This window comes from Notothenia rossii (genome assembly GCF_949606895.1).
Source record: "Notothenia rossii genome assembly, chromosome: 9".
Taxonomy (NCBI): Eukaryota; Metazoa; Chordata; class Actinopteri; order Perciformes; family Nototheniidae; genus Notothenia; species Notothenia rossii.
Genome location: NC_136907.1, coordinates 18,210,839 through 18,355,017, shown reverse-complemented (window position 1 = coordinate 18,355,017; position 144,179 = coordinate 18,210,839). Strand labels below are relative to the sequence as shown.

Below are 144,179 nucleotides of genomic sequence, written 5' to 3'. Positions count from 1 at the left end.
TCATTTGGCCTTTCTTTCATGCTGTGCAAAGAAAACGCAACCTCTTAATCCAGATATCTTACCATGACTCGCGCATGCATGCATGTGTGGACGGTGTAGCATGACCACCAAAACCGAAAGATATGGACACAAGATGTGTGCAAATGTACTTAGTATCCATGTGAACATGATTTAAGTGGGGACCTAACCTTCTCTAGGGGGGGTCCGGGGGGGGGCATGCTCCCCCGGGAAGATTTTTGGATATTTTACAAATCACTCCCCTTTTAAACTCTATTCTTGTTATTTTTAACAACTTTTTTGTTACTGTCATATAGTATTTTATACCTGTTTTTCATTTAGTCTCTAATGTCTCATTAATAATTATAATGATCATATCAAGGTGTGCCTGAGCTGAGGTTATTTTAGCCTCTCAGGAGAGAGCTCTCTTCCACCTGGTTGTAGAAAAGCTCTTTAAATTTGTTAGCATAGCTAGCTAACCAGATGCTAATAACAACAGATCGCCACTGTGCTTACAACTAAAGACACAGCCACGCAAACACTGCGGCATGTGTACGGCTCCTTATGGGTACTGCAATATTTGAAGAGCTGGAGCGGCGTTCCGGTGCCCTCCGCAAGCACTCAAGTCTACTCTACACTCCTTTCAGATGAGACATAACCACATGAAGGCACGTTACGCTCGTGTTGTGTTCAAGGAACCTGTCCTTGGCCAGAAAAACAGGCACTCGCTTGTTTAATTATTTTGCAATCTAGATTTCTTCTTCTTTTTTGAAGTGAGAAGTTGTCCGTCAGTCGGACGGACTAACGGACGAACTGACGGACCCTCACCCCCCCGCCCCCCAAAAGGAAAACTCTGCGGTTCTCCACGAATTACACAAGTCACCCAAAGCAGCGTTAAAAAAGCGGGAGGCGCCGAAAAGCGACTAATTTGCATCACTGTTATTTAAATATTTAGATATAACCCCACTGAGAAGAAAAAAAAGAAAGCTCTGCTTATCAACACTTTCTTATATTTTTTGTAATGATAAAATGACTGTGAAATGTGTACTAATGATCCGACAGAATTATCACAATTAGCCAATTCAGCTTATTGTTAGGTTTTGCCCCGCTGCGGAACTAAAAAGGAAGTATGATTCTGACTCAGATTTAATTATTAATTTCGGGTTGATTGGACATTTGTTGAATGTCAAACTCTCTCCCTCATTTCTCTTCTGTCTTCCTTCATAAAGCCAAAAGTGTAGAGAAAAAAAAAACGGTATGGTCAAATTTGTATTTCTCAAAGGCAACTTCTACTTTTAAAGAATTATGTTATGCAACCACTCATTCACAATCTTTTTTTATTTTAAAGAACTGTTTTTAAAAATAACATGAATTATGTTTGAGTAACCAGCTGCCTCTGAACTGCTGCCTTGTATAGATCAATTCAACATAATATGATGAAAAAATGGATGCCATTAGCTGTGTTGCTACACAGATACACTCACTATAATCACATCAAAGCTCTCCAGCTCATAAACCCCGATGCATATTACCCTGAATCAAGGCAGTAAATAACAGGTAGTCCAGATGCCAGCTGTAACTCTGAACTGTCACCTTCAATGGCGATTGCCAAGGGCTCAGGGCAGTGTGCTAAACCGGCCATATGGAACATATGTTCCAATCTAATCAAGCACTTCTACAGTGTCACCCTTTGTTCCATCAATATCTAGCAGATTATATGGGCTTAATGGACAGGTGGCCACATAAAGAGCATGTCGGAGGTTTACAAGGCAAGACTCAAGACCAAAGGACTTATTTGTATACTCAAGCAAAAAAACTTCAACCAGTGATAGTCTGCTATAGGATTTTAAAAATACATGGACATGAAACTTGTTCTCCGATATGTATTCCTCCCTAGACGTCAATGTTTGTCATTAAAGACTTTATTAAGTTAGTGTGAACAGGGTCAATGCTGATTCACTATGGAAGTGGTTCTTTTTTTGGTTAAGCGACCCCGTATTCATTATCATCAGTCATTTCACCTCTCATCTATTAACATGTATGCTACTTGTCTTTCCTGAACATTATTGCTGATTGTTGTTCTTTGTAATATCCTTAAAAAGCATGTTATTGAATGTTAAAGAACAGATTTGATTAAACCAGACAGTTTGAATATCATTATCATTAGTATCCTTTGAGAAAAAAAAGCCATGTTTATAGAATTTTTATGATCTGATTCTTGCTAAACAGTTAATTCTCACTGGACCTTGCTTGTTTTCGATTAAATAAAACTATTTTGCCAGCTAACCTGACATACAGCAAATTAACTAAGGGATAGCATCTCCAAAACGACAGAAGTAGAACTTGTTCTGCTCTAAAACAGATAATTAATCATTAAAAGAAACAAACACAACTAAAACTCAAATCGTTCTGGGCCTTTGTACATGGCAGCACTGAGTTGGGCATGAGGTCAACTAAATCAATGTTTTCTGAGGAGAATAGTGGGTACATTGTTGTATGAGTAACTCACTGCTCACACAGAACGTGTGGGCCCTGGTATTTCCAGTTTCAAAGATGTTGGAGGTTTCTTTTTTTGTTAAGAAATCACATTATTTAACTAACCCTGATAACCCAACCCAGCCGAACTCCAAGCAATATATTTCTCTGGCTGGCGAAATAACACAAATCCGTCTAGTGTTTGTTTGAACTCATCATTTGACTATATTCTAATGGACCCCCTCCCTTATCATGTTATAATAAACGAGCCAGTTGTAGCTCTTTGCTGACATTTATACTTGCATTTGACATGCAGACATTGGGTCAATGAGGTCAAAGATTGACCACATTTCTAGAGATGGTTTGAACTTAGAATGTTTTAGAATTGTTCTGAGTACTAATCCTGTTCTCTCTATTCCTGCTCAGGACTCTCAAAGAAAATGGACAGCTCATTCCTCTCATTCCTCCCCGTCTGTACCAGCCTGAGTTGTGACAATTCAATCTGTTCGCCGTCTCCTCACATGAATTATGGATGAACCCTGCAACCTTTGAATGTGGTAGGGATTTAGGATGATCGAGCATCTTTTTGCTTTTTAAGTCTTCTTGCTCGTGTCACAGGCTCAGTGTGGATTTGAAAGATGTCGGGAAAAAAATCAAGTTAATTTGCAGAGAATCAAAGCGAAGCATCCTGTTAGCATGCACTTATTCCCCTGTTGGCAGACAAATGATTGACTGTTGTGTGCTGAAACCCATTAGCTGTGTTCACTCTGGCATTAAGTCCCTTCTGATGGCAATTAGTAAGCACCAGTCCACTCAAGCAGCCAATGCTCTGACAATGCAGCCTGAGTTAGGCAAATAAAAGCCATTGATTTCCGAGAGATGTTTTTACGTATAATCTAGTCGAGTGCAATTACAACACATTTCATTAACAGAATACGGGTTGTGATGCCACTAAAAGATGTGAATAAACGTAAGGTATTACTTTTTTTAATCCTCAAGTTGTCTGAGAAATGATTTACCTGGTCTTATTTTGGCTCTTGGGACAGGAATGTCGATCTATGTAGTTGATTGGTCCACCACTCTGATCCTGATTAGGATCTCAACAACTGTTGGATGGATTAAGACGAAATTGTGTCAAAGACATTATTATTCAATCTTTATTTCAGACTCAAGGTCCATATCACATACAAAAAGACAAGATACACATCAATAAATAAGATAACAAGCTAAACACAAAACACATAAAAACAAACAGATAAAAAACATAAAAATCAGTCCAATCACAGCTAGCCACACATGCTCACTGTCTGTTTAGGCCAGGGGCCGGCAACCCCTGGCACGCGTGCCAAGGCACCGTAACCAGTGGCACACTAGGAATAAGTGGAATAAGTGTGCAAAAATATTTAAATTGTATTTTCGGATCCTGAAAGAGACCGCCGCCAGAGCGCGTCTCCCCGTTACCTGCAGAAGGAAGCCATGCACGCAACGCAGCCCCGCTCTCTTTATCTCCAGGTAACATTCTTCCGCTTTCCTCTGTGGTGCAGTGCTGACCGTTTCACCACGGAGGAAAGCACTTCACTAATTGCAGTACCCATAAGGAGCTGTACAAATGCCGCAGTTTTTGCGTGGCTGTGTATTTAGTTGAAAGCCCAGTGGCGATCTGCTCATCTCTCATCGACATAATATGCTACAAAGGGGCGGACTGGCCATCTGTGTGTTGAACTTTCCTGTCGGCTCCCAGACCATAGTCGAGGAGGGCAGAAGCAACAAGCTTCAGGTTCAATAACCCACTTTAGAGAGAGGCGAGCTCTTCTTGGGAGGCCGTTGCATTTATTTAGCTGTTCTTCTGTTTCACAAAATACATCACAGACCTCTGTTTTTCTGCTTCCTCGCTTCACTTCCAGAAACATATACACGTTCTCTCCATAGGTTCTCTCACTGTCGCTCTACCATCCACAAACACACATGCACAAGCCACACCCCTCTCTCTCTCTCTCTCTCTCTTAAAGGGACAGCGATCTCATCTCACTCTGCATGACCCTAATATCATAGCATGTGTGCTCTGGAGAATCACAGAACGGACGATCGTCCTTATTATTATGCCGTTTAAACCAATTATTTAAATGTGTTTGTTAAGTTCGGCATCATGTGAGTTGCGCTGACAGGTCCACACACACTGCTTCCCCGGAGCGAGGCTCCCCTGCTCTTCTGCTGATAGTTGACGAGCGTCAAGCTCCTCAACCCCCCCCCCCCCCGTTGATAATTCTCGGTCGTTGGCTCGCTGATAACAATTATTTTTTTAAATGGCACTTCATATCAAAAAGGTTGCCGACCCCTCGTTTAGGCTATTGCGCCAATGTCTCCAAATCATGGAAGAGAACCGAGTAGAACTCTTCACAGGGTTAATTAAAATGTAGATAACATGATTGTCCGAGTCTTCTAGGCGACACATGAATTTGTACATTAACTTTCTTAAAAGGGCTTGACAAGTAGGTACCCCCAAGTTAACCAACAGCTGGCTGGCACTGTGCCATCTTGGTACCCTCAGCAGCAACCGTAAAGCATCATTGTATGCAACTTTTAGTTTTTGTATGCCTTGTAGTTACTCCACAGGTGAGCCGTGTACATTGGTGTACAGAAAGCTTTAAAAAGTGATACCTATTCTTTGTACATTCATGTACAAAGAATTAAGTCTACTTTCCTGTCAACGTCAGGTCAAGATGTTCACAAATGTTGTCAACAAGCTCAAATACAGGATGGATTGGTACACAATGTGGTACAGAAATAATGATTCCAAGCCACGGGCAGCAATGTGTAGTGTAATATATGGTATAATGTAATCAATAAAAGTGTATGTACAGTGGGGCAAAAAAGTATTTAGTCAGCCACCAATTGTGCAAGTTCTCCCACTTAAAAAGATGAGAGAGGCCTGTAATTTTCATCCTAGGTATACCTCAACTATGAGAGACAAAATGAGAAAAAGAAATCCAGAAAATCACATTGTCTGATTTTTTAAATAATTTATTTGCAAATTATGGTGGAAAATAAGTATTTGGTCACCTACAAACAAAAAAGATGTCTGGCTCTCACAGACCTGTAACTTCTTCTTTAAGAGCCTCCTCTGTCCTCCACTTGTTAACTGTATTAATGGCACCTGTTTGAACTCGTTATCAGTATAAAAGACACCTGTCCACAACCTCAAACAGTCACACTCCAAACTCCACTATGACCAAGACCAAAGAGCTGTCAAAGGACACCAGAAACAAAATTGTAGACCTGCACCAGGCTGGGAAGACTGAATCTGCAATAGGTAAGCAGCTTGGTGTGAAGAAATCAACTGTGGGAGCAATTATTAGAAAATGGAAGACATACAAGACCACTGATAATCTTCCTCGATCTGGGGCTCCACGCAAGATCTCACCCCGTGGGGTCAAAATGATCACAAGAACGGTGAGCAAAAATCCCAGAACCACACGGAGGGACCTAGTCAATGACCTGCAGAGAGCTGGGACCAAAGTAACAAAGGCTACCATCAGTAACACACTACGCCGCCAGGGACTCAAATCCTGCAGTGCCAGACGTGTCCCCCTGCTTAAGCCGCTACATGTCCAGGCCCGTCTGAAGTTTGCTAGAGAGCATTTAGATGATCCAGAAGAGGATTGGGAGAAAGTCATATGGTCACATGAAACCAAAATATAACTTTTTGGTAAAAACTCAACTAGACGTGTTTGGGGGAGAAAGAATGCTGAGTTGCATCCAAAGAACACCATACCTACTGTGAAACATGGGGGTGGAAACATCATGCTTTGGGGCTGTTTTTCTGCAAAGGGACCAGGATGACTGATCCGTGTAAAGGAAAGAATGAATGGGGCCATGTATCGTGAGATTTTGAGTGACAACCTCCTTCCATCAGCAAGGGCATTGAAGATGAAACGTGGCTGGGTCTTTCAGCATGACAATGATCCCAAACACACCGCCCGGGCAACGAAGGTGTGGCTTCGTAAGAAGCATTTCAAGGTCCTGGAGTGGCCTAGCCAGCCTCCAGATCTCAACCCCATAGAAACTCTTTGGAGGGAGTTGAAAGTCCTTGTTGCCCAGCGACAGCCCCAAAACATCACTGCTCTAGAGGAGATCTGCATGGAGGAATGGGCCGAAATATCAGCAACAGTGTGTGAAAACCTTGTGAAGACTTACAGAAAACGTTTGACCTCTGTCATTGCCAACAAAGGGTATATAACAAAGTATTAAGATGAACTGTTGTTATTGACCAAATACTTATTTTCCACCATAATTTGCAAATAAAGTCTTTACAAATCAGACAATGTGATTTTCTGGATTTCTTTTTCTCATTTTGTCTCTCATAGTTGAGGTATACCTAGGATGAAAATTACAGGCCTCTCATCTTTTTAAGTGGGAGAACTTGCACAATTGGTGGCTGACTAAATACTTTTTTGCCCCACTGTATATAGCCCAATGTCACAAGTTTCACATTTGTGTCAGTGGACTTTACAGTTTCTACAGAATATAAATATTAATACAACACCCTCTGTCCTTGGACCCTCACATCGGTCAAGGAAAAACGTCCAAAGAAACCCCAGAAATAATGGGGGGGGGGGACATTTAAGCAACCCCGGGGAGAGCAACGGAGGAGGGATACCTCTCCCAGGATGGAAAGACGTGCAATAGATGTTGTGTGTAAATAAAAAGTATAATACATTTACAACATAGGTAATCCAAATGTATACAACTCAGATTTTAAATGTCTTACATATACAGTATGAACAGTATTCATAAACACTAGTATAGAAATTGTATACACTAAAGAGCTGGTATGAAAATAGACATTGTTGATACTATCAACAGAATGAACATGAACACTAGACTGTAGGGGTGTAACGGTTCACAAACATTTTGGTTCGGTACGTACCTCGGTTTTTAGGTCACGGTTCGGTTCGATACGTTTACGGTACAGCAGAAACAATTATCACAAAACATCAAATATATCTATTTTTTTAATTATTATTAAACTGTGAATAATGTATTCACTCAAATAAATACAAAATATAATAAAATAAACATTAAGGTGCAGCATTTCGATGAACTAAAATAATTTGTATTTGAACTTTACTGTACTAGTATTCACAAAGCATAAACTATTCGTTTTGGGGTTTTGATTATTATTAAACTGTGAATATTCACTCAAATAAATACAAAATATAATAAAATAAAAATTAAGGTGCAGCATTTCTATGAACTTAAATAATCTGTATTTGAACTGTACTGTACTAGTACCTAAGCAGCCAGTTTGACATTATGACTTGCTTCTCATTGTATTTTCATGTTTTTTAAAGAAAAATTAAATTGTCCACATTGCTTTCCGAAAGGGCAGATCTGCTGGCACTAACAATGTCTCCTGCTGTGGAGAACACCCTCTTGCTAGGGACAGAGGTAGCAGATATAGCCAGGTAGCGCTTTGCTAACATGGCAACATAAGGATACTTGGCGTTTGTAATAGCTTTGGCTCGGTCTGGACTTTTTGCACATGGTTTAAATGCTAGGGAGTTGGGTTTGCACTTCAGTCTTTTTTCTTTTGGTACCGGTGATATTCACGTTCGGGTGATGCCTTTTCAAATGAGTGTGCAAGTTTGATGTATTGCCAGCCGCGTAACCAATTTTAGTTGAAAAAAGCCGACAAACAGCTTTGATTTGGTCCACCTGTCTTTGTCCGTCATCCTTTTACGTAACTGCGAAACCAAAATATTCCCAAACCGGAGACTTCAATGATGCTGGAGGATTTTCGAGCTCAACTTTATCTGCGTTCGCCATTTCGACAGTTCCTCAAATTACTGACTAAATTTGAACGCATCCCTGTGACCAGCTCTCATAGTATGCCTCTCGTCCAATGAAATGACTTGGTCGCTCAATGACGCGTTGAAATTACACTGAACGCTGCGTTCCTGCAACCCTGCCCGGAGCATGGGCTGCATGAACATGCTATTCGAACGCTGCGACGCAGCACCTGAGATTACTTCCAAAAAGTTTTTCACGTTCTCAATTTTTTACGTTTAACGTTATACTGAACCGAAGGGCTCGTACCAAACAATTTTCGGTACGGGTACGTATACCGTTACACCCCTACTAGACTGTTATTGACACTTTTATAAATATTAAAATCCAATTGTACCCAAACTTTTTCTGTCAGGCCCCCCCTTTAGAGAAAAAAAAAAAGTTGGGCCCCCCCAACACAAGTCAGGCTCAGTGGCCAGAGATTTATTTTGGGGGTGCTGTGGGGTAGCTTGACGTTTCATAGAGGGTGCTCACACATTTAGGGTTTCCCATTAATGTACCGGTCGCTACAGTTGAATTTTCTACTGCAACAATCCCCACGCATATACACAACATACCCGCAACTGTTACAATGAAGGCTCGATAATCAGCTCACGGAATATAGGTGTAAGCAGGGGTAAAGTGCTATTTTTATAGGTGGTGTGTGGACCTTACATAGGGGGGTCTGGGGGCAAGCTCCCCGGGAAAGATTTATTTTTAAATATTGAAGTTCAATGCATCAATCTTGTGCACTTTGAGAGCAAAATGAAGAGATCTATGGATACATCTCTCAACACCCATTTGAAACAGAACTGTAAACAGATTTACTTTTTCTTTATGGATATTTTACAAATCACCCTTTTAAACGTTGTTCTTTTTTTCTGTCATATAGTATTTCATACCTGTTTTTCATTTATTCTCTTTTTGTATAACTATAATGATCATATAAACGTGTGCCTCGGAAATAATTGTTTACATTAATGGTGACCAAAACGTTTGAGACCCACTGAGATAACACTGAGAGAGTCCTTTAGCTCACTGAGGCTCTCATAGTAGAGCGGATAACCATGAAATTGTGCACTTTTTGAAAGAAACATGAAACTTCTACCATAGTTAGTTTATACCATGAGGTTTATTTTCAGATGTGGAGGGAAGTCAGATTTGACCTCTGAGGCCCGGGAGAGGTCAAATCCAAGATGGCCGCCAATAATACTCAAAAATGCCTCACTTTGGAACCAAACACTGTAGAAAAACACTTAAGGTGTCATTTCCCACACATTTTAGGGTGCCCATTCTGTTGGTGATACCTTTGAGACCAATAGAATTCAAGAAAATGCATTTAGATCAATGTGGAGGCCAAATAATGCAAACATAGGGTGGTGAACGATGCAAAAAGGTAGTTTATTTTCAAAATAATAACAGTAATGATAAGGTTAATAATGATGTCAATAACAATAATAACAATGCCAATAACAACAGTCATTGAAATAATAAGTAATTTTTTAACTGATTTATTATTTAACTTTTTAATCATCATCAAGGGACGGAGAAGTGGTTAACAACACCACAGTCCTTTCATGTCAGGATCACATATTGGTAGTGATCAAAAATCTTAAAGTCCATGTAATGTCCAAAATAAATGTTATTCTGTGTTAATAAATCGCTTCATCACTTTCCACTGTTTCATTTGACATATCAACATCAATGATTCTTTCCATAAATACCCCCCAAATAACATGAAATGTGTGCCACTTTCCCGTGTTATTCCGCTCCGGTAGCGAAAAGCTTGCCAGCCATTAACCCAGCTGTGTGACGTCACACGTGGCAAACACCAGCCTCGTCTGGATTGTTTGTTTTGTATCCTTCCGCTATTTTCGCTCAACATATGTGTAACCGGACCTCGCTAAACTTTTTTTATCTAACAATTCATGATGGGGAAGCGATGTGTAGTTGTGAGCTGTGAATGTTTCCTGATTGCTATAAACATTGATCATGGGTGCTGGAAGATTGTGCACAAAACTCGGGTCAGAATTAAGTTACTACAGGTGTTATGCCAGCTTGAGCTAAATGTCACCAGAGTAGGCCTACAGTGAACTTGCCTAGTGACTGAAATATATAAAAGTTGAAGTGAAATAAGTAAGGCCAAAAATGAATTACGTCTGAATATCTTTATTATTTTTACCACTTTTAATTATTTGTGGGCTCGCACATATACCAAAATAGACTAATGTACACTGCAATAAAGATAAAATGTTACAAGTGAAAAAATTAACAAAAGAACCCTTTTTTATTTATCAAACAGTAAATTAATACAATCTTACAAATTTGTGATTTGGAAAATGTTGTTATATTTACATGTTTCTTTGGAAAAATAATATTTTAAATGATGTACTTTGTAAATTATTTACATCATGCGAAACCATTTTAACCAGTTCAGCTGCATGACTTATGTCAAATTACAGATTTGGCCATTGAAATCCCTGATAGCGGCCTCCCGGCTCAGGGTAAGTCTTCCGTATCTCGGTTACAGCACATGCAGCGGGACTCTGATTTTTGGGCCGAGTAGGCCTACACCCCAGCACCAACGTACAAACTGTCGATAAGCTGTATATCGATACTTCCTAATGAAAAAAAAGTATACAGATTATAAATATATTTGGAGAAAAATAAAATGTTATGTAGTAGCCTACTATTATGTAGCAATGGTTACAAATTGGCTTATAACATGATATTTGTATTTTACTTGTACAAAATAAATATGAGGTTATACATGACTGCTTGACAGAATCATAGACCTCTTATATATTTCCTCACATGTGTAGTTGTTTCTTTTCTCAAGCATACATTGAACTTGCATACACAGAAAAAATAAAAGCCAAGCTGTTTTTGACTGCTTGAAAGAGTTTAATGGTATCTTTAAAAGTGTACCATATCTGTAGCGACTAAAAGTATTATATGAAAGCAAAGCTGCAATAGGCAGTTGGGTCAATCAATATTTACTTACTGGTGTAGTGGGCCATCAACTGCTCTGTGTTGTTGTTTGTATTGAAGATACGCTATTTTCAGTGTCCAAACACTGAGACAGCCTTCTCTAAAGCCTGGGTGGCTAATAATGCACCTTGGTTTCTCGTCGGTGTCTTCTATCTGGCAGAGTCCTGCACGGGTCTGATTTTCAAGACCCGCTCCCGCCCCGCACCCGTGACGTGCAGTACCGAACCCGCCCCGCTACCCGCACATATTGCCAATTAGTCCCGCAACCCGACCCGACCCGCCGGCACATGATCCGCAACCCGACCCGAACCCGCATATAGGCTATATAAGCAGTGACAACGTGCAATTATTAACACACGCAGTTGCATATTTGGCTCAAAAAGCCTGGGATGTTGTTTATTTTCTCCATCTAGGATGACACCAAAAGCCTCCCAGACGTTGGATTTTGCTCTTGAGGAAGAGTTATTGAAAATGCTGTATTCTCCGCTATAGAGAGCTTCACCTCAGCCATTCAGAATGTGGTGCGCTCAGCAGCAGATAGATGCACTGCAGAGGTTATGATTATGCTCGGTACCGCGGAGGAGAGGTCTGAGGATTTAAACATTAAACTAAATTATTATTGTTTAAATATATTTATTATGCAACACCCGCAACCGGACCCGCATCATCTTTGTTTTACCCAGAAGCGAACCCGGAAAAAAGCGTTTGAAAAAATACCACCCGCAAATCACCTTTTTTGCGGGTCACCCGTCGGGTACCCGCGGATACCCGACCCGATGCAGGACTCTGCTATCTGGTCAGTAGGTTGCAAACTGTCTATTTGTTCCATCACCTGCCAGATCTCTCTGCAGCATACACATTCATCTGCAGTGGGCATGCTTTCACAGCATTGACATGTACACCTGAATATTGTACAGAACATTAAAAAACAAAACAATATCTGCCGGACGTGTGAGGAACAGATGACAAATTAAGATCGACATTTAGTGCAGGTCAAACTAAATAAAACAGAATTTACCATTCAGTATTGCCGACTCGAGTCTCGCCGGCTGCGGAATCCGCTTCTCTTTCACAAGTTTCTGCCTCGTTGTTCGATTGCTGGGCAGGAGGCTCGTAGGCCTACTTATAAGGCAAAATGCCTTGAAGTGAAAGGCTAGCTGGTTCACTCTCTACTTCTGTAACTGAATCCAGATAACCCACTGAATCTGAGCTTGAATGATCGCTGTCGCTGTCGCTGTCTGAAGTTATCGCGTTGCTTGCCATTTGGACTGATTTGATCAAATGGCAATGTTTGCCACGTGTGACGTCACCGCTCGTTCGGGAGTGATCGGGGGCGTACTCGGCAAACTTCGGAACCAACATCGGTTTTTAACGTATATGTCATTTAATTATGACGAAACTTTAAACATTTTTATTTATTTTTATTCTGGTGATATCTAAACTACATGTTAAAAAACACCTGTGTTAGATGCATTACATGGCCTTTAACAGTCCCCAGAACAAAAGCAGAGATCTGTACACTTAAGTGCAGCTTTGACACATGAGCACCGTCCAGTGCACCCTTTCTGACAGTTACAGCGGATCAGCTCATGGCAAGACTTTGCTGCTTCAGGGAGAGTTGTCCAGAGTGGCTGCCACCCAGTGGTTTCTTTTGTCCAGCCCCAATCAGATGGCTCTGGCATCTCTGGGTCCAGGACCAGTGACTGGTTCCAAACGTTAGCCTGAAAGCAAGTACGCTTGATGTGCTGTTTGAGGGCAGCCTGGGTTGGAGGGATGTTTTCTAAACTCCTGGACTTCTGGGAGAAAAGCTGTTTCCTGGCATCATTCACTTCCATGCACTCACTCGTTCGGTCATACATGAGCACCACGAATCTTTCCAGCAGTAACATGGAATCTTCACTGACCTCACTTGGCATGCACAGGAGTTCCTGGAAAGCATCACTGACCTCTGGGAAAGACTTCCATCTCTCCCAGGCAATCTTCTTTCCACGGCCAGCAAATGCAGACACGGTGTCACATCCAGTGAAAGCGTGAAAGACAGGGAGAGTCAGGCATTGGATAGGAGTCATTGTGGCAACCATTTCATGAATAGCGATAAACCGGAAACTCGACCCAACACCAAAGGAAACCCACAGTTCATCGGGAGCTATTTTACTAAAACAAGCCACTGCCAACACCACCACATCTGTATCAACGGTACGTATGCTCACCTTCTTACAACCTTTATGCACAGCGTCTGCCACATGCAGAAGTAGCCGGGTGTCTGCCTCTTCTTGTGAACATGGGGCAAGGCAGGTCACACATGAATCGGCAGGAGAGCAGAGGACTCCAGTTCCATCTGTTGCATACAGTTCCTTGCCCTGTGCTACTGGCAGACTTACGGCTTCTCGGGCCAGGAAGGAAAATAACTCTGTTTTGTTTTCATCACATCGAAGGAAGTCTTTCCAGTTCTTGGGCATCACAGTAAGGGGAGCCACCCTTTTCCTCTTGCCATTTCCCCTCTTCTGTCTTGTTGAAGCTTTCAGGCTGGCAGATAGGTATACATCCCAGACAAGGTCAACACGGATGCTTACCTCTAGTTGAGCAGAGATGTATGGTATGAACACTGTTTCTCCATACTCTTGAAATGTTCTTGATAACTTTGGATTCAGCATTTGAACCACAGCTGCACCATCTAGAATTACTGCATCAGTCTAAGTAGGAACACTCTTGATTTCAAGCAGATTTGACTCCAGGCAGCGAAGCAGATCTGCTTTAACCCTGAACCGAAGTTTTCCTCCACTTGACAGAGCTGGAGGTGCTGCCTGGTTTTCGTGGGAAAAGAAGTGGTTGATGTCTCCATCTCGTGTTTGACATGAGATGTACAGCCTTGAAAAAAGACCACAGTCACTCTTCAGTGCAGCGAGTTGTGCTTTCTCTTTTGATTTGACCTTCACAGGTGGTCTGCTGAATAGTGGCAACTTTTTTTTTGGAAGAGGGTGTGTGATAGGTGTTGTACACCTTTCCAGCCTTTGGGTCACAAACTCGGTGTACTGCTCCTCACCAATGGTATAAATCCTTCTTACAGTATCAGCAACTTGGGTATCAACGATGTCTCTTGTGTCAATGACTAAAAGATCTTGGCTGTGTTCTAGAAATGGATTCCCCATCTCTTCCAGCACCGTGACAAGTGCCTTAACCTCCTTCAGGAATGTGGCTTGCACTCCAGGTTGCTGGTCATGGTGTCTAGAGTCACTGGGTCCATGCTGTTGGTGTGTTGCCTGTTCTTCAAACTCTTTAGTGATCCTGGCGATTTCTGGTCCTGCTACCATCCAGCGTCTGAGTGCTTCTGGATTGCCAGTCAGTCCGATAGCCCCACCAGAACCTTTGACCATGGCATTGTTCTGTTCATGGCACTGGTCAAGTGCCATGGCAGAGAACTGGTTGCTGGTTTTGTGCACCACGAAATGTCCAGACTTGAATTCTGCCAGGACATCTGGGTGTCTGTCCGCAAGAGTCATCATATCACGGATGTGTACGGGAAGCCATCTGCTGTAGTGTGTGTGATCCAGGGCGAACATCCAGGGCATGATCTGTGTTAGGGATTCCACGTACAGCTGGAAGTTGCCTTCACGAATGGACCTCATGTACCGCAAAACGAGAAGCTGCAATGACAGGGTCTTATGCCAGTAGTCAAAGTGAACACTAGCCTTTGCTTGTTGTGTGCACCACTCCTCAAAAGATAGACTGTCAGGTGGCATGGCATCTGTATCATCAGATATGCAATTTTCATTGTATGCTCGTTGCAGTAGTGTATAGAGGCTTGCAGCTGTGACCTGGTGTGCATGGCGGGTCTTGGTGACATGTTTGGCATGTATGAAGGAATTTGCTGTTCCAGAACTTGCAATATCAGCCTGGACCAGAGCATTGGTCCAGCCACTGTCTTCTGGCCAGTCTCCCAGCAACTTCAACATAGCCATTTCGATGTGTAGACCACCAAACATGATCACAAAGTGATCTTCTCCATAAGTGTCTGGCCAGGTCCACTGTACTTGTTTAGCGACAGCATACAGTGGTTGGTCAGCAGCAATGACAGGAATCTGACCAGGGTTCACATGTTGAATTGCTCTTTTTACGATTTCCATAGAGTGCCGAATCATTGCTACTGAATGTGCATTGTCAAGAAAGAGAGGTAATAATGCATTGATTGCTGCAGGAGAGATGACGGCATGGTGAACACAGGCATGGTAGGCAGACCACGATATCATGCCATCAATGGCTGATGTTTCAACAGCTGTCTTGACTTTTCTGAGCCATGCATATTCATCCTCTGTGGCGGCTGTAGAAACTAGGAGGGTGGAGGGTCTCACAGGACCTTGTACAGGTGGCACACTAAATTCCTTTTTGTGGAGGGAAGCTGGTCGCACGACTGTGTATGATGTTGGCAGAGGTTTCACTGACTTGGTGGAAGAGCCATCTTGACTAATCACTAGTACACCACGATCAGTTCCGCTTTGTGTGTGTGATGGATGCTGCATTAGTGAGAATCTTTGGCTGTTGCAGAACTTGGGTTATGGTCTATATTGTCCACAGCTCCTGTTGTGAGCAGTCCATTACGCAACTTTGGTGGGCACACAACATCTTCCATCCTAAATTGCTGGCAGACACCATTGGCAATGTTTGATGTGACTTGCAGCAGCCTGTCATAGGAAACACACAATCCCAGGTTGAACAGTGTGTCAACTAACCCCCTACTTCGTGTAACTGCATGGATCTTGAGGGACAGATATAGAGGGAGTGGAGTTTCTCGGGTGTGCCTTGTACGTGCTGAGCTTGGTGAATCCATGTTCCGTGCCTGCTTCTTACTGTTAAAGACCATCAATTGGGAGATTGTTAGTGCAGGTTTTGTGGTGGTCTGATGCTTAATGTTTGTACCATCAAGTACCATGTTGACGAGAGCCAAGAGAGATGGTGGCACAGCCCTCTGCTGGCAGTTTTCTTGGAATGATCCGTCAAAAGAGAAAGACGAACCAAAGATTTCTTTGCGCACTACTTGTGCTGCTCGCATTAAGTGCATGGCATCACTGTCAGTTTGACAGGCTATCATGAGAGCTGGTCCAATGTCATTCTCAAAACTCAGAAGTGTGTCTCTTCCTTGTGAATGTGCCCTCAGATGTGGAAGCTCAGAAAGCAGTCGTTCTTTCAGTCTGGTGGTGTGAATCCGTTTATCTACAGTCAGACCAAGTTGTTCCAGCCTGGTCTTGTACAACTGAGCGATGTCAGTCAATTTCAAGACAGGGGAAGTGTTCTCATCACTGTTCTTGTCTTCCAGATATGCCACTAACTGTGCAAAGGCTATGCCATGTAGGCAAGTATCATCTCCATCATTGTGTTTAGATGCAGCCTGCCTGGCTTTGTTGTACAATGAAGACAGACAGCGATGATGGTACTTGGCCTCAATGGCAATCATGTCACCCTCTGCGAGCTTGGCCAACAGAGCAGTGTCCTCAAGCTCAAGGGCACACTTCCTCACATTTCTGTCAATGTTGTAGGTTGATGCATTATGCAAACCTGAGGAACCTGCAGCAGGCTCATTGCAAAAGAAGCAAGTAGGTTCTGTGGACTGTGAATGGCTGTGGGCAGATCGCGTGTGTACAGATGAGGTACTTTGTTGTTGTGCTGTAGTTAATTTCCCCCGACTTAGCTCATCATATGCTTTTTTGTTGAATTTTAGCCGACATCTCTTGTGCCACTCTGCCTTGTGTCTCTTCAAAGTGGATTCTATGCCATCTCCATCATCTAATCGCTCCAGGTTGAGGTCCATTGGCATATGCTGAAGGGTATGGAACCGGAGAAGGTCTTCTGTGAGGGATACATAGCCACTACCAACAGACTGTTTATATTTGTTTCTGAGAGGACACTGTAAAGGTTCATCTGTTTTGACTTGACAGAGGACACAAATGTCCCAGTTAGTGCTGGGGGGTGGCTTGGATTGCTTGGATAACGAGGGCTGGGTAGGGACCATCAAGCTGTGACGCTTTGACATGGTGAGGGTTCAAATTCCAGCAAGACGTGGGAATCTGAAAAGATAACAATTTAACATTGTATTAAACACTGTTGTCATTGTGTCATTCGGTTTTTGTAGGGTTAGGTTAAACCAAATGACACTTAATGACAATGATATGACATATATGTGTCATATATATATGACATTGACATAATGTTTATGACATGTTCGTGACATGTCCGTGACTGTGTTTTGTTACTGTTATGACAGGTAAAATGTTACCCAAATTTGACATAATAACCAAGTTGACATCTCTAGAAAATACTCTGTTCAATCATTAAACTACTCAGCTCAAACAGAAATGTTCCAGACTGTCTTCTACTTAAGCTAGGATAATTATTTTGATCACGCTAGCTAGCTAGCTAGCTAGCTAGCTAGGAGTTTTCCTTGCTAGCTAGCAAGGAAAACTCCTTCCTGGCTACAGTCAAATTCAATACATTCGCATTCAAAGGCATATATTAATATTAATATTGTTTTTAATAATATTGTTTGTTCATAGTCAATCTTTTTACCTGTTAGAAATGTCCGAAGTGTCAGAAGTGGCATTTCTGAATACTTCTCACCATGTTGTCTAGCAACAACCCCTCGAATAAGTAGGCTACTGAAGCTTTAGAGCAGGGGGTTTTCAACCAGTGGTCCGCGGTGGTATTGCAGGTAGTCTGTGGAAATGGTCTAGGGGGGTCAACTGCTGATAAATCTGTGCTGAGTATGCATACAAATATCCACACACCCCATGAAATAATAACTTATAACTAAATAATACTGAGACTACAAAGAAATCAATTGAAGAATGTTCTTGGGTACATAAAAAATAAATATTTTGATATATTTTTACCTTGACTTTAACATAAATGCATTTTCTTGAATTATATTGGTCTCAAATGTATCACCAACAGAATGGGCACCCTAACATTTGTGGGAAATGACACCTTAAGTGTTTTTCTACAGTGTTCGGTTCCAAAGTGAGTCAGTTTTGAATATTATTGGTGGCCATCCCCGATTTGACCTCTCCCGGGCCTCAGAGGTCAAATCTGACTTCCCTCCACATCTAAAAATAAACCTCATGATATAAACTAACTATGGTAGAAGTGTCATGTTTCTTTCAAAAAAGTGCACAATTTCCCTTGATTTGAGGGCTTAACCGCTGTACTATCAGTCTGATACTCTCCACTTTGTTGTTGAAAAAACTCCTTATATCCGTTAGCGTAGCTCGCTAGCACCAGAAGCTAACAACAACGATCTCCGGTACCGGTGCGCTCTCTCTTGCTCGCGCACGCACACAAAATGGCTCGTTTCACACACAAAAACACATACAGAGCCGAGCTTTAATGAAACACAGAGACCCAGACGTAATAGTACTGTATCATATTATTTTCGAATCAATAATTTTTCAAATTAGGATTTTCTTTTTTTTTAATAACCATTTTTCCTCCTGGTCTCTCGCACGCCCCCCTGTCATGCCTCTGCGCCCCCCAGGGGGGCGCGCCCCACACTTTGGGACCACTGCTATAGATGATAAAGCAGTGTGGAATGTATTTTAAAGTCATACAAAAATATATATTGCTAAAGTTAGGCAACTGTCAATATACATTTGTATTTAAGTAACATTACAGGAAAGCAAACAAGAAAAATTACTTTATAGATCAAACCTTGTAGAGGCCATGTGGCAACAGCGGGCACACACACACAAAACTAGCTGACAACACTGATAAACAGGCTTACCGGACACAATTATGGTCTGACACAGACACCAAATAACACAGAATCCACTTTGAAAACTTGAAAGAGCAGCAGAAAATGGTGTGTCCATGTGTCTAATGAACTATAATAGGGAACACCACAGGGGAAGAGATTGTAATAGCTCACTTGGGATGATTGCACATGGGCACTGAAATTATTTCACAATTGTCGAATGATTTCCGTCAGTCCTATTTCAGAGAGAGTATGTGTCATATCTGATGGTGTGCTGCAGGTTTTATCCGATCGACATTTTAGAAGAATTATATCACTGAGCAGTTCGTCATGAGGGATGACCGAGGCCTCTAGGACACCATTTATGTGTCTGGAGCTTAACTTTATGTTCAGTACTCCAAGTGATGAAAAAGTCACTGGTGGTGAAAAGTGGAAGCTGACAAGTTGTGTAAAGGATAGGTTCACACTCTTCCATTAGTTTATCAAATGCCCATAGAGTATAGTTGTTGTTGCTGTGATTGTTCCCCTGTAGTGACTGTGTGTATCCCTTTCTAATACACTTCCAGAGTAGGAGATGGAGGATAAAATGTACAGTTAAAGTGCTTTACAGTATATGTTCCAGCTGAAGCTTTAATGAGGCTTCAGCAGTAGTATGTCTTAGATAAGTCATGGTACCTTCCAGAGTCAGAATCTTTTTTCTTGTAGAAAATCATGTTGTTTATTTGCTGTGTGGAGGGGAGCAGTTATGGGAATAAAGGCTGACATTGAACTTTTGTATCTCCTCACAGAGTTTATATGTTCAGCTATAACTCTGCAGGTCTATGGACATGCTTGTTACCAACTGTGTCCGAATTGAACCCAAAGTGGTTAATTGACATTGGCTTTTCCTGTGAACCGGAAAAGTGTCCAACTCATGCTATTCTCACGTTATCCAGAGAATTACAATCTTCAAGTGAATCGAGTCCACAATATAAAAGTGTGTTTCAAAAGCTCATGCTTTCTCTGCTAGTGTGGTCCCTGGCTGTGTGATTTTCTAAAATGGCTCTCAAAGCAGGTTTTTATATTTCTGCTCATGCATTTGATGCCTCTTCTTGTGTCAGACACACCACTCTGTCTTTCATTGATTTTTGGCCAGCACTTTTTATATCCATAACTCTGTAGGTTGCGTGCAGAGACATACAAGTAGCTGTGGTGAGGTGCTGGCTGGCAGCAGGTATAATACTGACGCAACAAACACTTTAGAAGAGAAAGTCAGCATAGACCAGGGCATCAGAATAAAATGATGGAAACACATTTTCCCTTCTTCTCATTCTATACTGTATTTTTCCTGGGTGTCAACATAATATAAAAGTTCAAGTTTGGATGTTTTGAAGTCTGGTAGGTAGCCATCGTTGTGATGGGTTAGATCAGAATCACTTTAATGCATACGCAACGCATAAGCCCTGTGTTCTGCAAGGAAAATATACTGTTTTGTCAATGGCGTCTGGTGGCTTTGGTGAAATAGATTTGAATATGTACTTGCACTTTTTTGATGAAGCTGATTAACTTCCCCCAGATTTCCACCAGATAATTATTCTATGATTGCAGAGGATTCTGCATTGCCTGGAGGGATGTGGGGGGTACCATTAAGACCCTTGTCCTTTCAGTGTATTCACATACCACAAGTAGTAAGCATTAGGCTGTAATTAGAGCAGAATAAAAATATACACTCACCAAATCATTTCACCTTTGACAGTATTACTTTGTTAATTATGCACACTTTCCTTTTTGAAAATGAAAATGGTGTTTTGATTTAAAAAAAAAACATGAACTATTCAGCCTTTTTATTTCTCCATGAAAAATAAATATGTATGGAAGAAGTGCACTCAAAGTCCATGTTTTTAAAGCCACTTAATGACAGACATAGAGTAGGCTTTATTAACTTAAAAAAACTGATTTGGTTTCACTTGAAAGTTCCGTTATTATTTTTCTACACAGCTCACACTGGTTCAGCTGCGTTGACAGGTCAGGAGGAGAAATCTGATGGAACAGATGGTCGATGTTTTGGATCAGTGCAGTAAATATCTTCTTCAGTGTGCTGTACAACAGCTTTATTTTGATGACATTTCCAACACATCTTGTTACACTGAGATATTATTGTGGATGAGTGAAATATTGCAGTACTGCTCTGTCACTACAAATATGGGCTTGTGACCTAAATGTCATGCGTGTTAAAACATGCACATATTCACCTAATATTTTAAGGTTTAGGTTTTTTGTCTAAACATTTAGGTGTTTTAAAGTGGTTTATCAGCAGCATGTTTTGTGTTCCAGTGAAAATGTTTTAAGTGCTTCACAAATCAGCCAGTTGTGGTTACAAAAGCAGTATATCACAGCGCAACAATCCTGCTGCATTGTTTACCAGTTTTGGTATGGTTCAGCTGTATGAAGTGTTTTCAAGTGACACCACTAAAAGTCACCACGGTTAATTCCTGCTGAGTGGCAAACAAAACCCTGACAGCATCTGCCTTTGTGAATTCACAAACGACGATTACATGTTAAAGAGCCTTTGTGCAATCAACTGCGCAACACACATTCATAAAGTATTCAGGCCAAAGACAGCTGAAGTTTAAACGGGATAGATTCAACATGAAGCGTGTTTTTTAAGCAGGATTCTTAGTGTAACTGAGGAAGAACATGCTTTTCTGTATACATTTGAAAAATACAGTATGTTCACAGGCTACTTATTACATGGACATCCCTAAGATTGTAAACAGGAAGGGAGTAATCAGTTTACAGATGGGAGACAAATTCAATAAAAACTATTTTAAAGTATCTTAGTAAGGCGCTGTTCTACCATAGTACACTACTAGAACACATTTGACCCATGTTACCCATGAAACATATCTGTATTTATTTTTTCTTTGTTTTGTTTTTCCCTACAAATTGTTTCTCTATCCTTTAAGATATACCACCTGTTGAGATATGCTATGTCTGTGAATGTGGTTGAGAAAGTGACATTCATGTGTATGTTGCGGGTCCCAAAAGCTTGGGTACCACAGCAACAATAAATGATATCTGTAAAAAACAGAAAAGTGCAGCAGCAAGAATTAGACACAGGATCCGATTGATCGTCTGGATTGCTTCTTATTCAAAATTCAAAGTACACAGTTACATTCAAATAGCTGTACTTTACAAACATATCACATTTCTCCATTTAAGTTATTCGTCTGTCACAGTCAATTACTGTATCTCAAGGAGAAATTCAACATAGTCAATATAAACACATAACGCTATCAAATAATACTTTCTATCAATATATCTATCTTTACCAAATATAACATATTATGGAGTTCACATAAATACACTGTCAGTGTTAATAAACAAAAAACAAGGCAATGTGCCTGCAAGACTTCACTCAGGTGAACAAAACAGATTACTCGTGCACAGCAAGCCCCCAGGAAGTGCGCCGGACTCAGATGAAAATATTCGTGCTAGCCAAACGGCGGTACTACACTTCCGTTTGGTTGCCAGGCCCGGAAACACTTTGTCCCATTGACTTACAGTACATGGGGAAAGAATGGTGTGTAAATCGTTGGATAATTTTTTTTAAACTAAATAAACTACCCAGTATGAACACTTGTATAGCCCTTATTAAAAACATTTGTTCCTCAAGTTGTAAAAATGTGCTAATAATGTTATTCTGAGAGTTATTTCCCTCTGCATTATGAACGCGCATCTAACCCACGGGACGTTCATGTGATGTGACGTGTCACATCACATGAATCAACAACTTTGACAGTTTGCTCCAAAAGGTAAGAGACGGAAACATATTGATTTTGTAACCTGCCTCCTTAATGTCTGTATGTAATGTAACATGTTCTCATATAAAATAGTAAAATAAGCCAAACTACTCAACAGCAACCGCTACTGTGGCTAAGCTAATGTTGGGTGTTTGCTCAGCAGTTTTCCATACTTTTCATAGTTAACCAAAATGCTAGAAATGTATGCGTGCCAGCAGTTCTTAACTCTGTATGCATTAGCTAACTTTCTAGAAACCAGACTTTGAATTTATAATTCGTTTTATATATTTTTTTTTATTTAAAATCTATAAATGTGAGATGAAAAAACTAAAAATGACATATCTTTGTCACAACAAATGTCCAATGCAATGTCCCTACCATTGTAAACGACGATGCATACAGAATCTTCAAGAACACATTATTTTTAAAGAGGCGTGAGGAGCTAATCATTTGTACTTTATTTATAGATGGCAGAAATAGCCGGATCAACATCCAATCCAATCCTGAAGGAGTGGGCAGCCCGCCATACTTGGACAAGGTGCTGTATAGTTCTTAAAAGCATTTGTATTCATTTTGTTTCAGTAATTGGTTGATTGCATACCCTTTAATTTCATATGTACCTTATTTTTACATCTGATAAGTGAAATCAGTTGATTGTGACCTTATCACAAAAAGTCAGTGACTTAATACATCCTGCTTCGTAATAATGCATGCAATCGTCATGAGTCATGCATTAATTCATGTAATATTAATATATAATCTTAATCCTTATAAAGTTTCATCATGATTCTATATACAATTATAGAGTTATATGTAATATAATATAAACATTAAACTTGTGTAGTCTTCGTAAAACAATATGCAGGGTTCTTACACCTTTTCCAAAGTCAAATTCAAGCACTTTTCAAGCATTTTCAAGGTGTATTTTCAAGCTTTTCAAGCATCTTACAGCTGTTGTAAATGACATATTTATATACACGACGTACTTATACTCAAATGATTATTCCCTACCTCACATTAAATCAGATGTTCTTTATGCTATAAACAACCAAATGTGTGTTTCGTGATAGCATTCAACATGAGGATGAAAAATTAAAGAAAAGAAAACTAAGTTTAATATTTCAAAATGAGTGACCCATCTGTACGTAGACTGGGCATCCCATATAACCTGGCGAAGCCGATATACAACAATCAGCCAAATAACTTTTCAATACATTATTGATTACTATTTTTTAGGTACTTTTAGGTTGGCAGTAAACACAACTCAGAGGTAAAAGGTGTACTTTTCCTCTGCTACATGTATTTACTACCTTTAGTTACTTTACAGATGTGGATGAATGATGTGAAATATAATCAAGTGTTAAATCAGACTTTAGTTCCACCTGGAGTAAATCCACAAGCTACCCTGCAGTATACAAAGTCATTCAAACTAGCTGCACCTTTACCAGCTTTGAGAACACTCATGATCAATCATTATAAAACATATCCTATATATTATTCTGAAATGGACCAATCTGCACAACGACTACTTTTACTGTCGCTACTTTCACTATATTTAGATGATAATACTTTTCTACTTTTACTTGAGGAACATTTTGAATGCAGGACTTTTACTGTAACAGAGTATTCCTACACTCCGGTACTTCTACTTTTACTCAAGTACAAGATCTGAGTACTTCTACTTTTACTCAAGTACAAGATCTGAGTACTTCTACTTTTACTCAAGTACAAGATCTGAGTGCTTCTACTTTTACTCAAGTACAACAACAAGTACCTATTCCACCTCTGGTAGCATATTAGTCTGAATTGTAGCCACAAATTCACACAGAGCTGCATACAAATAGACTCACAACGGTAACAAGTAGAAAATAATATTTACAAATGTGTACAATGATTTGTAGGTCATTTTGACTACTCAAGACACCTGACTTATACATATTCAAAGGAAGACTGTGTTCATTCTACCATTACATGGGTTTAACACTAGAACCGCCATCGAGTCAATTTGACCCACAGCTGTTTTTGTATTGTAGGTAACTTTTTTTCAATAAAATATTAAAGTCTCCCAGTCCGTGACTTTTCCTAAAAGTGTGAACAATTGTCAATATGAAGTCAGATTGAAGAAATTGCCAAAAAAATTGCCATTTATACCTATTTCCGCCAGCGGGTCATATTGACCCCACCCCTTTTCGCGCTATTGATTTCGCATGTAAACCTAGGTGTAAACATAAACATGATGTGTTGCTATAGCAACACCCTTTGTCTACTGCGGTTCCTTATAGAGAGAGAGAGAGAGAGAGAGAGAGAGAGAGAGAGAGAGAGAGAGAGAGAGAGAGAGAGAGAGAGACACACAGAGAGACACAGAGAGAGACACAGTCTGTAGTGAAGGAGCGCTCACGGGAACAGCTGTTTGCTTTCACCCAACAACGACAACCGCCTCACAAAACGCTATGTTGTAGCGTTAATAAACGAAACAATTTAACAAAATTGCAATTCAAAATACCAATACCACAGGACAATTTTTTTTTTTCAAGCAATATTTTTTGTGGCCCAAGCGGGCAAATTGAAATTACGTTATGCTGGCCCGGGGTGTCTAAAAAGTGCTTCCGGGACAGCGGGCCATTTATAATGTCGAGCCCTGTATATCATATGAAAAGCTGAGAGTCCACAGATTCTATTGGTATAAGTTTCATCCCTGTGCGATCAAAAGAATATTAACACCACCATCTTTAAGGTAACACCACGTCAAATTTCAAGCATTTTCAAGGATTTCAAGCACCCGTACGAACCCTGAATATGACAACTCGCCTTTTTCTAAAAGATGATCACCAGTAACCACTTTTTTTTCCTTTTTCAATATATTTTATTCTATCTAGGTCCTAATGTGTGGATAATAGGGAGCAGCTACGTTCGACGTAGGGAAGAAAGAGCCAGACACAGCATGGGAAGCAACCTGGGTCTCAATTGCCGTGAACCTTCTTCCCTTTTTCTATCAGTCCTTGAGAGGAAGAACAGTCCCGGATGTCCTGCTCATCCACTGTGGCGGCAAAAACCTTGGCAACATCAAAGGTGTGGAGTTTGTCACAGCGATGAAGCAGGATTTTGGATTCTAGCCTCAACAGGATATGTATATTTAACAAAAATAACTTTTAAATTTGACAGGGCAGTCCTCCTTGTAAGGTTGTCTTCACTTACTCACACTATTTTTTTTAAATGTGTAATTGAATTAAACTGTTCACTCACATTGTGTGTTCTTCCTCTCTCTTAAACTTTAGTCCCCCTGTCTTGTTTCTCTCTTTCCCTCACTCATCTTAGTCCCCGTTTTGTTTCTGTCTTTCCCTCGCTCATCTTCCCCAGCCTCACCCAGTTGTGGTGTGTCTGTTCTCTTTCTTCTCAATTTTGGATGTGGCACAGGAGGAAGCGCAGCCACTTTAAGACACTGGTACGGGCCTGCGGGCTGACGACACGACCGTCATCGGCCAGATCACAGACGGCGACGAGACGGCGTACAGAGAGTTGGTCGAAAACCTGACATCTTGGTGCCAGGATAACAACCTCCATCTCAACGTAATCTAAACCAGCAACAAAACAGAACTCCTCCTAATTGGCTCCAAATCCACCCTCAGCAAGGTCACTAACATAACACTCACCATCGATGGCACCATTGTTTCCCCCTCCAATCAGGCACGCAACCTTGGCGTAATCTTTGACCCCACCCTCTCCCTCGAACCTCACATCCGCCAAACAGTCAAAACCTCATTTTTCCACCTCCGCAATATTGCAAAAATCCTACCCTCTCTCACCCGCCCCGCAGCCGAACGACTAATCCATGCCTTCATTTCCTCCCGCCTTGACTACTGCAACTCACTTCTTTACGGCATCAGCACTACATCCCTCAACAGACTCCAACGGGTTCAAAATGCAGCTGCACGTCTCCTCACACATACCAAATCATGGCATCACATCAGCCCAGTCCTCAAAGAGCTCCACTGGCTTCCTGTCTCCCATCGCATCAATTACAAAATGATGGTCCTCACCTACAAAGCACTCCACCATTTGGCCCCCCCTTATCTCACAAACCTTCTCACTCCTTATCAACCCCCACGGTCCCTCAGATCCACCGCAGCCGGACTCCTATCCATTCCCACATCCACACTCTGCAGCTTTGGGGACAGAGCCTTCTCAGTGGCAGCTCCTAGGCTCTGGAATTCCCTCCCCCAAGATCTCCGTGACTCTGAGTCCCTCACAGTCTTTCAGTCCCGCCTCAAAACACATCTTTTCAACTCTGCCTACCCATAAGCCCCCCTCCTCTCAATCAATTTCCTCTTGACTGCCTTTTTATTTATTTTACTATACTTACTTGTTTGCCTGTCCTTGTTTGTCTACCCTCCCTCATATTGTAAAGCGTCTTTGAGTCGTGAAAAGCACTATATAAATAAAATGCATTATTATTATTATTATTATTATTATTAAACCAAGGAGCTGATTGTGGATTGCAGGAAGCAGCAAAGAGAGGGACACGCCCCCATCGCCATCAATGGGACTACGGTGGAGAGAGTCAGCAGCTTCAGGTTCCTCGGGGTCCATCACGGACACGGCTGCATCACGGCCTAGTACGGCAGCTGCAACGCCCTTAATCGTTAGGCTTTACAGAGTGTGGTGAAAACTGCACAGAACATCACCAGGACGGAGCTGCCATCCATGGAGGACCTTTACAGGGTATATGCAGGAATCCTGAAGTCAAATTTAATACCTTTTAAGACCTTTTTTAAGACCCTTTCCATACATTTTAAGACCTCATTCCAACTTTGAGTTCTAACCGGTTACATTGGCTACACACTTTACCTCACATTTACTATATTGATAGTAAGATAGCAAAACTAAACAGAGTGCAGACAGACTACTGAAGCCTCTTTTCCACATGAACTTCAACCTCTCTGTGAAGGTCAGGTTTAATGCAGTATGCTGCTTTTTTGCTTCTGTAGACTCTGTGTTCTTTCATTCCAGTAAAACTCCTCAGAAACCATTAGAAACCAGTATTTGACCAATAAACAAAACAATTGACAAAACGTTGAACTATGAAATATGTTAAACTTTGGTGAGCTTCAGCGGGGTAATGCCATATAGGAGCTCCCTCTCAAATACCCAGGGGTTAAATTGGGCTGGGGCTGTCCGGGGCTAAGCCCTGTCACATAGGAAGATGCTCTGACGTCATCACCCTCACACATTTGTCATATGTTTACAAAAAAGGATATGTATATGTTATGATTTTTTTCGTTCTTAATATAGACTATATTTAGGGTCGATATGTGTTGACTTTACTTTAAAATAGCAGATCTCTGTGACCGGATATAATTTGGCTTAGACCCCGGCCCCACGAGGACGCATACGGTAAAACGCATACGCAAGCGCAAAAAAGGCTTCCGTTCACACTCATTCGATTCATTAACGTGTCCGTTCACACTAGACCGCTGGAAATGCTGGAAACGAGGCCTGTAAGTGGCGCTGCTGCCTCCCGAAATACACCAAAAGCAGTGAAGAAGACCCCGGAGCATGGTTGCCCTTCTGTTTATTCTCCGCGGTGGACGGCGTGTTCTCCTGCTGTATATATCTCCGGTAGTCCACAGCAGATGAAAAACACCCACCTCACCGCCTCTTCCAAGGAACGAGGGGACCGTGCGGCAGTTTCCGTAAAAAAAATGTTGCGCCGGTCAACATGTCCGTTAAAGTTTAAATCTTCCTTTCAAAATTAGAAAAGTGCCGGTCAGAGGTCTTCTATGTTATTTATTGAGCTTTCAAACAAATTGATAACGACTCTGTTCTCTGTATAATAATATAATAATATTTAATAAACGGTGCCTGCCTCTTTTCCTCCCCCTCTTCTGACAGCCCAGCAGCAGCAGGAGACGCGGGGAGAGGGAGGCGGGCTATTTCATCGTTATCAGAAAATGATGATATAGGGCTTACACACGGAGCCGTTGGACCCCCAGAGCGTTGCGTATGCCGGTCTACCCACCTTGGGACCCGTTACCGTAGTCGCTTAGTTCCCCCCCCCACAGAGCGGAGCAAGGCAACGAAACTTAAAATAATAAGCAGCATTTTACGGCGCGCTATGCATGAGGCCGTCTTTGGGGGTTTCCCGACATGTCGTTTCAGTAAATTAAAGGGTGTTTCACTGTTTCATGTTGTCGTTGCTGTGGACCTTCTTAATACCTTGGAAAATGCTGTTTAATACTTTTTAATACTTTTTAATAGCCTTAATTTTCGCTAAATTGATTTATCAACTTTTAATACTTTTTAAGACCCCGCGGACACCCTGCTTTACTCCCAGCGGCTCAGGAAGAAAGCCCTCAGTTTATGTTTATGTTAGAAATATTTTGGCACATTTGTTCCTATTGCAGGATATTTAAGTTTCCCATGTACTTTTTAGATTAATAATAGTATGTTCATCTTGATGTTTAACTTGTAATATTTTAATCGTCTTAGTTAGAAATGCTGTTTCCACCCCAACCTCTGCTGCTGAATGATTTTATATATTGTTACTGAAAGTGCTTGCGTTGTAAAAAAAGGAGAAATAATCTTAAACAAAACAAGTGTCTCAATATAGGGAAATAAACTGACAAAAACATATAAATTAGATCAGAATACATTTACATTGTTACAGCTGAAAAGAGCCTAAGACAGCCTAATGTTAATGTATGCATAAAAAAAAGCATTAAAGATTAAAAACAAGAAATTATAATTAAAAAAAGTTACACATTTTACAAAATACACATCCTGTAACAGTTTGGAGGATTTAGCAGCCATCTATATTACACAGTTTTAGTGGCATATATATACATGGTTGGTATTTAACAACAAGGGGTGTTGTAATGTGATATTGGTATTTATGGAAACATTTTACACCTTTCCTTCAAGTATTATAGGTTTTAGTTACTTGTTGGGTACTTAACATAAATAATCACAGTTACTATCATTTTACTCCATCACATTTCAAAGATAAATAGGCTATTGTTATTTTAACTCCACAGTAATCCATCATCAGCTTTACTTCTTAGATAAAGATTTAGATCACAATTGATCATAATTAGAAATACATATATTTTTGATATATTACCACGTGGTTTCATGTACAACCCACACAAGTATCATGCTAAATTCAGCTCTGTTGCTTGGATATCACTACATCCTGTTACATCAGCGTAATATAAAAGTACATAACGATTGATGTCTACATTAGCATAATTACTAGCTAGCCGCTAGCTGCTAACTGCCGCGGCCGCCTCGTTAATATTAAACTCCATCATATAACAATCCAGTGCCACACTGTCATGAACGCGCAATGCTGTTACGTGTACTCAAATTGACGTGCTTGATGTGAACGAGCATTTTGGGGGCATGGTTAAAGTTGCGCATGCACTATGAGCGCACATACAGGTACTTCTCAGGCATGCCGGGTAATCTGTGACGTTTCGCTCTCTCGAAAGTTGGGCCATTTTATATGATTTTATCATCGTGCGCCAATGAGCAACTCTCATAGGAATGAATGAGGCCCCGCCTCCCACGCTGTATCCAGTTCTTATAGAGAGGCAAAGTCCCACCCATCTACTTCCGACCCATGGGACCCCGGAAGCGGAAAATTATACATTGACGTCAATGGAGAGAGAAAAGTCATCTTTCGATCCCGTTTTAATTGTGCCACGAATGACACATATGATGTTTGTCAAATCAAAAGAACATTTTGCAAGTCAAAAAAATACAAATGTGTCGTAAAACTGTGAAGTTACAATTTTTTTTGTGTGAAACCGCTCAGTGAACTACAGGTCTCTGGTCTTGCACAATACGCGTCACCATCACAAAGATGGCTGTCACGTTAGCAAATTTCACCTGTTTCTTTCAGAATGAGGCGAAAAAGTATAAAACGAGGTGAAAATCACTACAAGTCTGGGCATGTTGAGAGCTGTACATACACGAAAGGGAGCGGTTCTGTAAGAGCCAGCATGCGGGACCGGCTTTACAAGGTTTCAGTGAGTAATATGAGTGCAATGTTTAAGGTTAATGTCAGCTAGCTAACATTAGCTAACAAGGTACACTAACGTGTTTTGTTTTAGCAACTAGTTTTCTCCTTAAGAACTTCGTGGTGTCTGTGTATGCTGTGGATAACATTAGTGTTCACAAGAACAAGATACACCCCCATGTTTTGTTTTAGTTGCTCTTCAGATTGAAGCGGACAGTTTTATATCGACTATATGTGTGATCTCCTTTTTACATCTCGTTGTGTCATTTGAGTTTATTTGCTGTGTGTAGATTCAAAGATTTTGGTTATCTTGTCCAGGGATGCAAACTTGTCACCTTTCGGCGAAATTCTCAGTTTTGAATCCAATATAGGTTGTTTGTGTGATTCATGTAGATCTGCAATAAAAATATTTTGGGGTATGGGAGGGGGTCTGGGACCCGGATTAATGTGCGGCCGCGAGCTTTTTTTATATATTATAATGAAGCGCGAGCTGTGTGCTCGAGTCTTCCTGCCTGTCGGCTCTGCTCATGATGTATAATAAGCAGGGGCGGCCATCGGGACGTTCGGGACGAATCCCGATGGGCCGGTACTGAAGTGGGCCGGTCGGACGATGTTGGCCGGCCGGTAACCGGCAGGGCTCGACATTATAAATGGCCCGCTGGCCCGGAAGCACTATTTAGACACCCCGGGCCAGCATAACGTACTTTCTACTTGCCCGCTCGGGCCACTAAAAATATTGCTTTAAAAGAATTGTCCTGTGGTATTGGTATTTTGACGAGCAATTTAGTTAAATTGTTTCGTTTATCAACGCTACAACATAGAGTTCCGTGAGTCGGTTGTCGTTGTTGGGTAAAAAGCAAACAGCTGTTTGCTGCGGAGCGCAGCGCGAGCCGTCTTCCGTGAGTGGGAGCGCGCTCCTTCACTACAGACTATCGCGCCACCTAACCATTCGCCAAAATGTTTTTAATACCAGCGGTAACCGGCCAAGCGCCGGGCAAAAAACAATTTTTAAATAAAAGAAAGTTACCGGAGGAGTTAAAGGAGAGTGACAGGGAGCATGAAAAGAAGAGCGAAAGAAAGTTTCAGCCAGCTTGATCGATGGAGTTGGCTTCTAGTGGTGCAGTGACGCTTCCTAAAACTCTTTTATAATCTATCGATTATATTTATGATTTGAACATTATAAAAGTAGGGTAGACATGTGGAGATTATCGGGCTGAACAAAACGTGCATTTATCAAACAGGTTTGTTTTCCACAGACCTTATTTCCAGCTATTTTCCAAAACCCTTTTGAGAAATCCCATTGCTTTTTGTCGAGGGAACCAGCAGCTTACTTCCTGGTTTAGGACGCGTCACTGGCTGCACCTCTCAATATGATGCCAATATAAACAAGGTCTTCTGTCGGCTCTGTACATCAATCCCGACCTATGCTGACAAGTAAGTGAAGAGTAGACAATATAAAGGTATTGGCGAAATGTGCCAGCAGTTTAGGATAATGAAGGTTCTAATCAAATCAATTACATAGCCATTACATTTCTAACTCCTAATGACAGGAAGGCAGAAAGTGCATTATACAAATAATAATACTCATAATAATAGCAGACATTTTTTAACAATGACCACAATATCATTATTTTAATAAACCAAATATGAACAATTGAGGAAAATGAGGAAGAACTGATGATTCAAATGTTGTAGTACAAGTAGTAATGTAGTTTGTGCATAAATTACTATTGCAATGTGTTAATTTTCTTCATCATTAGTCGATTTCTTTTTTGGACGAATGCTCCGGGCCAGTGGTTACAATGGTGGGGCCAGTGATAATATAATGCCAGTGGCATTTTACCGATAATGTCTACCTCTGCGGTAAGTCACTAGCACCGCGGTGGGCCGGCGGTACCGAAGTGGGCAGGTCGAGAGTCCCGGGCTGATTTGTAGTCCCAGTCCACCCCTGATAATAAGCCTCTGCTGCTCGGCGATGATGGTCTACCTTCAGCAGCTACATTACCTACGGTGCGTTCGTTAATATTAACTGTGCGTCCGGAGTCACTGTGGCACAGACTGGACCGCTGGTGAACAGCTGTTAGAACGGGCCGTTCAGGTGTTCAGAGCAGAGCTCCCTGTCGGAGCGGCAGAGCATGATGTGCACTGAAGTTTTTTTTTCCCGTCGCAATATTATCGTTGAGCTAGCTAACTAGCATACATTGTCACTATCTGCTAACGTTAGCTTTAGCCTTAGTTTTCTAATCGTTTTTTTCATAGGCTATAAAAAGAGGTGGTATAAGTATATATTTTGTTCTTGATTAAAAGTAGAAGTACTCAGTTCTTGTACTTGAGTAAAAGTAGAAGTAGCCTTCTCAGATCGTGTAGGCTACTTGAGTAAAAGTAGAAGTACTCAGATCTTGTACTTGAGTAAAAGTAGAAGTACCAGAGTGTAGGAATACTCTGTTACAGTAAAAGTCCTGCATTCCAAATGTTCCTCAAGTAAAAGTAGAAAAGTATTATTATCAAAATATAGTGAAAGTAGCGACAGTAAAAGTAGTCATTGTGCAGATTGGTCCATTTCACAATAATATGATATGTTTTATAATGATTGATCATTAAAGTGTTATCAAAGCTGGTAAAGGTGCAGCTAGTTTGAATGACTTTGTATACTGCAGGGTAGCTTTTGGATTTACTCCAGGTGGAACTAAAGTCTGATGTAACACTTGATTATATTTCACATCATTAATCCACATCTGTAAAGTAACTAAAGGGATTAAATACATGTAGTGGAGTAAAAGTACACCATTTACCTCTGAACTGTAGTGGAGTAGAAGTACAAAGTAGCAAAACATTGAAAGACTTAAGTACAGTACAAGTATCTCAAAATTGTGCCCAATTATAGTACTTGTTGAGTTTATTAACTTAGTTACTTTACAACAATGGCTATAAAGAAAGACTAAGCCTTGCACAGAGGCATGAAAATACATTTTCAAAATGCTCAACAGTGCTGCCAAAATTATAAACTGACTGCTATACAATTAAAATAAATGCTTTTTATATATTTCTATTAGATGTGACTCTATGGCATTTCTGTTATTATTAATACTGGTGCTTTAGTTGTTCTGACTGCTAAAATCCTCTGTTATTCCTAATTTTAAAGCCGATATTCTGTGGGGTCAGGGGGCTCGGATCCTTGTCACCTTTTTCCTACCTGATGAGTTTGCATCTCTGTTGTCAATTTGTTTGGTTATCTAGGCACAGCTGTGTGTGACTCCCTCTGGTACACTGGTATGTGTTTTCCTAATGTAGAGAGCATTGATTAATTAATAAACTACACACTGACTCTAGATCCTGACCAAATCCTTTTTTGTTGATCAAATGTTTTTCAAAAATGTATTGTATATTATATAACAGCTGCACATCACAGACCGGAGTCTCTGCTACTGTGGACCACGAAGGAGGCGATCATCATCCCCATCCCCAAAGACCCTGCATGGCATGGAAATCTCCTCCTCCTGGAACACTTCTACACCCAGCATATGCTCCCTGTGTTGGCCAGTAGAGAGGAGGACATTTAAATAAACATACTCTTAACATCCTCGGACTCTGCGTTGTGTTTCGTATGTGTGATGGGTTGTTATGCAGAGGGGAGGAAAACAGGACACAGCAGATTGAGATTGTGGTGGAGATGCTGAGCAGTTATTTAATTGTTGCGTGTAATTATTATTATACTGCGTGCTTCTTAGTTATTCCATCTTTTGCTGTAACATGGATCTGTATGTAACTCTATATTTACTTGTTATCTACCACACTTCCTTCTACATCATACACCATCATTATACATGGTGTATATAGGATATATATATTTGTATACATATCTGTAAATTGTATAATTTTATTTTTCGTATTTGGGATTTCTCTTTTGTCCACTCAAATACACTTGGCCCTTTCTCTTTTCCATGTGGAAAATGGCAGCTGCATATTCTGCTTTTCTCGTTTGGCTCCCTGTCTGCTCATCTACAATGAGACAATTATATAATTAATTACTAATAATCATTTAAACCCGTTATTACCAATATTTCACAAATTCTTCATGTAAACTTAAGAGCACAGCTGTATGTTGAGTATGTCAGCTTTGTTTGGTTCATCTTACTGGGGGGGCAGCCACATGGATGTCGGTGCAGTCCACAATAATTTTGCAGTTGAAGGCATAATGAATTTATTATTGACTAAGAATGAAGCACAACTTCATGTCATACAATACATTGACTTTATTTGTAATTGTGTAAAAAAATATGAATATTGATTAGCAAGCAGGACCTGCAGGAACAGAGAATGGTGATGGATGGAGCTGGGAAGAGAGAAGAATAAAGAAAACAGATCAACTTTATTATCGGATATTAAAAATTCAATTTCAAAACAAGTTGCCGCTCCTACAGTTTTCTAGTATGTAAAGATGATTTCACATGACCAATGCAAAATATCACACTCAATACATGTGTATCTCACGGGGGTGCATTGTGCCTTTGATGTAAATAATATACCATAACCAAATACTATTACGTACAGTGGAAATCAGGTTGCCAGAGCAGGTCAGTCCAGTGTGCATGTTCCTCAGGGTCTCGGCAGTTACAGGTGAGGTAAAGAAAATAAGAGAAAAAGGTCAGTAACAACACTTTAAAGTAACAACACTGAATAATTATCTATTTTAATAATTTTCTCTCAGTAATCACTCAACTACTGTCTTTCCAACAAACAGATTGACTCACTCTCACTATCATCACAATGAAACACGTCCAGAAGAATGTCATGCAAAGCTGCCTGCCTTCCTTCCTTCGACTCTCCCTGAACTGCCTGATCTTTTAATGTTCAATGTTAACCATTTGTGCAGATAGCATTAAGTAGAAAATATGCTAATGTGGCGTTAGCCTACCTCCCGCCCCCTTAGCACCTGGTGGAGGGGGCGATAGGCTACTCTTTAAATGTTTCACAAAATACTTACCATCATGACTACTCTTACTGTTTAACATTTTGGTTTGATTCATGTTAAGGCTAATACAAATGACAAGGCTAAGTAATGTAATGTAATGCTAACTAACATGCTCGCTACTAGCTAGGTAGCTAACTTGACTATGTTCCATGCAAAACATGTATATTACCTGATATGTTTGGTCCAACGACTCCTGGTCCTTTCATAACACGGGAAGCGATAGAACGAGCAAGTGGTATGATCACTTTTGTGATTACAACCTGGTACAAAGCAGACAGGCATCTTGTAAAAGTGAATTTATTGGAGCAACCTCTTATATTTATTGGAGGGAATAAATCAGTCTTCTTCTTCTTCTTCTTCTTCTTCTTTGCTTTGCGAGTCGCAACCAGTCTTGGAGCATTATCGCCTATGACATCACTTACGCGACCCAGAATGCATTTGGGATTTGTAGTCTTTCTAGTTGCGTATTTTTCATAGTCTTATATTTCAACAGTTTTACGACAAACTGTGGCTTTTTTTACATGGAAATTATTGTTTAAGATTTACAAACATCATATGTGTCATTCGTGGCACAATTCAAACGGGATCAAAAGATAACTTTTCTCTCTCCATTGACTTTAATGTATAATTTTCCGCTTCTGGGGTCCCATGGAGGCTCCCAGAAGGGGAGGGACTTCGCCTCTCTATAGAGAACCGCAGTGACGCGTCATAAAACCCGGAAGTAAACTTCTTCCATGGTGCACAGCAGCTAACCGGTTATGGCTAGAAAGGATCCGTCTAATGTAAATATGACGTCACGTTCTCGTTCTAACTCTCGTTGTAATCGGAGCGGCTCGGCTGTAATCGGAAAGGGTCGGGGTGGGCGGGACGCGGGAAGATCGCGGGAACATCGAGAAGAGACGTCGTTCTAACTCTCGTTGTAATAAGAGCAGTGGTAACGACTCAAAGTCCTCAAGAGATAGGAAACGACAGCAGTGTGGGACCTTATTGCGGGAAATTACTGAGCACACATACCACCTACAGGATGAGACGTTCATGTGTACAGTGATATCAAGACTAAATGATCTTTTGGAGGACGTAAAGCAACACACCCCACATGACAGTAGTCTTCCTCTCACCTTCACGCCCCCCCAAACGCAAAAGGCAGAAGAGGACCATAACACCTCTCAGTACCAGCCATCGTAGACACCCTTTTTCAGGCCGGGTGGGTCATAAAGCTGAGGTCATGAGATCCAACTACAGAGTGGACAGCTTGAACAAGATTTTAAAAGCTAAGTCCCCAGAGTCTAATGCGGGAGGAGCAGGCAGGGGTACGAAGAGGAGGATAGATGCTTTAGGTAAGAACAAAGTATATTTACTTTTGCCATCTCCTCTATATTCACAAAACACAGCCAATCATCCATTCCAATCCTATGTGACATGGCACAGTTCATTTCACTCCAATAGAAACTGATATAAAAGAGACCATTAGTCTTCTCATTGTGCTTATTGCTGTGGATAGGTGTTAACTATTGTTGTTGTATTGTATCATATCAAAAGTTGTTTTCATCCAAGGCACCACCGCCAGGTGAATGTTGGAAGCTTGGAGATGAATGGAGCCGTAAAGAGGTGGTAAGTAAAACAACGTTTTTAATCCATTGCATGTGATTGATGTAGTTATAAAAAGAATATCATAAGCTGTCATTAAAGTCTAAATATCTAACAGCAAAAGGAGGAGAGGAGATGAGGAGAACAGAGGAGAGGAGACAGCAAAAGGAGGAGAGTATGAGGAGAGGAGAACAGGAGAGGAGAGGATACAGCAAAAGGAGGATAGTCTGAGGAGAAGATGAGGAGAGGAGAACAGAGGAAACAGGGAAAGCAGAGTACAGAGCAGAGTTGAAAGAGAAGTTGAAAGCAGAGCAAACAGTAGCAGGAGAAGTAGAGCAAATGTAAAAGTAACTTTGAAAAGTATCAGCAAGAAGATCAGAGTTGCATAATGTTATTTTGTTTTATTCGTTACTGTTATATTAATGTTGTATGTTCATTTTTGTACATAGGATAGTAAAGATGATCTTAACCTTGAACTTGATTCATGACCTCATTTCATTATTAAAACCTTAATATCAAATTACAGACTGGATTCAAATTAGAATCTCCAAATGTGTTGATGTAATGTTTGTGATAAACTGAAGGATAAAGTGTTCCTTTATGTGTTGAGAAAATTCCCCTCCCTCTTAAGCCAAGTAAGGTGTTTAAAAAGCCTCTTGGATCAGCTGGAAAATACATCATCACAAAGCTGAAAACAGCTGTTTCACTTTACTTTTGAAAGATACGACAGAGACAAAGCGACATATATATGATGATATTATAGAATATGGTGCATTGCTGCAGATTAAACTACCCAACGGGATATAAAAGAGGTAAACACATCTACAGCAGTAACATGCGACATACATTTTATTGCACCAGGAGCTATCTTGGGACTTTTACTGCAACAACGTTGACTTGCCTGTGAATACAAAATAAACCATAGTGTTGCTGATCTACAGTGTTGTCATTCTTCTTTCAACAGCAAGACCGCTAACAAGTATTTACATATTTAATATAGTTTAGTTTCTCGCCAACCCAAACGTAAACATTCAGCCACGTGACTGCGCTTCCGAGCCGCTCCGATTACAACCGAGCCGCTCCGATTACAACGAGAGTTAGAACGAGAACGTGACGTCATATTTACATTAGACGGATCCTTTCTAGCCATAACCCAGCTAACCTGCCTGCGGGTTATGGCTAGAAAGGATCCGTCTTGTGTAAAACTCTCGCGAGAGTTTGGCTGAATGTTTACGTTTGGCAGGCAGCCTTTCAGTAACGATCGTTAACATCAGTTGGCCACAGCAAATGATGGCGAGAAGCTAAACTATCTATTAATTATGTCAATGACAGGGAGTGTGATTGTTGAAATAGGGTGTTAGCGGTCTTGTTGGTGTTCAAAGAAGAATGACAAAACTGTAGATCACCAACACTATGGTTTATTTTGTATTCACAGGCAAGTCAACGTTGTCGCAGTAAAAGTCCCAAGATAGCTCCTGGTGCAATAAAATGTTCCCTTGCAGTGTTTTACTATTAAGTCTGATGTTTCTCTATTAATATTGCTGCTGCATTAATGTGTATGTTGCATCATGTTATCATCAGTGCTTGAATTGGAATAAAAAAGGTGCCAGTACTCTAAATCAGCAACAAGTATTTGGCACAAAGTCATAGTATATCCTATAATGCTGGTGGGTTTGTCTCTTTACTGTATATTTTAGAAAGGCTCACTGTACTTAAACAAAATGACTCAGGGTGCATCTGAGATTAGAGGGGGTGCGGTGGTAAAGTGCTATTTTTATAAGTGGGGAGTGGACCTGACACCCTCTAGTCTAGGAGGGTCCGGGGGCATGCTCCCCCGGTAACATTTTTTTTTAAATATTGAAGTTAGAGGCATCAATCTGGAGCACTTTGAGAGCAAAATGAAGAGACAACTGTAAACAGATTTACTTTTTCTTTATGGATATAAAAGAAAGTAAAGCTTGACTCCTACTGGCTGGTTAAATGACTCCTCGTCCCTGAGGCCACTACCAGTTTTTTGTGCCATTTTGCTGGATTTATTTGTCAATAGCGTTGCTGCACAAAGTGATAGCCCTCTAGTTTAAATCTACTACCCCAAAAGAAACATATGGAGATGGGTTACTATTTAAAAAAAATTGCAAATCTATTTGGGAACAGTGGGGCCGGGCCTCAAATCCTATAGGGGGGTCCGGGGGCATGCTCCCCCGGTAAGATTTTTTTTAAATGTTGGAGTTAAATGCATCAATCTGGTGCATTTTGAGGGGGAAATAAAGAGACTACACCCATATGAAACAAAAATGTATACATTTAAATAATCATAAAATCATAAGTACATGGCCATAACCAATAACATACAATATCCAATAAGAAAAAACATTGAAACTTGTTTATTTATTTGTTTTTGGTTCATTTATAGTTCTGAGTGTGTCTGGGCTCCTGAATCGGCCTCTCCTGTCTCCCTCCTCTCCCCCCTGCTCCTCTTTGAGGCAACAGCAAAGACTAGTTTTAGCTCTCAACAAGTTTATCTTACCTTTTTTCACCTAGTTAACATTTTGTTTGTATTATTCATGTATATTTTACTAATCACTACCCCCTCAAATGGAAATGTGTTTACATAAATGGTGACCGAACCGTTTGAGACCCACTGAGATAACTTAAACTAAGTGAACTATCTAAAGACTCAGAGAGTAATTTACCTCACCAGAGCTGTAGTTTTCAGCCTCTCAGTCTGACAGCAAAGGACTTTCCCTCCACCTTGTTGTTGAAACAGCTCCTTATATCCGTTAGCGCAGCTAGCTAGCACCAGATGCTAACAACAATACACGTAACCGGTGCGCGCGCTTTCTCGCTCGCTCGCGCCACACATACACCAACACACACCCTCCCGAGCTTGAATGACACACAGAGACCAATCGAGGGCATTAGTATGATCTGTATGAAAGTGGCAATGTCGGCAGGCCACGTCATGTAGACAGCCAGTCACCCTCTGTGAGGCAGAGTCAGACCCACATTTGCGCTGCGTTGCGTTTACAATATATACGTATATTGCCGGTGGCTGAGTACCGGCATTTTACTGAGTACCGGTAAGAAGTGCCGGTACCACATTGGTAAAAATCAGAAGTGCCGGTACTGCGTACCGGTGAGTACCGGCCCAATTCAAGCACTGGTTATCATGCATCATGTTGTTGGTAGATGTGTTTCCGAGCCGCTCCGATTACAACGAGAGTTACAACGAGAACGTGACGTCATATTTACACTAGACCTTTCTAGCCATAACCCTGCCTGCGAGCCTTCGCTCAGGTCACATTTACACACGGCGCGGCTGAAGCCCGCGAAAACGGCATCGATAGTTGCCGACCGTTTAGTATTTTTAAAATACCGTTACTATGTCAAACATGCTCAAAACTTTCTGACACACTCTCTTAAACACCTCTAACATTATATCTCATTTATACAAGTTAACATCGATCATTTGTATCATGTACTGACCTGTAGAAAACAGAAAAGTGCAGATGATCGTCTGGATTGCTTCAGAGGAGGGGGCGGAAGTGTCCCCCGCTAAAATAACCCAGGCTCACCTGCCAAAGGTTCCACCTTGGCGCTACTTACTATTGCTGTTTCTCAAACAGTAGAGATAAACCATAAAATGATATGAATGTAACCAAAAATAAATACAGATAATGTTGAGCTTTTCAAACCTATAAATTCACTGTTCATCAAAAATAAATACAAGTAAATACACAAATAATTGTACAATTTTTGGGGTGAACCACATGTAACTTACTCATTGAAGACAGGCTGTTTCTCAATGTTGAGTAAAGCTGCTGCAGAGCCACTGGTTGCGTTTGGATAGTTTAAAAATCAGCCCCTAAGTTCTAACCCTATCTCCTATTCCTTGACCTCTGAGTGAAACGTCACGGGGTTAAGGGATAGTGGATAGGAGAATTCAAAAGGATTTAGGAGACGAGACTGCGGTACTTAGAGAATCCGAATGCACTTTCACTATCCGACGTGTTTATGATAGGCCAGCGGACGTCATTTTGTGCGTCTGCTGCTGTGGGAAAACTATGGAAACTACAGTTTTCTATACAGCGGACTACAACATGGATGTATAATAAGAACGACAGACTCATCTAGAGACTGCACCGTGTTCTGATGCTGTTGCTTTATGAACCACAGAGAAACATATTCTTCATGACCAAAGTTGGAATTGAAATAAAAAAGTAAAACTTATGCTCATCAATCAATGAATGAATGTTTATTTATAAAGCCCAATATCACAAATGTTACATTTGTCTCAGTGGACTTCACAGTTTGTACAGAATATCAGTATGACAATACGACACCCTCTGTCCTTAGACCCTCACATCGTACAAGGAAAAACTTCCGGAGAAAACCCCACAGTTTAAATGGAAAAATGGGAGAAACCTCAGGGAGAGCAACAGAGGAGGGATCCCTCTCCCAGGGCGGACAGACGTGCAATAGATGCCGTGTGTAAATTGAAAAGATAATACATTTGCAACATAGGTAGTCCAATTTTTTGGGAATGCATGTGTGTATAATAGGAAGATGAATCCACGAGGATATTCATCCAGGACTTATGATCCAGGACCACAGCCACGACTCAAGACCCAGGACTCGCGATCCATGACACAGGACCGCAGGATCATCCATGACTCCGGATCCCGGCGTATATAGACACCAAAAAGAAAGACATTTGGGGAAGCTGGGTTAATCGGAACATGAAAGTACACGGGTATAGACAGAGAGAAGGAAGAAGTAAGATGTCCCCCGACAAACTAAGCCTATATCAGCAAAACTAGGGGCTGAATCTAATCAGCCCCAACTATAAGCTTTATCAAAAAGGAAGGTCTTAAGCGCACTCTTAAAAACGGATCGGGTGTCTGCCGTCCGAACACAAACTGGAAGCTGATTCCACAAAAGTGGAGCCAGTAGGACAGTAGGGTATAATGAGTTCTTTAAGGTAAGATGGCGCCTGCCCATTAAGGGCTTTGTAGGCGAGAAGAAGAATTTTAAATTATATGCTGTGTTCTATAGGGAGCCAGTGTAAGGCAGCCAGAACAGGAGTAATGTGGTCCCTTTTCCTAACTCTGGTTAGCAGAGGTGTGGACTTGAGTCACATGACTTGGACTCGAGTCAGACTCGAGTCATCAATTAGATGACTTGAGACTCGACTTGACAAAATCACAAAACACTTGCGACTCGACTTGGACTTGAACACCAATGACTTGGGACTTGACTTGGACTTGAGCCTTCTGACTTGAGGTGACTTGATAATTTAATTCAGGGGTCACCAACACGCCGATCGCGAGATGCCGCTAGAAGAGCAGACTCCCGTCGGGGAGAGCAGAATCTCCAGCCGCTTCTACTCTTGCTGAGAATCCTTGAAGGCAGGAGCGGGACTTTATTTAGCTGGGCCACCATGCGGCCAATCATATGCGAGGACACACTAGGATCATACCATGATGTGAAAGAAGGGTGGGGGGCACAGCAGGTGTAGTGGTACAGGCCAGCTGCACAGAGCGACGGGAGCCGGATTTAAATGCAAGCGCGCCGGAAAAAGTCAAGAAATTAGCGAAAACCGAGAAAATAAGCAGCATTTGGCTGCATTTCAATGATATTGGAGAAAGCAAAGCTGAGTGCAGGATTTATAAAATGAAAATAACCTTCAAAGCAGGTTTTTTTTTTGGCACTCAGGATTTATTGTCAGAGGTGGGAGAAGTTTAGATTGAGTAAAAGTACCAAAGTGTATATACTCGGTTACAATAAAAAGTCCTGCATTCAAAATGTTACAAGTAAAAGTACAAAAGTATTAGCATCAAAATATACTTAAAGTACCACCTGCAGAGGGATCTAGATTCAGGTGTTCTTTTCCCCATAGAGACCGCCTCGCTGCACATTATCCGTTGCATAAAGATAGATTGTGGGTCCCTTATAACATGTTGTACAGAAATAAACATTCTGGTCACCTCAACATCAGGGATCTTGCAAATTAAACTCCTTCTGAATCAAACCGTCACAGTAGCCTTACCTTACTGATCCCTCTTAAATTAGAAAAAAAACACGTTACTTTACCAGCAGAGAGAAAATTGATTCTTAAATTATGAGTGTGACTAATATAGAGCAGTTGGATTATTAAGTATTATTCTGTTGATCGATGTCATTACATTTGGTGAAAAGCACATAATGACTCGTTTTGTCAAAGTTTAGGACTTGGATTTGACTTGAACTTGCCCATCCTGACTTGAGACTTGACTTGGACTTGAGCGCAAAGACTTGAGACTTGACTCGGACTTGAGCGCAAAGACTTGAGACTTGACTCGGACTTGCAAAACAATCACTTGGTCCCACCTCTGCTGGTTAGTACAAAAGCTGCAGCATTTTGAATCAGCTGAAGCGACTTGAATGACTTCTTGGTACACCCTGATAATATGGAGTTACAATAATCCAGCCTTGAAGTAACAAATGCATGGACTAGTTTCTCTGCATCGTTTTGAGGCAAGATATGCCTGATTTTTGCAATGTTACCTAGATGGAAGTAGGCGGTCCTTGAAATTGATTTTATGTGGGCGTTAAACGATAAATCCTGATCAAATATAACGCCAAGATTCCTTACAGTCTCACTGGAGGCCAAATTAATGCCATCCATAGTTAGTATATCTTTAGATAATTTGTTTCGTAGATTCTTCGGGCCAAGTACAATAACAATATCAAAAAATGTAAGGTCATCCACGTTTTTAAGTCCTTGAGGCAGTCTTGAATTTTATTTAGATGATTAATTTCATCAGGCTTGATTGATAAATATAGTTGAGTATCATCTGCATAACAATGCAAGTTTACAGAATGATTCCTTATAATATTGCCTAACGGAAGCATATATAATGTGAACAAAATAGGTCCGAGCACTGAGCCCTGTGGCACTCCATGGCTAACTTTGGTTTGTGTGGAAGATTCATCGTTGACACGTACAAACTGAGAGCGTTCAAATAGATAGGACCTAAACCAGCCTAAAGCAGTTCCATGTATACCAACTAAGTTCTCTAGTCTTTGCAATAGGATATCATGGTCGATAGTATCAAATGCAGCACTGAGATCGAGCAAAACAAGAATAGAGACAAGTCCCTTGTCTGAGGCTATTATAATATCATTTGTGACTTTAACCAGAGCTGTCTTTGTGCTATGTTGTGTTCTAAAGCCAGACTGAAAATCTTCAAATAAATCATAGTTTTTTAAGTAATCACACAGCTGTTTTGCGACTGCTTTCTCAAGATTTTTTGAGAGGAACAGAAGATTAGAAATAGGTCTATAGTTGGCTAAAACCTCTGGATCGAGGTTGTGCTTTTTAAGAAGCGGTTGTATCACTGCTACTTTGAATGATTGTGGAACATAGCCTGATAATAAAGAAATATTCATAATATTTAATAAAGAAGTGCTAATTAATGGAAAACTTCTTTTAACAGCTTAGTTGGAATCGGGTCTAAGATACACGTTGATGGTTTAGAAGAGAGAATCATTTAATTTAATTGTTCAAGGTTTATGGCTGAAAAGCATTCTAGTTTACTATCTAGTGTAATATTAGAACTTACGTTTCCGGGAGCTGTTGATAATACTATACTGGTCAAAGGCGAGAGGTCATTAATTTTGTTTCTAAGAGTAACAATTTTATCGTTAAAAAAGCACATAAAATCATTACTACTGAGTGCTATGGGAATAGAAGGCTCAATCGAGCTGTGGCTCTCTTTCAGCCTGGCTACAGTGCTGAAAAGAAATCTTGCATTATTCTTATTCTCATCTATTAATGAAGAGTAGTAGGCTGCTCTCGCTTTACGCAGTGCTTTCTTATATTCATTGAGAGTAATATGCCAAATTAAACGAGATTCTTCAAGTTTAGTGGAACGCCATATCCTTTCAAGTTGTCTTGACTTTTGCTTTATTTTGCGGGTTTCGGCATTATGCCATGGAGCTAATCTATGATGTTTTATTTTCTTCTTTTTCAAAGGAGCAACAGAGTCTAATTTTATTCGCAGCGCATTTGTAGCACTATCAACAACATTATCAATTTGGGGTGGTGTACATTTTTTATAAGTTTCCTCCCTTACATGCAGACATGCTATCGAGTTAAGTATTGGTGGAATCTCTTCCTTAAATTTGGCTATAGCACTAACAGATGCTGCAGGAGCTTTTGACTAATGCTTTGTAGTCTAGTAACAGTACTTCAAAAGTTACTAAGAAATGGTCGGATAAAGCAGGATTATGCGGTTCGACTAATAGTTGCTTAATTTCAATACCATAAGTCAGAACAAGGTCGAGAGTGATTATTAGACCCTCCAGAAAAACGCGGGCAAAAATCCTTGATTATGCGGGCTAAAATCCTTGATTATGCGATTAAACATGCGGGGTTTTTATGTGATTTTATGTGGTAAAATTGCGAAAAGTTGCGAAATATGCGGAAAGTTGCGAAATATGCGAAATATGCTAAATATGAGGGAAAAAAGAATAACAATTTTTTTTTTTTATTATTTATTCTCTCTCACACACAACCTGCCACTAACGTTAAACCCCTTTACTATTCAATTAAACAAATTCAATGTTTATTTATTGTAAAAGCAATTGGGCTATTTTAATCTCACACACACACACACATCCGCCTCATTCTGTTTTCATTTACTCGTTCGTTATCTGACCAGCTTCAATCTTGTAGGCTACTCACTTCGTTTCTTTTAGCCCTCGAAAGGGTTTTGGAGGTTGATGCCTCGTGCGTTGTTTGGCTTTCTTGTCCGCAGCAGCAGAAAGCCTTTTCGAATGTTTGAATGAATCAAAGTGGGTCGTCACCGTCGATTTTCTCTTATGCTCCAACACACAGTTGCACGGGGTGCAGAATAGTTTTCCCCCACTTTTTGCCCGGTCTTTAGTAGAAATGTTCGTCGGTAAATGAGATGGATTAGATTTTTTCATCTTGGTGTTTTCTCTATCGTGTGAGCTCCACACGTTCACTCTATACCAGTGGTCGGCAACCCCTGGCACGCGTGCCAGCATTGGCACGCGGCACCGTAACCAGTGGCACACTAGGAATAAGTGGAATAAGTGTGCAAAAATATTTAAATTGTATTTTCGGATCCTGAAAGAGACCGCCGCCAGAGCGCGTCTCCCCGTTACCTGCAGAAGGAACTGAGGTTACCTACTGTAACCCCAGCTTCTATGAGTAAATGGCACAGCCCTCTAAGGCTATCGCTATTGGGTAATCCCCCTGCGCCCCCGCGCAGCACTGAAACACTTGTAGTCCACGCCCACCCGCAAGGTGGGCCCCACCCTCGGGCCTCCTTCCGGTATAAATAGGAAGGTGGCCCGGCAATCTGCTCCCATACAACATAACTTTTCTTCAGCTATTCGTAGAGCCAGTGGGGCCCCGCACTTAGAGGGCTGCACCATTTACTCATAGAAGCTGGGGTTACAGTAGGTAACCTCAGTTCTATTTCGTATATGGCTTCGCCCTCTAAGGCTATCGCTATTGGGTTAAGGGCGAAGCATGATGTAGTCTGCGCCCCACTGGGTCTGCCCGGCACTAGAAGCACAGACATACCTGCTCAATAACACCCCCCTGCCTGATGTGCCATGCGTAATGGCTCATCACCGTACCTGGAACATAGCAAAACATGCCTATCTTGAAGGCTGGGAACAATACATACCGGCCGCTGTGAGAAAGTAGAGACAAAAGTCCCACCTCGTCCTGTGATCGTAGTGGGGGAACAGCAGCTCTCTGCGTGCAGACAGGCAGGAGAGCGCACAGCTGGATCCCTGACGTCACTCACTCTGACCAGGCACTCCGTACAAAGTGTGTTAGAGGAAAAAGGAACATCCCTCCTATAAGAGGGGAAATGGGCCGCTCTCCGCGTGCCAAAAGGCAGGAGAGAGGCGCACAGCTGGCTCCCTGACGTCACTCACCCCGACAGGACACCCAGTACAGGGTGTGTCAGAGAGGAATGGGAGACATCCCTCAAATAAAAATGAATAAATGAACAGGGGGAAGACCAAGATGCAGCCGTGCAAATATCTTCCACTGACATTCCTCCGTGCAAAGCCGTGGAGGAGGAAATTCCTCTGGTGGAGTGCGCCTTGATGTTCTCCGGGGGCTCCACCCCAGAGGAGACATATGCCTGTGACACAGCCTCACACAGCCAGTGTGACAGCCGTTGTGCAGACAGAGGTTGCCCGATCGAGCTCTCTCTATAGTGCACGAACATGCGCTGAGAACGGCGCCAGGCCGCCGTGCGCGCCACATAGCAGGACAGCGCGCGCACTGGACAGAGGAGATTTAGAAAAATAGCGGGGGTAAAAACCGCGCAAGACACTGTTCCTGGGATGACAGGAGTGTTTCTTGTATCCCATGGAACTGCTGGGGGGAGAGGCTTCTCTGTGAAGTGCCGTAATGGTCTTCATGGTGACGAGCCACGTGATCGCCGCCGCTGCCCGTGAGGCAAAAGGGCTGCGAGGGAGTTTCCACACGCTGCCTTTCACTCCGTCTCTCCTCATGAGGCGCGTACACGCCCAGGGGATGAGAGGTGTGTGCATGCTGTCCACACGAGGCGTTATAACGGTGCTCGTGGTTATTATGACCGTGTGTAGGAGGCATATCTGGGACAGAGGAATGCCGCGAGTTCTGCAGTTTATAAACCAATAGGTTAAAACAGCAGGCTTCTGCAGCGAATGAACCACCTCTGGAGTGTCCCCCTGTTGGAAGAGACTCAGGGGGATCATCACGTGACCAGCTGACGCCAACGCCGAGCAGCTGCGTCACGGAGAGGGCTGTGTGGGTTGTGACACGCCGGAGGAGAGCTGTCAGTTCTTCCCCTCGCTGCCGCAAGAGTCGCGCTCTCATGCTGGCTGAGTTTAACTCCACTCCCAGATAAACGATTGTCTGAGAGGGAAGAGGACAGCTCTTCTTCCAATTTATTATGAAACCCAGGCTTTGACAGATGCGATACGAGATGTACCGCCTGTAAAGCGACCAGCAAATAGCAGGTCGTCCAGAGGAAAACCACACTCTCATCCCTCCTCTGTGTAGTGGCTCCAGCCTTCTCTACACAAATGCGAGGAGCCAGGAAATATCCGAACGGCAGACGATTGTCTGGTCTGATATTCCCTGAATGGAAAACGCAGGAATTTCCTGTGTTTCGGGATGATGGGTACGTGGAAGTATGCATCCTTCAGGTGGAAGTGAACCAGTCGTCCTGGTGAAAACATTCCAGCACCTGTTTGATCGTCAGCATGTGGAATACTGACAGATCCAGGATGTCTCATTCCCCCAGTCTTTTTCGGGATTAGAAAAATAACGGGAGTGAAAACCCCTGATTTCCCTCCCTTTGAGGAACCCTGGAAATATCCTCTTTCAACAGGAGTTCCAGCAGCTCGGATTGGAGCGCAAGACATAGCTTCTGGGAGGACAGGAGTGTTTCCTGTATCCCATTGAACTGTGGGGGTGGGGGAGAGGCGAACTGCAGGACGTATCCTCTGCTGATCAGCCTGCTCATCCATCTGTCCATCAGACACAAGCGCTGCCACTCTGAGAAACACTCTAAGAGCGGGCGCACATGCTCGAGATGTTCTGTGGTCGTCATGGCAACGAGCCACGCCAGGGAGTCTCCACACGCTGCGTTTCACTCCGGCTCTCATCATGAGGCGTGTACACGCTCAGGGGATGAATGGAGGTGTGTGCAGTGCTGTCCACACGAGGCGTTATAACAGCGCTCATGGTTTTATTATGACCGTGTGTAGGAGGCGTATCTCGGACAGAGGAATGCCGCGAGCTCTGCAGGTTATTAACCGAGGTTAAAACCGGCAGGCTTCTGCAGCGAGCCCTGCTGTCTACTTAATCAACAGATTAGTGGCAGCCGGCTTAATTAGCGAGCTCTGCAGGTTATTAACCGATAGGTTAAAACCAGCAGGCTTCTTGCAGCGAGACCTGGCGCCGTGGCGCTGCGGGCGCTACCGCTGGGGGCAATCAGCCTGGAATACTGCTCATTCACCCGTTCTGGCTTCTCTGTGATGCCATTGCCCTCGCCGCCACTGTGAGGCGAAAGGGCTGCGAGGAAGCCTCCACACGCTGCGTTTCACTCCGACTCTCACCATGAGGCGCGTACACGCTCAGGGAATGGATGGAGGTGTGTGCAGTGCTGCCCACATGAGGCGTTATAACGGCGCTCATGGGTTATTATGACCGTATGTAGGAGGCATATCTCGGACAGGGGAATGCCGCGAGCTCTGCAGGTTTATTAACCGATAGGTTTAAACCAGCAGGCTTCTGCAGGGAGCCCTGCTGTCTACTTAATCAACAGATTAGTGGCAGCCGGCTTAATTACCGGCTCCGTTTCCTCGGAGGCTCTCGCGGAGCCGACCAGGAGCGGGGGAGCCTCACTCCCATTTGACTCGCCGCCGGGAGACCCTGTCTCCGGGGTGGCGGGGGAGCGGAGACGTGGGACGGAGCTCCTGCAGCCGCCGGGGCAGTTGCTGTGGGCGTCTCTCCGCTTGCGGCCTCCTGTGGCCGGCGTGGACGCCGCGGCTGCTGCGGGCGTTGGTGCCGCTGTGGCAGCTCAGCCGACTGGAGCCAGCTGTACATGCTGGCGAATGCCGTCCACCTGTTCCGCGGCCGTCTTCATGAACTGGGGTCCGAACAGCCCGTCCGGGCTGATTGGAGCGTCCAGTAGCACTTTTCTGGCCGTCTCCGTAACAGACGCCGCCGCGCTGTGGTGACGGAGAGGGGGAAAGCATGTTCGGCCGCCAAGCTGGCACCCTGCTCCGACTCTGTCTCCCCCGTCCGGGGGAGAGGAGGGAGGGGAGAACCGAATGGTGAACCCTGGAGGGAGGCGGGGCAGGAGTTGCTTCGGACTCCTGCCCGGCACTCTGCCCCAGGGACACGAGGCCCCGTCCGCGGGCTCGTAAGCCTGGACGGGCCAATCGTCCTCCTCGGCCACAGCAGCAAGAGTGTCCGCTCTCCGCTTCCTGTCGCCCGAGGGGAGACGAGCGCAGTGCATGCTACCTGCTGGTTTAGAGCCGCGTACGCGTGCTCTGACCCCCGGCAGGATTCGCATACTGCTTTTATCTCTGCAGGTCATAACTCATTATGAACCCAGAGCCACATGAGGGACAACCACGGACGCAGTTGTTGCTCATGATGATTCTCAATTGCTGTGCTTCAGTAACTGTGCTGGTTTGCTGAAAAAAAGAGGGAGGGAGCAGATTGCCGGGCCACCTTCCTATTTATACCGGAAGGAGGCCCGAGGGTGGGGCCCACCTTGCGGGTGGGCGTGGACTACAAGTGTTTCAGTGCTGCGCGGGGGCGCAGGGGGATTACCCAATAGCGATAGCCTTAGAGGGCGAAGCCATATACGAAATAGAAGCCATGCACGCAACGCAGCCCCGCTCTCTTTATCTCCAGGTAACATTCTGCCGCTTTCCTCTGTGGTGCAGTGCTGACCGTTTCACCACGGAGGAAAGCACTTCACTAATTGCAGTACCCATAAGGAGCTGTACAAATGCCGCAGTTTTTGCGTGGCTGTGTATTTAGTTGAAAGCCCAGTGGCGATCTGCTCCTCTCTCATCGACATAATATGCTACAAAGGGGCGGACTGGCCATCTGTGTGTTGAACTTTCCTGTCGGCTCCCAGACCATAGTCGAGGAGGGCAGAAGCAACAAGCTTCAGGTTCAATAACCCACTTTAGAGAGAGGCGAGCTCTTCTTGGGAGGCCGTTGCATTTATTTAGCTGTTCTTCTGTTTCACAAAATACATCACAGACCTCTGTTTTTCTGCTTCCTCGCTTCACTTCCAGAAACATATACACGTTCTCTCCATAGGTTCTCTCACTGTCGCTCTACCATCCACAAACACACATGCACAAGCCACACCCCTCTCTCTCTCTCTCTTAAAGGGACAGCGATCTCATCTCACTCTGCATGACCCTAATATCATAGCATGTGTGCTCTGGAGAATCACAGAACGGACGATCGTCCTTATTATTATGCCGTTTAAACCAATTATTTAAATGTGTTTGTTAAGTTCGGCATCATGTGAGTTGCGCTGACAGGTCCACACACACTGCTTCCCCGCAGCGAGGCTCCCCCGCTCTCCTGCTGATAGTTGACGAGCGTCAAGCTCCTCAACCCCCCCCCCCCCCCCCCCCCGTTAATAATTCTCGATCGTTGGCACGCTGATAACAATTATTTTTTAAAATGGCACTTCATATCAAAAAGGTTGCCGACCCCTGCTCTATACAGTGTTGTTTACATTCTGTGATGCGCGAGCTGATGACATCACGTCAAGACGAGTAAACTTTTTTTTTTCTCAACTTTGTGTGGAAAAATGTGGGGATTATGCGGCCTTTTAATACATATGCGGCCTTTTAAAAATCTGCGCTATTTTGCTGATTATGCGGTCAATTCTGCGATCAAAGAATCGCGTTTTTCTGGAGGGTCTAGATTATAGCAGTGGGTTGGTTTATTTACACTCTGACAGAAACCAACATAATCTAATATAGAGTTAAATGCAACAGTAGGGCTATTTTTATCATCATTAACATGAATATTAAAGTCACCTACGATAATTACTTTATCTGTTTTAAGTACCAAAGCTGATAAAAACTCAGAGAATTCTGATAAGAATTCTGAATAAGGACCTGGTGCACGGTACACTGTAAAAAATAAGATTGGCTGCAAAGTTTTCCAGGTCGGATGCGTAAGACTAAAAACGAGGCTTTCAAAGGAGGTATAATTCAATTTTTGTTTAGTATTGATAAGTAAACTTGAGTCAAAGATTGCTGCAACTCCACCTTCTCGGCCCGTACCTCGGGCAATATGAGTATTGATATGGCTGGGTGGAGTGGCCTCATTTATGCTGACATATTCTTCATGTCTCAACCAAGTTTCAGTGAGACAGCATATATCAATATTATAATCTGATATTAAATCATTTACCAATATTGCTTTAGATGCTAGCAATCTTATGTTTAAGAGAACACATTTAATCTTCCTGTTTTGTTGCACTGTAGTAGTTGTTACATTTACTTTTATCATCACCCTCTCCCTCAGTCCACATTAATACAAATGATCCCAATACGTATGATTGTATGAACTATGAAAAGATCTTAAAATCAATACAAATGTATTTATTATAAACGTTAGTCTTTAACACCTATATCACCGTTCAAACATCTTTTAAAAGTTGAACAAACCCCACACAGCTCAGTGAAATGTTGACTTTATTTGATAATTTCAGTAAAAACTAACGTTCATATTTCTCTTTTTGATTATAATACTGATGAACGTTTAAAAAAAAAAAGCACTTACCACATACGTTTTAAAATGCTTAATAAGCACCGTAACTTTCATGATATAATTTCTCCGTCATAATCGTTTGTGTCCGTGAACGGCCGACTGTTGTGTGACGGCAAATGCTGCGGCTGCAAGGCATTGTGGGGCAGCATTTTCTCCTCTCCTTTCGGTTAGGGAGGTCCAGTGGTTCCTATAAGCTAAAGGAGGTATAAACGAAGTTTGAAACCTCCTTTCCTATCATTCTAGAGAATTCGAACGGCACTTATCATGGCTGCCACTGAGGGACTTCCGGGTAATTTCACTCGGTTAGGAAGGTTCCTAAGCTAAATGGACTATTCGACTGCAGCCACTATTTCAAGTCAACACACTCTCAATCCATAATCGTCCAGGAGTGACGTTTGGTCAGGGTCCCGTGGCGTGCAGTTGTGACGCTCCTCGGCTCCTTCAACTTCATAAAGGGACGCAAATAGCTTTCAACTGATTGCAATGTATTCCCATCTGCGGCGGGATTTGACGCTCATGGAAGCACGGCATTCGTTTGTGTCGGCTGCCCTTCAAGGCAATGTGAGCGTCCATTCCCATTGGATAACGGAGAATTGTACACGCGGAAGTAAGTATTCCCCTTACTGTCGATTGATTTTACAGTGATATCTGCACTACTCATCGACTAAAAAACACCAGATTATCCTTGATAATTACACAACTTTGATTGGTTTAAATTGTGTACAATGCTTTTGTATTTTTCCCCTTCGATTCGGAGAAACAAATATGTTTTCGGAGTAAAGGATGGCAGAAGACACTACACTACCCAGAATCCCCAGCTATCGTTTAGGACTACACCTTGTGCTCTGTTTGACAAACCCCGTGATTAGTTCTCAAGCTCTGTGATTGGTTGACCTCCAACTGCATTACATATGAAAAAAAACGTTTCGTAAAAGATAAAATCATAATTTATTCAGCAGTGCTTGCTTTACTCTTTGAAAGTCATCACATGAATGCATTGTAATAAATGGTTCGGCTGCATTAAATATATTACACATCTGTCGTAGACGTAGTTCTTTATTTTTATTTATCTCAGAATAGACCGGAAACTATTCTTCTACCGTTCAGTTTGAATTTCACAATGAAGTTAGTAGTAATATTTTGTTTTGATATTATTATTTTTATTAACTACTAGACCGCTGGGTCATGTTAAGGCCATCTTTTCTGTGTTGCTTTGAGTTTTTTCCATTGTTTTTGTGTTACAAATATCAAAACAATAACTACATATATCTGTCGTAAACTAAACCAGAAACAGCAGTATATTTTATTTTGTTAAAACTTTAAATTTGACAGCTTTTTAACCCAAACCACCTACTGGTTAAAGCACGTTATTACACGTTTAGAGTAATGCAATGCAGATAGATTGTGTTGCTTTTTAATGACTGTTTAAAATGCCTTTTTCTTAATGTCTTTTATTATTATTAACTACTTGTTACTTTTTGCTAGGGACGCTGCTATCGATATTGTGTTTCGCAACATGTTCTCTATCTATGGCACGTCTCTACTGGGAGTTGTAGTTTTAAAAGACGTTTTCGTATTTCCCATAATAAAAAGTTGCCTGTATACTGTGTACATCCCTGGAGGTTTAGGGGATAGGAAACACTCAAATTTAAAACATATAATTAATAAATGGGTGAAAATTGCTTGTGCCCATAATGGGCAGCATCAATATATATATACCCACATGCCAGCTAAGGTCAGAAGAGCTTTATTTAACAGCTGGTCTTATGTTTGTGACCCCTCCTGTTGTTAATTGATAACATTACATTACATTACATTACATTAATTGATAAGCCTAAAACATGCACTTGTCAAGGTTCAAGGCAAATTTTGCAAATATGGCTGGAGTCATCGATCATCTTAAGATAAGATATACCTTATTGATCCCAAGTTGGAAACGTTTGCGTTACATCAGCATGTGTAACAGTTGTAAACATGCAGTGGTGTTTATTTGTAAATCATTTAGTATAATCACACAAATTCTGTGTTTTATATTGAATAATTCTGTGTTCTTTATTTATTGATTGTTCAATACCTGTCAAGGCCGGAGATGAAATATCTATATACATCCTATAAGAGTATAATACATATGTATAATATCAGTTAAAATAAGTGCTTCAACATAGTTAACATTGCTGGAGGTATGCACAAATATTGATAGATGTCTTGTAATGCACTATTGAGGAACCTGCGACCCAAGTTTTTCATTCATTGCACACCGTTTGTGTATGTCAATAAACCTTAAAAAATCTTGAAAGGGATGTGCAAAATAGTCATTATATACACTCTTTAATTAACTATTAGTAGAGAATAACGAGTAATGAATATACTTTATAGGGATCCCATTAATATCTAATAATAAAAATAATGAAATTCAATAACATGCTTTAACCACCATGTGTCCCTTTATATCAGGAGTGCACCTTTATTGTGTAAATACAGCCTATCCACCAATTGGATCAAATATAAAATTCAGCCGAATTAGTGTTGATCCTGCGAAGAGACGTATTGTGTGAAAAGAAATGTAAGATGTTGTTTAATTGCTGATATATTTATGATCAACGTCACGTTTTCAGTGTTGGCGGCAGTTCCTCATGTTTGTCTAGAAGTCTTCTCATCAGGGCTCTATAAATAGAGAACTACGGCAGATATGTAATATTTAATGCAGCCGAACCGTGTATTACAATGCCGTTATGTGATGACTTTCAAAGAGAAGAGCAAGCACACTTGGAATAAATTAATATTTTTATTTTTTTAAATGTTTTCGGTCTATTTATTAATGACGATGTGATGTGAGACTGGAATTGCACAGGGGAAAATAACGTATCTTTAGATGCGGATTTTGTTAAACTAATACGTTTGCGCTGTGGACCAACCAACCCCATATTGACGGGGAAGGGGGTAGCAATAAAGATAACACCATTAAACAGTTACACAACATAACAGAAATAATATCGATAGCAGCGTCCCTAGCAACCACCTTGGTAACAATGAAAACGTTCTATGGACGCAATTTCCTGAAGTAATCTTCGTAATAACTAGCAAACTAAAGATCATGTACATCCACTGCACACATAATCTGAAATAACAACTCATATTTCTCGCATCAAATGACATCAAAACGCATTTTAATGGCCAAACTAACTTTAAAATAGGCATTTTCCACCGAGAATAAAACGAAGTTCGGCCATGTTTTTTATTTCTGCAGGGAGAAATTTGAAGATCACGTAACATAGACACCGAATGGTGAAAAAAAACGGGGTTTGTCAAAAAGAGCACAAGGTGTAGTCCTAAACGATAGCTGGGGATTCTGGGTAGTGTAGTGTCTTCTGCCATCCTTTACTCCGAAAAAATATTTGTTTCACCGAATCGAAGGGGAAAAATACAAAAGCATTGCACACAATTTAAACCAATCAATGTTGTGTAATTAACAAGGATAATCTGGTGTTTTTTAGTCGATGAGTAGTGCAGATATCACTGTAAAATCAATCGACAATGGGAATGGACGCTCACATTGCCTTTAAGGGCAGCCGACACAAACGAATGCCCTGCTTCCATGAGCGTCAAATCCCGCCGCAGATGGGAATACATTGCAATCAGTTGAAAGCTATTTGCGTCCCTTTATGAAGTTGAAGGAGCCTAGGAGCGTCACAACTGCACGCCACGGGACCCTGACCAAACGTCGCTCCTGGACGATTATGGAGTGAGAGTGTGTTGTTCAAGTAGGCTATATACTACGTCATCAAGTGGCGCCAAAGGACTGTTTAAATAAACACTTATACTATTAAATTATTATTATTATTATACTATAAGTATGCAGTATCATAGCTACATCTTTGATGTTTATATAAAACCAAACCGTTTGAAAATTGGTTGAAAATTGAGCAAGCTATGGTTATTTAAATAGTAAACCATAATGTTATGAATGAGAGCACTGTCTGTAGCAAGATGGCGGCCATGTGGCAACGTCGGTCTCCATTGGCCAGCAGCGCGGGTGAATCATCTGGGTTGCGGTCGGATAGTTTAAAAATCAGCTCCTAAGTTCTAACCCTATCTCCTATTCCTTGACCTCTGAGTGAAACGTCACCGGGTTAAGGGATAGTGGATAGTAGAATTCAAAAGGACTTAGGAGAAGAGACTGCAGTACTTTAGAGAATCCGAATGCACTTTCACTATCCAACGTGTTTATGATGCGCCAGCGGACGTCAGTGCTGCTATGGTGAAACTATGGAAACTACAGTGTTCTATACAACGGACTACATTACGTGTAGGCTACATACGTTTAATAAGAACGAGGGACTACTGTAAACTCATCTAGAGACTCTGCACCGTGCTCTGATGCTGTTGTTTTATGCTTTATGAACGTGGACAACATGAAACATATTCTTCATGACGAAAGTTGTAATTGAAATGTATGCTCGTCACCCTCTCCCTCCGGTGCACATTAATGCAAATGATCCCAATACGTATGATTGTATGAAAATATCTTAAAATAAATACAAATGTTTTTATTATAAACGTGAGTCCTTAACATCTAGGCTATATCACCATTCAAACATCTTTTAAAAGTTGAACAAACCCCACACAGCTCAGTGAAATGTTGACTTTATTTGATAATTTCAGTAAAAACTAATGTTCATATTTCTCTTTTTGATTATAATACTGATGAACGTTCAAAACAGACTTGTACGTTTTAAAATGCTTAATATGCACCTTAACTTTCATGATATAACTTCTCCGTTATAATCGTTTGTTTCCGTGAACGGCCGACTGTTGTGTGCCGGCAAATGCTGCGGCCGCAAGGCATTGTGGAGCAGCATTTTCTCCTTTCCTTTCGGTAAGGGAGGTCCAGTGGTTCCTAAGCTAAAGGAGGTTATAACGGAAGTTTGAAACCTCCTTTCCTATCATTCTAGAGAATTCGAACGACACTTATCATGGCTGCCACTGAGGGACTTCCGGGTAATTTCACTCGGTTAGGAAGGTTCCTAAGCTAAATGGACTATTCGACTTCAGCCTAGTGTTTATATATATCTATGGTTTAAATTAATTTATAATGAACTATGGTTGTTATTATACATCCATGGTTTAAATGCCCAGCATTCGGCGCCACTCGATGACGTAGTATGCTTGCAATAGTGGCACTGCAGCAGCTTTACTCAACATTGAGAAACGGCCAGTGACCTCAAATATTTCCAGAACATGGGATCTGCCCCATCTAGGCTACTCTAAATGGAAATTAAGATTCAGGATAGTCGTATTACTGAGCAGATTAGTTGACAGAAAAGTCTATCCAATAGGTTTACAGAAAGAAAGTTGGTTGTAACATTTTGTGATGATAGGCACCCTGACATAATTATCAATGCATATTAATAAAACAATGTCTTGTTTTTAAGAGATATAAAATAATGAATATCAAGTTGTTTCCATATGCTTGACTATATTAATTTGCCATTTTACAGGATAGATTTAGCACACTTAATTAAAGGGCTTATGTCCTCGTTATGCCAGAAAACAACTTTAATCCTATTTCCGAGGTGCTTTTGAACGCAGCACAACTCGTCAGCCGGTCATAGAACTTTCTTTATGATGATAGTTTCTCAAGCTATTAAACTTTACATTGCAATCTAATAACTGTGATTACACGTGGGAAAAGCAATATATTTTTGGAGAAGTTACAATACTTTAAAAACATCAATCTTTTGTTGGCTGAGCTCCAACCTGGGGGGCCATGTTCTATTTTATGAGAGGGGCACATCATGTGGGACACAAGAGATAAAGACAGTGTTCAACATTTTAATATTTTTAGTTTTGTATGAAGTCATTCATCAAACAGAAAACCTAAAATACATTGTTGTTTTTCTTTAAGTAACAGTGTTGTTTCAGTAGATAAAATGTTATTAAATTACATTATGAAGAACAAAATGCATTCCAGTTAACTTTGGTTTGTTACAATACAATACCTACACTTGTATTATCATTAAACTCTTCTTGTAGAGGGGCCACCGTTGCATAAACACATTTTGAATGAATGTAATTAACATTGATGTATATGTGCTTTTTTCTGATTGTATTGAAATAATTGTTCAATAAATAAATAAAAAAGATCCCATGCTTCCCCCCCTCCACTGGCTGATGTGCAGAGCTGTACCCCCCCTAGCGGCCGAGGTCGCCGCCGTGCGTGGAGCGTCACAGCGCCGGTGTCCGTCCCCCAGTCAGAGTGAAAGTTGTCTCGGCTTGGAAAAGCTGGGGGTTCGGGGCTTGCTAGTTTCCACCGCCGGTACTTCACAAGCTTTCTCCCGGAGTAATGAGGCGGAAGGAGAAGAGGCTGCTGCAGTTCGCTGGACTGCTCATAGCGGCTCTTCTTTTCCTCCCAAACGTCGGGCTGTGGTCTTTGTACCGGGACCGAGTGTTCGACAACTCGCCCGACACAGTGGAAGGTCCGGGCGGCATCCCCCAGATACAGGTAGGAGCTCGGCCGTGGGTGGCTCGGTGCAGCTGGGAGGTCTTAATCCGCAATATGTCGCTTGTCTCACCATGTAACAACTACCGTCAGAAATCCTACACATGCTACGGTGTTTGTTCGCTGCAGCAGTATCAAAGAACCGCTGCGTACTTCCCCCTGCCTCAACAGTTCACCCCCCAATACTATCAACATTTACATTCCCCTACTGTGAGTGTGTGATGTGATTCACAAAATGGACCTTCTTGTAGCACTGTGCAAGCATGGCAGGTCATTAGTTACAGAGGACAGGATGAATTTAAAGGGGGCCACGTAGCTAACCCAGCAAAGCAGGGCGTCACAGTAAAGTTCCAATAACACGGTATTCAGGAAGTTGTCAAAAAATGTGAAGCAGGCGGTGGGTGCTGCGTTCACAGGTTGACAGGCGTCAGCACATAGTTAGGGGGCAACAAAAGGGGTGGGGGGGACACTTCGTTATGTATTCACATGGCCATTGGGTCATTGCTTCTTTGTCACTATTTTGTAGATCCAGACAAATTCATCAAATGAGCAAAACATAACAGTTTAAGGTCATGGCCTGTATATAACTGTTATTGCATGTAAGGCTGGAACTAATTATTTGTTTCCATTGTCAAGGAATCTGTTGGCTAACTTTTATAAGATGTTAACCAGGAGCAACTGTTCTCCCCTGAGCTTGACGTTTTCAACCAAGAATCCAAAAATAGTCACATTTGAATGATGTAAAACATAAAACAGCAGCAAATCCTCACTATTAAGGTGCTGTAATGAGCAAACACTTGGCATTTTCTTTGGTAATGACAAAAGCCATTTGTTGATAATTAGTATCTATTTGATTTTGCTTCATAACTTGATTAACTTATTGTTTTCTTCAGTGTGGAAAAAGATGACAAACGTATAGGAAACTGTCAATATGATGCCAACGTTTTTGAATTGGCAGCCAAAGCCATTGTTTTGCTTATCTGATTTGACACTTTTTTGTTTGTTTTTAGCATTCTTTATCCATGCAAATGTTGATTTGTAGTATTTTGTATATTCATATAATGATTTGTTAACATTTTCCCTTGTGACAATGTGGATATAGGCCATTTCCAGTTGTCATCTTTCTTTGGTGGAATTGATTAAGTTGCGCTTTGTCAAAGACGTTTTCCAATATTTTTGTCCGAACAGGGGAGAAAATATTTTTGCACAAACAGGATAGGGAAGTCTGAATAGATTTTTGAATAAATTCAGCGTCAGGGTATTTAAGGTACGTCTTCAATTTTTGTTGTTGAGGAAAACGTTAGGAACTGTGTCAGAATGTGTGGAATTAAATCATCAGAACTGACCCTCCAAACCGGACCCTATTTGGCAGACAATAATAGCTCTTCTTTTTTAAATGAGGCAAATATGCTGAATGGAGGCTTTCACTGATGGCTTTTGTATGTGTGCATGTGTGAGTTTTGGATGGTGAATAGTTGTCCAAATTCAGCAAACTTTCCTGACTGGAAGGATAGCAGGAATGTAATGAAAAGGAGCAATTGAAGGCAGTTTAGCTTCATCTAGAGCTGCTACACATACCTCTTAAGGTAGCATACCATTCAAAAAATGTATCAAATAGCTCTGCAAACAATTACATTCATTATAAATTTATTATTAAGTCTGTAAATGTTAAAATCCCCACACAAATCCCACGGTGATGTTTTCCATGTTTTGTTGTTATCAGCAGTGAAAGTGAATTTACATGCCATATTGTGAGAATGATAAAGCCAGCTTATTTGGCAAGGATCTTCTCCAAGGATTACTTTTCTTAGCTCAAGTCTGGATTTATATCTTAACAAGAGATGCTATGAATGGGATTAAAAGGACAAACACAAGGCCAGAGAAAGCCTGTTAGATACTAGCAAGCTTTCATAACAGCTGTCAACCTTGAAAACAGTTTGATTGTAAACCAACAGGCAGATTTGAAAATTGAGGCCAAATTTGTATTGGTGGTGTGTTATTAACATTTGAAACAAAGTTATTTGTATTAATTCATTTCCAAAGGTTTTAAGAGGATAACCCTTTATCAAGATGTGTTCTCACCTTTTTCGAGAGTGATCATTATTTCTTTTTACCTATTGGTCAAAATTGGAAATGGCTGTTGCTGTGTGATATTGGGCTTCTGCACACTTCCCCTAAAAACTATTTTGAATGTCTTTATTTCAGGAAAGTAAGCCATTAGAAGCCCTGCACATTATATTTTATAACACCATTATGCACCTGCTTTCCAAGACAATACAATATTAAAACTATTCTTTGGATGATATTTGTAGATCCAGAGTCTTCCTTGATTCAATGTTATTTGGATTCAGAAGCTTGTGTTAAATATCACATATTGTTATCTTGTGTTTGCTATCCGTGTACCTTTGTGACTTATCAATAAGGCCTTTGTTTTACAACTTGCTGATTGAAAAGGCCCGCCTCTTATGTACACATTCAGGTACATTCCTGACCTTTAGTTTTCTCAACTTGCTGATTGAACAAAAGGCCAGCCTCACATCAGGAATGTACCTTCATATCTACATCAAATTCTCTCTCTGAGCATTTGATCCTCTACTCACTGTATGCTATGCTAACACAACTGTAGCCATGTCGTAGTGGCTGTAATCAGTTGCCCATGCATAGGGTTCCTGAATCAGTATATCATACTACTCTAGCAAACATGAGCTGCCTCAGACCTTCCACTGTGACAGTGACAGAAAGGCAATTTGCACATTTTCCATCTCTTATTAAGGACGCCTGTTGAAGCAGAGGTGAATCAGCTTCCTCCTGCCTGCTCCAGCCACTCTGGTTAAGTTGAGGTTAGAAATGAGAGCAGTGGGTAGAATTAAAAAGAGACCTCTATAGTCTGAGCTGCTGCTGCTGCTGCTTACTCTGCTGCCCAGCTAACTGTCTGAGTGATTGGACACGGTCTGCTGCAGATGCATGCCCTGACAACAGCTTGGCAGACATGCAAAGGCCTTTACGCAAACTTCTGTTTCCTCATCCAGTCTTAGTTAAGCTGAGTTAGCATCACCAGACTTGTAATACCAGTTGATCCTCATACTTGAAAGTTATATCCTTACAAGTCACAAAGCGTAATGTTGTTCAGATTTCCAGATACATATTGCACCTTAACTTGAAGTAAGGGCGGTATTCTGTTGAACAAAATGTCTTCCGTTTTTGAAAAGTAGTTATTTAGTGGTATACATTTTACTTCCTCTTGGCGCCTTACACTGTGTCCCACAGAGATGTATTAGCATTTCTTTGAGCTGCTTTTACTGTGACTTGTTATGCTTACTTTGGGAACCACTATGTTTCACCAAACATGGAGGAATTTAATGAGCCCCAGACTCAATTAAAATAGAAAATGTTTACCATGGTGGACCGCACTGTGACTGTGTTAGTGGAGGTTTGAGCGTTTTTGTTCTCCCTTTAAATGTAATTGTGCTTTTATAACCAATGTGGGGTGAAAAATGTTGTGCCACATCAAGTAAAGTAAATAAACACGTCATGTAACAACTCCTTGAAACAAATGAGTATATTTTAAAATACAAATCTAAAAGAGAAGTCTGTCTGATAGAACATAATTTAGTCCAAACTAGGTTTTTTTGGTTATTCAGAGTTTGTTGCTAGTGAGTCACATGGAGACTCCTCATGCACGGCAAAACACCAATTACAATTATTCTAGAGGAATTTATGAAATAACCAAAGAAGGGAACGCCAGTCGTTACAATGTGAGCAAAACAGGAGCAAACATCAAAAAGAAAAGTTGATGGCAAAAAAGAACACATTGGATGTATATAAATATTCGCGCTATAGGAAGGATGATCCAGATTCCATTTTTGGGCCACATGCCGCTGTTGTTTTTTTTTTTGGCTAACTGGTTGTTATCCACTCTGATAAAAGTCCATAAGACAAAGTGTGCACTAGAAGGAAAGTTGGCGGAGATTCACGGCCCTGTCACAGAGAAATGAGAATCATACAGGCTTCTCTGCACTGGAGGCTACATTTATGAGCCGCAAACTGCAGGCTGGATTACTGTTCATTCATCACGGCCGGACCTTGTGCGTTTCATTCTGACACATGCACAGTACACTCCGTGATACACACACACACACACACACACACACACACACACACACACACACACACACACACACACACACACACACACACACACACACACACACACACACACACACACACACACACAGACACCATCTGATGTATTTGATTCTGTGTGTGTATATATATAGATATTTTCACACATATTTGTATTTACATTTTTTTTTATATTCGGGATGTCTCTCTGTCTGTACAAACAAACTGGAAGATTGACAATGAAGTTGACTTTGGTCTGATGACAAGGTGAAATCTTGCTGAACAAATGAGTTCAGGGTTTGCCACACATAGACTTTACTTGGGCGGGCCGCCCAGGTATATTAACGTCCGCCAAAGTACATTTCGAGCCCCCTTTAGGTGTAATCTTTTTTTATCCGTCCGCGAGCACGACGCCATCTGCGATCGATGAACTACCCCTCTTGTACCTGTTCGCTCTGCTATCGTGTGAAGGGTCTGCAGTAACTCTGCAGCGAGTTGAAGAAGAAGAAACCGTTCATGAGCGTGCTCCACTAGCACCCAAGTTGATGAGCGTGCTCCACGAGCACCCCCCCCCCATCCTTGGATTTCTCATTTCTGCCTCTGAAGTCACCGCTGGATAGCTACCGCTTCCCAGTGAATGTATTACTCTATAACAAACTGTTATTCTGAATAAATACCCCCAGAGCTTCAGTCTGATTTTGAATTCCCAGGCTGTCAGCTTGTGATGTATTCCTGCACAATGCAAATCAGATATTGGTTTGACCCCTTTGTCCTCCAGGGCTCTCACAGGCCTGAGGAAAACAGGGAAATAAACAAACACTTGATGCTTTATTCATTTACTTTGATATATTCAAATCATTTTTAAGAACACATGTTGGCTTTAATAAGGTTGCAAGTATGTGTGCATGATGGGACCCAATGAAATAAATTCATGAAAATATTTGCTTTGTAGCCCAAAAATATATTTGAAAAAACCTTTAACTCTCAATATTAAGATATTTACATTATGAAAACCAGCATTATATCAACACTTGACAAGTAATGTAGTGTAAATCTGTGGTTCAATGGTATCTCCTTTCACAGTTTACTCTGTGTTTACATTTTTGGAAGATTGAGTTGACATGTTTTAAAATGAAGTCCCAGGAAACAGTCCAAACTATAAATTACATGTCATTTAAATGTCCCAGATTTCAATGTTTTCCTTGGAGATCCGTACGCGTGGAACCATTTTGACTTGGAGCTGCCTATCTGTTTCTCCTCTGCTGCTATTCTGATAAACATTGAAGTTGAATATAAGTTTAGCCCGTGGTTCTGTGAAAAATCTCTCCTTTCTGCTCTGTTGACATCATGTGGGAGAGACGGAATGATGTTTCATGCCAATAGCAGGCAGTGATTTGAGAATGCTAGAGGCGGCACCTAAAGGATGCGCAAGTCAAAAGTGCACTTAAACAAAATTCTAGGCTGCCCGTGCAAAATCGCTCTTACGGGTTGCATCACACATGCATACGAAGGGTTTGAGGAAAAAACAAGCCTCCCCAAGGCACATCTTGGAATCGGGAATAATTTAAGTCTGCAGTGAATTTTCTTAAGTCTGCACACAAGTGAGGGAAGTGGGGGCTCTCTGCAATTAAGAATACACATCAACTGTGAATCCTGTGAGGTTAAGAGCAATTAGAGGGGCTGTGAGAGTAGGATTAAGACAATTTAATATGGTTTACGATAACAGTTTTTAGAGTTCATTAGAGTTTATTATGCTGAAAAATAGTTAGTGGTGATGACCTCATTTGTCTTTCAGAGAGTTAAATATTATAGAGACGGAAGTCCAGACAGGGCATGGTAAAGCTAGTCTTGAACTTGTAAAATAAATTAATGATTTTTTTGACTTTCTTGAGACCTCCATCTTTTTTGATCATCATACTTGAACCCTTATTTTGTGATCATTAGGGATGCCACAATCGCCAATTTTGGGGCCGATCGCCGGAATCGGTATCGGCCGATACCGATCGCCGATCCGATCGAGTGGGCGGGGCCTATGGGGATCTTCCATTTAAAGTGATGTTTAAAACTCAGTTAATGGGGCTCATTCACTGGCGCTTCCACAAACAACAACCAACATAATTATTACTTTCAAATTAAGTACATTATTCAAGTTTACATTAACTTTTGATAATAACACGGACAAATTAGCGGAAGCGCTCTCTTTTCCTCTCTCTCCCTCTCTCTCCCTCCCCTTCTGCTGACAGCCTGTCAGTATCCGTCTCATGCAGCTCACTGATCCAGTAATGACTGACCCGACAGTGAAGAATAAATATATTTATAACTAGTTTAGCTAGTTCCAGAGGTAGATTGAATAGCTTAGTGTGTTAGGTCTAACTCTTAGTGTGTGTTTTGCTCTGCTCGGTCCGTCACAGCGGGTGGAGCTGCAGGATTTCTGCTTCACACGCGTTGCATACCGCTATTTTATTGTCATTTTCGGACACCTTCAAATACTGACAGACCGGTGAAGCCATTTTGGTGAGCTTGTTTTGCCGCAGAGAAAAGTGTCATGTATTCTACGTCATAATTTTACGTCAAGCGATAGGCATTTTTAGAGAGCACCGATCGATCGGCAGAGAGTGAGTATCCCTAGTGATCATGACACAACAAAAACATTATTTGCACGTAATCCTGAAAAAAAGATTCCCTTTACAGGATAGTTTTGGATTTCTTACAACTTGTATGTTATTCTTGTTGGTCTAGCCTTAGTTTATTTGTGTAACGATAAAGTAAGGCAAATTATTTTGGAAGACAAATAAAGGCAGATCATGACCACTCAAACTGCATTTGAATAATTCATCTCTCTTTGTTATTTGACCATTTTAACTATGACAATGGCAGCTACCAATCCCAATGCTCATCAGATTTACAACAGTGGGGAAAAACTGAACTCTAGTTGATTTGAGATTTCGAAGTCTCATAGCTACCATAAGTTTACATTAGGGGATAAGCTGTTACGTCAGTGCCTGATGCAGCCTCACTGAGCTGGGGGCTAGCTGTGCTGCTAGACCAGGAAGTGAGATTTTATCTTTTACTCTTTAAGCCTCTGGAAAGGAGGGAGACTGAGGGATGAAAGTCATTTGCAAAGACTAGTAGAGTTACTCGCTGCAGACTTAAGTCGTTGCACTTTATCACTCGGAGCAAAGAGAAGAGAGGAGGGAAGGGGAAGAAACACCTCGGGAGAAGGAAAGGCAGAGTGAGCGGGTAAAAGCGGTGTTTGTTCACAGGCTGACTTTGTTGGAGAGCGTTTCCTCCCCAGGTTCCTCACACAAGGCAGACGTTGACTCGCTGCTGGCTGCAGCTCAGGCTGATCGTGCTCAGAAGCTGCTCTGTATGCTTGTCAGGGATCGGCTGCCCCAGATCAGTGCACGGAGCCAAATGAGGGACAGGTGCAGCAGACAGCCTGTGGATACGGAGTGAGGAGTCAGGCTTTTAATTACAGCCACGTGGGTTATGGAGTTTCTTTTTCTTTTGCTCAGATGATTAAACTAATCCCTGGACGCCAATTTAACGCCAGCTCTGTGCTTCACAGTGCTGAGCCTCTCAGAGAATAAGATCCTTCAGCAGGGTTGTATTCAGCATATATCAGCTTCACCACACTCACACCAACCATGGGTCAGATTACGAACATCTTTGTGCTCTAGAATACATTTGTGTTTGCACACAATTTGAAATATGCAGTGTTGGCACTAATCTTATAAACCTGTGCATATGTCTTGCTCAGCACTGTATATACTATGCAGCGGTAGAGACTTAATAGACTTGTGAGGTTGCATTTTTAACCAGCTCTGAATTCCATTTCATTAATTTGATTTGATTAAAAAAAAAATATATATATATAACTCCACAACAAAGACAGGAATCTCCAAGGGCGTTGGAACTTGAACAATTTGGCACTGAAAGTCAAAATATCTCAGCAACTAGTATACATTTTTAGAATTTCAAATTGTAGATATGAACACTGACCCTTGTACTCCTTATTATCAGCCACTGGTAATCTCGATTTACGTTTGAACCAAAGGCCACTACGACTACTACTTCTCCTGTACTGTAGGGAGGCGTGTGTTGCAGTGGTTGTGCATTAGTGTTCGGATCAGGGGAACAGGTTCAAACCCCACTGCTGTCAGCATGTCGTTGTGTCCCTGAGACACTTCACCCCAAATTGCTCCTGTGGGGATTGCCCACAGTATCGAGTATGTAAGTCGCTTTGGATAAAAGCGTCTAACAAGTGACATGTAATGTAATGTACTGCTCTGTTGAATGCTCCTGTTAAAGACTTCCATTGAGACCGTTCTTGTTACTGTCGTCTAAAAAATAGACCTAGACTTTTTTTCACCTTAACCTGTTGTGTTCAGTTATATTGTTTTTGGTTGGGTGTACGTGTTTTATTTTTCCTTCCTGAACAACTCTGTGTGTACTTTGTACTTTTGTACACATTACCTGACCCACGATAAATGTATCTTTCTGAAGGGAACCCACAAGTTTAGTTTTTCTAGAGAGATTTTTTTTTGTTTCTTCTTCCAGCAGTATGCTTTGGTGTGATGTTTTTTAGAAGCTCATACTCCGTGGTATTTAGGCAATCTGCTGTGTGCTTTGTGCACATGAGATGAAAGCTAAGTCTCTGTATGTGTGCAACGACAAAGCAGAATATTTTTCACGTTGCCTTCCTGGTTGCCTGGCAGTAAAGATCCAGGGATAAGGCAGTCATGGAACAGTCATGACAGTAAAAACAACAAAGCTTCATGGGAATGGAGGAACAGTTTGAGTGTCCATAGCAGACAGACCATTTCACCTAAGGCAGGTTTCTGTCACTCTATGGTCTTCTCCCTCAGCTGTGCCACTTCAAACATATTGGGAACACTGTGGTGTGTTCACATGCTCTTCTCTAAACTGGTCATTCTCTTATTTGGGCAGTGACCTAAATCAGTTTCCTTGTTTGAGGTTCAAGTATAAGGAAAATACAAAGGAAATTCTACAATGCTGAAAATGACACAACTAATTACAATATTTAACATATCTTCAAACACTTTGTTCTTTTATTTGGTGAAATACAAATTGGGAATCTTGTAATGCCTGATTGGTTTAATGCAGGGGTGCCCACACTTTTTTGGCTGTTGAGCTACTTTTGAAATGACCAGCTCACCGAGGTCTACCAACCAAAAATAAAATCCCAAATTGCAAGGGTTGCTGAATAACACGTTTTATTTATACATGGGATAACTACAATAGGGCTGCAACAAACGATCGATTAATCTATCGATTAATCGACTGTTATGACTTGCACAATTTCTCAAACGCTCTTATTTATCAACTTTTAGATTTAGCTTGAGGTTGTTTTAGGCATCTGGAAACTAACAATGAAGACAATAAAGATTAATACTTGATTCAAAAATACATATATTATTCAATTAACTTAACAAATTGTGAACACAATTAACATTGCTTTTTATTTAAATTAAATAAATAATATTTCACATCAAAAGAAACAACAATGTTTTAACAAATCATATTAAATAATGTGATGACAGAACTGTAAACAGAATAGCTGAAACTTTTACAAAATAAAGAGTAATTCAGTTACCTCTAATCATTAACCCATGTTTGTATAATGTAGTTAACTCTGTGTGTTGCTGCTAGCATACATAACACCTGACGTGGAAAAGTTACTCGTAGATGGGGCTACAGAGCTACTAGAAAGACAGTCGAACCCGGTGCATTCCTCCGTCTGAATGTGGTGCACTTTTGCTAAATGTTTAGACAAATTGCTCATGTTACCGCCCTTACATTCTAAACTGTTATTGCACTCTTGGCAATGAGCATTGTCCACCTCAAGACGGGTAACATTTAACCACACCTTGGAGCGCTTCTCTCCGCCATCCCCGCCGTGTGTTGCATGCATGTAGCAGCCGAGTGTGTGTGTAAACTGCCACGCTCCCTCGCACACAGACGGGGGAGAGAGAGAGATCTCGTCTGGATTGGAAAGGTCGAAAATACATCATAGACGCATTTCTTTGTCTTTTTGCATGTTAGAAACGAGTTGGCAACACTAAGACTGCGAGATAATGTTTGTGTAGCAATAATACATGACCTTTCTCTTTCTCCACTCGCTACTCGGAGGGAAGTCGCTGTCATATGCCTTGTGAACACTGCGATAATGCCTCTCCACGTTACCTTTCTTTGGCAGAGCGACGCTTGCTTTACAAATAAGGCAAATAACCAAGGCCGGATTAGTACCTCCAGGGGCCCCTGGGCACTGAGCGCTCATGGGCCCCCCGCAACCCACATACCAACAAGTAACACCACGCCTACCTAATCATACCAACATGACCAATATTTAGATTTTCAGTCAATCTGGCATGTCAAATCGCACACCTATTTGTCAAAAGCAGGGGCGCAGCCACATAGTTCAACCAAAGTAGGTCTAGCCTTTTGCCCTTGTAGTAAAAAGTCCCAAGACAAAGATACAATGGATAAGATCCCAAGACAGTGTATGGCTCAGGAATACCTAGGTAATATCACTCAAAACTTCTGAGCAGCACCCCACTTAATGCCAACATATGACTGGCTGGCTGTACAAGTACACAAGGAGTTTTATTAGTTACAAACATTGAGAGTGACAAAACTAAAATATGTAGTAAAATGGTGTGGTTCCTATGAGAGCTGCTCATTGCCGCATGAAGATACAATTGGCCAACTTTTGAGAGAGCGAAACGTCACAGATTGCCCATCATGCCTGAGAAGTATACCCGCATGCGCGCTCATAGAGCATGTGCAACTTTAACCACGCCCCCCAAAAGGCTCGTTCACATTAAGCACGTCAATTTGCATACACGTAACAGCACCGCACGTTCATGACAGCATGGTACTGGATTGTTATGATGGATTTGATATTAACGAGGCGGCCGCGGCAGTTAGCAGCTAGCGGCTAGCTAGTAATTATGCTAAGTTACACATCAATCGTTATGTACTTTTATATTACGCTGATAACAGTGATATCCAAGCAACGGAGCTTAATTTAGCCTGATACTTGTGTGGGTTGTACATGAAACAACTTGGTCATATACAAAAATGTATGTATTTTGAAGCCTGTTATGATCAATTGTGAGTTAAATCTTATCTAAAAAGTAAAGCTGATGATGGATTACTGACTGTGGTGGAGTTAAAATAACAATAGCCTATTTCTCTTTGAAATGTGATGGAGTAAAAGGATAGTAACTGTGACTATTCATGTTAAGTACCCCACAAGTAACACAAACGTATAATACTTGAAGGAAAGGTGTAAAATGTTTCCATAAATACCAATATCACACACTACAACACAGACTATAACACCCCTTTTTGTTAAATACCAACCATGTGTGTATATATATATGTATATATATATATATATATATATATATTTATGTATATATATATATATTTATGTATATATGCCGCTAAAACTGTGTAATATACCAGGCTGCTAAATCCTCCAAACTGTTACAGGATGTGTATTTTGTAAAATGTGTAACTTTTTTGAATTGAATTACAGCAAACATGTGCAATATATCCATTATTACAGCTCCGTGGGCTCACTGGCAGTAAGGCGATATGGTCCGTTCTTATTGTGCATCCATGGGTAAAAGTAAAACGCATGTAGTACTGAACACGTAACATGAACGTGCCGGGCGGCGCGGTCCCGTGGGTTGGATGCGCGTTCATAATGCTGAGGAACATAACTCTCAGAATAATGTTATTAGCACATTTTACAACTTGAGGACCGAATGTTTTTAATAAGGGCTATGCAAACGTTCATACTGGGTAGTTTAAAAAAAATTATCCAACGATTTACAGACCACTCTTTCCCCATGTAAGTCAATGGGAAAAAGTGTTTCCGGGCCCAGCAACCTAACGAAGGTGTAGTACCGCCGTTTGGCCACAACGAATATTCTCATCAGAGTCCGGCGCACTTCCTGAGGGCTTGAGTGAGACCTACAGTACAGAGACGGTTTAGAAAATATATTAATTTGACCCTATAGAAAAGCTGTGTTATTTATGGCGAAGAGTGAGTGTCATTTAAAACAATGTATGAAGAGTGAGGTTGTGCCCAAAAAAAAAAAAAATATATATATATATATATATATTTTTTCATCTTGTCACTGAGGGCCCTCTTTGCTCAAGGGCCCCTGGGCACTTGCTCAGGTCGCCCATATGGTTAATCCGGCCTTGCAAATAACCTTTGAATGTGACATCACAAACAAATATTCTTCCTCCCATTCTGGGTGGAAGTGTTATGTTTTTAGCTTTTTGCTCGGTCCCGCACTCATTTTATTGTTTGTCTCTTTAACTTAATTTGAGTTTTCCCGGCACTTGACTGATTTTGTATCGCTTTGCATTCTGGGTTAACAGACTGAAAAGTGATAGGTCGCTTTTTCTGTCAATCAAGTCAACTCCTGAATTAAGTGGCAGGGAGGCCAAGGGAGGAGGGATCAAAACCTGTTTTGTCTATTTTAACAGAGCTGGATTTTTTTTATTTTTATGAATGACTCGCGATCTACCAGCATTTCCCCCGCGGTCATGGTCGACGTACTGGGCACCTCTGGTTTAATGTATCACTAGCTTAACAAAGTAAATAGAGCTCCGGAATTTTTTTTTCTCATACAAACAAAGTGAAGGTGCAGGCCAGGATCTCATACACTGGGAATTGAACCTCAAAAAAACATGCTGACCCCTGCTCAGCACTACAGAAAGACTGAAATGTCACCCAGTGGCCCATAGAAAAGTTCAACTTATATATATTCTATACATTTCCTCATGTATAATATACGGGAAGGACAACCTGGTGGCAACTAAGTTTGACTAGTTTTGTTGCCTTCGTGAAAATGGAGCCCAGTTCTTTTACACAAAAATTCGGCTGCCTAAAAGTACATTTTTGAAAAGTTGAGCATTGTGGTCAGCAGATCGATGAATCACTGCAATATAATATTAACTGGAAAAAGAAGAATGGGATCACATAGTGCAGGACATTGTTTTTGAAAAAAGACTACACAAAAGTTGGACGCAGCAGCAGAAGTTGTGCTGCAAATGCTTTTAGTATTGTCTGATTTCCTGCCATAGCCTGATTACCCAGAACAACCTGTTTTTCTTCTTTGTGTAAGATTGTGAGCGAGGAGATGGAGGGTTGAACCTCTTTTTTCAGCAGCTCTACAGCAGCTGTTCCTGGAGTAGTGTAGGCTTTATTTTTGACTTTCTTCGCCCACATTCCCTCACTTCTGGATTGAACTCCCAAGTTTCCAGAATGAAACCTTTTTTTCTCTCACCATTAGGCTACAGCGGATGCATCTCTGTGAAGTGTGACAACTTTGTTTCATTTTGACAGATGGTGATGCAATAGATGTTTCCTACAGTTCAGAGAGCTTCAGAGTAAGATTTTGAACTGAAGCAGTCAGTCTCATTTTCTAGTCTTACAGCACTTTTCAGCAATCAGTCTGCACATACAGCAGCACTTCTGAACAGCTGTTTGAAGATTGACGTGCTGTCTCCGGGAGAAATTGCTGCATTTTTTGCTCTGCTAGACCATGGCTTTCCTTACTGAGCCACTCGCAGGAACAGCAGGTGATGTCACTGTTAGCATTTATAGGGCTTTGATCATTTCATACACACATACACACCTCTCCACCCCCAACCCTGGTCAAATATTTTCATTGGCATTGATTTGGGATGTAAAACGATGCCTGAAAAGATAAGCTGTGTTGGTGAAGAGAAGGGAAATGAAACAAGCAACTAATGCTGCTATTTTCTTCCAAGCTCATTGAATGGCTTAGGTGGTAGCTGATGCAATACAATCTAGTTCAATGACATCACTGCTGTCACTCAACTGCGGGGTATTTTTTGACAAAGTTTTTTGGAAGTTACACTGGATGTCTAGGCCTTAATTAAGTGATAAAGAGCACCATAAGGGGTTCAACAATCCATTTATCTAGAACAATATACAACTCTTATCTTTTAAGAAACACCGTATACATGTCATGCTGATGGAAACATAACTTGTGTCCCTACCTGCTGTAAGATTATACCTAAGATTCTTCCTAGATGTTTCCCATTGTACTAGCATCAGATTTCTATTATCCTCAACGGGGAAAAAAAATCAACAAAAGACTGGATTTTAATGGAGTGAGAGGAGCCTATTCATATTGAGTCCTTTTCTTTTGGGAGATGGGTCCTGAAAGGCTCTTCGATTGCTTTCAGACCTCTGCTCTGCATGTGGGTGTGGTGAACATTTGAGACGATGAAAAGGCGCCGTTGAGTTGTGCAAACAGCGTTAGGGTTTCTGGTAATCTTTCTGTATCACACTATCTCAGAAGCTGTTTCCTTTTTCTGTGTCAAAAAGAAAAATCTAATATTTTGGGGTTGGTGGCATTTTCTTCAGTGCTCTGGATTCCAAAAACTGGCCTGTCGTTGTGATAGTATTACATGTTTCTCAAAGCGTCTGTTTTCCCAGATTACAAAAAATAAAACATGCTTTTCGAAAATGTACCCCGAGGATAGTTTTATATTTAAGGGCCCCTGGCTTGATTTAACGGCCTCTAAAACGTCTGTGCCACACCAATATAATGAAGGTCAATGGGATTTCATTTGTGCTGCTCAAATCATAAAACATAAATTGCATAAAACAACCTCAGACAAGGTGAAGGCTTTCGATGACCTATTTGTCTTTAGTTCTGTAAAAAAGCCGAAGAAATACACATGAATAAAGCTCTTGATGAAAACATGTCATAAGTATCGAGTTATTTTTCAAAGGTATTCCTTCAATTATTTTGGATTCAGAAACAAAGCCCAGCAAATGCATCCACAATGACAGCTCTTATTTTATTGTTGGCTCTCCTTGCTGTTCAGGTGAACTGCTGCTTGTCATTACTCTCTGTACCTAGCATTGATGTGAGGCAGCCAGCTGAAAGAAGTTGGTAGATGAACAGCATGTTATTTCATTACGAACCAGCTACTGAATAGGGGCTTTCTGACAGTTCTTAAAGTGTTGCCTCTGCTGACTTTGTTTCACATTATGCTCTCATATTGGAAGTTGTCAGTTGAATCAACTGAACCCCAAGCTTTCATCCTGTGGCTTGACTGTCCCCTTACTGACATGAGTTGGTAATTGTCTTCCAGTGGTGCTGTAAAAAGCCCTCCCTACTGAGCTCCTCGATTCATTCTTTCTAACCAGTGGTGTGAACAAGCAGTGGCCCTCTGGCTGAGCACGGCACAGTAAGCCTTGGCACGGGTAGGACGAGGCAGCCGTAGGGAGATGTATGGAGGGATGCTAGTAGGATTAGGGCCACTGAGATAACTGATTTGCCGATCATTATGTAAGCCACATCTGTCCTCTATCCCCACGGTGGAACCCTGCCTCCCACGCAGCCAAAGCCAAAGCCAGCAGCAACATGATGAGACAAGGCTGAGTTCTGCTTATGGAGAGGATGCCAGGGGAAAGGGTGAGGGGGTTGTTAACATACTCATGGCTGCATCATGAAAAACAAGAAGACTAGAAAATTGGTCTTCATATAAAAATAGAAGGGGACACAAGCCAAGTTATTTCAATTCCAAGAAATAAAACAACAGGCGGGAACTATAAGCTGCAACACGATCAGTCAAATTAGTTTTATTTATTTCTTGCTGGAAGAGGGATCCTCTTTTTCCCTTGACATTGAAATTAAAATCCATTTCCAACAGGCAATAGAAATCTGACTTATTTCTCAATTGAGAATGGTTAGCTTCGGTGATACTTCACCTCCATATAAGGGCAGTGATGTCCAGCGTCACAGAACAGCATTCCAAGAATCATTACTCACCCTCTTCAAGGATGCTTCAACAGCTCATATAGATTATATCACTGTACCCTGACCCTACGTTCACCCTACATGGGAGAACCATACCATGTTCTGCATTAGACCCAAGGACCATGTGACAGGAGAGAACGTGCAATCAAGTTGGCAGCATCTCGACTCAGCACTAAATGGCCCCCTCGCAGTATTTCCCTGAAGACATGATAATAAGGAGTGTATTTGAACAGCACTTTGCTCAGATGGGTTTGGATAGGAGCCAGTGGAAGCTGTGATCATGGCAGTGGTTCCATAGCTGTAAATGAACAGACTGTCTCCTGTTAAAGTTCAATTATAACTTAAATTGCATGTTGTAAAATACCTTGCATTAGGTTGACTAAGATAGCTGACCAATTTCCAAATGGTTTCCTCCTTTAGTCTTATTGTATGGCATAAACAATGTAGAAGATTATTGTTTCTCCTTAAAATAGATGCACAATGCTTACAAAAGTAAATCTGTGGTGAAGATTAAATGTCGTGCTGCTAATCAAAGTGTAAATTAAATCTTGGGAAACATTTTTAAAAAGAGCACTGACTTCTTCTTTGTGCAAAAAACTGTGATGGTTATAGCAAGTGCTTCATATTTGCATTGATGGCAGTGGAGATAAACACTGACTCACTGTTTTCCTGCTGAATAAACATCCTGCGAGGGGTGAAACTGTTCACACAACATGAAAGTCTCAACATTGCCAGTGTTTTTGCGTCTGTGTCACGCATCCAAGAATTACGCACAGTCCTGTGCCTGCAGAAGGCAGAGAAGCAGCCATCTGTCATGGCCTGTGTCCAGTCCTCTGCCTGGTATCTCTGCTCGCAGCAGAGCTGTGGATAATGAGTCCTGTCGGGGGGCCGGACTCCTCTTCCAGGGAGGTCTCGCTGCCTCAAACTCCTCCTGGAGATCTGCAACTTAAACCGCAAAGAGCAGTGGAGCAGGAGTCCAGGGGGAGGGGGGGAGGGGGGAGTTTGAAAACATGTCTAGGCCTGCAGTCAAAACTTCCAATTAGATTTTTCATAACTCAATATTTCTCTTAGGGCTAAGATATTTCACCAAACAACAGAATGGGTTCAGCAAAGCAGTTTTAGCCACTGGCTGTTTTCTTTTTTTCTTTTTGTATCTATTTGTATGCTTCTTATTTTGTTTTTTCCCTTGTTTCCCCTATTCTCCGCCGTTTAAATGATCACACCTTTAGGATGGTTTTAAGCTCAACACAAAGGATTTCCTTCCCCTTCTTTCAGTTGGATCTCTTTGATTTAGGGACATTATCCGTACAGTATGTTTTTCCAGACTTTGGGGAATGACGCCTATTCAATCGTGTAGTCTGGTGCTACACAATAGTGTACTATTTTTATAGAAAGATTGGTTGCTTATGCTTTTGTGTGATAACTCAAGACAGCCAAGGCAAATTGACTGAGGAGAAGGAGAAGGTGAGTTGGAGTAGGGCAGACAGGTAATTGTGTCTCTCAGGGTCGAGGTGAATTGGAAAAGCAAAGGACAGAAAAGTTTCCCCTTCTCACTTCAAACTTCTGTCGGCCCTTAGAAGGAGAGGAAACTAAAAAGGGAAGTATTGACCCAAGGTGGTCTGATTTGTCCTCCTCAGAGAATAAATGTGGATATTTGTTCTTCACGGACACATGGCACTTTTGCCTAGACCAGCTCTTTTACTCCACCACTACATTCTTGCAGAAAGAATAAATGAGGCTTAACTTCATTTGGTTTTCCATGTGTTAAATTGCAGTGCCTGCCTTATGAAATTCAAGCAGCCACAGTCAAATTGACTTTGCCCACAACATCATTGTTAACATTAAAACCCATCAAGCCACTTACACTTATGTTTGCCTTCTGACTGCATGAGTTCCAGTTTAGTTTCCTAAGATGCAGTGTTTGTTCACAGCATGTCCCTCTTCCTGAGGAAGTACATCCCGATGGCCCATTCAGCACTAGGGCAATAATGAACATCATCAACATAAGACTGCATCATCATGTTTATAACTTAAAATCAAATTAAGTACAAATTGTATGCAGCCTTAGATGTATCTGTCTGTATTATCTGTGTGCTATAAGCCCACATTTAGAGCATTAGTCCTGTGTAACAAGCAAGCGTCCACAAAAGACTGACACATTTTCAGTAAAAGTAATATATGTTTTTAGTTACCACGTCATAACAACCTTCTGACAAAGTTTAGAAGCCACATGAGGAGAACCACAGTCACCACCTGCGTGAAGAAGTTGTCCACTTCACACCTCAGGCTTTAATTTAAGACTAAATGTTGAAGGTGTCAGGCAATAGCCCAGAAAATAAATGTAGAGGTGAAAGCAAGAGAAAAAAAAAACTTGTACTACTGCAGAGATCTTATTTTCCTCCATCCTTTCACCAGCAACTTTTGAGTGATCCCTTATGGGTGACAGCGATATTACCTGGGCAATGTTCCTCTGAAAATGAAAGACCACTCTGGAAACATCCTGGCAGCCAGCAAGTATTTGAAGATGAATTCAGCCTTAGGTGACATTGTGACCATAGAACAGATCAGAGTATATTAGGCCTGAATGCATCTAAAGGAAAATCGAGGAAAGCATTTTGTTCATCAAATAATAAGGATATTGAAAACGCATCTCAATTTGAATGACTAAGATTCAATAAATAAAGATGTCATTATATCCTTGACAACTATAGAGGCAGGCCATGAAGCTGACGATGGACAATGATAGCAAAGAAAGAATAACAACAGTGAGCATAAATAATAAAGTAGACTAGAAAGTCTTTATCTCAGAATAAAATAAATAAATCAAATTGAAAAAAACAAAACTTCATCCATGCCTCTTTGGCATGTAGGTGCTGTATTTCTGTGTAATGTCCTAGAACTGCTGCTGAGAGCCTAAACCCACAGCAGCAGCACCAATCCCAGCCTATCTGACCAAACAGCAAACATAATCTGCTGTTGGGCAGATTAACAGAAGACCACAGCAGTATTGAAATGAGGTTAGGCAGCCAGCGGTTCAGAGAGGCTCTTTTTAATCTGAAAAGCCCTCCATCGAGGTCACCAGGGGAAAAAAACCAATGGACCAACGAATGACTGCAATTTCAGTGTCCCCCTCCGTAATGTCCTCGATTAGGTCTTGTCTACATTTCCATACTGAATATGTCATAACGACTCAGCAATGAATTATGTATCACTATTCCATCCTCCACACAGTTTCTGCAAGGATCTTGGGCCTTCATTTAGAAGAAGAATAAATCAGTATATGCTTTCTGGCCTTGACAATACCATAATATCCCCGTGCTCTGGTCACTTGCATTTGGTTTCATTCCAACTATCATCATTCCCTCTTACAGTCAATACATTTGTTGGCATTTAGATCGCAGTGTTTTCCCACACACAGTCTGGGCAGCCGCCAAAGTCTTTGTGGCTACCCATTTAAGCTTTTTATTTTATTTGTATTTATTCGAGTGAACAAAGCCATCCGCAATCAATTAAACTAGTGAAGGAAGGACTCTCTGCTCATCCGGCCCAGCAGTCATGGCCATGGAACATTCCTATTTATGATTGGATAGTAGATAATAGAACATCACATGTGTCTGGCATTCAATTTACCCTCTCTTCTGTATTGGCTCGTAACATCAATACAACTGCAGTTATCAATTGCAACAATTCTTGCTAAAGTTGTTCCCGACGATTTCTGTAACTTTCTGTAACAACAACCCAACTTTCACACCCACTTCATGCTGTTATTGGTCGGTCGAGATAATTAATATCTTTCATGAGGGACTGTATACATTAGAATATAATTCTAGGTGTTTTTGTTAAAAAAAATGGTAATTGCACGAGGTATAACCATATGAAATAGCAATCCTAACATACAAAACTGTTAAAACAATCATTAATAAAAATAACCATACATACTTATAAATAAAACAAAAACATACATATTGTAAACTATTAATACAGTACATTGTTGGGATTAGCACTTATGGATATTGCATAGTCTTAAAATGTACAATTGTATCCATTATATTTAAACAATGTTACCTATCTTTAAAGCAGACTTTTCAACCCGCCTTCAAGTGTGGCTGATTCGAAAAACGATTCAGACTTTCCATTTCTGACCAGAATGTTCCACAAACTACAGTATATACGATTAAAACTGGCAGTGAAGCGTTTGTCTGATTTGGAGATAAGGATGTGTCCTTTTGAAGAAGACATATTTTGATATTAGACACACAATCCATTTTAGGAAGGTTAGGCAACTTGCATGCGTCTGTCTCCATGTCTTATGCAAACACACCCACACATTTGTTAACTGACTCTCTCAGTCTGTCTATTGTGAATCTGTGTGCAAACACGGACTGACACATGGCCTTTTGTCATCAGTTAAACAGAGCTCTAAAAGGCTATATTAAATGTAATGAGGCTTCTCACTGCCAGGTTACAATATTTACATCCCTGTCCTTTCAGTTCTCCTCCCATGCTTACTTTCAGCTTAAAATAATTGTTATGCTTTAAAAATAGTTTTCTGTTTCCTCCGTCATTTATAAGACGTCTTGGGGCCTGTTGGTTAATGAGGGCGTGCTGGATGGAAAAGGCACAGCCTGTGTGCTTCGTGGGTTGTTCCTCCAATGTCCTATCAGTGTGTTTGTGCTGTCTCAAATATTAATAGAGCGGAAAAGTGCCCAGAGTGAAATGAGTTTGTGGCTGCATGGAGCCTTGGCTTTCTGATGATGGTGATTAGCCGACTGGAGGAAGGCAATATTCTGCTGTGTAGTAAAGCAGGGAAACGGATTACTTTCTTTGGTACTGCCTTATTTTCAGCTCTGTTTCAATGCCTCATCGGGGCGGGTGCGTGTGACTTGGCTATGAATTTGCATTCTTATGAGCTGGCTGTGATGGAACTGGGTTCATACTGTAAATAATTCCTCGTATCACAAATATCACATTGCACTCTGACATTCCATTTGAAGTTTTCATAGTAAACTATTTGTTTTCATTCACATTCAACAGTTCTTATAAGAAAAAAAAACATATTTCTCCCCAATCTAAATAAGAACAATAATTGTATCCTCATCATAAATAAGACTGTTACGTAGTGTTGAGTTTCTGTATCATTCATTTATACAGTGAATTATAAGATTGAAACTTTTCTAGTCTCTAAACCATATCACATTGCATCCGTATGTTCATTATGATGCTGCTGCTAGCTTCATTTGTGGGGTGAGTATGTAAAGGGTCATACTGGGACAGTGTGTTGTTTTTGCTCAAATGGAACTTGATGCAATATATTTTCTATCATTACATTTAACGAAGAATTGTAAGATTAAGCAGTGTTATGGAGCTCCTTCTGCTCTGCTTTTTACGGAGGGGAACAACGTTTTCTCGTGCTCACGATAAAGTTTAAATGTTCATTAAATGTGAGTCATGTTAGTCCTGTTCAGAAAAAGTATGAGCCTTGGGTGTACAGTATTCATGTGAGCCATAAACGTAATAGTTATGTTCTTCTGTTGGTTATAAAGTCAACCGCTTTTAAAATCTAGTCAATGATTAAATGGATTTCTATCAAATATCCAATTTGGGATATTAATTTCCCCCTCAATTTGAATTGTAATAGCTCTGGCGATCCCCGGACATCTTATTTAGTGCTATCAAAAAGGCATCACTTCAATTTGTCTACTTATTTAGTCATTTGACCAAATACCTGCCAAACTAATAACTATCCCAACAGCGTCATCTAAATGAATAACTAAACAATTGCACTTGCTGGTTAGTTGAGTTTATAATGAGCATTTAGGACAGTCTCTCAGCCAGAGTACATCCACGATTTGTGGAAAGTCAAGTGGCCATTAGAGGAGACTGTGTTGAGAATTTAAATCTTCGCAGACTCCTTTTACTTGTCTTACCCCACTTGTTTAACACATGAAACGATCTCATCCCCCGTCTGTTCCTGCAGATTATTCTGTCTTTTTCATTCTCATCCTCTTCGACTGTCATTCTCAATTACTTTTGTTAGGTTCAGTTCCCGCCCCCGTTCTGCTTCCACAAAACTAAACATGTGCACACATTAGCAAAAAAGTTTTCCTCTCTCCTTGTCTTGCTTTTCAAGGTCTTGTTGAGAACGAAGAAAAGCCCCAGAGGAATATCATGGCGACGTGTGCTGAAATTTTAATCAGGAGGAAATGGGGCGGCACAATCTTGCTTCTTCTTAGTATACATTTGCACAGATGGACTCTTGCTGCTTGTCAGGTCCTTGTATGACACACTGAGGGCGTCTGCCTGTGACAGAAAGAGGAGAATAGAAGTGGGGAAGGGAGGGGGGGGGGGGGAGAGAGGTGAGGAGAAGGGGGAAATAAGAGGGGAAAGAGGAGAGAGCTGAATTAATTATTCTCCTATACAGCATCTATGTGAGAGCAGCAAGGAGATGGAATAATAAGTCAATACATACAGGTGGAAACAGGTGTCCACGCTTGTCCCTGTATCAGGTGGCAGCTGGCCAGTTATATATTCTAAGGTGGATTGATGTCAATTTGCATTTTTGTGTGGATTTTAAGTGTTAACATTCAAATATTGAAGCCAATGCAGTCTGATTATGCACACGAGTCCCCACAACTTCGCAGTTTGAAAAGATATGTGTTGCATCAACAAGTGGCTTATTACTGAATCCCTTTACCTGACCTTTACCTTAACTTAACCTGACCCTTAACAAAACATGAACTCTTGATCTGTTGTGAGAACGGGCCAAAATGTCCCCACTCTCCAACTCGTCTCTGTCAGACCCAGGAACCAACCAATCAATCCCATTTGAGCTAAATAGCCCAATCTAAGCCATAAGACAATTGTTTCAGGGGGGTTTACAGTGTGTCCATCATACGACACCCTCTGTCCTTGCAGCAGAGACCTCCGTAGCGTATAAGGAAATATTCTCAAAGAGAATCTAAAAGGGAAAACATTGTAGAAACCTTGGGGAGAGCTACAGTGGACGGGTCCCTATCCAATGACAGACAGACATGCAAAATATGACAGTGTATAGATTTAAAAAGACAATGTATTTAGAACACAGACAATCCAAATGATAAAAATGACAATGTGACTGTATAGTAAAATAGATGGATGGATGTCAACAATCTTCCAGTTACCGCCAAAAGTAAAAACTTGGTCATCGGAAATATTGAATAACAACACCATAACACACATACCAAAAGTCCTCAACCAAATGTGTGTGTATGTAGATCAGTTTTTTATTCGGTGTCATATTCTTATAAGCCCGCAGTCTAATTAATGATTCAGTATTTCACACAGTCAGTGGTGTCATTTGTATTTAAAATGTTTCGCTAATTTCCTCCATTGTGCTGTGATCCTGTAACTCACCATGCAGAGTCACTGAAAGTCACTCTTTGTGTAGAATGACTAAATGGAAGAAGAAGCATCCTCTGTCTCTGTATGCGGAGCTGCAGCGTCTCTGTCTGTCTGTGTGTGGTTGTGTATATAAGGCCTCCGCGGGGTTCTGCGTCATCACATTGATATTCTCCTCGCAGGATATTCAAGCATGAAATAGAAGTGCACACTTTCTGTGGATAAACTCTCAGCACAGCGCTGTTGGAAGTGAGGGTGTGATGTTCTGGAGACATCTCTTCACTGACACTGATTCTGACAGGGGACCAGGAAGAAAACCTTATTGTGTGTGCTGCACTGTTGTATAACTGCGAGTGTTCCTAAAGATGCACGCCAGTGGCTTAGCAAATTTGAGCGCATTAAGAAAAACATTTTAAATAATTGACATCACTTTTGACCATTTCTCAGTGTGTTGTACAAGTTGAAGGTTTATTGACAGTGGCCAAAAGCCTTAGGCTCAGTACTCAGGGTATAGCTGGAGTATGCTTCAGCCATACCAAGAAAGGGCTTAGCCCCACCTTAGCCCCACCATGAAAAATTATGTTAAAGTAAGAAAATTAAATTAAATAATAAGCAAAATGCTAAATGTTGAGAAAACGGCTTGTGAAAATATACAGGTCGTGTCCACAACACACAAACTGACCCTGCTGTAACAACAAGTGCACGTCACTGATGCAATATGGTTGAGACCATTCGGCCTTATGCTAGAAGAGGGGTGCAAGGAATAGTCTAAATAGTGGGGGAGTTTTATACAACGAAACATTGGGTCTGCGTCATGCATTACTGATGAGATCAGTCAGAACCGCCATTCAGTATCCCCATTGGATCTTCAACGTGTACTATCATACGTCACGACACAGTGATTCCTTTTTATTTACTACAAGACAAATGTGCCGTTTTATTTCATACAGTTCCATTTTGATTGAGACAGGGAAATAATCTAAACTTCACGTGTGGCGTTTTACTGTTAAGGGGGGCGATATAGCGTGTATGTAATTACATTGCAAATACTGACTTGAGCCCCACCACTGTATGGGTTAGCCCTACCATAGAATACCCAACAAAAATACTCTGGCGCCGCCACTGCTTAGGCTGTAGGAGAAATCAAATTCATCTGGCTCTTCCCTCGTTGATTTAACATTACTAAGCTCATTTCTAGCTGTTCAGTTTTGTAGCTATAAATACCCAAATAAATCTTGGTAATGGAAAACTTAATGTGAAACAGAGACTTGGAAGCTTGTTCGAGGAAATTTATCAAGCACATTTTATGAGTTAGTGGAACAGTTTCAAAAACCCTCCCTTCTGGTGCATTTATAGACACTTTGACATTTGAGAGTTTTGAGATATGGCCAAAGTTTGATGGACCTTTTCATGTCTTCTCATTGTTTTGCCTGGGGTTTGATTTCCTCTGGAATTTACATTTCTATGCAGTTGACTTTCAAATATCAGATGCCAAAGGGTCCTTAAAAACACTAACTTTTTTAAATGGATCCATTACAACCACAATGATCATCTTAAAGTTGGTGAATGTGATGGACATGCTCCAACAAGTACAGTATATCCGTGTGTTTGACAGCAATAATGACTGCCTTTCTCCTTGCTTGTGTGTTTCCACAGGCGGTTAATCGGGCGGGGAAGGATGTTCAGGTGATACATGATGGCGTGCAGAGGATAGACTGGCATAACTATGAAGCAATCAAAACAGATTTATCTCGATCTGGTAAGTCCCAAACCTCCTCCTAGTCGCTCCCCAAAGATGATCCCTCATAGATAGAAGAGGAACGCATGACACTGTAAGGCAGGAATCCCATATTTTGAAGAAAGATCCACACATGCATACGCTTATATATGTAGATGAACTGTTCTTCTCAAACACACCATGCAATTCCATCTCTGAGTCTTATTGCTCTCCAGCTCTGCAGCAGCCGTGTGAATCTGCTTTGAATGCATTTCTGCTGTCATAAATATAGTTTATATCTGCTACAATCATCACCAACTCAGTTTTATATGCTGTTCAGGGAAATCAACCTCTATACGAAAAGTGTAAATTAGTTGGAATGGGTTCTTCCTTCCTGAAATGAGTTGTTATAGGCCTAAGGTTATCTTCCACACTTGTTTTAGGAGGAAATGTATATTTTCGGCTTAATAAAACGTGTATTTATTTTAATGATAAAGGTATTTTTTATTTTTACTGGATATTTACTGCTTCCTGATTCTTTTTAAATAAAATATGTGTTTCCCCCGTGTAAAAATAGGCCTGAAAATAATTTTTATTTTGGTCTGATCTCTGTTGACTGTAAAGATCAGGGTTTTTCTTTGATAAAACTCCAAACCTTGAGGCGCAATACTTTAAACACTAGAAAACTACTTTCAACACTGTGCCAGACATTATTTTTGATGTTTGAATATTGCATTATCTTATCAAAACGAAAGTAGGTTCGTTTTTTTACGCCTTTTTGCCTATGAGCCCATAAAGGTTGATAACATTTAGAAAGGTATGCAGACTTTTGATACAATATGACCGTACCTCAGTGTGGTGTATTTAAGAAATGGAGGTGTTCTGTAATCTGTTTGATCAGGTAATGGTGAACAGGGGAAAGCGTTCCCTCTCACGGACGCTGACAGGGTCGACCAGGCCTACAGGGAGAACGGCTTCAACATTTATGTCAGCGACCGGATCTCCCTCAACCGCTCCGTCCCTGACATCCGCAATCCAAAGTGAGTCCCGTATGAGTGTGTCGGTGTGTGTTTGTCTAGGGAGGAATAAGGAATATGGGAGGCATGTGGCGCAGTGGAGTAGTGCGTTGGTGTTAGGATCATGGGAGCACAGGTTCAAACCCCTCTGCAGTCAGCATGTCGTTGTGTCCCTGGGCACTTCACCCCAAATTGCTCCTGTGGGGATTGTCCACAGTATTGAGTATGTAAGTCGCTTTGGATAAAAGCATCTAACAAGTGACGTGTAATGTAATGTAATGTAATAAAGTTGAACAATATCCAGCGATAAGGTGTTAAGATAAACACTAAGGTGGGGCCTGTTTGATTATCAGGAGCCAAAGTACAGAGCTTTGACACTTCAAAAAAAGGTTCATAATTATTTTTATTTTCATAATTTCAGCACAACTTTTAGAAGACTGGTCTGATTTTGAAATAAAGTCAAAATATAAAGTGATTTAATAAATTAAGTGACTTCAATGGTGTTCGACGGTAACATTTATTATTCATTTGACTAATTTATTATGTATTGTTTATTAAAAAAAACAAAAGTGTATTACAGTTGGCAGTATCAATCAAATGCCATAATGCAACAACAGTGAATAATGAACTCTAGAATCTTTTTTTTTTTTTTTACTTGATTTTGAATTTTCTATGACTAAAGGTGATTTTTATTTTTGACTCAATAAATTACAAAATAAAGGGCTGTTCCATATGAGCCATGTTGGTGTTGTGATGCCATTTCAAAGTGCCACATCAGTCATTTGTATAGACTGTGCAATGGTGACCAGATGAAAAGCACTTCCTTTAAGAATGTTCCCGTGAAGCGGCAAGTAACCTCGGGCTAAACTGCCCTTTTTTTTAAGAAGAAATAAATCTCCTGTGTTTGTATGAGCAGTTTCATCTGAATGGGGGCAGGAACGGGCCACAGAGGGCTGAGCGTGTGCAGCTTTTCATTCCAGCCAACCACTGCAGCAGGTTATTTCACAGATTGGCACTCCATCAACCGGAAAGGAAAAATGAATCACCCTGGTGGAGCCTTTGGTTGGATTGAAAACCTGCTGACTCCCGGTCCTCCCTGACAGATGGTTGTTGTTCTCAAAAAAGAAGGTTGACTATTAGATGAGAGGCCAGATTTAGAGCATGACTGTGATGTCTGTTTTTGAGGGGAGAAGAAAGAAAGACAGCAATTAGCTGATACAATTCTGAGTTTCCTGATGATTTAAGAGAAAGCTGTGGATCTTTAAATGTGGATTGTAGGAGACAAATGTGGATCTGACTGCCTGAGTGCATGTGTTATTATGTTACAGTGTGACAAAGCAAAATGTATGGCGAAATGACTTGTTTTGGTTTGAGAATTGTCTTGAAAGGATTTTGACCTTAGTCCATAGTCAATACTTTATAACCTTAGGATAGACACAAATGTGACTTGCCATCCAGGCATTAAATCACACAATATTACAAATGCGAAATAAATACTGAATGAATAACTAAAACACACATGTTTTGCTATCAGTAAATGCTGTGGACCCCCCCCCCCCAACCTTCTGCTGGGATGCGATGAAGGTGCCCACATTAGGTCACTTCTGCCTGAACACCAAAGCCTTCTTATAGCACCGTTAATTTTCCTTTTGGATCCGTCCCAACTCATTACAACAGGCAATAATAGGAACAATTGTCCAGTGTATTCACAGGAGACATGTATAGCTTTACACTGACAGCAGCTGATAACACACAACACAACACCTACTGTATGCACTTATAAACCATGCTCCTGACAGCAATTAACATCGTCATTGATGTCCCCCTCCGCTGCAAGGTGTGAAGAACAGATAGACTTCTGCTCTGTTGCTCTTCAGAAGCTTTTATTCTGACTGCAGGGGGGCTGGGGTTATATTTGGAGTGTGATTTCCTGAGGAAGAAGTGGAGCTAGGAGAAGATCGGAAATTGGAAAGTGTATTGTTTTGTTTATTGTATGTATTTGTTGGCCTCTGTCCCATGGACATTTTAAATATTACCAGTATTTGTCGAGATATTCCAAGAAGAGAAGTGTTGATAATTTTGGTGATCTGCTGACGCTGATTTTGGTGATCCACTTGTCTAGCACTTTAGAACCATAAGTATGCACTTTATTTATAAAGTCTCTTTCATACAACAAGTCCAGCTTTTGAGGAAGGAAATAGACATAAAATGAACATAAACACAGGAAATAAATGATATAGTACACACACATTTAATACAATTAGATGAAATGGAACACATAATGTAAGATTGAAAATAAAACCCACTAAACAATAATATTTTTTTATCAAAACATAGAATAGAAAGAACAAACATAAATTGATAAACTTCAGCATATCAACACCTAAGAGGCCTAAAAAGCGCTAAGCAGTCACAACTGCTATTTTATTTGTTGTCCTGGGGCATGGATGAGGCATTCATTAAGGATGAGGCATTCATTAAGTTCAACATTTACCAGAATAAAGTGTGTTGAATAACACTTTTTAGAGACATGATGAGCCATATGAACCTGTTAATACTGTACAGCCTGCTGCGTTTCTCTCAGCTCTTCTCTGACTCATTAAAGAAGAAAAATACTGGAAATAAACACAACAGCAACACTATAAATATCAACAGAATCAGACCCTGCTGACCTGATGCGTGACAGGAATCCGGAGGCTTCTTTCGCTCCTGCGGTCACTGTAAGACAACACTTATGAAGAGTTTTCCATCCTAAAGTTATCCTAACAACCTTTATCAACGCTGCAAAACAAACTGCACCCAATTCTTTCAAATTATTTAAAACATTTGTTCATGTTCAAAGCTGTAAAGGGAGCAGAGCTTTTGGTGAGCTACGAGGTGGAGCAATGCAGCTGTGGCATAAAATGTGAGACTTTATGATTTCCAAGCCTTCTGGACAGCAGCGTTATTTGTACATTTATCATTCCCTTCCTCTTAGCCCACAGAGCACTAATGTTAACAGAGGATCCAGAAGAGCCCAGGCATGAGAAATACCAGCTCATAAAGACTGAAATTACCCCTAGGCTGTTTACGATAATGGTAATTTTACAGTTTGAGCTACAGTATATATAACTTTTCAAGGAAATGTAGATCCATTTACGCTTGATTCTGATCACTAACACTGTTATTTTGTGGTGTATTGTTTGGGGTTGCAACAACAAAGCAGTTTGAATGTAATTAAATGAAACACATCATTGACAATACCAATTATGAATGACTTAAAACAAGCCACATTTGAATCCTTTAAAAGGAACAGCTGTCAGTGCAACAACTGTAAGCCTTCAATAGATACATCATAATCTGTGCTTTGTGATTGTGTCGTTGTGTAACTCTGTTGAAAGTGTGTTACGCAACCATGGTTATCATCTCTAATGATAGGGCTTAATAAGCACACTCTTGGGTTTATGGGATCATTTGCGGCTTATTTTTTTGGCAACATCTTTAATTAAAAGCAAGCTCTTGGCTCAATCATGCACGGACCAATGAAACAGGGTCAATGTCTGACCTGACAGGCGGAAGGCTGTTGTGTCGAAGCCTGAAATCCCTCTAAACAAAAGCACAGAAATTGCATATCTGGGACACTCTGAACCTCAGAGTTTCTTTACGCTTTCCACAGGAAATACAAAGACTTTGGGCAGAGCACAGGGTGGTGGGGGGGGGGATCAGGTGTGTCTCTCTTTTTGGTCGAAGTGACAGCAGAGTGACGTCTGTCTGACAACATGGTGCCACAACAGTGCTCAGTAGGCCATTACCTCCCAGCAGCATTCATTCATTCATTGCACTCTCACTCACTGTCTGAAGGGTGTGATAGAGAGACAGACAGAAGGATAAAGAGGAAGAAAGACAGAGGTGGAGCCAGACAGGCCTGAGAGACTCTGAGATAATTACTGTCTCTACAGATTCTTCCTCAACTACTCAGAGAGAGAGAGAAAGACAACAGAATGGGAGGGAAGGTCAAACCAGCAGGTGGAACACTTCATTACGTCTTATTAAAGGGTTGATCAGGTTGGGCTGAGAGCACGGAAGAAAAAGGCCGGTGTTCCTGCTTCCACAAGATTTCCCACCCTGCTCTCAATTAGCATTTGAACATCTAAATGAAACAAACTGAATATCTCCATGAATCTATAAGGCCAAACACTTACTTACATTAAGTCTGAGCATAACCAGCTTTTGTTTATTAGCTATTCATTGATTTCCTTCCTCCACCACATTAGTCAATGTTCATGTGTGTATAAACACTGTTGTGTGCACTGCTGAACTGAAATACCATGAATGGATTTGATCCAAAAGCAACACTGTTTAAACTGTACATAAAAAAAAAAGAAAAATAATGTTTATGTTATCAGTGTTCGTTTTAAAGACAAATTACAATTTTTGCAAATATGATAGACACTTAAGTTCTAAACAAGAGGACATACTTATCATGTTATGTTAGCATCATAGCTAAGGCTTGATGATAATCAGAAGTACAGTAAAACATGAAAGTTAAAAAGTTATTGTCTCATGTAAAAACTATCCTGGGATACATTAATAAATAAGAGTTGTTGGTGAAGATGAAAATGAAATGTGTGTTGCTAAGTGTTCTAAATCTTATAGGAACACGTGCAATAGGTTTGAATATTTCACTCTAGACCAAAATGTTGGACCCACTAGCATGTTATTTGGTTATTATTTAAACAGGCATGACGCACTTTGGTCTATGCACATCTCAAATTTCTTTCTCTGGCTTTGTGTGTTTGTGTAGCTGTATAAAGAAGCTGTATGCAGACAAGCTGCCCAACACCAGCGTCATCATCCCGTTCCATAACGAAGGCTGGTCGTCGCTGCTGAGGACCGTTCACAGCGTGCTCAACCGCTCTCCTCCACAGCTCATCGCAGAGATCATCCTGGTCGACGACTTCAGCGACAAAGGTACTGCGACTCTCAACAGACACACGCACACGCACACGCACACGCACACGCACACGCACACGCACACACATTCACAGACAGAAAGGAGCACAGCTGCGTTCAGCCTAGCCTTGCTAGAAATAACTGAGTATTTGTCTTCCTCTGTCTCTCTTCTTTATTTGTGCCCACACAGACGCAAACACGCACACACCCAAACCACTGAATCATTAGTTTATAAGTGTTGGTGACTGTTGCACAAGTAATGAGCTGTTTCAAAACAAAAGCATTAGCCGGCTTCTGCAGAGGCCCAGATGTGATCTGAAGACTCTCCTGCTTTTGTACGTTTTGCTTAAACACAAACACACACACACACACACACACACACACACACACACACACACACACACACACACACACACACACACACACACACACACACACACACACACACACACACACACACACACACACACACACACACACACACACACACACACACACACACACACACAGTGGTGAGTCAGTGTTTCAGGAATGTAGCCTCACCGGCCCAGCTGGTCATTTATTAAAAACACCGGAAAGCTCTTGTGTTGAGTGTGTGTGTGTCTAATGAATCGACAATGGATAGTCACTGCTACTAACTTCCTGTCTTTATGGAAGGTTTAAAAAAACACATTATATTTGTATGGATAATTTCTTCTTGTTAATCTAACCAGCATCCTCACTGCTGCAGGAGGGAGTGTGTTTGAAGCTAAAGACTGCACTGACCTCTGAACAGATGGTGATGATGAGGGCAATATGTGACCCTGCCAGTGTTAGCGAGGTTAGAAAATAAATCCCCTTTTCTGATTGGTGCCCTCACACAGGCGGCTTAATCAGTTTAAACTCTGGAGTTAATGTACAGCTTTGAACCCTTAAATATTAAATTGTGGGACAAGTGCAATATTATCGCCCGGGTCTTGAGTGTAGTAGGGGACGAGATATTCATCATTATGCCTGTTTCATAGCCACAGTGTGACGCATCATTTCCTGCTCACTTTTCCATTTCCTTTGATACTAAATATTGCGCTTACAGTAATATACATAGTTGAGTTAGAGGTAAGAAGAAAGGATATGAGGCATATTTTTATTGGACATTCAGAGCCAATAAAAACAGATCAGCCAATCGCAGAGACACAGATAAGAGATGAAGAATCAGAAAGCATATCAGCAGAGCTGCACAAAGCATCTTCAACAAAAGGGAGATGGTGCATTTGTTAACAATGAATTAGTATAATAATAGTTATCAAATAATAAAATACTGTGGTGAAGCATTTGTTATGATTGCAACAATCTCACTATTTGAGTCGTTATTCAACTGGCAATGGTGAATTGTAACAAAACATCTCAAAATGTGACACATTTTGCATTCACATCTTTATGTTTTGTACAGAGAATAACATTTATCTTTTAAGAAGTTACAAAAGAGGCATGTGGACAGGAATAATGAACCCTGGTAATTTGTCTCTGCCACAAACAGGAAGGATACTTTATTATTTATTCAGATTGTAAAGAGGAGTTATAGCAGACTGTGCCTGGGTTTATTTTGTAGCAGCCTGGGGTCATTAGCATCATGTGATTTAATCAAGGACACTGTACAGCCTGCACTCTGGCATGGCACCCCTCTAATGGGAGGCTGCAGATTGATCAATATATCTGTGCTGCTGCTTCGCATGCCTGCAGGGATTTAATGAAGTGAAGGGCAAGCTTGCATTCAGTACAAAGCAGCTGTGGACAGCATATTAATGTATTCATCAATGCAGATTTATTTACTAATGAAATGATTGTTTTGTGAAGATATTTTCCTAGACATCATTAAGGATTATTGCTATGTTTTAAAGGTCATCTATTATGCAAAATCCACTTTTTCATGTCTTTTATACATAAACATGTGTCCCCTCTGCGTAGAGAGACTCTGAAAGTTTCAGGAAAAAAGATTCTCTCTCTTTTTGTCCTGATCCATTTATATAAAAACCTGTCTGAAAATGAGCTGATCAGATTGTGCCCACTTTATGATGTCATAACGATTGTTTGGCTTCTGTAACCATTAGCCAATAACCAATAACCAACCAAAGTAACACCCGCCCACCTTATCACCTAAATCTCCTCCTAGAGCACCATTGTGTTCTTTTTAACCAAATATCTCATAGAGGGGCGTGGGGAGTGGCTCTTTATTTCCATCTAAAGTAACAGACAGAGAATCAGCACTTTTGAAACAGGGCTGAAACAGAGGGGATTATGGGATGCTGCACTGCTGCATCTGTTGGGTGTTTGGAGCAAAACACTTCAGAGACCTTTTTTGTATATATCTGAGACCTATAATATATTGATGAAAAACAGTATAACAGGGAACCTTTAAGTCTTCTAAATACCAAACCATCCAACAACAGTTGTATTCAGTTGCGCCAGGCAGTGACACGCTTTAAAGATGACAGTTTCTCGTTGCAAAGGTGAATAAACAATTTCCAGAAAGGCTAAAAAAAACATCCTATTTCGCTGCCTCCTTTGAATGGCCCTCCATGAGAAATAGCTCATGTTTCACAAACACTCTGCGGCAGCATGCTAGCCGACAGTAATACTGATGCCCTGTTGCATGAATCGATGCTGTTTTGTTTTGGTACCTCACAGCCGACACGAAGAAGATAAAGAATTGATGAGACGCTTTTTTAGAGTGCGGTTGTATTTTTCTGAGGTGCTAATTAGTACCCAGATTCTATTTGGTGTAATTATAGCCCCGCTGCGGAGAGGCTTTGCAGGAACAGCCTCCTCTTCTCTCCTTTCTATAATCATAATTAATACAACTATTTCTATTTGACTCCAAGCATACCTGATGATTTAAATATGCCTGAATGTTTCCTGTAATCAACTTTTAATCAAGAAGAAAACTTTCCTCTTTGGTGTCCAGGTACATTTATGGATTTATTTATTATTGTTTCACCTATTATGCAAAATCCAGTTGTTCATGTCTTTTCTATATAAACATGTGTCCCCTCTGTGTAAAGAGATTCTGAAAGTCTCAGGAAAAAAGATTTGCTCACTTTTTGTCCTGATCCATTTCTATAGAAACCTGTCTGAACATGAGCTGATCAGATTTTAGCCACTTTATGATGTCATAACGATTTGTTGGGTTATGTAACCATTAGCCAATAAACAACCAAGGTAACCCCCCCCCCCCCCCACAAACCTTATCACCTGAATCTCCTCCTAGAGCACCATTGTGTTATTTTTAACCAAATATCTCTCAGAGTGGCTCCTTATTTTCATCTGAAGTAACAGACACAGAATCAGCACTTTTGAAACAGGGCTGAAACAGGGCTGAAACAGAGGGGTTTATAGGATGCTACAATGCATGATCCGTTTGGTATTTCGAGCCAAATACTTCAGAGACATGTTTTGTATATATCTGAGACCTATAATATATTGATGAAAAACAGTATAATAGGGCACCTTTAATCTCAAACCATGTTTCCCTTCTCATGTTATCAAGACTGCTCAAAGTGTGGACCCATGCTGAAGCTGTGGTGTGTTTTTAAGTAAACAGTATATCTAAGAAACACAACAAGCAGGAAAGCAAAGTGTGAGCTGTGAGAACTTTGATCTCGCTCTTAGTTTGGGATGGTTGGGCGTTGAGGATCATCAGATTCAAGGCAGGGGTCAGATGGCTTTCACTGGGAGTCTCTATATGTGTTTACTCCCCGCTGCGCCCTGCTTCTCTAAAGCTTTTCACTCTGCAGACTGCAGTATGTGCTGTTTTTATAAAGCTCTGCTTCTGAAAGCTCCTGCTCCTCTTCCTGCTCGTTCCGTCCTTGAAAGGAAAAGGTCTCTAAAGTTCTAAAGAAATAGTTTGAAATTAAAAAATGGAATTTATAAATGAGATTTCTGTGGAGCAATGGTCACTTTAAATACTAAATGTTTTTCTTCTGCCTGGTGCTTTACCCATTTGGATAAAGTTACCTTCATAATAAAATAGATGAATAAATGTTTAATACAAATAACTCCCCCTACATTTCCTTACAGTCTACTATTATACAAATGTTTCAATGGCTTCATTACGCTCTTTGTTCATAAGCTTGTGTTCGTTTTTGAGGGACTGCCAATAAATAACAATTTGTTAATAAAGCTAATTGTATCTGAGTGATATTTCTGATCCGAGTAGCTGTCAAGTTACATCAATATTTACATCCATATTCATCTGTCAATGAACAATGATGTATATCCATCCTTGCTTTCTGTGTTCATTTCCTTCTTGCTCTACCTTGCCCACGCTCACCTCAGTATTGTCGGAGCAGTTAATTCAGGCAGAGACTCTGGCCGTTTCTCAATCGCGAGGAAGCTTGCTTGGTAGCACATGTCTTCCAAGTCACTTGCTTCAGAAGCGAGGCAAGAATCCTTCCTGGCATTCAGAAAACAAAGAGTGGAACAGGCTAGCAAGTGTGCAGGTGTGCGTCATATGAGAGGCCCCGTCTTACATTTTCCGCCACAGATTTGGGGAAATTGGTCCGTGCGCAAAGCATTGTGGGGATTTGAAGGATGCGAAGTCTACCCATGTGCAGCCTCGAAATTACCCCCAAACCAAGGACACAGCCTCGGTGGGATTCCAAGTATGCTGGAGATTGGAACAGTCCTTCGGCGGCACTCGATGACGTAGCGTCCTTGAAATATTGGCTTGGAAGCCAGTTTACTCGAGATTGAGAAACGGCCACTGACTCACAGAAAACATGCAGACACTGAAACCTGCTGTTTTCATCTCCTCTATTTCCCTCATCTTCTTCCATGTCTCATTTATTTCCTCCTCTCCTCCTGCCGCCCTTCTCTTCATCTCTCTTTTGCTCTTGCTGTTGTCTAAACTGTTAATAATAATAATAATAATAATAATACATTTATTTTGAGGGCCGCCTTTCATAACACCCAAGGACACCTTACAGAGCATAGGGTCAATATAGGGAACAATTAAAACAGTGGATTTAGTGAAGTATCAGCCGGGGTAAGACAAGACAAACAACAGGAAATGGACTATAGAAGGACACAAAAGGACACAGGGTACAGTTTATAAAGAAAATGCCAGTTTGAACAGATGTGTAGTGGCAGGGAGTTCCAGAGTCTGGGAGCCGAGCAGCTGAAAGCTCAAGCACCCATGGTTTTGAGGCGAGAGCTTGGGACGGTGAAAAGCCCTACGGACGAAGAGCGGAGGGTTTCATCCCTTGTGTCTCTATTTTTTACATTTCCTTTTTACCCCATTTGAATTTATATACAGTATTTTTGTCCATTGTTTATCATTCTTTATATTTTACTTTCTTTGCCAAGTACATTTCCTTTCTATTTTCTCTTTTATCTACTCTCTGTTTCCCCATAACACTTGTCTTTTTCATAGCCGACTTGTCTCCTCTCAAAAAGAACAGTTATCTGGTCCCACGTTTCAAAGATCTGATAACAGTATATTGGCAAAACAAATACTTATAACCCCATCAAATCTAGTTTTTAAAGACGAGTGAGGATGTCATTTTAAAATAATAAATGTGTCATTGCTCTCTAATGGGCAGACTACTGTATGTAATAAAGACTTGGCTTGAACCAATCCAGATTCTCCAGTATTTTAACTTGGGTCCATCTTTTGTTTCCTCAAAAACCCAAACTAACCTTCTAAAGTTCTTATGTAGATGCTATAGATTTTATAACAACAAGTTTGCAGGAATCCAGCAGCTCATAGCAAAGTGATCCAGGGATCAAGTTTAACAAAGCTAGGTCTGATCTGGTAGATCCATCAGCTTGAGTGCTAATCTCTGCTGCTATTGACTTATAAAAACTTGACAGAGTGTTCGATTGTTTACAAAAGTAAATGTCAGGTTTCTATGTCAGTCCCTCAATCAAATGGCAAATGTTGTTAACTCTTTTTTTCTATTCCCACTGACATTCAACAATCATAAAGACCAAAATCCATCATAGAAATGGCAGAGGGACCAATCTTTCCTCCCTCAGTCGCCTCAATAGAAAATAATAGAATGAAGCCACAGGATCTGCTCGGTTTTGAGTATGCACAATGATTTGAAAAATGAATAGAAATTCCTTGCCGTCACCTTGACTTCTTTTGATAAGATAGGTTTCTTCTGCAACCCTCTCAGAAATCTCACTATGATGGTAACTCACCATTTGGCTGGTAAACCATTGTATTCTAAATGCAAATCATTACTAGATTTTCTGTGATTGCCCTTTTGTTTAAGATTTTTGGAAAGGAATATTTGATGCCTTACAATATATATATATTTAAAGGTTGTGGGCTCCCAGAGAGTTGGACTTTCTTTTTGGACTCAAGAAGAGATGAAACGATTAGAAGAGATTGACTTTATTGATCACAAGCTTTATTGATATTGACAGTGTTTGGTCACAGCAGCATAAACAAGACATTGTACATGTATTATGAATAGAACATTAACATTAACACTAAATATATAGATATCAAAAGTAGAAACAACCATGAACAGTAATTATACACACATTTGGGATACAAGTTCATCACTTTATTTGCTCTACTTCTCCCTGCATGTATGCTATCATTCTGTCAATTTTGTAAAGCCGCATAATCTCTGTTGTGGCATGTTTGATATTTGATATATTTAAAAATGCTGTGATGATGTAACTGCATTAACATGAGACTCCTGCTTGGACGGATTGTTCAACCTGCTGTCTCAAAGTTTTCAGACAACGCTCATTGTATTTTACTCTTACAGGAGGGTCAAATATGTCTAGATAAGAAACCAATTAAATGCTTTTGCTGTTTTACCTGACATTCCTGAATAACAAAAAAAACACTTTGTCAGCCAAAGGACAGCTTCATATTTTCCTTTCTTATCTCATCTCTCTGGCATGTATTGGGCCTGAGACGTCTTCATAGCAGAGTTTCATTAAACCAGGGACAGTGTGAGCTCAGGTGGATCCATCATGGTTAACTGTGGTGTGTGACAGAGACCATCCCTCTCTACAGGACCACCGAGCCTCTCAGCAGGACCACCTCCTGTGATGGAAATCTCTTACAGCCTTGAGATTGATTGTCCAATTATTTGGTTGACCAGTGCCTGATGGGTGCCTGATGGGATCAATTAGACAGCTGTCTTAAAAACAAATTAGAACATTTCATTTGGGCACAATGGATGTTAATATGCGACCCGTATTACAAGTGTGTATCAAACAATATACTTATTTTGTTCAAAATCATTTTTTTAATATAATTGGTTGCCAATTTGTTGCTATCAATTTGAGAGGATATGACATGTTTTTAATGGCGTTCATCATGTGTTAGCAGGAGAAAAATGGACGTGTAGATCAGTTTAGAGGCAGGTGATGAATGGGCACGAGAAATAAATGTCAGAGTGAGAAATGGAGCAATCAAGACGAATGACATTCAGCGAGGGGAGGAGGGGGGACAGTATGTAATTGGAGGTGGATTGTTAAAAGTGGAATTAAGTCATTTATAACTTTAATAAACTTGTGTCAATAAATATTTTGACATTTATAGATCAGGCCAGATCAATCCACTGTTTTAGTCAATGTTCTACTACTTGTCTCATGTGCTGATAAAACCCCACGATCAAAAAAATAAAGCTCTATTAGGCAGTGTTTTGAATATTAAATAGGCTTCTGATCAAATTGATATTGAAAGTTGTCGGACTGGAACTTTTTCAGGGAAATCATTTCATTGACTGTCACTTGAACATTTTTGCATCAAGATCTGTTCAACTCGTGGCGTTTTTAGTTGTGTCTTCGACCAAAAGTAAGCTTTCTTGACAGTACTGACGTTTGATAGAACAGAAAGTCTGTGAATCTTAAACGTAGGAAGCTTTTGTAGCTATGTTAGCTTTGCAGATCCAGCTTTTATTTACTATTCACAACCTTTTGTTATGTGCTACAGGTGTGAAAGGAAAACTCTGGATAATGTGAAGACCCAATTTTACAGACATTTCCCGGAGGTCAAATGAGAAAATGCTTTATTGTCTCTCTAGCAACCACTGACATTTTACCGTTTGTTATGTATGGTACTTCAGCAAGTAACTCTGCAAATAGTCCCCACATCAATAAGCCTCTGGTAGCGGCTTTTCTGAAATGAATGGGTGATTGCTTTGCTGTTGTAACTAGGCTGTTGCTATTTGGTTTATTTAACCAAAAGCAAACAGAAGATATTTGATCGTGTTTCACATTCATTGTAACTTTTTTTTTCACATTGATCTTGTAAGATACGTTTGTTGTTTTTACATTGTTTTACATTGCCAATTGTGTTTGTTGACTTGTGAAGCCCTCTGAGACAAATAGGATTTGTGATTTTGGGCTATATAAATAAACTTGAATTGAATGGAATTTTTAATAAAATAATTCCTTATATGATATTGTGGTATTTATCCTCCTACTCAAGTCATAAAATGCAGTTTTAAAATCTGACTTGACGGGTTGCAGGGCTCAGTGAAAAGAGAGAGATGAAGGTGAAAGCTGAGATGGATAATGACAAGAGTAAGACAGAGAGACAGATACCCTGTGGACTGAGGCTCCACATGTCTCAATCAAACCAGTCTTACAAGCCCAGCTACAATTCATTATGAGCTCCAGCTGCATGAGAGGAGGGATGGGGGGAGGAGGCTGAGTGGTTATGGTGAGGGGAGGTCAGCTCACTCTTCATTAGGCTGTAATTGAATTTCCGCAGCCCGTGCAGGAAGGATGTTCGGCCCTCGCTCTCCCTGCAGGGGACTGTTGGCTCACTCCGGCTTCCCAACCTCCCTGATACGTTCAAGGTTAGCTCAGCTAAAGGGCTGCTTTCTCCACGGACGTCTTCGCTCGCCATCTGTCATCTACATGTGTGCACAAATGTACTCTACATGAGTATGAATTTACGCACCATGTCATGATGCTGAAAATGAGTGGAACAAAATACTAAAGGCACTTTTTGCAGAAGAAAAAAAGTTTTGGGGTGGATATCTTCAGCATGTGTAAAATCAGCACACATTTCTTTTTTATACATCTGCCCTAATTAATATATTGCTATTTTCTATATTACACTGTTTTACATCCATATTATGCATTAATACACCACTATTGGTGTACACCCGTACTACACTGGAATTACACCTGTATTTACACATTAATACACTCATATTATACCCATGTTACACTGTTATAACACTTATATTACATTGTGATTAGACCCATATTACACCCTTGTGACATCAATACAACACCCATGTAACATCAGTATTACACCCATATTACACCGTAATTCGTAAAATCTTAATGTGCCTTTGGGGAGTAATCCCAACCTAATTATTACCAAGGATGATTGACGTAAAATATGTGCTTATCTGTTCATTGGAATATATTTAATTTTTTAGTTTTCACAATGATCACAACAACTTTTTTTATTTAAGTGTTTTTTTCAGATGAAATTTAGTTTTTGTGCTCAGGCTCTATTTCTGTATACATACATGATATACTGTAAAGGGTGGTTTCACTTATTCTACAGGGTCATTGTTTCCCTTTTTCTTAATATTAAGTATGTTCAAAGCAGCAGAAAGACGAATATTAAAACTGTTAAACTGCATTAACAACATATTTACCCTCACCCTCCTCTACGTCGCTCTCCAGGAATGTTCAGACAAAATGTTGTCTCTTTATTTAATAAATCTGTGGGTTCAGGCCCATGGGGTAAAAGTCGTAGATTTCACACGAGAGGCAGCACGAAGTCAGCGGAGCATGTTATCGTGTTTTAGCAAGTGTTTGTTTTTTCTCCTTCTCTTTTAATTGGAGTGTACCTTGGAGATGAGAACTGTTCTCCGGGGAGGCTGACTTCATTAGCACCTGTAAGTGTCCGCGCATGTTAGCGAAAAGTGAGAGATTGAGAGAGAAAGGCATATTGGGAGTGTTACTTTTTTATTAAATGCTTGTCAGAAGATATTTAGATATAATATTACAAACTCAGTGCAAAGATATCTAATTGTCCAGCTCCTCTTCCCAGATAAAAGTTGTTCGCCTCAATTATTGAAGTACTTTCAACTCGGTGAGAGAGTCCCACACAAACATTACAAAATAAAACATGCTTTGTTTTTTATGTCTGGTTTCCATAACAAATATTATTATTGTTATTACTATTATTATTATTTATGTTTATTCAATTTTAAATTGAGTAGCAGTGGATATCTTATAAGGAGTGCCATTAGCATCTGCATTATTTGAAGTTTCTGGCTCCCTGCCAGCTTAATGGGAGCAATCTTAGTACAAAACAATCATAAACTCAAGTAAACCATTAAGCACACGGCGAAAGAGAAGGGGAGGAGAAGTCAGAGAAATAGAATGAGCGATGATTAGAGAAATGACCAATAAGGGAGGTGTCTGAGATAAAGACGTGTAAGTATGTTTTAATAGTCTCCCTTGGAGAGCAGAGGTACCATTTTTGGCTGTTCAGCAAGTTGCAAAAAGCAGCTCTGAAGGATTGATGAATAGTGGCTCAGGAAACATTAGAACATTCCTGGGCCTTAGCTGAATGCACTCATTTTAAGTAGATGGAGACTTTGGAATTTTCCGTTTTCATCAGGCTGCAGAATGCCTTGATAAAAACCGGCCCTGAAAATGAGCTTGAGCACACCAAGCATTCTTCCCCTCTGTGGTCTGTTCCTTCATTTTCTTCTCTCCTGTTGTTATTATTCTCCTTTCCTTTTACCATCATTGTTCATTCCTACCTTTTCTCCTCCTGTTCGTTGGTATATATTTGATTTAACTTTATTTATTTTTTAAATTTTGACTCGTATATCTTTAATAATAACATTAAAATAATGACATTTGCAAGGGATTGGTTTATGTGAGTGCGTGTTGTGTGCGCACTTCTTAAGAACTCTATATAAGCCTTATAACTGTCTAACATGTGGTTTCTCTGATAAAGAATGTATTTAATGCTAGAGAAGTACTTGAGTAAGGCTTAGGTTTACAGCCAGGGTCATTCTAAAATAAGTGTGCTTTAACGGAAGAGTGTCTTAACTCAAAGAACAATACCTACTCATCCCAAAACTCTCACAAAAATGTAATGTTTGAAGTGCTAACAAGAAGTGAAGGTGATGTGAAAAATAAAATAATAATTACTCAAGGGATACTTATGATTCCAAAACACCCATGAACCAACATACAAGTGATGCCCCCTGCTTTTTTTGGTAAGAGATTAAGATTTCCAATACCGATATGTCTTGTTTCATGTTAAAGCCTGTGAATACGTTTTTACAATTCAACATGACAGTTTTTCTTTTTATGGGGTCACTTGGACTTTTAAAACTAAAACTTGGTCCATGGGCCAGAGAAGATGTTTTTTTACCCTTTCATAACAGAAGCTAGATGACAGCATGTGTGAGGAAAAACTTGAACTTACTGATCTGAGCAGGCAGGCTGCTCTTGTGACTCCGACAATGACTCTCTCAAGGACTAACAATCCCCACAGGGATATTTTTACAGCAGTCGACAGCAGCAGTACGAGAGCCGCTCGACAGGATGAGGTTTGGAGATTTAAAGTGAACACAACATCAGTGTTGCCGCGTTAACAATGAATAACACTGACTCTTTCTCTGTTTCTGTTACTGTTATGTCTTTATGTAGTCATTTTTTGCCTCTCTCGTATCACTGTTTCATTGTATTCTTTTTTCGCAAGGTTACCCTCTTCTCAGAACTCTGGGCCGAGCATTTTACTAGTTAAGGTCAATGCAGATGCCAACTGTTATTCTCTTTATGATATAAACATAACCTCGAAGCAGTATCTTCCTTCTTGTTAACGTGGGAAAACGCGATGCCTGAAATCCTATGCAGCTAAAAACTGTCTTTCGATAACGCTTTCATACATAGTGTTTTATTACATTTACGAAAGCATGAAATTAGTGAACAACACTGATCATCTTTGAGTGCCTAGACAGTAGTCTAGCACAACAAACAACATCAGTAAAGTGTTTCAGTCCTCTATCTCAGTATGTTTTTTTGTCTAGCCAGGCAAAATATGTCTACTACTCTAAATCAGCACTCATAACGGTTACAGTCAGAATCACACTGAAAAGAATACAAAATAAATACCAAAATACTGTTTCCCCAAAAAGAGAAAATAAATCATCACTGGCAGTCGTGAATGAAAACAGGAAGTCTCACTCTCAACTTTGTGATCATCAACACATGTTTCTCTTGTGTTGTTAACAGACATACCTGAAAGCAGCGGCTATACAATACCTTACCCAACTTGTTAAGACTTAGATAGGATTTGGATCAGGACATATTTGGGTCTCGGTTACCAGAAACCAAATGGAAGGACTTTGTTCGAAAACATACAAGACTTTCAGTAAAGAGCCATTGATTTAGAAATGCTGATTTTGCTCTGGGTTCTCAAAAAATGATCTTGTGTATTATGTTCTTATGATAAGTGTGGGTTAGGTTTGGCTTTCCCACTGCATTTACGATATGTGGGAGGAGGGAAATGGGCCTTTGTCGAACAAGAAAAGTAATCCTGTGTATTTGTATTCAGTTATTTATGATCACTTTTTGTTCATGGTCATTCATGTTTTTCAAAGCTGATACACCATCAAATTCAAATCCACATATGAAGCAGATATTAGGTAGCTCTGATAAAGATGTCATTGCTGTGGTGGTAATGTGAAGCAGTATCATGTGTGCCTGTGCTTTAAATGTGTGACAACGCTTCAAGTCAGAGCCGTGAAATCGCCCGTCCCCCTTCTCTTGCTTATCAAAAATGCTGCTTTCATCATTTTATGGTTCTGACGGCAAAGTGCACATCTGTAATACATCTCTTATCATTGCCTCAGTAGTTATTCAAGCTGTGTGTACCCCCCTAGGCTGTTGTATATCATCATATACCCCTCAGCATATTTTTCTCCTTTTTTAATGACGGTTGCAAAAAAAGCAGCTTCAAATATCCCCAGCCTGGCACTCGGAAAAAAGGAGAATGTGTGATGGAGTTCACAGGAGCAGCAGGATAATTTGGAGGAATAAATTAGCAGCTTGGCTCTTTGGTGCCGTTCCAACATTACTGGGAAGTAATCCAGCACCTTGGAAAGAGGAAATTTGGATGCCATATTGGATCTACTCTAATTTGAGGTTAATTGAATGGAAAATCCCCTCCCCAAAGGAAAAAAAAATCTCCAGTAGGGATTAAAGAATTGTATGGAATAGGAAAATAAAGCATGTATTTGATGTTATATGCACCTGGTTATGAACCAAAATATGTCAATGTCTACAAATAGATACATTATCCTCGTTAAACATTTGTGGAGGACAGCTGGCCACACTGCGATGCGTCTTCTTCTTTGCCCAGTTTTGATGTCTGTGACTGAATTTAAATCAATGGCTCAGATGAAGTTGCAATGCATTCTTGGAGCAGAAAAAGATATTCGCCTGTTTGGTCAATGGGGTCCTCTGAGCTGACCGCTGCGTCAACGCTGCCTGAGCCCTCATCATGTCCAGAAATTCACATTCTAATAATGACTAATGTGTTTGCAGATGTCAGCCTGCACTCATTAGGCTGATTTATAGCCTTGCCAATTTATAGGAAACTAGCAGCGCCATATTCCAATTTATTCAGGTCAAATTAACCATTCATAATTAGGGACGGTAACCTTTCCCGCTCCCTTCTTCTTGGCTGATAGTGATGTACATGCAAAGCAAATGTTCATTGTTTAATCTCACTGCCTGTCATTAGGCAGGTTATGTAAGAATGATCCCATGCAGAGCAAAAGTGAAGCCGGAATCAATCTCTTAGTGGTTAATAGCTACTGGGCTGATTAATGGTGGTATCATGCAGGTGAAAGCTCGCCCTTTCCTCTAAAGGTGGCACCGACCCTATGGAGCCTTTCAGCTGCAGCACATATTAATTATGTGGCCAGTTTAATTAGTAATTTGTTGTACATGAGAACTCATGCATTTTACTTTACCTTCTTACAATACAAATAAAAAAAACATTCAAAGGACAAAAGATTACACGATAAAAAACAAATATAAGAGGCACATAAAACCAACAGATACTGTATAACAAAATACTTTAAAATGAACAGGGCAGTTAGAGAGTATCTAGTATTGATAATCACTTTTGTACCGTACTACACTAGATTTGAAATCACTCAAGCGTCTATCCTTCCATTTTTCGGACACATATCGAGAGTTGGGTTGTTGTAGCAGTAGTCTGAGCACGTTAGTCCAGGTGCCTCTACCTTGCAACTTGTTTCAGTTGCTCCTGGGGGATCCTGAGGCGTTCCCAGGACAGATGTGATATATAATCCGTACAGCTTGTTCTGGGTCTACCCCGCGGCCTCCAGACAGTCGGATGTGCCTTGAAAACCAAAGAAAGGTGCACAGAACATTTCTATTGGCAATCAATCAAGTGTAATTGTCTTGTAAGCAAAGTCTTATAGTATAACCTTAAACATTACACAATTATTACACATTACACTACACATTTTCCTGCCCAATCATGGGAATTGTATGTGGGTACAGTTCCTTCAATGTGCATCTTCTGTAGATGTAAACACCTTCAAATCAAAGCTCAAAGTCAAACCTCAAGATTTGACTTTCACTTTGGTAAATAATCTATTTTTTTGCAGTTACTTTAACACATTGCAACAGTTTTGCTTGAGCAAACCCATTTCAGACAGTTTGCATCCCAATTAAAGCCTTCAGTATGGGCCAGCAAAGGCCGGACAGTTAGACGTACAGCCCTCCACTCTCTTGTCTTGATTACTGCCCCTTGCTTATTTGGTTTGCTCTGCTTTAATTAAGTCTTGTCAGATCTGGTCTTGCCCAAACACTCTGGTTTGGACTCTCTTGTCCTTAGTAGTCATAGTGGCTTTTGACATTGTGTGACTTGAGAAGACGGGCTGTCATTTACTCAGGCTCATTAAAGAATAAATGACAGGAAAGACAGGACCTGAGAATTGAGGGAGAGACAGATGTGAGGACCTGCTGGCTTCAGGTTTGTTAGTTTTGGCTGGTCCTGCTGTCTTCAGTGTCTCGGCTGTCCGTTAGAATCAAGAGCGTCTCCCCGAGAGGCAGCTGCTGCCAAACAGCATCAAAACAGAAGGACGAGCTGAGTGACAGAGGGAAGATGAAGAGAATGAACAAAGGGTGGACAAAAGGAGAGCAGGAATAAAGCAGGAAGGAAACAACAGAGTGCAGAGATAAAGACATTCTGCCTGTCATTTTAACAGCGGCAGTTTATCCTGTGAAGGTGTAAAAGGACTGCTGCCTTTCCTTCATCCTCTCTGATATTCTGAATCCAATTAGTGGATGTGTAAGAGGGGGTTCCTCAGTGACAGAGGCCCATTTGTAAGACCTGCTATCTATCAGGAACACGGACGGAGGTAATATTTTATTAATGTCTGCCTATATTATGAAAATAATGACCCTTTTTGTCAGGCCTTATAAACTCTGGACGCTCACTGGGAAGCCAACGTCACTTCCTTTTGTTAAAGTTTAGAGCCAGATGCAAAAAAAGTTCAATATAAATCTGTTTGTATCGTAGTGGAGTTACGGGGTTATGGCCTCTATTGCATTCCACAATAGGCCCGCCGCTAGTGAAAATGTGTGGGTGGTATCTAGCTTTTCGATCAATTTAGCTGCATTGGGTAGTTGGACCCAGGCCACCTCGACCATTACATCAGCATTTGTAAAAGTATCGCAAAGGTTTGGAAAAGGCCACAACTTCCAGACTGTCTGAAAGACCATAAAGAGTAATAATGAAGTTTTGAACCCCATTGAAATAAACTATGGCAAGGTCTATCTATTTCAGTTACTGCTATGAACAAGATAACAGTAAAAGCTACACTGCATTTATTCTGCTTATTAGTTTAGGGCTGAGTATCTACAATTTGACACTGTTACCAAGACAATAAATGTTTTGATAGCATCATTTGCTTAATATAAACATATTTCTAAAAAAATATGTTATATCCCGCAGATTATTGTCAGTTTTCACCAGAATCGGACCCCACTGCAATAATGACAATAATTAAGAATAACTACTGTGTAGAAATAGCCAATATTGTCGCTGATAGTCTAAATTGTGTGTATGTAGGTCAAGTAAAGGCATCAGTATTACATCGAGACTGTTCCGTAACCAGTTAAAAGTTCCTTGTCTTAACAGTAATTGGTGTAATGATGTAGAAAATGTATATTATAAAAACAAATATCTGTGGACTGAAAGTGACTGAGGAACAAATGTTTGTGAAGCAGTTTGTATGTGTGATTGAGTGTGAGTCTCTATGGTACACAACAGATTTATTTATAAATAAAACAGTTTGTGCTGCAGGAGACAGACCAGTAAGAAACACAATGGAGTCTCTCTGGAGACAAGCTAAGCATAACACTATGGTTGTCGGTTGGGTCTCTGCTTAGGTTGGACAACATGATATCTGGAACCATCCATTATCAGTTGGTTAGCACCATATGGTATTTTATCAGACTTCCTGCAAATAAAGGTGGAATTAAATGCAAATGAAGTGAAACTGAGAGTGAAAAACATGGATATGATGGATGCCTATTATTGTTCAGATGCCTTTAGACATATGTCACATGAATCGAGAGAGATACATAATAGTATTGATTCAATTTCAGCTTTGTTGACCTTTTACCAAACCATAATCTTTTATTTTGTCCTTTTTAAATCAAGGTTTTATCACTTTAATGTTTTACTCCGCAAAACACGCTATAACTTCAGCAGTATAGGGTTCTAAAAACAGCTCTGCCAGGGTTCAGGATCTCCATCACAGGGTTTCTCTTTAATGGTTGACCGCGTCTTAGCTTTGGAAACAAGGTGACAGAAGACAGACAGCGAATGAAACATGTTCTTGAGTCTCGCTCCAATTTTTTGATTGACCTGTCAGATCTGACTTGACGTTTGGGGAGAAAGATTTACAAGCTCCATTTAGGACAGGATTGATTTCTGTCCAAGGCAACTTTGAGGAAAGATTCGAGAGAAACGTGTATGAATAGCCCTCCCTTTGATTGATTAATGCTTTCAGTTCTTGGTTCGACTTTTTCTGCAACTCTATATTTTTCAACCTTCTAGCAGATACTGCACATTTTACCTACATGTGCCTTTCTGCTGAGATTTCATGTATATAGCTGCAGCTTTAAAAAGACTTGAAATTGTTTTGATCTGAGCTGACTCATGTGTTGGATGAACAATGACTTGTTGTGCAAGTGCTTTTCAAATAAATGTTGTTTTCCTCTGACAATAAACTGAACATTTAAATGCTGAGACACTTTCTTGAATCCGTCATAGGCATTTCATAGTTTCTATGGTGAAATGTTCATGAGCATTATTGCAAGTTATGATGAGAAACAGACATTGTTGCCAAAAGGCTTTATGACTACACTTGGTAGGGGGGTGGCAATTTAATTGTCATTCCTCACAGTTGGATACTTTCTCTTTAGTGTAACATTGGTTCTAATGATTGAAGTCAAAGATATTAAAACAAGTCTCTAAAGCAAAAGGTATTGTGTTCCCCCAATAATAGTGAGAATGTTATGTAGGCCTAAAGGGAAACAGTCCTAAAGGAGCATGTGGCATAGACAGATGTCTTGTTTGATTCGACTGCTAATGCTTTAGTCTTCTTTTGATCTTTTTTGTAAGATGTCATTGAGAAGCGTTTTACAATTTGTAGACAACTTGCTGAAGCTCCTTTTTGTTACTATGGCCCAATTTATCTGTCGCGCATACACAAATACACAACATATGGGGCTCATTTTTGTGAAATCAATACCATTATACTGATGCAATAGCCATTCTTAATATTGCTTTCACTGTCTTGATCTCTGTAGAGCACCTCAAGGAAGCACTAGAAAAGTACATGGTGCGGTTGCCAAAGGTTCGCATCCTGAGGACCAAGAAGAGGGAGGGGCTGATCAGGACTCGCCTGCTGGGGGCCGAAGCTGCTAAAGGAGAAGTCATCACCTTCCTGGACTCTCACTGTGAGGCCAACGTCAACTGGCTACCTCCATTGCTGGGTGAGGAACCGTAAAACACAACTTATTGGAATTACATATCAATGTACCCACTTATCTGAATCTCAGCTCTACAGCCAAGTCAAAACATTAGTTTTTGCAACACGGAAACTTTTCTCAAATCTTTATGTTCCTTTCTTTGGACACTTTTACCTCTCAAGGACTGTTAAGACTATAACATGAAAGACTCTGAGAAAAGAACATCGCTCTTTGGTTGAACTGATCACAGCTCCAAGACTTTTTCAATCTGTCAAGACGAGTCAAAAGTAGACTTTTCTTCGCCACAGGCGTTTAGAGCCAAAAAACCTTTGGAAGAATTTTCATAAACCCTTTTTTGTCATTAAAATTCTTCAAACCCCATATTCCTTCCTTTGTTTCCTTCAGATCGAATCGCAGATAACAGAAAGACCATCGTGTGTCCGATGATCGACGTGATCGACCACGACAACTTTGGCTATGAGACGCAGGCAGGGGACGCCATGCGAGGGGCGTTTGACTGGGAAATGTACTATAAACGGATACCCATCCCTAATGAGCTGCAGAAAAATGACCCCAGTGAACCCTTTGAGTGAGTGCAGTTATCTTTGATACATTTGACGGCAGCGTCACAAAAACAGATCTATGCAAATCCAAAATCTCTGTAATGTATAGTCATCAGTAAATGTGCATTTTTGGGAATTCCTTGGTTCACGTCCCATTTTGTCTGTTTTGTTCTTTCTTTGTCTTGCATGTGTAGTTAATGTTTGCCCAGGTAGCAGTACTGAAGTTCAAACAGAACCAATAGTCTAGGATTGCTTCCTGTCCTTCCTTGACAGGCAGCATTTCATGGCATGTAACTTTAAATTAATGGAAACTAAATAAATAAATAAACCCAGATACATATTCTGCTATTTGTAAGACCAAATAACTCTGCAAGTGATGCCAGGCACTTATATGTGTGAGCTTTGGGGCATTATCTAGACAGCATATTTCTATGACTGCATGCCAAAGACTATTTGGGTGTCCTGGGAAATACAGTAGGTATCATCAGGAAGGGTGGCTGTGCTGCAGGAAGATAAGAGACTAAGGAAGAACAAATGCGCTGCAGAACAATCCGAATCAATCCTCATTTTGTGAATTAGTCTGCTCTTCTTGCCCGATGAAATGACCTTCATCAGTGCAAATCCAATTTGAGTCGCAAAGATTTCCATTTTCATTCTGATTGACATTGCCGCAGCGGAGAATGAGGCACGGTGGGCAGGCAAAATCCATTGTGTGTCTGTGTGTGTGTGGTTGTGTGTGTGATAGTATGATTGTATCCCTGCTCTCATACTGCTGTAACTGTCTCTTTTGTCAGCGCCATCACCTCTCCCTCTGCCTTTCTTTTTGCTTCTGGCTTTACTGTTTCATTTATAAGCTTAGGCCTTGACACCATTTCCCCTCAAGGTCAATAGACTGAAATGGAGAATATGAACTTGAGCATTCAAATTAAATTCAGTAGAAACTTGCAAAAGAGCAGGGACTAGGGAAGATGGATGAAAGACAACAACTCTGAAAAAATCAAATATTTTAAAATTGGCAAAATTGGTAAGTTATAACTTTAAGAAATGTCTGATCAAAAAATAATGAAAAACTTTGAATCTGACAAAGCCCACATTTTGGTTGGCTAATAAATAGTCTGCAGTTGTTTGGTGCAAATCACATTGTTTGCTGTGTTTTTGTAACTTCCTTTTTTAAAAAGAAACGTAACAACAAAATAATAGAGACGGTAATTGCCTTGAAATTCAGAGCTGCACCTATTTTCTTTCTTTAGTTCTCTTTGAAGAAATACATTTTGTGTTACGGCTTGCTGAGAACCTGGGTGCGAAAAAAAATTGATATTACATTTATTTGGAAATGAACAATGACTGTTTTTCTTGTACAAAAAAATTAAAATCAAATGTATCAATATTAAAAATTCTAAATATTTTATACCATTACTCTTAGCCATGGCGGCTGTGCACACTTCACGGCTGTAATACATGTGTAAAGCCCCCCCGCTGCGTTAAGTAAAAGCACCAATTATTTTATTATTTTCTGACATTTCTCTTTTTGCTCAGCCCTTTCCTCTTCACTTTATTTGAAAGCCAGTTTCAGCTCCTGGAGTAACAATGATTAATGTTCACTCAGTTGTCTCCTGTGCAAAAGCTCAGCAGACTATGAAACCCTTATGGCAGAAAATACATTATTCAAATGTCCTCAAATAATTGTATTAGACTCCAGATCTAATAGTTGATGACAAACAGTGGTTTGAGAGTTAATGCTAAAAGTAAACCGTGTTTATTGGCAAACAAGGTACATGAACATGCCTCTGGCTATTATTCAGGTAAATTAAACTGGAACCTGTTGTGTTTAAATTATCCTCATCTTCACAAGCTTCATCTGAGCTGTGAGATATTAGTGTTGTCTGTCCTGAAGCCACAGTGTTTCATTCCACACAACTCTGGGAGGCGAAGTATGTTTGTTTTTTCGCCCTCCACCCAACAAAGCTAACAATCTCCACCCCAAAAATCAGTGCCAACACAGAACTGCGCTCTCCATGCTGAGCTCACACACTCCTGTAAACTCACAACAGCTTGCAATCACTACACTTAGAGCCGTCTAACAAACCGTTGCCACCATTGGTTACCTTTGTTTCCTGATGAAAGTCTATTCACTGCATTCTCTTCTTCAGCAATGCTGTAGAGAAAAAGAGTGTGTCGGCTTTGTGTTTTCTTTATCGAGCATACAAGTTACAAGTCTTAGGCAATGAACTGCTTGGACTTCGTTGTTACCCAATCAGGCCAGTAGTGTGAAAAACACAAGAGCAATGATTATGATTGTCTTTTTTAGAAAAGATAGGAAAATATAATGTGTTTCTAAAGTGTAACAGCAGTTCACCAACATGTTTTTCAGTTATACCAGTCAGAATGATCAATGGGTGACTAAACAAATGCATGTGCATACAGCAGGCAAATACACAATTATGGTCAGGATAGAACGTACTGAAACTAACTCTCACAGCCTTTTAAATATTAGACACATTTTCACATTATTTTTAACAATTAATTTGATCATGCAGCATGAGATCAGATGTAAAAACCTTGCTTTTATATTTAAGGAAAAAACGTTTAGTGAAAACAGAGTAATAATTGTTTTAATATGTATTAGCAGGGCTCAGAGGCTTCCATAGAGAATACATGGGTTTAACAATATTATTAGATCCATTTGATTAACTTTCCGATTACAGAAATGTGGTTATGGTGATATAATAAGATACCTCTAAGGATAGAGGGTGTCGTTTTTTCTCACACTGATATTCTGAACAATCTGTGCTTATTGTATTAGCTGTAAAGTGTCTCTACTGTAGGCTATTTTTATTATGTGTACAGCACTTTGGCTCGACCACAAATTGTTTATAAATGTGCTATATAAATAAAACTTGATTTGATTTAACCTCAAATGTCATATTGACATTTTATTAAAAAAAGGCACCACTTAAATTACACTTGAGGTCAGTTAAAAAAAATGTTTTTGTCTATTCATATCTTTTTACAAAACTGTATGACATCACAGCAGAGAGATTAGAAAAAGATGGATGTAGAGAAATGTTCTCTGTGAACATTGCTAAATGCTAAAGTCAAATTTGGATTCCCTCTTTGTTGAGTGTTGTGTGTGAATGTGTCTCTTCTGTGTCTTGCAGGTCACCAGTGATGGCAGGTGGGCTCTTTGCTGTGGACAGGAAGTGGTTCTGGGAGCTCGGAGGGTACGACACAGGTCTGGAGATCTGGGGAGGAGAACAGTACGAGATCTCCTTTAAGGTAAAACATAAAACATGCCACCACCTCGCACAGATATACAGTGTGGTGTCTGAGTGAAGTGTTGGAAATACTGTAATGGATACTCATTGGGACCTTGGTTTAAATGTTAAGTGTTCACTTAAACCTGACAAAGAGAACTCTTCCATATTTTGTGTTCGACATCAGTCTGTGTTTGACTATCAGTGTGTTTCATAGTAATACACATACCTGCACTGTAGCTATTTGAGTTGCTGATTTTTCTTTTTTTAAAGTATAGTGTAATTGCTTTATTGACACTCACATTGTCCGTATGTTTATTATGCATCCTTATATACATATAAAATGCAGCACTAGATATGTTTTTGTATGTAGAACAATGATGATTAAATCAAATCTGAAATATGTATTAGTATTGTATTCAGTTATTATTTTAAATAACCATCCTAACTCAAAAGGCTTTGAAATGGTTTTTTACGCTCTGCCTTTAATGTTCTACTTATTTACGGATACTCACAGACTGGGAAGGACAACATGTCATCAGTTATGGGATGTTTGTCCCAGTTTCTTTCAGAGATCATTCAGAAGAAATCCAGGGGCAAGGCAATTACTTATCTCAATTGCTTATTATGAGCTGATTTGTTTTAACATTAAATTGCTTTGAAGGAGGAAAGAGTATGTTCCATATGCTTCTCCTAATGTTTTATTAGTTTACCCAAAGCTATTTAGCTGAATAGCTTTAGAAAAAACATAGTTAAGCCTATGAGACATTCCCTATTATGGTTTCAACCCTTGTTTTAGTCATTTAACATAAACCTGCTCTGTTGCATGGAAGACTCTCCACATTAATCATACTCAGAACACCATATTAGATTATGCTTTTCTCTGGTGCTTCAGCATGAATTATTCTATTGCGTGACCACAACTGCCTGCGACTTGGCCAGCATGTCTCTCTCTCCTCCGCTGCGTCCGTCAGCGGGCTCTGGACGGACAAAAAGGCCGTCATAATAATTCAATCACTGCTCTAAAGAGGAACGACTTTTGTCGTCTCACTCAATTAAGCACAAAGGCCTCTACTAGGTATTTGTATTCTATTGGACATATACGTTTCAACTTCTACTGCTTCTTCATATTAATGTTTAATCTTTTTTTTATTTAGTTTTCCTTATTGATACTAAAATGATAGTGATGCAACATATAGACTAGGACATTCATGGAAGCTTTTATATTTGCGGTTTTAAAAGGAACAAACCGAAGCTACGTAGAAAAGGAACGCAGTGAGCAGAGAATGGCATTCAAGTCAAGAAAGACACATTTCTGATCATTTAATATAACAGACAAATGAAAAAAACGTTTCTGAATCTTTAATAGTGTTTTCAGAAGGTCTTGTTTTTTGCTTCATTCGGAATGACATGTAGAATCTGTTTGTTGCGTTTACTGCATGAACACAGGCATAGATTTACATCTTCATGTGCACACGATACACATATAACAGGTACTTACTCCAGAGTGATACTGTTGGTCACAAACTCCCCAGGGTACTGAGTATGCATGGTCAAAGAAATCTGGTTTCTCCAGTTTACGCCTAACGCAGATTTCTCTTTGTCTACTATCTTCAAAAAGGATACCAAAGTCTGGTTTCTACAAATATAATGAATGATATTAAGCATGTTTATGTAAATACAGCTGATGTTGTAAATGGTTCAACAAAGCCATCTGCACTGTAGAATAGTGGCTGGCACCAATTGTGTTGCATTTTCTGACTTGTTTTTGTAAAGTCCTCTATATATAAAGTAGTTATAATTGTCTTTAAAAGAGACGGCAAAGCAATCTCAGTCCATGGTGCTGTGGTTTGAGTCTTAATAGTTTGAGGTAAGCATATTGTAGAGTTGGTGTGTTTGAAGTGAGTGATGAGACTTTCAATTTAATCTGACCGGCACAAAACTCAAGCTCCAGATCCTTCCTGCCGCGAGGCGCCCTGTTATTGAGCTTGAGTGTTTCAGTGTGGGATGAAGACGATGGAAAGGATTGGAACAGCAGGTCAGACCTTCCCCACAGCAGATGCAGAGTGGGTGCATTTAATCTGCCATTTCCCACGATTCTGTTTGTCAAACCTGGAGTGGTGCAACAAAGTTGACAAGGAGTAATGAACTGAAATAGCAGCCAGCTGATGTCCACTCCGGAGAATCAGGAAGGGGAGCGATGCAGAATAACAACACACTGAATGGAAATGATAGAGTCCAAAAGAAGAGTCGATCAGTCAGGGGATGAGAAACATTTTCAAACAAATATTCTTGGAGAACACCCCACTACAAAATCATTTGAAAAGTGGGTCAAATTGATCATTTTCAAAGATCAATTAGCTACTGTTAATCAATGAGATCACTGAGCCACACTTTTGATGAGCAATGAACCGGATAGTTTTTTATGATTACAAATAAATTATACGTCACCCACAATCTGGCTTTTTAAAATACCCATACCCTGTGGAGTAAAAAAGTTGCTCTGCTCTCCAAAAGTACCCTCACAAATCATGTCAGTCTTTGTCATTTAGCAGAGCATTATTGACTGGTTCTCTTTGATCTCATTTACTCTGTTTGGTCTTTATGCTATTTACAAACACATACACTTTGGGGTGATTTCCGTAGGTTGTTCTGAATTGTGTTCCAACTCCTGCACTCTGCATAACATGGGGTTAATACCTGAGGTTATTTAAGCTTGTATCTAACCTGAAATAAAATATCTTTACCTGTTTTTAATCTCATATTTATGTAGTCTTTTTGATCCTCTCCTAGGAAGCAAGACCCATAGCTTCCAACCGTGTACTTGATGTACACATTGCTTGATGTTTCCCTGTCATCCTCCCACTCTTTACATCGTTCCATTTCTTTACATCCTAACCTTCTTTTCTCCTCATTGCTTTGTCTTCATCATGTCTTCCCAAGTGTTGACTTTTTCTACTCTTATGTTTTCATCCTTCTTATTTCTTGACCTAAACAGCTCATCTGATATCTACACACTGTTTAGTGAAACAAACACCAGCACAGAACTGGTCTTTATCACGGCTAAAATATCTTCTCTCTCTGCGTCTGTAGGTGTGGATGTGCGGTGGCCGGATGGAGGACATTCCTTGCTCAAGGGTAGGACACATCTACAGGAAGTACGTCCCCTACAAAGTTCCTGGTGGGGTCAGCTTGGCCAGGGTGAGTCTCTGCAGATGGTTTTACAGAATGTTGATGTGGACACAAGGACAAACAAGGATGTATAGATCGTTGCCTTTGTGTTTCTGTGCAAACGTCTCATGGGCTTTTACGGTGTATGTATGGAGATTGAATTGAATGCCAATCTAATTTTCTTCCTTTGGGTCAAAATGGTTCCTAATCTTTACTGATAACAATGAGGTATGTGGATCACTGTGAGGAAAAAGGAAATGTTTTGAGTCTAATAAATGCATGCACCTTCATTGTATAAGGGAGGTTGCAAAATCCTCTGCATCAGATATCGACAACGACTTTGAATCAAAGATTACAGTTTTTTTGGTACTGACTTTACTGTTTTGATAACACATTATTTCCAAAGCCATACATCCTGCAAGATTTAAGAAAAACGTCATCAATTGCACAGAGAAAATGTGGTTCTCAGGGTGCACAACTCCATATGTAAATATAAATGAATGAATACATGAATTGCCTTAATTGATGTCACTTGAGGGTTGGGGTTAGGATGGTGCTGAAGACTACAGGCTCAGAAATTGAAAAAATCTGTTAGACTGGAGTTTGAAAGGAGTGAATTTACCAGACCGATAGCTGCTCCTCATCTTTTGTACAGGCTAGTAGCACAGGGTAACATTAAACACTACTAGCATGTCACCTCCAAATCTCCGACCCAACTGTCTTGATTTCCTTTATGAATCAATATTATGGTCCTCAATATACAATTTACATTTTTCCAATATTGAGCTTCCACAAATTGGACACAGTGTGAGACATTTTTAATAAATAATCATCTAGCCTGTAGCTGAATCGTATTCATTATGCATGACTCAGCCTCAGTCTGACACCTGGCTCTGTTTGGCTTGGCTGAATGTGTAATTAAACCTCTTGGCTTCCATCTTTGCCTCGTTGGTCTGACCATTGGCCCTTCACTGAGGCTGTATTCAATGCTGATATCAGACAGGCAGCAGGTTTATTAATACAGAAATACTTACTGTACCTGAGGCTGGGACGAATGCTGTTATTTCCCCTGTTTCCTCTGTATTTAACTTTCTATTTTAATAGATGTTCTATAGCTGTTATATTGTTACTTGTCAGGAATGGATAAGACTGTAACTTTGATAGAGTAATTATAACGTATAACTTGATTAACAAACCATTCTTTATCATTTGGGTTCTTATGACTGGCATCATCCCAGTTACACACAAAGTCACTGACACCATGGAGGCAGCTGTTTTCAGGGAAATCTCACAAGAGCCACTTGTTGCATTGACTTTTGCAAGAGACACATATGTTTCAAAAACAAAAAGTGTTCAGTATTGCCTTTAATTCTATTTCAATATTAACACATAGATGATTCTGTGGGCAAGTGTCATCCATTGAATGGTTTCATGGCTTGAAAAACGTGTGTGTGTGTGTGTGTGTGTGTGTGTGTGTGTGTGTGTGTGTGTGTGTGTGTGTGTGTGTGTGTGTGTGTGTGTGTGTGTGTGTGTGTGTGTGTGTGTGTGTGTGTGTGTGTGTGTGTGTGTGTGTGTGTGTGTGTGTGTGTGTGCGTGCGTGCGTGAGAGAATCCACAGTTCCTCACTTAAGTCCATTCAACATTAAAGGAGATAGAGCCATTGAACTCTACTTCACCTGGAAAGTTTTGCTTCGAAAGTGTGTGTGTTTGTGTGAGTTTTTTATTTTATTGTTGTACTTCTGAAGGCTACAGGATTTGTATTTATACTTTACTGGAATGCTGGCTGAACTTGTACTTGTTCATTCATTGCACCATCCATACCTCCAAGGCTGTGGCCATCTGTGTTCCCAGACATGCGTCCGTACCTCAGAGGAAAGGCTCTGTCTCTTTACTTATTTACAACTTGAAGGCTTCAGATGAATTTCCTATTGCTTGGTTGTAAATCCTTAATGTTTGCAATTGTCTAAGCTTAAAGTGGACCTATCATGTAATATTTGAATAATATATTGTAGGGCCATACCTATATAAAACATGTCTGTGAAGTTTTTTTTTGAAAATACCAAACGGATCATGCATTTTAGCCATGCCTCATTTCGCTCTATTTGCTCTATTCCAGCCCTGTCTTCACAAGGGCTGATTCTGTGGCAAATGAGCTGCAGCTGACCACGCCCCCCTGCAAAGGAGGGGGGCGAGGCACGAGCGTTATGTTACCATGCTGCTACCATGCTGTTACCATGCTGTTGCCATGCCACGCAACCTCTCATTTCCCTGATAGGTGGAGAGTTGGCCATATAGGCGGAGCTCCCCGTTTCTGACGTCAGAGATATTTCAAATCTGGATCAGTCTGTATCAGATCCGTTGCAGCCCCGTTTTTAGAGATTTTGGCATGGAGAAAAAGAGTGAGGGTTGTGTTTTCTGACACTTGGTGAGTTCCCTGACACACCGGGGACACATATTCATGTATAAAAGACGTACAAAAGTGCATTTTGCCTGATAGGTCCACTTTTAAATAGGCTGTTGAAGAATCTGTCTGCCCTCCAGTCATCGTTGCTTACATTTTCAGTCACCTCATCTTTTTTGTTTCACTTGCATTCTAAATTTAGAGGATTTCATGTTAGTTGAAGGAAACAATGAAACCAACAATCTGACACGTTTGGTATGTCAGGTGACATCTTTTGTGCTCTTGAAACTGACAGTACTTTTGAGTTGCACATTATTCCTATTGAAAACACAATACATCCGCACTCATATGATGACAACGATTATAGAAGAGCCATATACTGTAAAGTAAAGTGGAGATACCCAGCCTAAACATGCAAACACACAAATCAGCTATCATGTCAGCAAGCGTTTTGGAACAGCTGTATACTGTATAATCTAAGATGAGTGCTCTCCATTGGCTTATAAAAGTATACATTATAAAGGAGGCAGGTTTGTAGATATTTACAACTGACACAAATGCTCTTTCTTTTACTCACATGGTTTGACAAGTTCCCAGTGTCCCCTGGAATATTATTTGCTGCAGAAAGTAGACTTGAAAAAGCCTTAACACCTCATCTGAAGGTGACTGTTATTTAAAGTAGTGCTTTTGAATAATAAAGATTAAAAAATAGATGTTTTTGACGGTTTCACATAAATATCATGTATTTCGGCTCTAAAGACCGCAATTCATAACAAGTCATGTGCTTTTGATTAAGTTTAAAATGAAAATCATTCTTTATCTAATGAGAGTTTCAGGTTAAAGGTTGTGCCTGCTTTAATTAACATGCCACGTGAAAAATAATAGCTGGAAATAGTTATTCTTTGTTTGATCCACCCTGTCCTGCACATTAGCACAAATTGGACTATGTATCTTAAATGTTTCCATGACTCACGCCTTCCGAGACATGATGACAGGTACTGAAAGATGACTGGCCGCCTTTGATCATCTTGTAATGTCAGATGAATAAAAACATCAGGGGTGGCAGCATATAAAGATGATGTCTTACTCTGTTTTTCAATGAAGTCCAGAAACACAAAAATCTGCTAACAAGCCACATGATTTGAATACTGTGTGTACATACTATAAACAGAGTATGATAACGTGTCCACATTGCTGGCAGCTGTTTTCCTACAAGATAGTGTGCAATGGGAATCACTTGACTCTTCTGACCTGAATCAGTGGTGGGTTTAGGAGTGGATTAGATATATTGAAATAGATCTGAGCTCCAAATTGTCACCTCTTAACCCCCAATCCTTGTAAACAACCACTTAAATCTGCACTCCTCATATCCAAGGTAGCCAATGGATGTAATGACTGTATAAAGTGAGTGGCCTTTCTCATAATGACCAAACCACAGTGAATTATCTCCTTACTCTGCAACAGAATAAGCAAAATATATTAGTTTACATCCATTGCTGCCTGATCAAAATGAGAAAACTGAAAATCCCTTTTGTCTGGCTTCTTTCCTTGCAGGCACCAGTCTATTGTCACGGTAGCTCCAATGTTTGCACACAAAATATATTATTTTCATTTCAAGTTCATCCATATGGAATCTTTAGCTTTAACATAAGAGTTTTTTTCTCATTTCAGAATCTGAAGCGTGTGGCCGAGGTGTGGATGGACGAGTACGCCGAATACATCTACCAGCGCCGGCCTGAGTACCGTCACCTGTCAGCAGGAGACATGTCAGCCCAGAAGGAGCTGAGGATCCGCCTCAACTGCATGAACTTCAAGTGGTTCATGGACAAGGTGGCCTGGGATCTGCCCAAACACTATCCACCAGTGGAGCCCCCTGCTGGAGCATGGGGAGAGGTACAGTCAGCTCCCATATCTTAGACACAAAAAGGGTTGAGGAATTAGTCTCAATGATAGGTTTGCCAAATTTAAAACCATGACTCTAAGATAAGGAATCTTTGACATCGGAGCATCTGAAGTGCTGTGTTAGAAGTTTACACTTTAGAGCAACTATATCCAGGGTTGTTTCTTTCACCTTTCTTTAAAGTTCTTTTTTTCAAGACAAAGTTTGGGTGTGAAAGTGTCTCTTTAGTTATTAATGGGTCCATATCTACCTTAAAATCATAAGCATTTGTATGTGATTTGGTAAAAAGCTCAGTTGACAGTACTCCTGAATATAATGAAAAGTTATTCAACCACATTTTGATATTCTATTTTTGTGTTGTCACATTCTAAGACAAAAAAACGATTTGCCACGAATCAAGTCGACATTGTAATCTCAAACACTGAGCATCTTGGTTTTGATATTTCAATATAACCATTAGACCATTAGCATTATTAGTAACAGCTTCTTCTAAAATAACTCAAGAGGCTGTCAAGAAAATTGTGGCCATTTGGCTGTAATAATCCTATCTGTCTGTCGCAGCAGGCTGAAATCTGCTCTGACAGCACTCAGAGAGGAGAGCACATTCACTCAATGTGAATCAGAAACTCATTTGCATTTAATTGCCTCCCGAAATATACCAAACTAAGGGTCTAATTCGAAAAACTTGAATCTGCCTCAACAATTTAGTGCCTGTGTGATGGTTTTATAGGAAAAAGCTCCAGTTAATGTCACAGACTTAAAACTCCTGTCGTATAAATGATGATCCAGTCGGTTGACGGGTTTGTTTACTTGTGTGAGACTGTGCATATGTGTGTGTTTTGATTGTAGGTGCGTAACGTGGGAAGTGGCATGTGTCTGGAGAGTAAACACGTTGTATCCGGGAGTCCCATCCGCCTGGAGAGCTGCGTGAAGGGGCGGGGCGACGTCAGCTGGAGCCATGGACAGGTGAGCAAATCGAAAAAGTCAGAGTCAAAGTCAACTTTATTGTCAATCTTTCAGTTTGTGCGTACAGACAGAGAGATCGAAATACCGTTTCCCAGAATCCCAAATATAAGAATAAAGGGAGTTCAGCCTCCTGACAGCCTGGTGGAAAAATATATAATAAAAGAAATACCCTTCTTCTAGTTCTTTAGACTGTATTTGAAATGATAGTGAAGATGCATCCTTGTTGATAGCTTGTCTCCTTAGTAAATACATGTCTTCTTCTTTCTACACACTCACATGTCATATGAACTTACAAGGACATATAAACAGCAAACACTACTTTGTGCTGCTTCATTATCTTTGCATTATTCCAAAGGAGTGTGTTCGCTCTCACACGTCGCACCGAAGATCTTTAAACCAAGATCCTAATATAAAATGAATGGATTGAATGTCTCCTTTTGTTTCCCCAGCTGAAACGCTGTGCCTCTGATACTTGAATTGCTCCAATCTGAAGATGCACTGTAGTTTCATCATCTCATCGTTGCAATCGGTATTCAGCATCAATGAGATATTGATTCGCTGCTTTCACAGGAGGCGCTCCGACTGCTGTGCTTGTCAGGGATTTTCTATTTTCTATGAAGAGACGAGGGACTCATTCAGGAAGTCTTATTGATGTCCAAGTGGCCAACGCTGCTCCAGCTTACAGGCTGTAGAGATTCTAATTTAGTTTGGTCAATGGTTATGGTTAGATAACAAAGTGCGCTTAGTTTTTTCTATCAAGACTATAATTCACATTCTTTTGCAGCTATGTTGAAAGTTGATTTCATGTTTTAACACCTTCTTCCAGACAGATGTCAACATGCACATATAGATGTTTTGATTTCAGCCAAAGTATTTTTAAGATTTCTCCACTATTTGAATGTAATAGTTAAGCATTAAAGTTTATTTGTCATTAAAATCTGAATATAAGGTCCACTCGTTAGCTCTTAACCGTATAACAGTCTGTAAATGTTAAGTTATACACTTCATAAAATGCTTTGAAAGGCTTGTGTACACAGTTGTAAACTTTTAGTTTTGATCAGTTTATCTCTCTTGAGACTCTTTATAATATGCAATAATTGCAATTGATATGCAATATTCAACTGTCAAAGTGGATCCTTAACCATGTGTCATCTAAATACAGTCACACTAACAACCTACACAAGTCACAATGAACAGCCTTAGTCATTAAGTCTGATACATTGGATCAGTTATTATCCAAAGAGGCAACACAGCCTTGTGATCCTCAGATGAAATGTCTGAATAGAGCTTCAACTATGTAAGACTAAGTGCATTAGTGAAACCCTGAGCCCTTATAGGAGATACAGTTCATGAAGATTCACAAAGAAAGTCCGAGGCACAGAGTGTATATTCCCATGCTGTATTACTTATTTTTATGTTAATACAATAATGTGCCCTAATGGCGGCACAGCACTTTTACCCGGAACACACAGAACAGAATATCTTTAGCTGCTTTGTGGCTTTATCAAGTTAATCAAAAGTACATTTTTTAAGAGCATAGCTTCTTCCTCTCCAACTGGATTGTATCAAAGAGACTTTCATGGTTAATGCATCTTGTCATTTATCAGCCATCCCGATGTTTTTTCCCCCATTTGCTTTAGTATGTGAATGTTTTGACGTGAAATAATGTGGCATTACAACTGGGATTTGTTTCCTGCAGGCAGAGGTGGGAAGTAGTGGAGTACAAATACAAATACTTTGTTACTGTACTTAATACTGGTATCAGTACTTTACTCCACTACTTATTTTTCTGACGACTTTTTACTTTTAATTCTTACATTTTTAACAAAAATACCTGTACTTTCAACTTCTTACATTTTCAAAACAGGCTCGTTACTTTAGTTTTAATCTGCTTTTGGTGGCGTGATCATTATTATTTAGAGTCATTGCATGCCTATTGATTTTAACACGATCCGTGTATCCATCATTTCCTGGTCTTCTCTAAAGAAGAGGGACCAATGAGAACGTTTTCATTTTGCCGTTGTTCTGCATGGAAACATTCATTAGCTAACAATTACATTATTGTTCTATTAATATAAAGGGAGGTCAGTTACTCTTTAAAACAGCTGGTTGTTATGGGTTCTTTTTACTGAAGTGCATTTTGAAGCCCATACTTCTTTACTTTTACTTGAGTAAAGAAGTTTAGTTAGTACTTCTACCAGTTTATTTTTAAACACGTGTATCTGTACTTCTACTTTAGTAAAGGATGTGTTTACTTTTGCCTGCAGGTGTTCACATTCGGATGGAGAGAGGACATCCGGGTGGGCGACCCCATGCACACTAAGAAAGTCTGTTTCGATGCCGTTTCACACAACAGCCCCGTCACCCTGTACGACTGTCACGGCATGAAGGGCAACCAGCTGTGGCGCTACAGAAAGGTACGGCACAGCAGAGTGTGAAGACAGAAACACATTATCTCTATTTATATCAGCCGCTCTGCTCTTTTGATCCTCCTTCCTTTTTTTTCACAAAACAACAAAGTTTATAACATAACTGCCTTGAAATAAATAACTTTTGAGGTCACTTAATCATTCAGTAAGGTTTAGCATTCAAACAGAAACTGCCCTGCAGCTGATGGATATTCTAAGGACCTCATTATGCTGTTGTTATGCATTTAAGCTCTTTTAAAACCAAAACATGCCTTATAACAGGCCACAATTGTATTTATAATTTTTTTTTTTAAAAAGCTCTAGGATTTGAGGTTTTCTCATAAACAAGCTCGTCTTCAGCAGTAAACAGAGAGAAAAATCAGTAAAACATTTTTTATAATAAATGTACAAATATTTAAGTCTATGCCTGCTAATTAGTACATTTTAATGCAGTGGTTCTCAACTGTTGGGTCGCGACCCAAAAGTGGGTCGCAGACCCGTTTCGAGTGGGTCGTAGATGTCAGTGAAGAAAAATGTTTCAATCAAGATTGTTGCCGGAAGTCCCCACGGAGAATAACTTTGCGGTAAAATAATAAAAATGAACACATAATGAAATATGACGCCCGGTTTGATGATTGACAGGTCACAGAACAATGGGGGCTATCTACCCTACCCACAATTTAAAGTAATTCACACAGTCTATCTCCTCTTTACTCTTCTCTCTGTGTGGAGCAGCAAGTTCAGCTGTCAGAACAAAGTGAAAAACACACAACGGCATGACATTATTAATATGCCGGGTAGTAATAGATTTATTTATTTTCTTCTCAGTGTACCAGAATGTGTAGTTTATATGTTAGTATTTCTAAAAATCTACAGACCCCTCTGATTATGTGTGCCTTTTTATGTTTTACAGTTCAGCTTTAATTCCATCATCTCATTATACCTTTTTTAAAAGCATACTTTAGTTCTGTGAAGGGATATATGCACTGTAGGTTACTTCACTTTAATTAATATTGTACGCTGAGAAGCGTATATATTACTGCACAATTTTTTGTTGAATAGATTTGAGTGGTTCAAAATGTTGGGTCGCGATTCATTGACAAAGGAAAAAGTGGGTCCGAGGCCTGACCAGTTGAGAACCACTGGTTTAGTGTATAAATGACGAATTAATTACAGATTTGAAAGGTTAAAGTGTCGTCACCAACACCAGCGCAAGTTTCAACATACATAATTTCATGCTTGAAGAAAAATGGACTTCAAGGTGAAAATGTTACAATGAAAGAAATCCTAATTTTGTTATTTAGACAATCTTTTGTGTTTCTCCAACCTCCCTCCAGGATAAGAGTCTGTATCACACGGTCAGTAACAGTTGTATCGAGTGCAGCCCCAACGAGCGGCGAATCTTCATGAACACGTGTGACCCCTCCGCCCCCACGCAGCAGTGGGTTTTTGAGAAGACCAACTCCACCGTGTTGGAACAATTCGACCGGGGCGGCAACTGAGGCCCTGCAGCATCCACGAAAAAACTCCTGACGCACACAGACGTAGATCTGCTGCTGCTGCTGGGAAATGGGGTTTTACATTCATTTGGTTCCCCGTTTACCTGAAGGTGGCAGCTGTTTCTCTTAGGGTCACACAGACTGAGGCACGATGGGATACCGTGAGGGAAGTTGTTTAAACACATCAGTCAGAGGGAAGACTGAGTTGAGCTTTGATAGATGGGTGTGTGTTTAAAAGGGATTTAGTGTGAGATGTATTTGCTCTTTCACGGCGTTGCTGTGGCGGTTGGTTTGTCTCACTTCCTGATTTGGCTGGTGATTGGTTATCCCTCCTCCCTTTTCTTCATTCCCTTTTGTTTTAAAATGTTCTCTGCCTTTATCCGTTGCCTTTCTGTTCCCTTGCACAGTTTTTTATTCTCAATTTTCTCTGTCTATCCACCTTTATCCGCTGACTCCATCTCTTTCTACTTCTGTCTCTTCTGGTCCGCCTCCGCCTGCACCTCCGTCTCTATCTGCCTGCATGACTGCACCTTTTCCATTCTTCCCTCTCAAATCCCCTTATGTCTCTCCAGCTCTGACAACCTCCCTGGGGGGGTGGGGAGGTGGCTGCTCCAGCTGAGCCAAAGTCATCCTGACACCTGGGTGAAGCCAGGCAGAACCACTCTGAAAATCACCTGGTGAATTGATTCTCTTTTACAACCCTCATCCACCTTCTGTTCCCTCCTTCCCCTCGTGCCCCCTGCTCCCCTCCCCCCCACCAACTCTCTGTGGCCACTGTGGGGCCCGAGCTGCTCTGAATGTAGCAGGTGGAAAAAGAAAGTAGAACAGCGACCTCTTTAATGCCCCTCATGCCTTTTTTTTCCTCTGTTCTGAACTTTGCTGGCTGTATTTATTGATGACTCGTCCGCGGGTTTTCACTGTGCCACTTCTTCTTTTATTCCTCGGATGCGAGCACTATCCAATGCCGGGGGTTTGTTCAGGCCAACTCTTGCTGGCTAAGGGATTGTTTGTTGTGAGGGGGGTGGTGGTGGATGCTGTCACACCTCTTAGAGTCCCCCCCCTCTGCTTCCTGTTCGCCCTTTGCTTCTCCCCCGCACGACTCATGCTGATCAGTCGCCGGAACGACCCCGTCACATTCTGCCGAGCGCAGGGTCGCGGCGCAAAAGCAGCGGGTGGGACTGCAAAATGGACGCCTGCCTGGCTGGATGACTGGCTCTGTGACTGTCAGGCCAGCTGATTCACAGCAGGGCTGCACGATTGGCCGGCTGCCGAGCTGACACATCACTTTAGCGTTCAGGGAGACGAATAGGAGAATCACTCTGGATAGGCTCGCCGAGGTAGCTCTGGGATTGAGACGAATGGGGGGTTTAAAATGCATTAAGCACTTGTGTAATGATAAACTTGAATGAAATCTTCGTGCCTTGTTGGAAGAGGATTAGATAGGTGTGTGTATTTTCTGAAAAAGTGTGTGTGTGTACGTATGTGTGTGGGCCAAATATGTCTACATCAGCATAGGAAACAATTCAATCTATTCAGGATATGACTTTTCTTGAAAACTAAGAATCTTTACATCAAAAAACTTCTCCTGAATCTCATTTCAAATGAAAGATGAGTTGACCTCGACTCTGGTGCTGGGCATTGAGGGTGCCTCTGGCTTTGTGAGCCTTATATGGCTCTCTCAATGAACACACATGTAACTTCTGGCTGTGAATAGAGCTAAAGAGACTTAGTTTCCCACCACATTTTCCTCCTGCCTTGAAACTATTAGCCCTAAGAAGACCCGTGTAATCACTATACGATGCTGTTTTGTTCTTTTCCCACCTGTTCAATCCAAAGTACTTTTATGGGAAAGGGAATTGTTGGTTACTACATTTTTTTTACCCTATTGTTTTTCTTTCTGTTTTAATTAAATGTTATGTTATAATTTAAACCTGTGATTTAGCTGATTAGTTTCCTGCTGAACGTGATTTCCTGGCATTTCCTGGTCTGTCGCCTGCACCCATTCTCTAATCTGGTTTCGTGAAAAATAACAATGTACAGTAGGGCTGCACGATATCGGAAAAAACTGACATCGCGATTTCCCCCCCCTGCGATATATATTGCGATATGAAAACAAACAGGAATTGAAAAAAAGTCAGTTTTTCTCCCGCAAACCATCCTTCCTTGAACTTTAATGCAATACAATTGGTATTTTTTTAACTATATTTAACCGGATGAAGGATTTTAGTCACGGACGTCTGGATCTTAAGTTATCAGAGCAACAAGCTGAGCTAGCTCGGTTAGCAGTGCCAAACTGCTCTGGAGAAACACATGAAACTACTTTATTCAGTGTTTTTACCTTTAATCACTGGGTCCGTTTGCTTTGGAGATTTGATTGTGATTGGTGGTTTGCTGTCACTCACTCAAGTACCCCTGACATGAGAGCTGCGCAAGTTTCCCTTTGGTAGCAAGCAGCAAAATAATTGTAACATGACGTGTTTGAGTTAATTTGCCTACTTAATATCGCAAGTCCTAAAAAAATAAATAAAACATTTTTTTTTTTTTTTTTTGTTTAAAAAATCGCACGTCCTGCGATGTGAATATCGCGCATGCGCATATTGTGATTATAGTCACGACACGATATATCGTGCAGCCCTAATGTACAGTATACGTCATTATCAGGTATTGTGCTTGATAAGATGTCAACAGTCCAAAACAACAGGTCCTATACTCGACATACCTTAGTCACAAATTAGGCTAACTGGGACAGAATTGTTTGCTAACATGACAGGCATCTTTTCAGGTTAGAACACTTTTAAGATGACATAATAAAATATTTACTATAGACAAGTATATATAAATAGTAAATATATAAAAAATATTTGTTTTAAAGACTAATTGTAGGCTTGGCAGCCAATGCATCATGTATGTCTTCAATTGTGATTTGGCCAACAATTGACACCTTATAACATTATCTTTGTTGAAAATCCAACATTAATCCTTGTATTCAATATGGCAAACCGTCTTTCTCTGAGAAAAAGATCCTGCCTTTGCACACCTGATAGAAGACCATGGCGATTTAAATTTAGTTCAGGGTTCCTGTGTCCTTTTTCCCCTGACCTTCTCGCTACATACCTGGACAACTTGTACATTGTCAGATTGTTAAGAGGGGAGTGGGAATTGCTGCTGCAGACCACTGAGTCTCTGATGTAGCCAGGATTTCACCACAGGACCAAACAGGACAGAAGCAAAAACCCACCTGACCTTTTACAGCCTGATTTATTTCATGTTTCCTACTGTTTTTCTTTGAAGGTTCATTTTAAAACACTGTTTTCTTGGTGATGTGTCAAAGTCATGTTCGGATCAGTAGTGCAATCAGGGCTGTTCAATCATGGGACTTTATTGTGAAGGACTCTTGTGACTGTTTAGTACCAACACTGTACTTGAGCACACACTTGTGTTGAGGGCGGAATACACATAGCAACATTGTGGGCTGTAATGAAACACTGCATAAGTATTTTTGTTGTACTACTAAAGTACCTTATATCTTAGAAGTGTCTCCTTTGTTTTACAAAATAACTTGATTCCTTTCGGTTAAACATTAGATAAAAGGTGGATTCTTAAACATACCATACAAAGAAGAAGATGATGTTCTAGGTAGTGATTTGAAATCCCTGCTGATATGATACCTAGTTCTTCAGTACTTTTTCCGGAAATAAGAAACTTTGCCAATTATATTGAGAGAAACTTAACTGAGCAATTGAGCCTCTTTTTAGCTGGGTTTTTAGCTGTTGTTTTTGGTTTTGTGTCCCAATTAGTGTAACCATTCATTTGAGCTTTAAAAATGAACTATTGTTTTACATTTGACAACAGAACTGGACTTAAATGATCTCTCTGGGAAATTGAACGTATTGCCCACAGTGTTGCTAACTGTATCCCTTTGAGTTAATTTTTTTTTTTTGTGTTTTTCTTTTGCTCATTAGAGTACATTGTACCTTTCCATTGCACATGTAAAGTATGTTTTTAGTACGTCAATAAAAACAATAGGTTGAGTCTTAATGACACATTACATTGACTTGTTATAGATTGCATTCACTGTGGTAAGGTATTACATCTTTTTATCACTGTGTACAAGCTATTCCTCTATAAAAATCATTTTACAGTGGAAAAATCCAGTTCATGTTGTCAACATTTTTTCCTTTTGTATTCAATACTTTTCCACAGTTTGTGGAGTAAGCTAAGGGTTAATGTGCTGCCACTTTTTGTTGTAATATCAAAATACTTTTTTATTTAAGTGGTGAACTTTAAGTCGGGGGTTCATATTGTTTTAAAAGGGCATAGCTTTTTAATGTCAGTGGGCATGGTCGGCCTTTTACACCATGTTGTGTACATGTGTGGATTTTCATGTGTAGGAAAGTGTACATTTTGTATCTCATAAAAAATATCCAATATTTTTTTCTACTGACATTGCAACTGTAAAAGTGTATTTAGGTATTTAACAAACTGTACAATTAAACTGGAATTGTATGATATTTTTGCTGAAATTGTCAAATAAAAGCTTTCTATATTTGGATGAAAACGTGTCTGGTGATAAATTAAATACAAACTTGACGAATGCAGTGCTGAATACATGCTAGAAGAGTCAGAACTAACAAAGCTCTTTCACACCCCAACAAGCTTGTGCGGGTTCCCTGGTGTGTGTTGCTTTCCAAACGTAACCAAAACTAAATTTTTAAGAATAACTTTAACTTCTGGAAGTCAACTAAAACTGTAGTTTAAAGGGCTGTAACGGTTTCAACATCTCTCTGCATTGATTGACAGGTGTACTGCATGGCTGCAATTGAAAAGTCAACCACTGTTCCTTGATTCAGACATACTTTAATGTGCCTCAAGGTAAAAGTATTTGAAACCTGTGTTGAGGTCAATTTAGTCAAAAAGCAGGGGTAAAGTGCTATTTTTTACAAGTGGGGGTTGGACCAAACATCCTCTAGGGGGGTCTGGGGGCATGCTCCCACGGGGATATTTTTTTTTTAAATATTGAAGTTAAATGCATCAATCTGGTGCACTTTGAGAGCAAAATTAAGCAACAAGTCCTCCAACTCATACGACCAAATAGGTTGATTGTTCAGCAGCTTATTACGACCTATAGTCACGCTTTAAAGTTTACCACCTCTATTGGTCGTGTAAGAAACAACAATTTGCGGCAATTTCAAACGCTCCGGAGGGTCGTATATTCACAAATAACCCTCTCTGGAAAATTCTAAATTGTAGAATAGCTCTTTGATTAGATTTCTAGCGAGAAGTGTATATTGTACTTTTAGAATCCACGTCCAGTGGATGTGTAGGAAATATAGTTTGATAGATATTACGAAGATTATTTGAGGTCTCGCCAGGAGAACGTGTATGCTTTTCCCCCTATGTAAAGTTAGCGTCAACAACCCTCACGGGGTGAAAACAGTATTTCCGGTCTCTGAGTTTTCATAATAAAACCATATTCCCCTCACTGTCAAATGACTTCACAGTGATATCTGCAGTACTCATCCACTAAAACACATCAGTTTATCCTTGTTAATTACACGACATTAATTGGTTTAAATTGTGTACACTGCTTTTGTGTTTTTCCCACAGATTTTTCCCTTTCGATTTTGAGAGACACATTTCTTTTTTCAGAGGTTTTGATAGGCTAAAACATCGAACTACGAATAATCCTCAGCTATCGGTGAAGCTTGATGATTGGATGTTTTAGCCGCAATGCACGTTGGGATATGGTGTTTATGTGATGTGAAATCCGAAAACATTTAAAAAAGAAAAGAAAAGAATACTTTATTCCGAGTGTGCTTGCTTTTTTCTTTGAAAGTCATCGCATAACGGCATGGTAATACACGGTTAGGCTGCATTGAATATTACACATCTGCCGTAGTTCACAATTTAATAGAGCCCTGATTACAAGACTTCTGGATAAACTGGAAGAAATGCAGCCGAAACTGAATATGTGACTTGGATCATAAATATATCAGCAATTAAACAACATCTTCAATTTCTCTTCCCACAATACGTCTCCTCGTAGTATCAATAGTAATTTGGCTGACTTTTATATTTGATCCAATTGGTAAATAGGTTATATTTACACCATAACGGTGCACAGCTTATAGAAAAGGACTGTTAGTTTTTAAAGATATTACTGATTTTCTTTTAAATAAATTATGTAAATACTGAGTTGAGAGAATAGTCAGGGGTGATGGGAGACACATCTACGAAATCAGAATTTCAATAGCTTACCTTTAAATGACGGATATATCTCAGATATTAATGTGTAGAACTACAATATGTGAAATAATATAACAATATCCTGTATAATTATGTGAAAACATGAATAAAACTACACATCTTCAGATGTTATACAAGCATAAGTGTCCTACACTAATAATACAAAGTTATTATGGCATTGTATGCTGTGTGTTATTTGTAACATCTTCATAAAGTATAATTTATTGTGTCAACACTGTAAACTTGACAGTTTTTTTAACCCGCACCGCCTGGTGGTTAAAGCACGTTATTGCATTTTTCTTATTGAATATTTTATATTTTATGAAAACATTTAAATATTAAGAGTAGCCTACAGTATATACAAAATAGGGGGAAAGTAGACGGTCAATGATAGAAATATAGAATAGAAAATATCAAGAAGATACTGTAGTGATCTCTACAATAAAACAGCTAGTGCAGGACGTCCAGAGATATTAACAGGAGGATGTGCAAAACAGACAAACTAATAAGGCTTTATTTAAACATTAAATAATACTTTAAGTTAAGGTCTTCTTTTGAATAAGAAAAAAAACTTTGGGGGTATCTACAGATAAATATTAAGCCTGACTAAGTACTTAACGTCTAATATATTGCGTAGTTTATTTTGGCACTTGACCCTGAATTTGACTCAGGTGTAACTAAAGTCTGATTTAAGGGTTGTATATATTTCACATCATTAATCATAATCTGCAAAGTAACTAAAATAAATGTAGTGGAGTAAAAATACCAGGTTAACCTCTGAATTGTAGTGGAGTAGAACAAAGTATGATAAATTGCATGTTGTACATGCTGCTGTAACAAAAACATTTCCGAACTTGGGATCAATAAAGTATATCTTATCTTATCTTAAGATGATCGATGGTTACTGCCATATGCTAAATTTGCCTCTGAACCTTGACAAGTGCATGTGGCTTATCAATTAACAACAGGAAGGGTCACAGACATAAGAGCAGTCATAAGTCTTGTGGGTATATTAATGCTGCCCATTTTGGACACAAGCAATTTTCACCCATTTATTAATTATATGTTTTAAATTTGATAACACCAGTGTACACACTTTAACACTGGCAACTTCTAAAAGTCCCAGTAGAGACGTGACATAGAAGAGGTTGTGAAACACAATAGCCAGCATGTGTAGTTCTGGGGGGGGGGGGGGGGGCTGCCGTGGTTTCATTCCATTTCATAGAGCTGTTTGACGCTCGGTGTAACCTTGGCACACTGCCACTCCAACATCCAATCACAGAGCTTGAGGACTAATCACAGGGTTTGTCAAGCAAAGCGGATGTTGTAGTCCCAAATGATAGCTGAGGATTATGGATAGTGTAGTGTCTTCGGCCATCCTAAACTCCCCAAAAACTATTTGTTTCTCCGAATCGAAGGTTAAAAACACAAAAAGCATTGTACAAAATGTAAACCAATCAATGTTGTGTAATTAACAAGGATAAACTGATGTTTTTAGTGGATGAGCACTGCAGATATATCACTGTGAAATAATTTGACAGTGAGGGGAATACTTCCGGTTTCATTATGAAAACTTCGAGACCGGAAATACTGTTTTCACCCCGTGAGGGTTGACGCCAACTTTACATAGACTCTGTGGGGAAAGACGTAGTATATTAACATTCTCCTGACGAGACCTCAAATCATCTTCGTAATATCTATCAAGCTATAGACCCTACACATCCACTGGACTACGTGGATTCTAAAAGTACAATATACACTTCTTGCTATAAATCAAATGAAAAAGCATTGTAATGGTTTTGGCGGCAGTTCTTCCTGTTTGTCTAGAAGTCTTCTCATCAGGGCTCTATAAATAGAGAACTACGGCAGATATCTAATATTTGATGCAGCCGAACCGTGTATTACAATGCTGTTATGTGATGACTTTCAAAGAGAAAAGCAAGCACACTCGGAATAAAGTATTATTCTTTTTTTTTAATTCAGATTTCACATCGCATAAACACCATTTCCCAACGTGCATTCCTACGTCTGTTTCCATCATTGTTTATGACGGATATCTATAGTTATACACACATTCCTTCACATTTAAATTTACATTTACATTCAAGTATTTCGTGAGGCCTTTTAAAATGTTTTTAAATATAACTACGGTTCTAGTTGAACAGTTTGTAAATTAACATGAACCGAAGCTGTTGCCTGGCAACGCAATCGCACAAAGTCACGTCCGTTAATTCCACGTCCACACACGTGGATTAACATTGATTTAATACATTAATGTAGCCTTTGTTTCTGCTAAAAGAGGTGTCGACCAGCTGGGGCAACAAGAAAATCGACGTAATCGAGTGTGACTATTACAAAATAAATCATTATTATATTAATATTGACAATAACAACCAACCCTCAGGGGTAGCATTTGCTTGGCATTTCCGGTTATATCTCCACTGGTTGGGCCATATTAACAATACCGTGTAACCGTCACGTTTGAAGGGACGAAATCGTGACGTGACATCTTCACGTCTCCCAGCATGGTAAATCGTCACATGTTCACTTCTTGCCGTGATACACCCATATGAAATAGAACTGTAAACAGATTTACTTTTTCTTTTTTACGGATATTTTACAAATCACTCCCCTTTTAAACGGTATTCTTGTTTTACTGTCGTATAGTATTTCATAACTGTTTTTCATTTATTCTCTTATTTTTTTATAACTATAATGATCAAGGTGTGCCTTGGAAATAATCTTGCATTCAATAATAATTGCATTCACTGAACACAGGAAATTACAATCCTGCCCTCCTCTCTAGTGTCATGATGAGCACGAGTAAAGCACGGTTAATGTATTATGCAGGGGTGCACATCACTTTTTTAGAGATTTGCTCAGATGAGTAGGCTACCAGGAGACAGCGTTTGGTACTCACCCCACACGAAGCGTGGTCCTCCTCAGTGTCTCCTTCACTGTCCTCTATTTACACTTCTTGCATGCTAGATGATGAAGATGATGAAGATGCACCTCCCTGTCTCTTTTTAAGCCTCCGATTTGCTTTCTCCAAAACTTGTTGCCATAACTGTGAAGTCCTTGCATTTCCTGAGGCCAAGTTGAAGGATCAAATGATCACATGACGTGAAGTCATATCTAATTTCAGATGTGGGAACTTACTAAGTACACTTATTCAAGTACTGTACTTAAGTACAATTTTGAGATATTTGTACTTTACTTGACTTTGATGCTACTTTGTACTTCTACTTCACTACAGTTCAGAGGTAAATGGTGTACTTTTACTCCATTACATGTATAGAATACCTTTAGTTACTTCACAGATCTGGATTAATTATGTGAAATAAATCAAGTCTTAAATCAGACTTTAATTCCACCTGGAGTAAATTCACAAGCTACCTTGCAGTATACAAAGTCATTAAAACTAGCTGTACCTTTACCAGCTTAATGATCAATAATTATAAAGCATATCATATATATTATTCTGAAATGGACCAATCTGCACAATGAATACTTTTACTTCTGGTACTTTAACTATATTTTGATAATACCTTTCTAATTTTACTTGAGTAACATTTTGAATGCAGGACTTTTACTGTAACAGAGTATTCCTACACAAGATCTGAGTACTTCTTCCACCTCTGTCTGAATTCAAACTCTCCCATTAACACCCTGAGTAAGTTTGCAACTGTGTGTTTTTCTCCGCTTTGTTGTAAATAAAACTGCAGCAGCTTGACCACAGAGCGTGAACGTTGTGATCAGCTGATTTTGCGCAGTTCTCCAGTATGTGCGCGGGGCACAGAATGTGCACAGGGGAGTCTCCCACTGCAGCCAGTTGGCGGAGTTTTGGCACAATTCTGTTGTTCATACCGACGTACGTACAGAGGGAGGGGAGACCAGGTGCATGTTGCGAAAATGTATTGTTACAGTTGATGAAGGGGGTGGGTCTGGGGTGTCTAAAGTCAAAGATGAATCTTGATTGGGCCAAATTTGACCTTGAGTCACCCAAAACAATGCTGCTGGGTCTCCCCAGACCAGAACACCAAATTATACACTTTTTTTTTTAGAGACCTTCAGACTTGGATTGGAACATGATGTGGCGTTTAATCACGGCAGTATTCAGCTGCATCTGAGCAGAGCAGACAGACAGCTCGTCACAGAACTCACAGTGTGCCTACATGCTCAAAAGGGATAAGATGTATCTGCTCCACAGATATTCTCTGCTAATGCGGCTGAAATAGAGGGATATGAGGGATGTTGAAAATGCATGATCTGTTTGGTATGTTGAGCAAAACACATCATAGATATGTTTTTTTTATATATTCTTATATATCTGATACCCATAATAATGTCTAAAAATAGTCTGATAGGAGATCTTTAATAATATTTGTGATGAGCGACCCATCCACAGCGGAGAGGACAGAGCATCAGCTGGACAGCGAGGCAGCTCATTCCAGCTGCAATCGTCTTTTCTAAATAACTTTGGAGTGGATGTCTGCTGCCCAGAGCTTTCTAATTATCTCCCCTTGTCGCTTCTTGTTGTAGGTTTTATATTAATTGAATTGCTTATGTGAGTGATGGTGCAAAAACACACTTTCCCCAAAAGTGAATCGCCTAATCATTTGCCGCTGCAACACGGTAACTCAGCAGTAGCTTTTAGGTTTCAGTGATCTATTTCGAGGCTCATGTGATCCTGCTTTTGCCAGTTAGCCCACTTCTCTCTGTCTCCTGGGATTTCACATAATGCTCAACTTGTGCACTTTGAAAAAACGTATAGCCTAGATGTATGTCTTTTACATAATTACACAATCACTGAGAACAGTTTAGCAGTAAAATGCTAATCAAACCGTATTTGTTCAGCTTTTGTATTTATTGTATTATTGTTGAAACCCTGGTTTTAGATTTCTCAGTGTGAGCTCACTAAAGTGATGTTATCAGCAGGTTATTTTTCTGCATAATGGTTTTCCAATTCATATTTATTTCCAGTTAATTAGCAAATAATCAGCATTCCCTTAGACTCATGAGCTGTTACTGGGATACGGATCAGGCTATTACATTAGCACAGCGTTCCACTGAAGATGTCCATTAAGTTCCTTTATTGGGCTCAGCACTATTGTAAAAAGGAAAAGGCAATCCAATTGTCTCTCATAATTCACTAATACCTTCTCCCTCCCTCCCTCTCTCGCGGCCAACAGCTCCCTGCAATTACGCCGCAAGATGGAAAGATGTTTCAATGACAGCATGTCACATTTTTAGAGGGCAGGGCGGGTTTGACAGATTCAACTCCAGAGCTGTGTGGGGAAACTTACTTTTACCAAGACTATTCTTGGCTCTTCTGCCATCATGATGGACTAAATCAGTGGTTCCCAACCTGGGGGGCACGCCCACCTTGGGGGGCGCCAAAGATCGCAGGGGGTGCGCCAGGCCTCAAATGATTTGAGGCCAAATATCATATTTAGACTTTTTATTTATTTTTATTTTTTTACTTCTACATGATTGTCGCTAAAAGCCTTGTCTCTACATTACGATAAAATATATTTTAAAAATGGATTAATTAATTTTAATAAAAATTCAAGTTAGTAGCTAATAAAGGCATAAAAAGACAGAAATGTATAATTTTTTCTATAGAAATGTTTCTTCTGCCCGTAAAGTGTCCAAACCGGGCTTTTCTGGATAAGCGCATTTTTTAAAACATAGTCAATTTTCCATGCTGGTTTCAGTTGGATTATTTGTCACAGTTGCTCAGATCAGATCGGTCTCCTCCATTTTGTAGATTATTTACGACTTTCGAATCCACATAACACATCGGCAAAATCCGGCTTACTTTGAGCATGTGTTTTTAACAGTTTAATCCCTTTGTGAATTGTTCCAACTTCCAACAGGAGTCATTTGGGGGGGCTCTTGGGAAAAAAGTTTGGGAACCCCTGGACTAAATGGAGAGACATAATTTTGCAGGTGGTGAAGTGAAGGATTGCAGGAAAGGTCTCTAACCATAGTTAATCATTCCCTGAATTGATTTTAAGCAACAATCTAGAAGATGAAATCCCCAATACAATCTAGCTGCATTTTATTTAGATTGCTGTGTTCCTTATTATCTGTTCCTTACTGTGTAGACAAGACTTCAAGCGAAAATTATTACCTAAAAGTTTGGCCTCAGCTGTAGGCCGACTCTATGTTTAGTCTTGGTTTGCAATTAGCTAAGAACATAACCTTGTAGTATTTAAATATATTATTAAATATATTCATTTTGCAAGTCACAATTCTACTGAGTTGATTGGATCTGATCCGCTTTTGGCTCATAATTAGGAATTGAGAGCAGCTGGGTGCACCTCACCTCTCAGCCAATCAGCTTGGGACAAGCCCCTTTCTGGAGGTCTTAAGAGAGGTAAGGAACTGCACACTCAATGCACTCTGATCCTTACTCAACTCAATGCACCTCATTTCCACTAAGTTACCTGTTATTGGGTTAATTTTTGGTTGTCGGCTGGTTCGCAATCTGTGGAATCAGTTCTTCCACAGCCTTTCGAACACAGATCGATGGCAGTCTGAAGGTTCATCTCAATTTCCCTCCTCGACTCCTCTCTCCCCCTCCACCGGAACTTGACCCGGAAATCGATCAAGACACGCCATGTTGAAGGAAGTCCCAATTGCTGAAATGCACACGGAGGAGTCGATGAGGGGTGAGGGAGGAGGCTTCCAGAGGAGACAAAAGGGAGGATACAAGAGAGCAGACTTTGCGGAAGTGTTTTCACGACTCACTTATAAAAGCCCCGCCCCCACCTTCATAGCCTCTGCTCACTGCAGCTGATATTACCGTTAAAGGAGGATCAGAGTCATTAAATGTTTAAAGTGCTTCATCAAGAGTAAAATATATTAAATCTCAGAACCCTTGTATGGTATTTGGATCTGTGGGACCCGTTTTCATTATTTAGCTAAAGAAAAATGATATGATAAATTATTTTTTCAAACTCACACTCAATGGCCTTGCTCATTTTCTATGAAGAACATATATCAGAACACATTTACATTACATACAGTAACGTGTGTGTGTGTGTGTGTGTGTGTGTGTGTGTGTGTGTGTGTGTGTGTGTGTGTGTGTGTGTGTGTGTGTGTGTGTGTGTGTGTGTGTGTGTGTGTGTGTGTGTGTGTGTGTGTGTGTGTGTGTGTGTGTGTGTGTGTGTGTGTGACTTTTGTGTTTCTGCCCGTGCCATTCCCACACAAGGTTGCAACATTGTTGATCTATCCAAGCACGACACCTGTCTGCTCTCACATTCCCGCATTATGTTTTGCGGGAACCAATCTTTATTTTGTTCACACTCTATCCAAGCTGCAAATTTGGGGCAAGCCACAATAAATAAATCTCCCCCAGTTTGGGTCCTTATCACAACTGATCAAGATGGCCAAAAGATTCTCTGCTCAGAAGGCCTTGCAAATTATGTTTGAAGAGAGTGAACCATTTGATTATGAATTAGACTAGGAGGAGAAAGAGGCCTCTCAGAATGTGAGACATCTTTGAGAATTCAGAGTCTGACAGTCACTTTGAAGAAGAGGATGAGATTGAGCATCAGCTAGTTACAAAAAAAAGACGAGCCACAGGACCAGCCGGTCAGTGGGCAAAAAAACAAGTAGCACTTTAATTCATTAATGTGATCTAACAAAAGTAAAAGGGCAAATATTAACCATATGCTGTTTATATTGCTTGTAATTGAGATGAAGTAAACATCTGTTGAGTATTTTAACATCAAATAGTTTGATTGTGTTGAATTGAAGCCCAAAAAGAAAGAAGTGAAATATACTTACAAATTATCAAATAATAACTTAGAGTTCTTACTTGTGGTTTTCGATGCATGTGTGGTACTGTAGACCCACAGAACGTCGAACATTTAGGATGTATACAAATACGGGTAGCATAACTAATACATATTTTAGTGATTTGTGTCTCTCTTCTGTAGGACAAATTAAATAACAAAATCCAATACAAAAGTTGATCTGAAACAAGCTCAAATATCATGAGGAAATTAATCCATCAATTATTATTATTGTTATGATTATTATTATTATAACTTAAAAAGCCTGTTGTGCAATGAAATATTGGGCTACTAGTAATCTCGAACCGTCAGTTTAAAAAAGAGGGTGCGATACCGTTCCGATAAATATCAATAATTTCGAACATCGCGGGGACATTTCTTCGACTCATTTTGAAGTTTTGGGGGAAGCCGGAAGTGACGTCAATGCGGGAACGCTTCACTGTGCGGCGAGAGAGCCAAACACGTCAAAGTGTGTTGTCATGCGTAGAAATTGTGAATTACTGAGTTTAGGCACGTTAATAACGTTTTAATGAAGTTGACTACAGTATATTCATATTTGTCAGTGCTTTCATGTCAATTCGGCGAAAATAAACATAAATGATCGTGGTGAAGATGATGATTAAATTAGGATAAAAAATTGGTAGTGAGAGCTGCTGAATTTCCTCCCGTCGGATGTGATATAAAAACAAATCGATTGTTTTTGTAGTTGTAAACTCAAGTGGATTAAACTACATTCATTAGTGCTTTCATGTGAATTCGGCGAACATATGATACATTAAATGATCGTGAGGCTGATGATTTAAAAATAGTTTGTTTGAGCCGGTCTGCATTTCCTGATGAGAAAACAAACCGATGCTTTTTGTAGTTGTAGTACACCAACATGGATTAAACGTGTGTTTTTTTTTACCATAATGTTGGGGAAATGAATGGATAAAATGCACAGATTACTATTATTATTATTATTATTATTATTATTATTATTATTATTATTCCCACTCCGATCGGGACACTAGGTCCACCGTTTCCCCGCAGCGAGGCTCCCCCCGTTGACAGTTTACGTGGCCTGGGCTGGGTGCAGTGGCGGACTGGCCATCGGGACGAATCCCGATGGGCCGGTACCGAAGTGGGCCGGTCGGATAAGTCACTAGCAAATCCCCCACTCCCCCCGTTGACAATTTACTAGCGGTACCGAAGTGGGCCGGTCGAGAGTCCCGGGATGATTTTTAGTCCCAGTCCACCACTGGCTACATGACCGTATGATCGCCCATATTGACGCACCTAATTCCTAAACTTCTAACAGATACAAAATAAACCGATCCTTCAGCCTCATATGAGCTCTCAGACACGTTCAAAATTAAACTGTCATCGCTGTCTGAGCTTGCTGCTGTGTGCGCCATCGTGCGTTTACATGCAGATGCTGGGATCCTCAACGGTGCAGCTGGAGCGCTGTGCCCGCAATGACGTCACACATAATTTGGCGGGACTTGAAGAATCCCCGAGAAGATCCAGGAAATGGTCAACATTGAAGGGCAGATTAATGGTTATCAAAGTACAAAAATCCAAAATCAGTTCAGTAACGGTTTTCAAGGGGACAATATTTACTCAAATTGATGGGTTTGGATGATGGGGGAAACTCGTGTCACAGGCTCTTTAAATGAAATGTTATACCTGGAAAAACAAATACAGGACCGAAAATAATGCATAGAAAACTATAATAAAAGAGATGGACGAAATCATCTCAATGAGAAACTAAATCCCAGGTTTGAAGGGATTTATGTGGAGGGAAGTCCAGTGACAGGTGATAAAACTTTGCGCACCAGAAGTAAAGGGTGTTGTTTATGGTGACGCTGGGGTCAACGAGGACATCCCAATTAATACCTGAGGACTCCTCTGTCCTCGTGTCTCTTCCTCGTCTCTCTCGCTCGTGCCTTACGGAGGCGGAGCTAAGACGCGAGGAAGGGACGCGTGTGAGGGCAAGGAGGAGGTGAAATATTCAATTGAGATGAGCTTTCAGAGAGATGGCATGCTGATTAAAGCCAATCAGAATCAGGCTGTGTCTCGTGTGTGGAGCAGCACTATGGATTTGTTTGTAATTATGTCCTTTCTTGCCATGTGAGCAAAGGTTGCTCATGAACATAAGCCCTCACTAATGGGAGAAATGACCTGAACGACCCTACAACAAGCTTATTTATAAAATAATCTGTTGGAAATGAAACACTACAAGTTATGTTGATTGGAAACACACACAAATCCATGTGTTCAGAGCAAAGTTATCGAAAGGTCAACAGTTTGACAGACTAAGAGGAAACTGTTTGGTCGTGTCCAACTATCAACATATCAGCTATTTGTAATCACTGCATCAACACACGATGGAAAAGGAAGAATGAATAAATGATAGTGTGTTTGTTTCTCATGGCCTCTCCCTTTCTCTTCTGCTATCTCAGAATCTGCCCTCTGCTCCACAGCCTTGTTATCTTGGTCTTAGGTCAGTGAAGGAGAATACAACCCCAGTCTGAGAGATTACACATGAACCACCAAACCTCCATTCAAAACAAACTAACAAGCTCCACAGACAGACAGACAGACAGACAGACAGACAGACAGACAGACAGACAGACAGACAGACAGACAGTAGTTATCCCTTTCCTCATCGATTCATCATTAGGAAAAGCGGCTGCAGAGATTAAATAGAGGCACGATTTCAGGTCGGGAGAAGGAGAAACTTTTATATTGTTTTATCTCGAGCCAATCATGGTGTTCTTGCCTGGGTTCTACTTCTCTTCGGCTCATACGAATCAGGGAGAATGATGATGCTGAATAGTAAAGTCCACACAGCAATTTGCCTTTGGTTTGCTTTATTGTGATCTGCTTTCCTCAAAACTGCTGACATGTGTCCGCATCCCCATAACACATATTGTATTTGATGCCTTTTCATAACGTTTTTGCAACACCTGCTCCCACTAATGCAGAAACAAATATGTTAATGTTCCATATGCAGAGGGGTTTTAATAGCCTCATACTTTCTCTGAGTGCTCGTGAGGCATTTGGTTAAAGCTGAACTAATCATTGTTTTCATTAACAATGTGGTAAATGACCATGTTAGGTGATGTGTGTTGCTCCTAGTGATGAACCCAGTGAGAATGATTAATGAACTGTAATGCACCATATTTTTCTTATTTTAGTGTTGGTTGTTCTGTTCACAGCAGTGTTTTGGCTATATATCTTTTCTCTCATCCACCCCCGTTTCCATGGCAGCACACAGCAGTTTTCAGCTAACCCTGTGATAAATCGACTTTATGCAACCTACCCGGCACTACACATCAGACAGACAAACTTAGCAATTAGCTGGTGAACGTAGCGGAGCATTAAGCAGCTATAGAGCCACATATTTCCCTCAGGAGTTTGCGGAGAGCAACAGAGAGGTAGAACGAGGGTTAATATTGGGCTTACATTTGCAAAGTAGCAAGAAACACGACTCCAAATGAATGCCAATGTTGCTCTGTGTCTGCTTGCGGAGTAAATTGGCAACAGTTTGCCAGAAGAACGTTGCGATGATGATAATATATCTTTCTCTCCAAATGAGCAAGAAAGAAAAATGAAAATAAAATTGTTATTGTTAAACACATACACAATTGGGATTATAAAAACAGATACTTCACAGTTTGGGTCTTCGAAACATCAACATGTAATTGAAAGTCTAATTTTGCTGCTAGCATGTTTTGCTTCTCATTTGTATCTTCAAGGCAATGGCTTTTAGGAAAGGGTAGCAAAAAAAACGTAAACGCTCCACAAAACTTTCTAACAAATCTGAGGAGAAAACTAGTTGGGAATTTGCAGAATCATGCTTCATTGGTGTTTTGAAAGATCCAAGGTCACATTATCATCCAACCACTTGCTGATTGGTCCCACAACGATGTCTTTGTTTGAACCGAATCAATACTTTTTTCCAAGTTCAACCTTTGTAGCAAAAGATTAACTCGAGACACGTAGTCTGGATTTACTGAGCTTTGACAACAATTTCTAAAAGGTCACATCAAAATATAAGTAATAAAACTATGTAAACAATATAAGCTGAATTTAAAATAGATGTTGAAAACCTTTTTAAAAGACAAGCCTTTGGGGTTGGATGTTACATCCTACACCTGAGACCAATTCAAAAACACCGGGGGCCTCAATTATAAAGCTTTGCGTAGGATCCACGTGGGAAGGTTGTTTACGTAGGACAAAGCAAATAAATACGCACAAAAATATTCCGAGGTGGAATGCAGTTTGAACCAGAGTAGCAGCATGAAGGTCGGATCGTTACCAAAATAAATAAATAAGTGGTCCGAAAAAAGTTAATGACAAAATACACATAACCTTCTTCAGGCAGTGTGTTTGTGCCCGGGAGTGGCTCGTGGGGAGATCCGCAACATAAAAGAAAACACACCAAAACATCCAGCACTTAACGGCGACCATTTATGTATGGGTTACAGCCGTTATACACATGGGCCAACCGGCAAAAGAACGAGGTCTGGAGGACTGGCAAAAACAAACAAACGAAGAAGGGGGCCTTGGGCCAGCCAAACCACGGGCCGTAGGACCCAGACGTCCCTCCCCTTCCAGAAATCTAACAAGACACTACAGGTGAAATAAAGCCGTGAAAAAACTATACTCCCAGGTCCTCCAGAATACACATGTTATCACAATAACACACAGAAGCTACAGACCCGAAGCAGTAGAGAGATTGTTCCCCAACAGAGTCTTCCGGCATCAGGATAGGCAATGATCCTTCTCCTCCAGTCTCTCCTTATAGGACTATGTTTGTCTTTACATGACCACACACCGAACAGGCAAATACCAGTCAAAGACAGCACAAAAAAAAAATGGAAACAACTGCTACATTTATAAGCGCGATAACGCATCGGCCATCACACTGTCCTCGTCACGAATGTGTTTGATCTCCACATTGAAGCCTTGCATGAAAATACTCCACCGCATCAATCGTTGATTGGTGTTACACATTCTCTGCAAAACAAACAAGTGGGTTGTGATCGGTAAAGATAGTGACAGGAATATTTGATGACCCAACGTATACCTCAAAGTGGATTAAAGCCAGAACCATAGCACAGTGCCTCCTTTTTGATGGTAGAATACATCCGTTGGTGGCGATTGAATTTCTTGGAGCGGTATGACACCGGGTGTCCCAATTCACGATCAGTTCCAATACATCTGCACGTTGCGCATCAGGTAAGTGTGCTAAATGAGACTCAATATTCACCAGAGTCTCCGCAGCGATCGGGTCCTCCGACGTGACAGGGGTGCCACTTTCAGCACTGGACAGCGCCACCATACAGGCAGCGACAGGTTTATGAACAGCCCCAGGGCTTATCGTACCTGATTTCCCACCCTCACGCCACGGTGGAGGGTCCCTGATCGGTCTGTCCAATTCCGTAGCCGTAAAACTGTCCGCAACCGCATTCACCCCGGGCTTAACGAGCACTCTGCCACCAGCTAAATCATTCCCCAAGACCAAATCTACCCCTTCAATGGGAAGACATGGCCGAACCCCGACAATTACCGGACCTGTGACTAGATCTGACTCAAGGTGAATATATTATGCAAAGGCGAACCCACACACTGCATACCAAACCCCCTCACAAGAACACCCGAACCCACAGCAGACTCCCCAGAGAGGGGCAACACACCCCTCACCATAAAGGA

General features: G+C 40.4%; 1 protein-coding gene and 2 long non-coding RNA genes across 4 annotated transcripts; 2 read left to right on the top strand and 1 right to left on the bottom strand.

The window, feature by feature from the left end:
* The first annotated feature begins 21,989 nt into the window (after positions 1-21,989).
* Positions 21,990-27,435, top strand: LOC307017780. Its single transcript, XR_013802252.1, has 3 exons — positions 21,990-23,347; positions 25,686-25,878; positions 27,309-27,435. It is a non-coding gene; the product is annotated as an uncharacterized lncRNA (long non-coding RNA).
* A 7,620-nt stretch (positions 27,436-35,055) lies between these two features.
* Positions 35,056-40,921, bottom strand: LOC307017779. Of its 2 annotated transcripts, XR_013802250.1 has the most exons (3): positions 40,872-40,921; positions 35,376-36,058; positions 35,056-35,159 (listed from the first exon to the last, which is right to left on the bottom strand). It is a non-coding gene; the product is annotated as an uncharacterized lncRNA (long non-coding RNA). The 2 variants fall into 2 exon arrangements; XR_013802251.1 differs by lacking the exon at positions 40,872-40,921 and having other exon boundaries at positions 35,376-38,476.
* Positions 40,922-58,899: 17,978 nt separating this feature from the next.
* LOC307017774 (polypeptide N-acetylgalactosaminyltransferase 10-like) lies at positions 58,900-128,983 on the top strand. Its single transcript, XM_079647548.1, has 12 exons — positions 58,900-59,230; positions 84,232-84,334; positions 85,194-85,332; positions 90,092-90,258; positions 108,103-108,288; positions 108,670-108,853; positions 111,986-112,103; positions 115,175-115,282; positions 119,324-119,545; positions 120,402-120,518; positions 122,786-122,935; positions 124,264-128,983. The coding sequence occupies exons 1-12, from the start codon at positions 59,072-59,074 to the stop codon at positions 124,426-124,428; spliced, it is 1,818 nt and encodes a 605-aa protein (XP_079503674.1). The 5' UTR covers positions 58,900-59,071; the 3' UTR covers positions 124,429-128,983.
* The last annotated feature ends 15,196 nt before the right edge of the window (positions 128,984-144,179 follow it).

Excerpts from the sequence above, each read along its gene's own strand:
- LOC307017774 (XM_079647548.1), top strand. The coding sequence starts at position 59,072 with ATGAGGCGGAAGGAGAAGAGGCTGCTGCAGTTCGCTGGACTGCTCATA. Across the intron at positions 85,333-90,091 it reads CCTGACATCCGCAATCCAAA|CTGTATAAAGAAGCTGTATG; the intron begins GTGAGTCCCGTA and ends GTGTTTGTGTAG. Across the intron at positions 90,259-108,102 it reads CGACGACTTCAGCGACAAAG|AGCACCTCAAGGAAGCACTA; the intron begins GTACTGCGACTC and ends TGATCTCTGTAG.